A 144,179-nucleotide genomic window follows, 5' to 3' on the forward strand; every position below is an offset into this window, starting at 1 on the left:
AAATAAAACTTTTATAATGACAATTTTATATATTAATAAAAATTAAATTGACATTAAAATTTTATAGCATAATAAATGGAGAAAATTTTATAATTTTATAATATAAAAATTATAAAATTAAAAATCAATAAATCAAATCAACATTTAACAAAATAAATTATTAACACAACTAATTATTCAAAGTTAATGAAATGAAAATAAATAATTTTGATATATTTTATATAGTTATTTAATAGATGTCATTTGATAAAACACACACACAAAGAGCATTTCTTTCACAATGACAGATTAGTTCTGCTTTGTTTCCAATCCAAGGTACGATGGCACAACCTCAAAGCCGCTACATCCCCACAGCATATCTCCCCCTAGTCAGGACATTAACATTGAAGTAGGGCATTCACCAAGGATAATGCAGTTGAGCATAGTTCAGAAGACTTGGAAAACACAAGTAAACCTGTGGTCTGTAATCACCGATTTGCTTTCCAGGAGATGCAAAAGCTTTGTAGGTTACTATACACAATTAATTGACATATATATGATACATAACTGTCAAGAATCTCTCTTTCCTTTTTTTTTTTTTTTTTAAATACAGAAATAATGGGGATAAATGCTGCCTGACAGAGAGGGGGGAAGCATCAGCTTTTGTTTTAAGCCTAAATACATGCAAGAAGCTAAATCAGACAGATATTGGTAGCTACCAGTAGATTTCCCGCAGTAAAGCAGCAGGATAGACTTTTGGACGCCAACCAGCAATAACATCCTCTGGGAGAGCCCGTGTTTTAACAAATGAATCCAACGAGAAAATTGCCTGAGTAACAATAATTCAGCTTTATTAGAGATTAAACCTCATGGCATAAGTACAAAATACAAGACAATTTACATTTGTACATCCGCAGCAGAATATCTTTTATATAGACTTCAAATTTGAAAAATAATCCAAATCACAGGGTGTGGGGAATCATAGGGGCATGAACGAACCAGCTGCTAGCCCATCATAGCATGACTTAATTACATCCATTTTTGAAGTTAATTAAAGTTATCATGAATCAGCATCAAAGAGATTCCATCTAATATTTTACACTCTTTAGTAAAAATATTTTAACATAAATCCTCAATCTCACATTTTCATTCTCTCCATAGCGAGCGAACCATATTTATGACTAGGACAAAACCTCTACAAAATCACTGCCAAAGGGGCCACTGATCTTGAAAGGAATACAATTATAGAATGCTCAAAGGACTATCATGATGTCTATACAACCAAAACAGCATTTGCCACCTGTGGGAGGCAGAATGAAGGAGGGATGACACAATACCTACACTTGTTACCAAGGCTACACATTTAGAATATGCCAACTGAAGGTAAAAGAAAACCATCAAGGTCTTGTATTCTGTAAAGGAAATGCTTATATATGTGCCACAAAATCAAAGTTTAGTTCCTGTAGAATATACCTTCATGTAAGATTTGACATAGGGAAGTGACTCTGGAACCGACCACTTCTTATAATGCCCCAATGCAATCTCTAGATGGTACAACTTTGGTCCCAGTGACAAATCGGCTGCAGAAACCTTTTCTCCATTGATAAAAGGGCCCTTCAAAAAACAAATTAAAGATAAACATGATCACATAGTTCTTCAAGAAATTATGAAATTCAGTATTTTCTATGGTTACTTTGTCTAAAGCAAAGTAAATTAATTTGTTTCAAAAAAAAAACAAAATTTATTTATTTCATCTCATAAACTTTACATAAACTGATACTTTTTTTTTTGTAAAGTAATTAACTCAACTCAACTCAATTCAACTAAACCTTTATCCCAAAAATTTGAGGTCGGCTATATGAATTCGCTTTCTCCACTCTAAACGATTTTGGGTTAAATCCTCAGAAATGTATAATACTTCTAGATCATGTTGTACTACTCTCCTCCAAGTCAATTTAGGTCTACCATTTTTTTCTTTCTATCCTCTAACCTAATGTGCTCTACTTATCTAACTGGAGCCTCCGTATGTTTACGCTTCACATGACCAAACCACCTCAATCTCCCTTTTCTCAACTTATCTTCAATTGGCACCACTAATACCTTTTCTCTAATACTCTCATTACGGACTTTATCTAATCTAGTATGGCCACTCATCCACCTTAACATTCTCATCTCTGCAACTCTTATCTTAGACGCATACGACTCTTTTAGTGCCCAACACTCACTACCATATAACATAGCCGGTCGTATGGCTGTACGGTAAAATTTTCCTTTCAACTTATTGGGAATCTTACGATTACATAAAACTCTCATGGCACGTCTCCACTTCAACCATCCGGCTTTAATCCTATGACTAACATCCTCATCACATCCCCCATCTACTTGAAGGACTGAGCCTAGATATTTAAAATGATTACTTTGGGACAGTACCACTCCATTCAAATTAACTCCTTCCCTATCACCAGTTTGGCCTTCACTGAACTTGCAATGCATGTATTCTGTCTTCGTTCTACTTAACTTAAAACCCTTTGACTCTAGAGTACTTCTCCAAAGTTCTAGCTTTCTATTAACTCCTTTTCGTGTCACATCTATCAGAACAATATCATCCGCAAGCATCATGCACCATATGTTTCGTCAATTCATCTAAAACTAATATAAAAAGGTAAATTTTTTTGTAAATTTCCATCCCCCATCTACTTGAATTTCCATGTAAATTTTTTGTAAAGTAATTATTTTATAAAAAAATTATTAGATTAAAAAAATGAAACTTTATAAAAATAGAAGCATATAATATTTCTTATAAATAATATAATAACATATTATTTTAAATTAATAATAATGGTCTTATATTTTTTATTATTAAAAATAAAATAACTAAATTCATTGTTATTAATTTAATATGACATCCTATTACATCAGTTTACAAAAAATATTATGTTCATGGGAGTTTCTATGGTAACTTGGTTTTTAACAAAGTAAATCTTACTTCGTTAATAACTACCATTAGATGAATTGTTAAAATCTAATCTAATGGTGAAACAAATAAAGTACAAACAAAGTGAGTTAAAATCAAAGTAACCATAGCAGACACTTATATATATATATATATATATATATATATATATATATATATATTCTTAAAGTATATATCATTATTTTTCTTAAAAGTATATATCATTATTTTTCTTTTTTTGTTAATTTAATATGCTTTCTGTAAAGTGATTCTTTTATAAAAATTAAATACCACTTTACGTTAAGATTATGAGATTTTTTTTTTCTTTTTTTTTTTTTTTGTGAAGCAAAGTAAATCTATTTTGTTTAAAACAAAGTAACCATATAAGCCACCATGAAATTTCACAAATGAACTTCATTAAAGGAACTTTTCAAGCAACAATAGTACATATATTGAAATTGAAGCCAAAAGGTCTCAGATTTAATAGCACTCATCATTGGAATTACAATATTTCTTAGATAGGACAAATATGAGAAGTTAGTAACTAACATATACCTGGATAGGGTATGGTTGAGTTTAGAAAATTGGGGTTCTAAAATAGTTAAGTGACAAAGGAGCGCTTGTTGATAACTCAAACACAACACAACAAAGAATAAGAATTTCCCATGTTAAAACTAAAAGAAGATAATAAAGAGGAATATTTGCACCACAGGTAAGAGAGACACAGAAAAGACACGCTGGGGGGGGGGGGGGGGGGGGGGGGGGGGGTGTGTGTTGAGGGTGTGGGGGAAAAAGGGGAACTAGTTTTGACATGCCCTGAAAAGCAATTTTAGAACATTTATAGTTTCATTACCAGTGACCTACAATTTAACTATGATGCAATTAGTGATTGAAACAATAAGTAAGATGAAATCTCACATTTTCTTTGATATAGTCATTCAGTGCACTTAGCTCATTGAGTAATGCCTGTTCTGTCCCATCACTTGCATCTTTGCTTTTAAGAAAACCAATAAATGTGGAGAAGATCTTTGAGCCACTACATCAAGATTCAAGAAACTCATATAATTGAACCATATAACCTCTATCTTTAATTCATGAAGATATAATTACATTATCAAGGTATGAAACTTGGAACAACTATAATTTTATGGACATTAGCAAAGATAAAGACACGAAATTCATTATATCCAAAATGCACACTTTAATGTGCTTCCATATAATAAAAAAAATAAAATAAGAACACTTTTTTTTGATAAAAATCAGGCACTAGGATTTAGACTTAGTATCAAACTACTTGTAGCAACAGATCTATGCCCACAGGCTCTTAGAGATTACGAAATGAAATTACGTATTTTAACAAGCAACAACTCTGAAATGCAAGAAAATGTATCAGTTATTTATAATAAGTCCCAATGAAGATATGAGAAAACAAGAAAAATAATAAATACTGTCCATCTTGTTCTTGAATAACATATCTTTTAAATGAAAAAGATGGCCAGAAGATAGAGGATAGTCAGTGATGGTTCTAGCAATTTCAGCATTTTCCGTCACCAAATTTACATGGAAATTCAAATTAGTCACTGAATAGCCAATAACTTTTCTGTTTTGAAAATAATGGGCAAAGAACTTATACAGAAACAGTTGACTCGAAGGCAGGAGAACACAATTTACATCTGTATAATAAAACCTCATTTCTGATCAACCTATCCATCTCACCTCCCAGGTCAGAGGTTGTTGACAATTCTATATTTCATTTCACATAACTAGAAACATATGTAGGGGTATTTAATTTTTGTAGATGGATATCAACTGACATTCCCACTACCATTGCCCAAACCTCCCCCTCACCTTTAAAAATAAAATAAAAGGGATTTTTGTATGTGTCATAAATGAAAAGATGTAAGTGCAAATGCATTATAGTTCTAAAGAATTTGTAAGTCATGTTGTACAGCATTTTCATGAGCATCGAATGCTTTAGTATAGAAATGTGATAAGTTTGTGGTGGAAGAAGTGAGAAAAAAAAAAAAGGAAACCTAACATAATGTGGTGGAAAATAGTATAAAAAAAATTTATAACTTTTGATATGATGCGGAATTGGTCTCAAATAGAGCTAAATGGAAAGGAAAAAAAAAAAAAAAAAAGATCCATATGGCAACGGGGCATATCAAGAGCGTGGATCGCTACCCCTGCCCCGCAGGGGATCAGGGTTAGGGAGCGGGGGGACGAGTTTTCCAGCAAGGATATATATATATATATATATATATATATATATATATATATATATATATATATATATTTTATTTCAATTTATCATTATACAATACTAAATTTTATTTCATTAAAAAATAAATTATAAGGTATAAATACAAGTTTGAAATATAATCTTAATAATATACATATATTTTTTTTTAAAATTATATTATTTAAGTACTTATATACATAAAAATATCATAAATTTTAACATAGAAATATAAGTTTGAAACATATCAATAATATACATATATTATTTGTTAAAATTATAATATTTAAATACTTAAATACACAAAAATAAAATTTTATAATAATATGGTCAAGAAGGATTGCCATCCCTCAGTTGTGCAACATTATCATCAGGCACTTTCAGAATAATGAAAGTACAACAACAATTGCTTGACCAGAAATTATGACCAACATTAGTTTCATCACACTAAATATATTACATACACTGAAGCCTTCTCAGGTGGGGTTCCCAACTGTGGATCAGGAAACTTTTCTTCTAGTGATTGTGTGATAACATCTGAGTCTGGAACCCACTTATCCTCAAGCTTTACCACAGGAACTTTACCTTCTGGGCTTAATTTCAAGAACCTGAATGTCACAAGGTACAAATAATAAAATAAATATGTAATACGAGCCAAGAATACTATGCAAAGCAAAAGAAGTATTTGTTAATCACTGTCATGAGATTTGAAGATATCTGTTTTGCCCAAGGTCTGTAATCAAGTATAAATATACAACCACCTATAGCATTAAACAATTATAAAGGATGGAAAAAAGAACTCAGAAAGATAGCTAAAAAAAATCACCATTCTGGCTTGTTAGCCAAATCTACCAACTTCATATCATAAGGGAGATGCTTTTCCTCCATAGTCAACAATACTCTTTGGCAAAAAGGGCCTGAAAAGAAATTTGAAGACCAATTGATAGTCCAATTTATCAATGAAATTAACACCATACCGCTAAATAGCACACCACATTGCATGGTTTAACACCAAAATGATTGTAGAGTATTCTGTAACCATCCCATCAACTATGCATCCATGACAATCTGCAATTGTTCTACTTAAATTCTCTTTGGTCATTGATAATCATGTCACTTTTGAATAGAAATTTGTTGGTGAACCGAAATTAGAGACAGATTAAAAAATTGAAAAAAAAAAAAAACCAAAGTCTTTAAAGCACTTGAAAATAGGACTTCATATAAGCACCCAATTTTCTTCCTCTAAGCACGTATACCCTCTCACAGTCTATACATATATCATTCATTATTCTCATAACCAATTTTAAGGCATTTTACAACCACATTTGATCACTTCTTTCTCTTTTCCTTCTAAATTCAAAAATGTAAAGCACAATTCTAAGTTCTGAAGTGCTGAAAGAATTTACCATGATTAAGAAGAAAAGGAAATTTTCATAAGATAATCCATATAAACACTGCAAACTAATCATAACTAAGAAAATCAGCACGTTCTCGGGAAAAGGAATTATAAAAAGACGAGAAATTTCTCACAGTCGCCAAGCTTGTTGGGGACAGTAATGGAGGCTTTGACACAGACTTCGAGAGGGTCGGATACAGCAGACATTGCAAAAACAGACAGGTTTCTTCTTCTGATTGAGTGGCTTCTAAAAACGGAGTTGTTGCGAGGAAGACGAAGAGTGAAACCAAGGTGGTGCTTAACTGAGGATGAGAAAGCACAAGCCGCCGATGCAGCAGCTAACGTCGTAGTCGGTTGGAATCTTGCCGTCGACATATTTGGCGTCAAGTTTGTGAGATGGGGTTCTTTGGCTGTGAGAGCGTGGCACAAAAGGAGGGAGGAAGTGTGTACATTTGGAGCCGTTCCAGGAGCTTTATCTTCTACGCACCGTTTTTATTTATTATTTTTCTCTTTTTTTTGGATTTGGGCTTTCGAAGCAAACCCACAACAAAAGTAATGTAATTAAAATAGTTGGCCTTGTGTGAGCTTCCTGCACCTGTAATTTAGATGATGGCCCTCTTTCAAGTTGCTCTTGGATTTTAGATCAACCTCTTTATGCTCCCTGTCTCTCCCTTTATCCATTACGTTTTTTTTCTCTCAGGTCCATAAAATATGCATTTCTTTAATTATGAATTTGAATTATAAATCTATGATATGAGTTCGGTTGGGCTTTATGAACAGTTCAAAATTCAACGACTGTTCTCTTAAATGGAGTCCTCCTTCCCCCCGTTCATCAAAGCTTAATATTAATGGTTCCCCGAACAGCAACATGAACTCAGCCTAGGGAGTATGGAGGAGGGCTTTTCAGAGAATCCGAGTCTCTCACCCTTGTTCAGAACCAAATCTGAAAAAGATTGATCCCCATGGAGTGTCGGAGACGTTAACAGGTCCAGTAGCGATTAGCATACAGTGAACAAGGTGGGCAGGGGCAACTTAAGCTTTGTTGACCCAATGGTTAAAGGAATGTCCTCTTAGTGGGCACAGTAAGATAAATTTCCTCATTTCCCTAACATTACCCTTTACGTCCATTAAAAGTGGCCACCCACAAGTCATAGTTCATTTGGAATGGGAAGAAACAGCGGGCACATACCCCTCCAAGATTAGCCCACTTTTCTTTTTTCCTTTCTTCCCAATTGCCCTCAACCTAAAGCTGCAACATAAAAAAATTATAGAAAATGGGGGAAAAAATGATTTCAATTGATAGCTTGTACAGACAGAAAAGAGAATTAACGTAGGTATTGGGGAAATATGATGCACATGGAAAAGATTGTCTTAAATTTTTGGAGAAATGACAACTTGACAACATTTTATTATTAATATAAGGCTTAGCCCACAGCCTCGGAACCTTAGAGCAAGAAACTCGAAAGGAGAAGCTTAAGCGCAGCGATGCCTGCACCCACTCTAGCACCGCGCTGCCTTGACCTCCGATCATCCAGCTCAACAGGACACCGATAACCACCAAGAGAGCAAGGAAACAAGAGAGGCATCTTCCGCTAATAGCCATGCATGGCTCAAAGAACAAGAATAAGATACCCTCTTCTAGAACAAAAGTCCTAAGCCTCCCAATAGCCAAAGCAATGTCTATCATCAGTGACTCTATCGGAGAAGAATGGTAAAGCTCCCGGTATCTCAAACAGTAATAAAGCGATATATTTAATCGAGAAGAAAAAGAAATAGTTTTGACGTACTTGGAAAGAACTCACCCTTATGCATGATCAACATTATTTTCATTGATTTCTTAAATTTTCCTTAATAATAAGGAAGGAACGAAAAAAAAGGAAAGTTTATCGATTATTTATTACTGTAATTTTGATGAGTGGAAATGAAATTTTTTTGGGCAAGAAAAATATGGAGATAAAACTATCTCATATCTCTAATAAAAATATTGAAGTTATCATATTTAAATTGAATTAAAGTAATTTAACATGATTTGTCAAATTTCATATTTTTATTAATTAAAATCTAATATTATTAAAAATTATTATAAAATAATATAATAAATTGATATGGAATAATATATATATATATATATATATATATATATATATATATATAAGAATTAAGATGATTTCGAATCCGAGGCAAAAAAAATTCAGAGCAAAATTTAAATCAAATTAAATTAAATCAAATCAGTTTAATTTATCCTCATTAAAATTAATTTATTTGATTTGCTTTCATTTTTTTAATTAATTTAATTTGATTTAATTTATTAAAAAATTAACTAATTTATTTAACTTTTAATTTTCAAACCAAACCAAATTAGCCTTTAAAAAAATAGTCACAACGTCATTGAAAAGAGAAATAATCTCACAGTGATTCGTGACTCAACGATTTTTTTGGGGGGTGATAAATCTCCTATGAGTCTTCAAATAATGTAACCATGCAAATTGCACATAGTTAATTATTTTCTTAATAAAAAAAGTAATTAATTATATTCACTTGCTCATATTAGCAAGTGGTTAATACTTAATTTAGTGAGGTCTCGATCATTAAGATATATAAATTTAAATAATTATTAATAAAATGTTAGCATGTACTTCGTTTGCATCGCCTACTTCCGGCATGAATAGTTAATTAAGGAACAATAACCTAAAAAAATGCAATTATTTTACGCGATTAACAAAAAATTATTAATTATTATAAGATCTCATCAAGATCAACGATTGAATATATTTGATTAGTGAACAATCGAGGGATTAACGCAAAGGGACAACTGGGTATCCCTCTGAGAAGATGTTAATTTAGAGCTAAGGAATCAAAGTATTGACTTGTAATTGAACAATTAATGGGAGAAATAGTAATTTGTGTTAAAAAAAAATAAATGCTAATGACAAGTGAGAAAAATTAATTAATATATTTTGGAACATGGCATGTGTCACTGAGCAAATGGACACCCATGTGATGATGGTTTGGATTGAGGGGGACTGAGTGCTGGCTTTGATGATTTGACCTCACCAAGTTCGAACAATTCTTTCTATTTTATTTTTATGTTTGATTTGAATGAGTTTGATGAGATGGGTTATGCTTATTATGTATTAAATAATAAATAGTTATTATGAATGAAATTACATTTTAGATCCATATAAATAAAGTAATTATAAATCAATAACCCATACAATTGAATTGTTGAAAAGGGGAAAATAAGAGAGAGAGAGAAATAATGGAAAGTGTGTTCGGTAAAGGCACGTGTTGTCATAGGATACTGCTCTACTATAAATAGTAAGAAAAGGGTGGTGAAATTGATTGATAATTATTCTATTTGGAACGCTAGGTCCATTGCTCAAAACGGGATAGCCCTTGGCTGCCTGCTGCCAGATGAGACTGGAGATGCTAGAGTAGGTTGGGGTTGAGCAAACTTAACAGCTTAATAAATCCCCCTACCTATTGCTGCTCTTTTTACCTGATAAGGGAAAGTGCATCATTATCTCTCTGTTGTAAACTCAATTTCACCATCTTAGTTATGCCGTATATGTTAAATTAGGAATTACAATGATTTTTCAATCCGATTCAATTCGCCCATATCCAATTAATTGTTTTTCACTTTATCAATCTTGATGTTATGTGGAGTAGATTGATATTACGTGGATTGACAGTAAGGATAAGAAGATCTTCTTCTTACTTTAAATTTTTGCTTCGAAAGTTATGTATTATTATTTTTATTAAAAAATTAATTTATTTTTATATATTTAAATATTAAAATTTTAATCAAAATAATAACATTTATACTTTAAATAAATATTTTATTTTATTTTATTTTTTAATAAATAAATTTTATATTATATAACGATAAATTAAAATTATTAAAAAAAAAAATTCCTCCACGCAAAAAAGTCCATCTCGACTCTTAGAAAAAAGTCTCAACCCCAACCTCGATTTCTTATAAAGCAGAAATGTAAAAGCGATACCCACGCCCTTAACCACACGATTATTATTCTTACGTTGTCTAACTATACATTATTTCTTAATAATTTTTTGATAACATTTAACTTAAAAATTATTAAATATATAATTGTTTGATTGAATTTTTAGTATTTCCACTTTCTTTAATTAAACATTTTTAAAAAATAATAACAGTAAATAAATAAATAAAGGGGAAAAACTGTTACAAACAACAAGGTACTTGAAGGTGATCGATGAGGGATGGTGGCAGGGGACCACCATAACATGAGAATCTGCATAACGTGGCAGAATCAAGTGGTGATGGGCCAGCATGAGAGTTGGAGCTGTCATTGGCTCGGTGCTGCTTTTCTCCTACTTTCCATAGTTCCGTTTGGCCTTTTTGGAAAAATTATATTTTGGATGTTATTACAAAAATAATTTTAAAAATATTTATCATTTTAATAATTAAAAATATTAAATCAAATTTTCATTCTATCTAATTAATATATGTAAAAATATATATACATTTATATTTTTTTTAATAGTACATTCAATGACAATACAATCCCTATATATCCTGCTAGAATTAACAAAATTAGAAGGGAAAATGAAATTTTCTTATTTTTTTATTAATTAGCAAAAAAGCTATTTATATACAAATCTACACAGTTAAGCAGGAAAGTTAACTAATTCTGTTACACAATAAACAAACTTGCTTTTACAATTACTTGTGCTCTAACTAATCAACAGAAAAAAATAATAATAAGTTAGCTCTGTTTAAATCTATTCAAGTCCAGCTCAGCTTGAAGTCCAGCTCATCCGTTCTCTTTACATGACTTCAACCCCCACCCACCCCCACCCCCCCTCCCCGCCGCCGCCTTGGAGAGTGTACGTTGAACAATCCCAGCTTGAATTGAAGTGCAGTAAAAGGACCAGAAGAAAGTGTTTTGGTAAAAATGTCGGCGAGCTGAGCAGAAGTTGAAATAGGCAGCAGCTTGATCAAGCCTTGTTGAGCTTTTTCACGAACAATATGACAATCAAGCTCGATATGTTTAGTGTGTTCATAGAAAGTGGGATTTGCGGTGATGTAAAGAGCAGGTTGATTATCACAATAAATGAGAGCTAGTTGCTTGAAAGAAACTTGTAAATCAATAAGGAGATAATGAAGCCATTGTATTTCACAAGTAACTGAGGCTAAAGCACAATATTCAGCTTCACTAGAAGAATGGGAGACAGTTTGCTACTTCTTAGATTTCCATGAAACCAAAGAATTGCCCAAGAAGATAGGGGTGTGCAATTTTTGGTTTAAACCGAAAAACCGAACCGAACCGATTAATTCGGTTCAATCGGTTCGGTTTTAAAATTTAATCGGTTCGGTTTATAATTTTGATAATTTCGGATTAATCCGTTCGATTCGGTTATTTTCATAAAAAAATTAAAAAAACCAAACCAAACCGAAATTATTAATATATATAGGAAATAAAAAAAATCGAACCAAATTGAATCAAACCGAATCAAACCGAACCGAAATCAAAGAAAACCGAACCGAACCTTAAGATTTTTTAGTTTTGATTTCTATTTTTTTTTTGTTTTTATGTTTTTATTATTTAGATTTAATGTTAAAAATATGAAATTTTATAAATTTTTGATAACCGATATTTATCGGTTCGATTCGATTCGATTTTCTCTTATTAATCGGTTCGGTTCGGTTCTTAAAATTTTTTATTTTTGATTTTCGATTTTATCGGTTCGGTTCGATTCGGAACCGAACCGATCGTTTGCACACCCCTACAAGAAGATACAAAAACTAGTGACAAAACGTCTGGTATCAATACACCCTGCCCAGTCAGAATCACTGAATCCCTTCAGTTGCAAATCTAATATCGATGGGAAAAACAAACCAAGACCAGGAGTTACTTTGATATAACGAGTGAAGAGTGGTTGGATGAGCCAAGTATTGACTCAATTGTTGCACCACAAAACTAAGATCTGGTCGTGTAGTTGTCAAATAGAGAAGACGGCCAATAAGTCTGCGATAAGCAGAAATATCAGAAAGGGGCTCACCTCCTTGCTGTTGCAACTTAATAGAATGATCCATGGGCATCTTTATTGGTCTAGAAGCTAAAAAACCAGTATCAAATAAAATTTTAAGAGCATACTTCCTTTGATTCAATAAAATACCCTTGCTAGTTCTTGCAATTTCTAAGCCCAGGAAAAATAGCAATGTGCCCAAGTCTTTAATTTTGAAAGACTGATCAAGAAATTGCTTGACATGATTGATTTATGCCATAGAATCACAAACTAGGATAACATCATCCACGTAAATAAGTAAAGCAGTAAAAGAGGTGGATGTGGACTTAATGAAGAGGGAATAGTCAGACTTAGATTGAGAATATCCAATAGAAAGCAAGGCAATAGACAATTTAGAAAACCACTGTCTGCTGGCTTGTTTTAAGCCATATAAAGACTTGAGAAGCCTGCAAACTTAATTCGATTTATTGGTTTTGAACCCCTATGGTAACACCATGTACACTTCTCTGTGAAGATCTCCATGCAAAAACGCATTATTAACATCGAGTCATTAAAGGTACCATTGTTTGGCAGAGGCTAAAGCAAGCAACAAATGAACAGTGGTCATTTTTGCCACAGGTGAAAAAGTGTCGAAATAGTCAATACCTTCAGTTTGGGTGTAGCCTTTAGCCACAAGTCTGGCTTTGTACCGTTCTATAGACCCATTTGCCTTGAACTTGATTCGGTATACCCATTTACAGCCAATAGGAATTTTGCCAGGTGCTAATTCTGTAAGCTCCTAAGTATTATTCTGCTGCAAAGCCTCAATTTCACATTGCATAGCCTTCTGTCAACATTCATGTTTAACAGCCTGTGCATAGGATTTAGGTTCTTCCATAGAGGAGACATGAAGAATAAAATTTTTATAGGAAGGTGTGAGAGAATCATAAGAAAGAACATGAGACAATGGATAAAGTATACCTGGACTTGAGCACGTTGCTGATGGCTTAGTTGTTGTTGACAGAAGATTGCAGTGGTAGTCTTTAAGATATTAAGGAGAACGTTTAGTACGTAAGGATTTTCGTGGAAGAGATGAAACTATAGGTGAAAGAACAAAAGAGGATGATGAAGAGGAACAAGTATTTGGGGAACACGGAAGTAAAAAATCATAATCAGAAAGTGTAGAATTTAGGGGAAGAGAAATAGGAAGAGAAGAGGAATAAGAATGCGGAGTGGATTTGTATGGAAAAATATATTCATAAAAGATGACATTTCTGGATAAAAAAATCTCCCTTGTTGATAAATCAAAAAGAATATACCCCCTAGTGCCAGCCTTGTATCCAAGAAAAACACATTTCCTTGCTCGTGGATCAAACTTCATTCTATTAACAGTCAAGGTAGAAGCAAAACCCAATGCACCAAACACCTTCAAATTACTGAGATTGGGAGCAGCATTATAAAGCATCTCATATGGAGACTTGTTTTGCAACAATGGAATAGGTAACCTGTTGATGAGGTATGCTACATGAATGACTGCAAATGTCCAGAGAAACTTAGGAAGATTAGCTTGAAATAAAATAGCTCGTGCTACATTCAACAAGTGCTGATGCTTGCATTCAACAATTGAATTCTGTTGGGGAGTTTCAACATAACTCGTTTGATGAATTATTCTTTTAGAGGAGTAAATATGAGGAATTTGAAAATCCAAACCATTATCACCTCGTATTGCTTTAATTCTGACAGAAAATTGATTCTCCACAAGATTAACAAATGATGGCAGTATAGAAGAAATTTCATATTTATGTTTTAACAAATAAAGCCAAGTATGTCTTGAAAAATCATCCACCGTAGTGAGAAAAAATCGATGTTCATGCACACCAATTACAGAAAATGGACCCCAAATATCAACATTTACAAGCTCAAAGATCTTAGTTGTATGAGTAACACTATTTAAAAATGGAAGCCTTTTTTGTTTGGTAAAGTGACAAATATCACACACTTTGTTAGGAATGACAGAAACAAGAGGATTTTTGTTCTTTATTGAAAGTAATCTATCAAAAGAAGGATGACCTAGTCTAAAATGCCAAAGATCAAAGTCTGGAGAATTGTTTGTAGCATAATTAACAAAAGTTGATGAAGTGTAGGTCAGGAAGGTGACAAGATTGGATCTACCAAAGCATATAAGCCATCTGTAGCTCTAGCTGTACCAATCTTCTTTAAGGTACTTAGGTCCTGTATGAGACACTGATCATGATGAAAAGTTAGATAAAAAGTAAGAGAGATAGCAAGTTTATGAACTGAAATAAGATTGAAATGAAACTGAGGTATGAACGGAACATTTGTGAGAACAAAAAAGGGAGAGAAATATACTGTGCCAAAAATATTTGTAGTAACTTTACTACCATTTGGAAGGCTAACATGAATGGGTTTTATCTTCTTATAATTCGTAAAGAATGAAAGTGAATAGGATATATGATTCGTTGCTCCAGTGTCTAAAAGCCAAACATTGTTTTGAACAGTACCTGAAGTGACAGAAGGCATTGAGGGTCCACCACTTGATGTAGTGGTTGAAGGAAGGCTTACTTGGTTGACTAGATGTGTATCAGCATGAGGTTGTTGTATCAAAGCCAAGATTTTCTGATATTGTTCTACAGTAAAAGTAAAACTCGAAGACCCATGAACTTCTTGTGTTGCGTTAGAATCAACTGTCCAGTCAGCATCTTTAGTACACACATTATTAATCTTGGCACCAGTATTACAAAACTTATACCCTGGTGGAAAGCCTTGTTTACGATAGTACGTTTCCTCTGTATGCCGTGGTCTGCGATAATAAGTACAAACTTTTGTATTGTTCCCACCATATACAGTATTAGAAAAAGGCTTCTGAAAACCACCTGAGTTAGACTTACTAACAAACACCTTAGGCTCAACTATAATTCCAAGATTCATTTGTCTTTCTTGTTGTACAGCTAAAGAAAAGACTTTATTAAATGGAAGGCAAAGGTTCAATCAACATAATTTGGGACCTCACATGACGATATTGATCAAATAAACCTTTCAAGAATCGAATTACATAGTCATTCTCCCTATACTTTTTGACAGTAGTTAAGGCTTCACAACTACACGGATTTGCACACACACACACATTGAGGAATTGGATGAAAATTATCCAGCTCATCCCATAGAATCTTCAAATGTGTAAAGTAATCAGTAACAGACAATTCACTTTGTTTAAAGGCATATATCTCTTCTTGCAAATCTAAAATACGAAATATATCTCCTTGAAAGAACCTATCTCTAAGATCCTTCCATACATCTGAAGCCCGATCTATCCATAAAACACATTGCGCAATTGATTGAGACAATGAATGTGTGATCCATGAAAGAACCATGATATTGCACCTTTCCCATGCAGAGTACATAGGATCGATAACAGGAGGCACTCTTAAAGTTCCATCAACAAACTTAATCTTGTTCTTGTATTGAAAAGCCATTGTCATTGCTCTTGCCCAAGAGTGGTAATTTGATATAGATAAAACTGGAGAAACACGAACCAAAGCAAGATTTTCGTTAGGTTGCAAAAAATAGGGATTCAAAGGATTTGTAAGGTGATCTAGTGTAAAACACTCAGCAGCCATGATTGACAAGAACAAAAACGTTAGAGGAAGATCACAAGATCAAAAAGAATCGCAAAGAAAGGAAGCAAGAACTTGCACTAATACCATAACAAAATTAGAAGGAAAAATGAAACTCTCTTATGTTTTTATTGATTAGCAGAAAAGTTATTTATATACAAGTTTGCACAGTTAAGTGGGAAAGCTAACTAATTCTGTTACATGAGAAACAAACTTGCTTTTGCAATTACCCGTGCTCTAACTAATCAACAGAAAAAAAATAAGTTAGCTCCGTTTAAATCTACTTAAGTCCAGCTCAGCATGAAGTCCAGCTCATCCGTTCTTTTTACATGACTTCAACTCCAATAAAAATATCAATAAAATGTCCTAACATTATAAAATTATTTTAATTAATTTAATTAATTATATAATTTATAATTAATTATTTTATTTCAATCATTCTATATGAAAATTTTTTCATGACACTCGAAAAAATATGGAGATCAAGTATAATTTTATATTTTCCTACTTTTCTTGCATTTTCGTCCCTTGCTAATGGATTAGGAAATTGATGTTTTAGATTGGATGTAACATAAAACTGAATAATTAATGAATTTTAATTAATTTTCAGGACAATATGATCTCATGCTTGAATCTCAATTAAAATTGAATTAAAAAATTCAACAAAAATATTAGATATAGATGATGTAAACAAATCCTAAATGAGCGTTTTGTAACCGCTAACCTGAACAAAATAATTCATAATTAAAGAGAATTAATTAATTGAACTTATTACTAAAAATACTATAATAGTAATTCTCAATTGCCTTCCACGCTCCTCCCAAAACAATCCCATTTTACTTCCCAGTTCCCACACCACCACATGAAGGCGATGGACGGTCAACTTTAAATCAAACATACCGTGGACGCGAGTAAATACACCAACCAATGAGAGAAAGCTTAGTGTTTATGTATAGACACATGGTATTGATGTGTAGCAAGTGGAACGCATGTAAGTCGAGTGAGAATATGAAAAAAAAGGTACCTGTGGATACTATAATTATTTTTAGAAAATGGGGCCCGCGATAGAGTGGGAAGATGAGATCAGAGGCGGGGAATTCAGACGTCAACTTCGGTCTCAGGGACCATCACAGCACTACCATCACCCGAAATGTGGGACCCACTCAAAGTTACGGAAATTCAGGCTGAAAAGATAACGGCGTTAAAAGCGGTACCGTGTGCCAGTCGCTCTCTCTCTAGGTCTCTCCTTTTCTGTAGTGTTCTTTGTTTGCCGTTCGTTTGTTGTAGAGTGGTCTCTGTGAAACAGGCTGTTAGAGGGTGACGTTACGGCATTTTTCTTTTTAACTTTTTATTTTAATTTTAAAGAGAATTTATTGAAATTACATAAAATAAAAAAATACAAGGGTTTTATTATCAATGCATTGAGGCCCATTAAAAGATAATTTTTAATTAATAAATTGCAGAATTATATTTTAATTTTAAAAATTAACCTTTTTAATTAAATAAATTATAATTTAATTTCTAAAACTTAATAAAATTTATAATTTAATTTTTATATTTTTAAAATTAAATAATTTAATTCATAAAATTTGATAAAATTTATAATTTAATTTTTATAATTAAAATTTTTAATTAAATTACTATTAATTTTAATAAAAACAACTAAAATATCATTAATTTTATTTTTAACTTAAAAATAATTTAATTTTTAAAATTTTATTTTATTAAAAATTTAACCTCTGAAATTTAGTTAAATCTACAAATTAATCTTATATTTCTAAAATTAAATAATTTAATAATTAATATTTTAATAAATCTATAAATTATTTTTCACCATTAAAATTATTATTAATTCTCATTATATTTATCAAAAATATTAAAATATTTATAATTTTATTTTTAATTTAAAAATAATTTAATTTTAAAATTTTATTTTAATAATAATTTACATCCATATTCATATTTTTTATATATAATAATATAATATAATATATAAAAATATTATAAATTGATATATATATAAATATAATTATTTATATATTATTAAAATAATAATGACACAAATAAAATTTATAAAATTATAAATATATGAATAATTTTATAATTAATATAATTTTTAAGGCACTTAAAGTAATTAATTTATATTTTAATAATTTAAATTAAAAATTTTAATTTAATGAGACTCATATTTTTAAAAATTTAAAAATTAAATTATTAAAAAAATTTAAAAATTAATTTGATTTTATATTAAAAATAAAAATAAAAGTATTTTTAATATTATTTTTAAAATTAATAATAATTTAATAAAATTCTAAATTAAGTTATAAATTTTATTAAATTTTAAATACTAACTTAATTAATTTAAAAATATAAAAATTAAATTATAAATTTTATTAAACTTAAGAGGTTAAATTAAAGTTTTTTTTTTTTTTGAATTGGGTTAAATTGAAGTTTATTCTTTTTAATTTTACCCCATACTCATCGGATGGTCAAATCTGCTTGAAATTCAAGTCCAAATGCAATGAAAAAGAAAAAGAAAATGTACACGCGCGCGTTGAATCGGTTGCGTTTACTGCCCTTGTGATAGTAGTAAATAGTAACAGTGAACGCTAAACAAATCTGCAAATTGAGAGCCTGGTACTGCCGCCTGATATTTTTGTTTTTAAAGTCCAACTTTCCATCGCATATTCCAATCTTCTTTGGAACAAACATAAATAAATAAATAAAAGGAGTGAGGCAGTAGATAGTTACCCATCACAAAGGCGTCCTTTTCAGCATTGCGGTGCTGCCACGGCTCTTTTCCATACCTTTAAGCGCTCGCCCTCACCATTTTATGAAAATCAGCCATCACAATTGAAATATCAAAAAAATAAATTATAATATTTTTTATGATTAATTACTTTTAATTAAAATTAACATTTTACACTTTTATTATAATCATTATTAAAAATTTATTTGATAAAATTATTTAGTAAAATGTATTATTTCAATAATCAACATGTTAATATAAATTTAATAGAGTAAATTATTTTAATTATTAAAAACATTGAATTAAATTATTGTAAAAAATAAACATGATCAATTAAAATATAATTTCATTTCACTAGTAATAAATTTTAAAATTTATTTTATTATTTTGCATTAAAAATAAAAAATTGAATTATAATTTTATCATAATTTGAAAATTAATTTAAAATTACTCTATTCTAAAAACACGCTAAACGCAGAGTTTTTTTTTCTCCTCTTTAAAATATCATATTTCATGGGCAGTAATGGAATTTCGAATAAAAATTCAATATCTCATAAAATTTAAAAGGAATATTTTAAATATTTTTTATAGACTAATAAATAAATAAGTAGTATGACTTTCCGGTAGGTTCTTTATCTCTCTGCCATTACCATCCCATGTATGCTTTCCTCCTGTTCCTCCACTGGACCTCACACCCATCTCCTCTACGTCCAATTATTCTCTCAGTATTTTTTGTCTAAGAATATAAAACGAAAAAACAAAGCGAGCCAATAAGCCCTATGTCTCCGTGATTGGTCTTTGCAACAAAAGAAGCGAAGATGAAGAGAGATCACCAAGAAAGCTGCGGTGTTGTTGGCGGCACTGGTGCTTATAATACTAACTCCGGTGACAATAGAGGCGAATCTTCGTCGTCAATGGGTAAAGGAAAATTATGGGAAGAAGACCAAGATCCTGGAGGTATGGATGAATTGCTTGCCGTTTTGGGTTACAAGGTCCGCTCATCGGACATGGCGGATGTTGCGCAGAAGCTTGAACAGCTTGAGATGGTAATGGGTACGGCTCAAGAAGATGGGATTTCGCATCTTTCTTCTGATACTGTACATTATAATCCCTCGGATCTCTCTGGTTGGGTTCAGAGTATGCTTTCTGAGCTTAATCCTCCTATGGGTCTTGATGCCTCGGGTATGATTCAAAATCAACGCGATTCTGTTCTTGGTTCTTCCACAATTACTTCCTCTAATCCGCAATCGCACCAATCGATAATTTTTAGTGATGACTCTGAATACGATCTTAGAGCAATTCCTGGTGTGGCTGCTTACCCACGACCGGATTCAGTATCAGAGAGGGAAAATAACAGGAAGAGAATTAAAACCTCACCTGGGCCTGATTCTGGTAACACTCTCACCTCCAATTCAAATTCTACGCCACCTCTATTAGCTGCCTCTTCTTCTTCTTCTTCCTTTTCATATTCCTCACCTGCGTCAACAATTACGGTTTCGGGTAATTTATCGGAGCCAAGTCGGCCGGTAGTCCTAATTGACTCGCAAGAGACTGGAGTTCGTCTAGTGCACACGCTCTTGGCTTGTGCAGAAGCAGTTCAACAGGAGAATCTTAAGCTTGCAGAGGCACTTGTGAAGCATATAGGCTTACTTGCTGCTTCTCAAGCCAGTGCTATGAGAAAAGTGGCTACTTACTTCGCCGAGGCCTTAGCTCGTCGAATTTACAAAATCTACCCACAAAAATGTCTCGATCCTTCGTATTCTGATACGTTAGAGATGCATTTCTACGAGACCTGTCCCTACCTGAAATTCGCCCATTTCACAGCTAATCAAGCAATTCTTGAAGCTTTTACTACTGCAAGTAGAGTTCATGTGATCGATTTCGGTCTGAAGCAGGGGATGCAGTGGCCGGCACTAATGCAAGCGCTTGCTTTACGCCCAGGTGGGCCGCCGGCTTTCCGTTTAACCGGAATTGGCGCACCGCAGCCTAACAACACCGATACTTTGCAGCAAGTGGGTTGGAAGCTAGCGCAGTTGGCTGAAACTATTGGCGTTGAATTCGAATTCCGCGGCTTTGTAGCCAACAGTTTGGCGGATCTCCAGCCGGAAATGCTCGACCTCCGCCCCCCGGAAGTGGAGACAGTCGCCGTCAATTCCGTCTTTGAGCTTCACCGCCTCCTGGCTCGACCCGGTGGGATCGATAGGGTGCTTTCCTCCATCAAGGCCATGAAGCCCAAGATTGTGACCATTGTTGAGCAAGAAGCTAACCACAATGGCCCTGTTTTTGTAGACCGGTTCACTGAAGCTTTGCATTATTATTCCAGCTTGTTTGACTCGTTGGAAGGATCTGGGTTGGCTGTGCCGAGTCAGGACATGATCATGTCCGAGTTATACTTAGGGAGGCAGATATGCAACGTGGTGGCCTGCGATGGTGCCGACCGAGTTGAGCGGCATGAGACCTTGAGTCATTGGCGGACACGGATGGAATCGGCAGGGTTTGACCCGGTTCACATGGGTTCAAACGCGTTTAAACAAGCGAGTATGTTACTAGCACTATTTGCAGGCGGTGATGGGTATCGAGTGGAGGAAAATAATGGGTGTCTGATGCTCGGTTGGCATACTAGGCCACTTATTGCCACTTCAGCTTGGAAACTCGGTGGTTCGGAATAGTGATTTAACTCAATTCAGGTGGTGAGTTAATGTTAGCGAGTCAGTGACTCTCAAAACCTCGGGTGTGTGTGAGAGACTTGACAGTGACACGGGAGAGTTAAGAAGTTATTAAACCAATCAAGTGTGTAATTCTAGTACTTCAATTTACGACTTTTTTTTTTTTCTAAATGAATCTTTGATTTTTTTTTTAAATATTTTTCGATCAACGAGCATCTGTATCAATTTAACATTTTTAATAATATGAATTGGACTCTTTTTCTTATAAGAAAAATAAATCCAGATGCTTTCTAATTAATCAAATCAGTTTGTATTGGCATGGTTGTCGTACTTGAGCTAGGGCGAAGGAAAGTGCTTTGTGAACTAAACAGGCAATAGGTAGGGCTGTGTGTAATTAGTCGGTACGATTTTAAATTTGATTTTAAATTGAATTGAAGTAGTTGAAGCTTTGAAGAATACTTTTTTAAGTTAGAAGAAAATTGAATAGAATCAAATAAAATTTTTTTTGTTTGGTTCGATTTGATCGATTTTGAATCTTTAGAATTGCTTTTTATTTTTGAGCTTTCAAAAATTAAAATTTTTAAGATAAAGAATCTATTGCTACCGAGTGAGTTGAGGTAGACTATGGAGTATGCAAGATTGTAAAGATTAAAATACTAAAATTATAGAGATTAAAATACTAAAATTTATTTATTTTTTTATTGGTTTGATTTTTCTTTTTTTTTTTCAGTTTAAAAAATCGAATTGAACTAATAATGGACCTTGTGTAAAATTTTAAATCAAAATCAAACTGAAAAACTGAAAAAATAAACTAAAATTTGATTCAGTTTTTTAATTTTAACAGTTGTGTGCTCACCCTAATAATAGATCGATAAATACTAATCGCACTTCTTCATTAAATTGCATTAGATGCCATAATTAATCATATAAAATGTACATTTATAGGTCCAAAAAAACCAATACAGCAAAAATTTACGTTTTAATTTCCTGTAATTTTTCAAAATTTCTTAAATATAAGGTTCTACCTCATTCTAGTTGTGACTTCAGTCAACTACACAATCATGGCCACCCGACAAAGTCAAGATAGTACAGTTGCTATTTCACTTAATAAATTTGTTCCACAATAACATTAATCGGGTCTTATTATTATTAACTTAAATTTCTGTATATTTATTTATTTTTGGGTATGGAGAAGTGGATTTTTCTGATGGGTAGCTTTCATTGATTGCCAAAGATGACCCGGCAACCCCAAATACCCAAATATGCAAATCTGTCCCCCCATTACCTAAATGGATGCGATTCGTAAATACTGTATATATTTGAGTGATGTTGCATGGGGTATGATTAATCTCTATTGTCGATTGCCATTTGTCATATTTAATATAAGATATTAAATAAATGCATAATTAATTAACATTAATCATGCATAGTTGGTTGTCAATGATCATGTCTAATTTAGAACTTGAAATGATACCACCTAGCTTATGGCTAGCTATTTTTCTTTTAGGCCAATAATCATGTTATTAATAATTACTCATCAATCAAAATCTGATTAGATGTTGGAATAATATCTGGTTTAATTTATAATGAAGTTAGAGAAATTAAAGTTGATAACCTTGTTAAATAATGACCAATGGATAACAAAATTAATTAAAGCTTAGCAAATCAGGATTCAAATAATTTGCAATTATTTTATCTTTTTTTTTTATAAAAAAATTGAATTTTAAATAATTTATAAAATTTAAGATTTAGTCGAAAATCAATCATTCAAAGTTTTCTTATTTTAATTGACTCAATTAATTTAAATTTTAATTTAAAAATAAATAAATATTTTCATTAAAATTTATAAAATGATATATTTTTTATAGATTAAATATAGATACAATAAGCTAGGTATAATTGATGGTTTACATTGGGAGATCAGTAAATAATCTTATAATAGATATATGAAAATATTTAAATTTAAGACCTATATACTTTCTAAACCTACGAATAGAGGTTACGAGTAAAATTTTATAACAATCAAAAGAACTAAATTAAATGATCCTGTCATTGTGAAAAAAATTTAAATTAGACTTTGGAATTCTATTGTATTTTTATGGCAGTTCAAGGAGTTGGTTTATTTTTGGACGTCAACCTATCAAGGGGCTTGATGAAAAGAAGAGCTGGATGCCAACCATATATAGGGAAAATGAAAAATGACAAAAAATGATATATTAATAATTAATATATAAATATTTGTTTCAATGATCGAATGTGTATTATTTACTCAATAGATTTAAATTTAATCTTTTACACTTCATTTCTTTTATTAAAAAAATAATAAATAAATAAATTATACAATTAAAATAATTATATAAATCTATGAGAAAGAAATTATACAAATGAATGACATATTAATTTAATATTTAATATATAATGTGTTAATATATCGTAAATTTTCATATTAATTAATATTATTTATACTTAATATTTTTAAAACGAAAAAGCCATTGAATTAGTAAAATTTAAGAACTAAGAATTTATGATTTAATCAAAGTCGATATATATTATTAAATGAATATTAATTATATATTTTATAAAATTAATCGTGTTTTAATAATAATAATAATAATGATGATGATTAATTTGATATAGTTTATAAAAGAACTAAGAACTTAAGATTTAATAAAAGCTGATCCATATTATATATTACTAAATAAATATTAACTCTATGTTTAATAAAATTAACAAGCTTTTGAAAATAGAAATAATGTATTACTATAATTATTAAATTGATGCAATTTATTAAATAATTAAATTTAATATGTAACACTTTTAAAATTATTTTAAAATATTTAACTAAAAATTTAAAATTTAAATAATGATATTTTATGGTAAAATAATTAGAATAAAATTTTATAATAATAAATTTATTTATAATATTATACGAAATAATTTTTGATGAATTAAAATTTTATAAAATAAAAATAGAGAAAAATTTATATAGATACAAATGCTTGTAAAATAAAAATTAATTTAAATTAATACAATAAATTATTTGTATCATTAATTATTCAAGTCACAACCTTCATTTTCTTTGCATTTGTCACCCATTAATAGTCATTAATAATTATTAATTATTTATATTAATACGATATAATTTTTAATAAAATAAATAATTTTAATATATGTTACATAATAATTTAATAAATATATTTTGATATATACATAAAAAGAAAAAGAAATAAATTTACAGTGTAATCAAATGACAGTAAATTTCAAAATGCTTCTTTAAGTCCAAGATTAAAATTTCATTATTAACATTTTCTTTTTAATAATAAGATGCATAAGATTTGTGGCTTTTGATGACAAATAACACTCTTAAATCTTAATTAATTTATTTATATAATCTAATCTAACTCTACAGGACCCCTAATTCAATTGGGTGATGGGTCATTGTCTCTCCAAGCATAGCTCAACGTACAATTAATGGTGTTGAGGAGAGAGGCATCCCTTTACACGTCCACAAAGCACATTCAATTTTAAGGCTTTTCAACACCTAACTACTTCTAAAAGCTTCTTTTTTAATTTCCATGAGTGCTTAGTAGATCAAATGAGAGAATTAAGTTGGAATTGCATGCCTTGCAAGGAGTTATTTTTTGATTAATTTTACTTGTCACGACCCAACTTATGGGCCAGACCGGCACTAGGACCTGGGCCAGCCTAAAGCTCCCGAGGCCCGTAGTAAGCCTAACTATTCCTCAACCCATGACTAGGCCCACAATTTAGGCCCAATATGCATATAAAATAATTTAAATTAAACTGTTATAATTTTATTTCGGGCCAACTTAGCCCAGTAATTATCAGAAACTAAAATTAGGGAAGTCCAGCTCAACCCTGTTACACCATTTACAAACTATTTAAAACTCATAAAAATTTTTCATTTGTTAATACAAAAACTTAAATTCATGCAATTCCTGACAGGATTAATGCTACTACTAGTACATGCGAAGTCCTAAATTATGAATTTGGAGAATAACAATACAATTAAGTATTTTTTTCATAATCTGTAAGGAAAGGGACAGGTTATTCTGAAAAATGTCTCCTCCTGTAGCCTGGAAAAAATATGGTGAACAGAAATGAGGGTTCGACTCAGAGAGTAAAATATCAATTTTAACCATAATCTCTATAACTATCTAAAACTAATGCACCCTGTAGAGTGAAATGCAATATCGGCAATATTTTCACATCATAACAGCAAAAAAGTAATTTGGAGCACTCACACACCCAATAATGTCAAACAATACATATATGGGAGCTGATCCCCTATACAGCTCTCTTAATCCAATCTGTGCCAGCGAAGAATTCAGCTCGGACTTCTACTTAATAACCAAATCGGGCTCCCAGTGAAGAACTCAAGCCGTGTCTACCCCGAAGGACCAGGTCCCAGCGAAGATCTCAAGCCGTGTCTACCCGTCCTATCCATAGCTAACACCACATCACACGCAAGCCAATGCACGCACACTGCTCCAAATTATCACAACAACATACATGGTACTTTAACAGTTGTGAATGCAACATAAAACGTGCTTAGAGTTTAACTACATAAATATATACATATAAGTGATGCATGAGCATACTTGAACATATAATAATATCGAAATTACAATTAAAATTAATATTTTACTCACAGTACACCGATGACTATTGTGGCTGCTGGATGCAGAAAAATGGCTGATCTCTATCACCTAATAATTAAATTATAAATTTATTAGTACTAAGTTAAGATAAAACTCTAAAGAGGCAACAGACAACCTAATTCATATCGGAAATGCGGTAGAATTTTCCCTATACCTGGGACTTACCCAACCTGCAAAAAGACTCAAATAACACTTCTAAATTCAACTCATATCTCATCATCATTATATGGCCCTTCCTGGGCCCTCCAAATCAAGCAATACTCAAAATCTTAAAAATTACGTTTTAATCCCTATAATTGATATTTTGCAAAAATCCACTCAAACAAGCTCTAAAAATTCTAAAATTTCGCCCCGCGGTCCTTAATAATATTATAAGACCATTGCAAAATGAATTGTAATTTTCTAATCACCCATGAATATTTTTTTAAGAATATTACTCAATTCCATAAGTTTTCAACAGCTAACATATTCTTAATTCAACCCAATTCAATATTCACATATTTAAACCTCCATCCTCAAGCTTTAACCAATCACATAAAATTTAAATATCATAACTTCAAATAATCTTATATGCCCATATGCTAAAAATCTAACTAAAATACATCTATATTTTTCAAAAATATTCTACAATCACTCAAAAATTCAATAAACACCATAAAGTATCTCTAAATAATTTTACTTTCATCATATATTTTTCTTAGAATTTTTCTCTAATTTTTCCTTTTTAAGAAACACTGTATTTATTCTCCACAGACAGAGAAATAATGAAAATAATCTTACCCGAAGTTTATCTGTGTCTCAAAAATTCAAAAAATTTATGAGAAAGCCTCTAGAAGTTGAGTCATCTTCAAAGCCCACCGGAGCCACCGCCGGAACCACCGCGCACAGTGGCTGGCCACCAGCCGCTGATGACATTTGCCGGATCTGATCATACCATCATGTTTCTCCCCTCTTCCTCAGTCCATAGGTGGTCTCGGATCGTCGATCCAATGGTCGGATCGTCCTAGATCTGACGAAAAAGCTTGAAAAACCCGAAACTTCTCTCCTCTATATCTCACTCATCCGACCTCCATTTGCTGCGAAATTGGTATTAAAAGAAAGCTCTCAGAACAAGCTTTCCAACGCCACATGAATCGTCTCGATCGGACGTCGGATGAAGCCGGAATCGCGCTGGAAAGCCGCTGCCCACTGTGCGCGCGCTTTCTCTCTCTTCTCCCTCTCTTGCCGCCATTTCTGGTGGTTCTGGCCATCGCTGGAGGGTCGCCGGCGTCGCCCAGGGTGGGGGGGATGCCTCGCCGGCCAGCCATGGTGGCTGAAGGCTTACCGGCCGGAAGAAAAAGGGAGAGAGAATGAGAGTGACCGGAGGGAGAGTTTTAAGGGGGGGGGGGCTGCTGGTTTTTTTTTTATTATTTTTTTTGAGTTGTTACATTACTTTTATTGCTATTATAAACTTGAATTGAATAGGCCAAGGCAAGAGTCTGTAATAAGTGAGATGAGCTTACTCATATTAAGACTAATCATTGCTAAAAGGTTATAACTAACCAATCAAATAGCTAACCCTTCATCCTAATAAGCCTTTTGAATTATTTGTGAACTCTTGACAATTATTATAACTCATTGAAATTGACTTGGGATTCACCATTTGTTTGGGACTTTTAATTTCTCCATGGGTTATTGTTAAGGATCTTTTGATGGTTACATTTAGGTTTTGAATTTAGCTGTTCTAAAATACACATCAAATTGAAAATTTTATGATTAAAAATTGAAATTGTAATCTCATAAATTTGAATAATAACCTCTTATGGATCTATAAAATTATTTTTATGGATAAAATTAAATTATAAATGAGTTTATGGATCACTCATCTTATTAAATTATTTATTGTTCATTTTTAGAGTTTCATTGTATTAAAAATTTTTCATGGACTTCTTCATAATTTTTATTTGAAAAAAGAATTTTCAATCATTTACCAAGTCAATCAATTCTTTACAATCCATTTTGTTAGTTGTTTATTCAAAATGAATAGATTAAAATTAATGTTTTCATTGAAAAATCATAACATATCAATGTCAAATTTAAATAGTCTACTACATATCTAACAACACTTTATTCAAAGCTTTGTAAGATAATACTCATATCAAGTTCAAATTAAATTCAAGTTTTATGTATTAAGTATTTATTACGTACTGATCATTCTTATTTATACAAGTAATTAATTAAATATAAAATATATAATTTTACTATAATATTTATAAACTGTTTATATATTATATTTTAAATAAATAAAATTTAAATATTTTACAAAATTATTAAAATTTTAAAATATAAATTTTTTATAAACATAATTTTTATGTAGATTATGAATTAAAATATATAAAATTAAACGAATTCAAATGTTATTATCATTTATAATCCTACGTAACCTCAAATCAATTGTAGCACGCAGAAATGTAAAAGTCAAGCATATGTGAACAATTGGAATTGGACTTGGTAGTCTTCCTCCTTATCCACCCTGCTCTTTCCTCATCTTTTCCGTTTTTCATTTTCAGCAAGACTTCCAAGCTAACATTGCATTGGAATGTTCAAAGGCGAACTGTGAAAATTACGTATACAAAGATTTCCACAACTCTAATTTTAGAGTCTGCCAACAAAATGGAAGAAATAGGGACAAAGGATGGCTTATGTACACATTTACGTGTAAACAATTCCTTTTTTGTGTTAATTATTAGCATACAATTAGTGCACCTTAAATTAGCCTCAAAATTTAGAACATCTACCTCATACTATCTTAAAATAAAGCCCATTACTTTCTAATTAAGGCAACTTTCGAGCCTTGCCTTGATTGCTCATAACAGAAATCTTAAGCATTTCCTTCCCTTCCCTGGTAGTAATTTACTTGCTCTTATGAGATAAGTTACCTCCTAGTAATTTCACTTTTACGTTCTACCCATACACAGAAGCGAGCCAGGGGGCGTATTATGGTCAAATGCAAACAAATATTTGCTTCTAAATTTGCCTTCACTCGTAACCGCATTCCGTTTAGAGAAAATAAAGTAAACTAAGATTTTTAAAGTAAATTTTTACAATTTTTTTTGTTATATATATACCCTTAAATATTGAAGGTTGAAAGATATAACATAAAGCCATGTTTAGTATGACATAGTCAAATTTGTATATGTTGCTTGGTAACATAAAAAAATTGATATAGTGGAATAATAATTATATAATGTAATTAATTATATTTAAAATAACGTAATGATTATTATATACAAAAATGGATGTAATTATGATTATTTATTTTGATTTTTTCATTTATTGTCAACACTACCACCATCATTACCCGACCACTATTACTATTATTATCACTATCCCACCTTGTCGCCATTATCACTATCACTATTACCATCACCACCACCACTTACTTATTACCACTATCGCTATCACCATCATCATCGCTTGATCATCGTTGTTACCACTTAGTCACTACTACCTTTGTTATCACCTATTCACTACCACCAGCACTATCCTACTTTGCCACAACACCACCTAATCACCGCTGTCACTGTTACCATCACTACTTAGCTATCATTATCACTCGGTTATCAATCACTGCAACCACTATTACTTATTATTAATATTATAAATAAATTAAATATTAAAATAAAATTATCATTACATTACGCTACTTATATTTTTATTTTACAACTAAATATAAGAACACAATAACAATTACATTACAATTTTGATTGTATTATATAATCACGTTCTATCAAATATTACCAAATAGCTTTGTATAAAATAAAATTTTAAACTTGCAAACAAAATGAAGTTAATGACTTTTCTTTTACATTTCATCCCATTACTTTCCTTCACCTTCTGTTGAAATTAAGTTTCTTTTTCATCACAAGGAAACTGTCATACAATGACATAGAAAATGATTCAAGGCATATAGGTTGTGTAAAATTTAAAACAGTGGTAATTAATTTAAAAAAAAATTCAGCAGATAATGAACAATTTATTCTTTAATTATTTGTACTTAAGGAATTTAACAAAGAGAAACAAATACTATGATATCAGAAAATAATAGATTGATGGATATTTCTTATTTAGATTGGGTTTACATGGACCCAAGATAAAGGTATATGGTGGTGTTGTCCCAAAAAAAGTGATCAAGAGAGAGGTGAATTGGACACTTTAGGCAAATTTTCAGTCATTGCTTAAGACTTAATGAAAAATTGTGGCTTTGTATTTTTATTTATATGTATAACTCTATTTTTAAGATATAATTTAAGTGATCAAACAAGTTATGCACAAATAGCAACTCATACACAAAATAATCACTTAATATCAAATGTATCTTTTCACGTATAAATAAGAATTTGCAGAGGTTTAATTATTCAAGCTCAGTATTAACTCAATAAAACAAATTTTCAACACATTCAATATATATAATTAGAGAAATAAAGTGTTGAAAATTAAAGAATTAAGGAAAGAAGAGAATCAAACACAATATTTATAGTGGTTCGGCTCTCTTAGTCTACATTCACTCTTCCCAAAGTCCCACTTTGAGAGTCACTCCACTATTTGATCTTTTTCAATAGGCAATATTCAAAACTTTTACAATCTCAGCAAGCTTCCCAGGTGCTTGAGAACCTTTACAATATCTTTGCTTCCCACAAAAGACCACAAGCTTCACAAGGTGCTTGAAAACCTTCCACAAGTTTCACAAAGTGCTTGAAAACCTTCCACAAGTGTGTCCTTATGCTTACACAACCTTAAATAGATTTTGGTGTAGATGAAATCACTCTCAATAACTCTCAGATACGGAATTTAATGCTAAAGATTCAGAAAGAAGATCTACTACTCCAGCTCAAGAGTATTTGAATGAAAGCTTTAAAAATAGCATAATAAATTCTCAATAAATAGGAACACTTTCATTAGGTAAAATTATAGTAAATGATGCCTTTTATATGTGCTTTTCATTGCTAAAAACGTCTGCTAAAGAGTGCATCTAATGGCTCTTTAATTTTCAAATACTAACCGTTACTTCTTTGAAAGTTGTGCAGCAAAGTTGTGTCCACTCAGAGCATGAAAATAGTTAACTAAAATTTTCACTAGTTAAGTAGTTTCGTAAGATAGAAAATTTTAGATAATAAAAATAGTTAACTAATTTTCGCAATGAGTTAATTAATTTCGCTACTGTCTTACTTAAATTTTGAAATTTTGAGTTTTTGAAGAAAAGTTGTAAAAATTATTTTGACCATTCAAAAACCTTAGAAATAATATAAAAACACTTTCTAAATTCTTGAATCTAAAAACAAAATTGATTTTAAGTCTTAGATGGCATAATTTCTCCAATCTTGCACAATAGACCTAAGGACTTAATTTTTATCCTAATTCTTCATGGACTTTGATTCATTTGTATTATACAAGATAATAATCTCTTTTTGTATCAGCCATTTCAATAGAATAGTCCTTCAATGTCTTTGCATATCATGACCTATAAAATCACTCCAAATATTTATGCATAAAGAGTTAATTTATGTTACATTAAGTTTTACTATCATCAAAATTAAGCTAATTATAGCTTCGGGGCCTACAGGTGTGACTCAAAATACAAACATGTGGGACCCACTTATTTAATAGGTAGGTCCCACTATAAATAATGCATTTTGAGTTTATATAGATTCAATTTAGGTAAGAATTTTCACAAGTTGATTGTGGATACTGGCAAGATATATCTCTACACCGGTGACATGGAGAAAGAACTGATTAATATCATCATTGATAAAATGAAACGGTTAATTAAATAATTTATTAAAAAAGACGAGATTTTTCAGAAAATATAAATAATTGAATGCTAAGATTAATTACGGCGATGCTTACATTGCCGGTGAAACCTTTTAAAGCCTCAAACCCTCACCACATGAATGATAAAGTGGGTGCCTTCTTCCATTCTCATTGTATTAGAGTTAAATAATTTATACTCGAGCATATCACTGCGTTTGAACCTGAGCCTCTAACGTTAAATATGAAGTGATGTTATGATATATTTATATTCTGATTCCACTAAGAAATATAATTAAAAATGACATGGTTCCCATCTGTCACTACATTAATTTATTCGTTTTTCAAGTCTTTCAAATTAAATAGACAGATAAAAGTTTGCAATCAGAACTCAGTAACTCAATAATTTGAGAATATATTAGAGGCTTATATGTCAAGAAGATGTTATTCTTTCTTTATAAATTATACGTGTAAGTTACAATGCAGCAAAGATGGAAAGTGAGAAGGTTTCAACTTTTGATTACCTGCCTTAGAAGAACCATTCAGTGAATAATTTATTAATATTCCAATAATGGACACGAGAACACACACACATATATATCACTGGTCTATTATATATCCCAGTCCAGGATTGACATATCTTGATGATTTTGACATCATCATTCACACAATTGCCCAAGGAAGATGATTTGTACTGAAATGGATATAGCAAAACAAAGATGGATGATCTCATGAAAAGGATGTGATCTTCAGTGGGACAACACCTTGAAACTAAAGGACTTGTTGAGCCAGGCCTTCCAACCAGATGCCTTCTTTGCTATCATTTCTGACCTCCCTTCTGTCATCTGCGGCTCCCGTTGCTTCTTGCACAGCACAAAGTTTCTTCCCCCTCCACAACCTATTGGCTCCCATGGATTCAGAGCTACAGCCCAAAAATTTCCATTTAATATTAACACAACTTCAAAGTAACAGATTGTCTCTAGTGTTGGCATTATGCTAGTTATTAATTTTCTATAGAAAACAAGAACCTTAATTAGACCAATGAGCTTTGATTAATGAGCTAAAAATCCAATTGGAACACAATAAAAAAAGTTAAAATAAAAAAAGAAAAAAGAAAACAGGAACCTCAAGAACATGAAAGGAAAATAAAAACCCATTAATGACGCAAGAGTCAAGGAAAACCGACAAGAATTATAACTCGAGAACCACATGAAGAACCAAACTTTAAGAAAATATATACAATGGAGAAAGAAAAGGAATAATAAGCAGTTTAGAGAAATGAAGTTCTATCCAAATTGATTACCATCAGAACCAGCATTTGCACAGTAGAGAAGGAAGTTTTTAATATCAGAGCCAAGAACAGGAAGGCGACCTTCGCGAGAATAAGTCTTCAAAGCAGTATCAATGACCCCAGCAACAAGATCATCTTCATTCACCACAAGCCTTATCGGCCCTGCACTTCCAAGAACATTTATAGTTATCAAGAACCTGTTCTTCCTGTCATCAGCCTTCTTCTTTTGCCTCTGCAAGATCAGTTTCTCACTCACATTTCTCTTCATCATTTTTTCGATGTTTCTAGCTGGGTCTTTGAAAAGAGAAAAGAAAATAAAATTTCTTGATTGATTTATTCAGATATCAAGAGAGGTAGCCATTCAGGGGATAAGGGTCAGGGTCAAGGCCAAGGCAACGGTAGTACCAGGCTTGTTTGCAGGAGCCAAAGGAGGAGAGCGCGTGAAGAAAACGCTCAGTTGGGTCATGATGAGAAAGTGGGAGGAGGAGAAAGTGCATCAAAGGCTCAAAGCGTCGATTGTTTCGACCATACAAAGAAAAGTCGAATATGGGAAGAGACAAAAAGGGATTAGTACTTCTTTAGAGAGAGGAATATCTGCAGAAAAAGGTTAGTCATATAGTGTATAGAGTTTATGTTGCAGCCTAGTGAATAGAGAGACAAATTGTCAGGCAATGATTTTTCCCTCAAAAAATTTTCATCAATTTTTTTTTTATTTGTAGTGAATTAGTTACTATTTATTTTTACCTAAATTTTTATAAGTGATTGAAATCGTTTCTTATTTACAGTTAATTTTGCAATGTATTATAAATTAATTATAAAATTAAACATGTTACAAAACCATCAATATGTTTCATCGCTAATATCAATTACTATTAACAACTGATAGTTTTTCTACCAAAAGTTTTATTTTTTAAAATCTAATTAATTTAACAACCTATTTAATTATTAGTTGCTATTTGTAATCAGCCTCATTACAAGTAACTAAATCGATTGCTAAAACTATTAGCAATCGATTTTAATGGCAATCGGTTGTTTTTTAACGTATGTAGACCTCATTCTAATCCATGATTAAAATATATTTGTTATACATGTATTGATTGTATTAAATAATTTCTAATGAGAGGTTTTAGTCATAAATATGAGTAATGGATAATAAAAAATTTTCGTATGCACAAGTGTATATACAATCAATAATAGAAATTTAGTACCATAATTTTATATAGACAACTCTACCATGATTTTATATAATATCCCAAGGTACTCTGAGTAATAATAGGAAATGGAAAGTTAGGGTTGGTATTGTCTTAAATGAGAGCTTAGTTTACTCATTCCAAGATCATATTTGTACACTAGTTGATCTTATGGTAGGGTAGTTGATGGTGGGGAGTTCTCTTTCGGTGGGAAAATTTGCAAGAGGTTTTCAATTCTAGAAAGAATAGTATAAGCTATAAAAATAAAATAAACAAATTGAACTCTTGAAATTACTAAAAGAATATATAGTTTGAATCAGTAAAACCCTGACATCAAATGGTGTCCTCACATGAAATTGGCTTGTTAAGCTAATCCCTTTTCTTTTTAGATTAAAAGTTCAATAATGCATTGCCACACTGAACCTAAGCCTATACTTTTACTCATAAAGTCATATTCTCATTCGCTCAGCCACATCTAACTATATATCAATCGCCACTGTTTTTGTCCCTTTCAAATGAATATTAAAGCACTGCATATATATTAAAACTATATATAGGGGTAAATCTTCACTCGATTCATCATTTTAATTTGCTTAAAATTTTAAAAATTTTAAATGATCAGTAATCTGTTTATGTATCATATTAATGTTGTGGCAGTGGGTGTAGAATAGGCTTTGAGGCGTGATGAATCACTATCTTTAAGGTATTAATTGCCCCCACTAGATTGCTGCAAGGTTATGGCAATATACCTCCAGGATACAACAAAGCCTGAAATCTGCAGACAGCAACTCCTGAAGATTTCCCTTAAGAACTCTTTATATGAACTGAATTTAGAGAGACTAGAAGAAAAGAAGAAGAAGTAGAAGTAATATATATCTGGATTAAAAAAACTCATCCATATTTATAATGAATGAAAAGTCATGACACCTTTACTAGATAGACACATCTGTTTATCTCCAATAGATACAACTGTTTATGTAATAGACATGTCTGTTTATTAAAAGATACCTATACAAATAGTTGTGACTATTTGTATAGAATAGACATGTCTGTTTATTAAAAGATACCTATACTGTTTGTATAGAATTGATATGTCTGTCTATTAACAGACACATCTATTTGTTAAGTGCCATAATAGAATAATATATATTGAATTATATATATATAATTCTATACATATTTCACTCTTGCCATTCCTTCACTTTCTTATATTTTAACAATATAGAAATTCTTTCTCTCTATACTATCTAACATACAAGCTATTTATAACAATCCCCCACTTAGCTTGTATTGTTAGATCCCATTGTTTCATGCATAATGAAAAGTATCTTTCGATTTAAACTTTTCCTTAGTGTAAGTATTTCAAAGTTCTAAAGAAATCATGGTGGCCTTAGCTTAAACCTAGATTCCTATTAAATAGAACCGGAAATACTACACACATGAATCAATTAGTTCAACTTAAAAAGTTCACCAAAATTTTAGCACGAATATGGCCTTGTGCTACCTCCTATTTTCATGAACATTTACAAAAGTTATTCTCACTTTTGTTGAAGCGGCACCACTTCCTATGTTCATATAGGTGAAGTTTCCTTTGTAATAATTTTAAACTTCATTAAGAGTCTAAATACTCATCCTCATTCCATTAATTTAGTACATTAAGTACTTTAATTACAACATTTACTAATGACTTGTTGTTACCCTTTAAACTTTATTTAGTAATAATGCTATAAAATAGGGTTCCCATCATTAGTAAATTTAATGGAATATTCTAAATCCTAATCAGCACATGTACTTATGATCATAACTCTCGAGAGCCCTTTTATTAAAGGATTTGCTAGATTATTATAGGATTTAACATAAACATGGTAATAACACCATTAGAGACTAATTGTCTTACATTTTCATGTCTTAGGCTTATATGTATATACTTTTAATTGTATATTTTACTATAAGCTTTAACCATCGTGATTTGACTATCACAATATAAAGAAATAGATGGCACAGGTTGTGGCCACAACTTAATATTTGGTAATAAGTTTTTCAGCCATTATGCTTCTTTACCAACATTTGCCAAAGTTATAAATTCGGATTCCACCGTAGAATGAGTTATACAATTTTGGATCTTTGATGCCCAAGAAATAGTACCTCCACCTAAAGTGGACACTCAACTAAAGGTTGACTTATTATCCTTGGTAATACATATCCAATTGGTATTTATAACACTTTAGGATCTTCAACCATATTTGTTTCACTAGTCAACCATATAATCACATGTTTATAACATGAACTGCATAAATAATTCACAGTCTAGGTTTGTACCTTATTTGTAGAAATAAATTGATCCATAACTTGTTTAAAATGAGAGTATCCAACAATAAAGAACCAAGCTAAACTTGCACACACACACAAATGCATACTCATTTGTTCTTTTTGTCACTTCTTACAAATGACTTGTAAGGCTCTTATATTTACTACTCAAAATGTATCAACCTTTTGGCCAATAAATTCATCTCTTCATACATGTAACTATTAAAAAGAATTGCATCTTTTTATTTAGTTACATCTTTTGGCCAAGAGACAACTTTTTGCATGAATACAACTCTTTATATGGTTTTAACACATTTAGAAATTTATCACAGAATAATCTATAGTTTATAATTCTTTTTTTTTTTTAATATCCAAACCTTGAAATTTCTTTCCAGTATTTCATACTAATATTACTAGTATAACTTGATAATTTAAATACTGCGAAAGCAATATCAGGTCTAGTGTAATACATAGCATATATTAAGCTATCAATAGCATTAGTATACTCAATTTGAGTAATTATTCTACCAAAATTTCCAGTCAATTTGCAACAAATATCATATGGAGTATTTGCTTCCCTCAATATAATGAAATTGACAAAGAGTAAAACCCCCACTATGTTACCGTTAGGTAGTTTAGACAGATCCCTCAAGGATAATAACCAAAATATAAATCTAGACAGTAATTTTAAAATTCTCCCAAGAATACATTAAAGAATAATAATATTGATTGTAGGTAAAAATGAAGAGAAGAGACAAAAAAAAAAAAAGTTAATAGATTTTTTATTCCAAACTGCTATTTATAAAGCATTTGCATCTCTTCAAACATATACAATAGTTCACTTTGTATCTATTAGAATAATTATATCTGTTCACTTACACCTTTTAGAATAGACACAACAGTTCACTTCGTATCTCTTATAACAATTACATCTATTCTCTTGCACCTTTTACAATGATACAATCATTCACTTTGTATTTCTTAGAATAATTACATCTGCTCACTTATACCTTTTACAATGTATACAACTGTTTACTTTGTATCTCTTAGTATAATTACATCTGCTCACTTATACCTCTTAGAACATATACAACCGTTCACTTATACCTCTTAGAACAGATACAACCATTCACTTATACCTTTTAGAACAAATACAACCATTCACTTTGTATCTCTTAGAACAATTATATTTGTTTACTTATACCTTTTATAATAGATACAACCGTTCACTTTGTATCTCTTAGAATAATTACATTTGTTCATTTACATCTTTTAAAATAAATATAATTATCGGTAATAAATAGTTCATTTTGATATCTTTTAATGAACAGATATAACTCTTTTGAAATGAGACAAATTTTTCTATCACTAATATTTTAACAATATCCCTACCTAGTTAATGATAGACACAATTATTATGAATTAGGATTTATGCATATAAAAAGTGTTTTTTTGACTTTTGCACATAAATCTTATTATCTTCTTTAACACATTCACCATGAGCTTTAGCATTATAATATAACCTTATATTTCTTCTAATTATAAGCATGTCATCAACATAAAATAAATTATCACATAAAAAACTTTTAATGTGTATATATTTCTGAATCTATTTAAAAGAAAAGTCGTATGTGGCATACAATAATTTTTTCCTATAATCATTCAAACTAGAAGTATGATGTGCTCTTATTCCTCATAATTGCAATGATTTAGGAACTACCAATTTCAAATCTTTAAACTTTGAAACAAAAATATGCAACTCATGGACTTATCCATACTGAGCATATTATTAAGTATTTAGAATTCAAAATATTTCATAATGAGAAATTTATTCGTACCTTTTTTTTCTGTATTATATTCGAATTCTAACGAATTCCAGATTTCCTTTGGAGATTTGACAGAGGTAAACAAATCTTATAGCATATCTGATGAGTTATTGAGAATATGACCTCTGCATGGCAATTCATCTTCTTTTCCTGATCTGCTTTCACCTTCTCAGTGAACATAATTTGTTCCTTAATATGATCAAGTTTCACGAACCCTTGATTCATCACGGAAACAGCCTTAAACTCCATTGTAATTAATACCTTAAAATTGTTGTGGCAGTGGGTGTAGAATAGGCTTTGAGGCGTGATGAATCACTATCTTTAAGGTATTAATTGCCCCCACTAGATTGCTGCAAGGTTATGGCAATATACCTCCGTGATACAACAAAGCCTCAAATCTGCAGACAAAGAACTCTCAAGATTTCCCTTAAGAACTCTTTATATGAACTGAATTTAGAGAGACTAGAAGAAAAGAAGAAGAAGTAGAAGTAATATATATCTGGATTAAAAAAACTCATCCATATTTATAATGAATGAAAAGTCATGACACCTTTACTAGATAGACACATCTGTTTATCTCCAATAGATACAACTGTTTATGTAATAGACATGTCTGTTTATTAAAAGATACCTATACAAATAGTTGTGACTATTTGTATAGAATAGACATGTCTGTTTATTAACAGATACCTATACAAACAAGCCAGATTGTTTGTATAGAATTGATATGTCTGTCTATTAACAGACACATCTATTTGTTAAGTGCCATAATAGAATAATATATATTGAATTATATATATATAATTCTATACATATTTCACTCTTGCCATTCCTTCACTTTCTTATATTTTAACAATATAGAAATTCTTTCTCTCTATACTATCTAACATACAAGCTATTTATAACAATTAATGGCATGACTTATATGTTGTGTAATTTGGAGCGTTTAGCCCTATTTATTTTTCAATTGAAAAAATTTAGGAATTTGAAAGTATATTGTACTTTTAAATTTTACCTAATAATATTCTCTTGTCAGGGATATATCCATATCTCATTCAAGTATTAAATAAAATATCAATTTAGTTAAATTTTTTAATAATTTAGACGCTGTCGATGAACTAAAAAATTATAATTGAAAAAGACTCAAACTAAACCTTTCCATTATCTACACTTTTAAGAAGAAGAAAAATCAATCATACTACTTTCTGATCATCATTGATTGTCTACAACAACCATCATCACCGATTGCACAATGAAGCATGTACGATGATTCTAATTAAACGAGAAAAAGGGAGAAAAGAAAGTGTCTTCATCAAACATATGGATATAAAGATTTTTTCCATGAGAAAAGAATATTAGTCTCAAAGAGACAATATCTTATTAAGGCTAAAGGACTTGTTGAGCCATGCCTTCCAACCAGAAGCCTTGTGGGTTATCATCTCTGACCTTCCTTCTGTCATTTGTTGTTGCTTCTGCTTCTTGCATAGCACAAAGTTCCTTTCCCTACATGATCCTATAGGTTCCCATGGATTCAAAGCTACACCAAGAAATCTTAATCAATTAAACTAGAAAAAAAAAATGCAGAATAAAAGATAAAGAACCTGTATGTCACATCAAATTAAATTACTTTTATCAACCGTGAAAGTGTATAAATTATATCAAAAAAATTAAAGTAAAATGGAAACCCACCAAATCAAAATCAAGATCAAATTAAAGAAAACCATATAAACATATATATATATATATATATATATATATATATATATATATATATATATATATATATATATATATATATATACAGGTACCATCTGAGCCAGCATTTGGGCAGTAGAGAAGGAAGTTGTTGGCATCAGAGCCAAGAACAGGAAGGCGGCCTTCGCTAGAATAAATCTTCAAAGCAGTGTTAATGACCCCGGCAACAACATCATCTTCCTTCACCATAAACCTTATAGGCCCTGCACTCCCAAGAAAATTGATGCTTATCAAGCATCTCATCTTCTTGTCATCACCTCTCTTTCTTTGCCTCTGTAGCATCAATTTCTCACTCACATTTCTCTTCATGTTTTCTATTATCTTTTTTCTGATTGATTATTAGAACCAAGAGAAGAAAAAAATAGAGATAAGTAATAAATATTAGAGAGAGATCAAAGAGACAGCTTCATCGAGCTATGGGGTGGACGTTTTTGTTTTGGGGTCAAGGCCAAGGCAATGGTAGTACCAGGAACCGGTGGAGGAGAGCAGCACGTGAAGAAAACGCAAACACGCCACCACCCTATAATAAGGAGAAATAAGGGAGAGAAAGTGCATCAATGAGTTTGAATTATATACTAAATCGAAGAAGGGAAAGAGTTAAAGAGGAGCAGTTTCTTTGCACAGAGGAGACGAAGATAAGCAGAACCAGGAAGTAGGGTTTATATAACAGAATAGAGAGAGGGCGATCAAGTTTCTTTCCATTTTTTTAAGGAAAATAATTTGCCGCGGACCATACGTGTGCACTGTGGTAATATTTAATATATGAAGGAGATGGCTTGATTGATAAATAAATTCAATTGAATATATATTTGAAAATGACTTATAAAATTTAATTTATTTATTTTACAATATAATTTAAAATTCATATAAATATGAGCTCTAAATACTAAAAAATACATGAGAATTTAATTCACTATTAAATTTAGCCTATAATACAATAAGTAGATACTAACAAATTAAAAAAAAAAAAAAAAAAGAAAAAACTCTAATCATAGTCACATGAAGGAGAAACAAGATGCATGAGCTGCATAGCCATTCAATCACGCAGCCGTTGGCCCCTTTTTTTTTTTTTTTTGGGTCAAAAGTTGGCCGTTATTATTGCCATCCCATTATTCCCATCCACCTTTTGTCAAGAAATTATATAATACCTTGTGATTTCAAGTTGTCTATATCAAATACCAAATCGACAGTAAAAAAATGATGGATTTCAAAATGTTATAATTATTAAATAATTTTTTAAAAATAAATTTAAATTTATTTATGCGTCAAACAGCAATTTTCCTGCCATTCCATACAATATATATGTTAATATGAAATCATAAAAATAGTGTATAATTACTTCCTTTTGACCCGACCGAAGATTGATCTAAAACAACAATTGAACCGGTTGGTAATAGTAGTTCTGGTTTAAATATTAAGGAATTAAAATCGGAATTGCAGGATCTTTAATTTTTTTAAATTCAATTTACTTCTAGTTGGATTTTGATTTGATGAAGTTTAATGGTTGAAATTCTTTCAATTTTTTTAAAAAAAATTCAATTTTACTTAATTACAAACAAATTTTATCAACAAAACACAATTGATCTTAGTATCTTACCTTTTAAAAAAAAAAAAAAAAAAAAAACCTTTTAAGATGAGAGTATTTTTATCAATGAAACACTCTTGACATCATCATTTTAAACAAAAAGCTTGCCAAAGGCTTTAGAGAAAGAGGGGAATGAGTAACACATTTAATATTTGAAGGTGCTTCAGTCATTCATTAGTAAATTCATTGAATTTTGATTAAGTTTATAACTCTAGTCTCTGCCTGTAATAGCTTTGAAAATATGATTAAGTTTATATAACTCTAGGCTGCTCTACCTGTAATAGCTTTGAAAATAATTTTAATATTGTTAAGTTAAAATTTACTATAAAAATTATATTATTAATACCTCTAAATCTTTAAGCTAAAGTATTTATTTATTTTTTAGCCTTCTTATTTTTATAAGTAGTTATTTATTTGTTTTGGTTAGATTACATAAATATTTATTGATAAAAAAAAAAAAGTTTAAACAAATTAATGAATCATCGACTGTTATCTAAGAGAAATATACATTAGTTGAGCCTTTCTAAACCTTCTTTGTTAATCTAATTAACAATTTAGAATTCAAGGAGGATTTCCTCTAAAAATTTGTATAGGTGTAAGCTGATTGATTTAATTACATGTATAAATAAATTATGTAAGACCTAATTATAAATGCCTGATGTTACATATATATATATATATATATATATATATATATATATATATATATATATATATATTAGCCTCATTTAATAATATTTTTTATTCCACTGTTTGATATCTATATGTTGAGGGTCATCTTCACTGGCAAATTATATATTGGAAAATTTACAATTTGATTCCTGAATTTTATTTTATATCACACTCTAGTCTTTAGGTTTTGAAAATTAATTATTTAGTTTTTAAATTTTAAATTATATTACACTTTAATTTCTAAATTTTCAGAAATAAATTTTTTAATCTTTAAATTTTACACAATATCACACTTTAATCCCTATAATTTTAATATATAGAAGAATTTAATCATTATAGTAAATAATAAAATTGTTGTAAATATTTAAATTATAGGAACTTAATTATTTTATATAATACAATTAAAATAATTAAATAATTCATTTCTTAAAATTTGGAGATTAAAGTGTAATATAATATAAAATCTAAAGATTAAATAATTAATTTTTCAAAATACAAAGACTAAAATATAATATGAGACAAAACCATAAAACCAAATTATAAATTCCCTTGTATATATTGTCAAGCATTATCTTATAGTTTTATTGACGCGAGAGGCATTATTATTGTTATTAATGAAATAAAGAATTTATTTGATTAGGGGATCGATTATTTAATTATCTTTTTCAGCTCTTACATTGGTAGTGTCAATTGTGCATGATTTATTGGTGCAGTTCATACCATATGATGAAGTCAGTATCATGATGTGAATTTGGGTTTAGATTTAAAATGTTAATTATTTGTAAAATGGGGGTGCCATACAAATGGCCTCACAGCAAATCTGCATTGTCTCAGTAGTGGAAAAGGATAACACACCATTCCCCTTCCTTGGATTGATATATTCTCATCTTTTTCTAAATATGGTAATGGTAAACGTTAGATAACACATAAACAAGTGTGTGTGTGTATATACCTTTACCTCTTACACTGCTAGTAGCCAGGCAGCCATTTGAATGCCAAGTTGATCTCATCATGAAAACCAAAATATTCTTCACATTTATATGAATATATACCATATATTTACAAAATTTTCAGTTTTGCAGTGGCAGCCAGTTCACAGGCATGCATTGAATATAAAACATTTGAAAAGCTGCCAGAAATGCATCAAGAGAAAGAAGCTGATATGCTAGGAAGTGGTACTCTAAATTATTTCACTCAACAACTAACAAGTTATTTTCAGTTAGTCCCTCGCCAACAGCAGGATATTCTGGGAACAGTCGCCACTCTCTATCCACCAAGAACTTGATCTGATACCTTTGACAGCATAAATTGACGGGGTTAGGGGAAAAAGAACAAGAAAACCCAAAAAACAAAAAAAGCTAGAATGTTCTATAAAAAATAAAAATTACCTTCCAGGTCTAAGCATTAATGTTGTCGTAAACTTAGTAAACAAACCACCATACTCCGGTGATAAGTGCTCTCCTCAACTCCAACCATCAAAGGTACCCATTACTTGTACACCCTGAATTTTAATGAAGTTTCATATTAAAGATAAAATTAACCTCTGAAAATTTATTTTTAGTACTCTACTACCACATCAAAATATTTTGTACAGGAATTTGGACACCAGGTATAATCAATGCGAAAGTATTATCCTTCATGGCTTCATTTTTGAACCATTTAAAATCTAGCATTTTTATGGGCCTCAGTTAAATCCATTACATCGTGTTGGTCTCTTATCAACAAGCCGTAAAAGAGCTCATTTGTTAGGATTCTCATTTTCAATAATCTCAAATTAAGCAACTGCTCTTGATCAAATTCAACAGGCAATGGTCCACTTGTATGATCACTTGAGAAAGAAAAGAATATTTCAAGATATTGATATACCATGAAAAGAGATAAGCTTCTAGTGCTTTAGAAACTAATTTTGAATCACTTCATGCAATATGCTTAATTATGCAAGAAGGCAACAAAGTAGACAAGAGGATACCCCAAAAACTAGAACTTGGGCTTTTAACGAAGAGATCAGAGGTTCAAATACCAATATGATGAAAAGGCACAAAATAGTACATATAGATCCGTCTGTAAGCCGTAGAAGAGCTCATTTGTTAGGATTCTCATTTTCAATAATCTCGAATTAAGCAACTGCTCTTGATCAAATTCAACAGACAATGGTCCACTTGTATGATCACTTGAGAAAGAAAAGAATATTTCAAGATATTGATATACCATGAAAAGAGATGAGCTTCTAGTGCTTTAGAAACTAATTTTGAATCACTTCATGCAATATGCTTAATTATGCAAGAAGGCAACAAAGTAGACGAGAGGATACCCCAAAGACTAGAACTTGGGCTTTTAACGAAGAGATTAGAGGTTCAAATACCAATATGATGAAAAGGCACAAAATAGTACATATAGATCCGTCTGTAAGCTGTAGAAGAGCTCATTTGTTAGGATTCTCATTTTCAATAATCTTGAATTAAGCAACTGCTCTTGATCAAATTCAACAGACAATGGTCCACTTGTATGATCACTTGAGAAAGAAAAGAATATTTCAAGATATTGATATACCATGAAAAGAGATAAGCTTCTAGTGCTTTAGAAACTAATTTTGAATCACTTCATGCAATATGCTTAATTATGCAAGAAGGCAACAAAGTAGACGAGAGGATACCCAAAGACTAGAACTTGGGCTCTTAACGAGGAGATCAGAGGTTCAAATACCAATATGATGAAAAGGCACAAAATAGTACATATAGATCCGTCTGTAAGCCGTAGAAGAGCTCATTTGTTAGGATTCTCATTTTCAATAATCTCGAATTAAGCAACTGCTCTTGATCTGTAGAAAGAGATGATTCTCCTTAATTTCAATTAATCTGACATGGGTATATATATACAATTGATTCCTACAATTGTGTTCTACTAATTAGGAAGAAATCCTAAATAAGAAATTCTAAATAGGAATACAGAATACAGAATATACAGAGAAATAATATAGTGATTGACTTTCCATAACACTCCCCCTCAATTTGGAGCATAGATGTTAATCATGCCCAACTTGTTACAAATGTAGTCAATCCTAGCTCCATTCAGAGCTTTTGTGAAAATATCTCCTAACCGCTCTCCAGTTTTGATGTGCCCTGTTGAGATGATATGTTGTTGAATCTTTTCACGAACAAAGTGACAATCAATCTCAATATGTTTTGTCCATTCATGAAACATCGGATTAGAAGTAATATGGAGAGCAGCTTAATTATCACACTATAATTTCGCAGACAGGGAGGTCTTAAAACCTGTCTCATCTAGTAATTGAAGTATCCACATTACCTCACATACTGATTGTGCCATGGCTCTGTATTCCGATTTAACACTAGATCAAGAAACTACACTCTACTTCTTGCTTCTCCAAGACACCAAATTTCCTCCAACAAAAACGCAATATCCAATAGTTGACCTCCTGTCAACCTTAAATCTAGTCCAGTCGGCACCTGAAAAACATTCAACATTCAAATGCCCATGATTACCATATAACAAACCTCTTCCTGGAACGCCATTTAGATAACACAAGATTTGTCCCAAGGCTTCCCAATGAGCAACAGTTGGGGAACACATAAACTGACTTACCACACTAACGGCATAAGCAATGTCAGGACGAGTTACTGTAAGGTAGTTCAATTTTCCTACCAATCTTCTGTATCTTTCTGGATCTTCAAACAACTCACTATCCCCTGCTAATAGTTGTAAATTTGGAGTCATTGGTGCATTGCAAGACTTAGCACCTAATTTTCCTGTCTCTGTCAATAGATCGAGGACATATTTTCTTTGAGACAAGAAAATACCCTTCTTACTTCTCATAACTTCAATACCCAAGAAATACCTTAACAATCCCAAGTCTTTAGTCTGAAACTGGGTTTGGATGAAAGTTTTAAGAGATGAAATACCTGCAGAGTCACTCCCAGTGATGACAATGTCATCCACATAGATTACCAAGAGAATTAGACAAGCCTCAGATTGCCTATAGAATACTGAGTGATCACATTCACTCTTTTGCATACCAAATTCCTGTACTGCTTCACTGAATCTCCCAAACCAGGCCCTATGACTTTGTTTTAAGCCATAAAGAGACTTCCGAAGCCTACAAACTTTACCCAATTCCCCCTAAGCAACAAACCCAGGTGGTTGCTCCATATACACCTCCTCCGGAGATCACTATAAAGGAAAGCATTCTTGATATCCAACTGGTGCAGGGGCCAATCATATGTAGCTGCTAAAGAGATAAACAAGCGAACAGAAGTAAGTTTAGCTACAGGAGAAAAAGTGTCAGAGTAATCAACCTCATATGTCTAAGCATATCCTTTTACCACAAGGCGTGCTTTTAATCTAACCACAGAACCATCAGGATTTACATTTACTGTAAATACCCATTTACAACAAATAGCTTTCTTACCAGTGGGCAAAGGCAACAGTTTCCATGTACCATTAGCATCTAAAGCCTCCATTTCCTCTTTCATAGCAGCACACCAGCCAGGATGAGACAGTACCTCACTAACAGTATTAGGGATAGGAACAGAGTCTAAAGAAGAAACAAAACACCAAAAACAAGAAGACAATTGATTATGAGAAACAAAAGAAGAGATAGGGTAAGTGCATAAACGCTTACCTTTACGAAGAGCAATGGGTAAGTCTATGTCACAATCATGATCAGTATGAGGTACAGGATTTCCCAACGAAGTAGCTGATGAAGGATCTGAGTCAGGAATCTCCAATCTCCTGGAATAAACATGAACAACGGGCGATCGAGTAAGTCTAGAGACAGAAGGAACAAGCTATGGGAGAGGACTAGATATTGGTTAAACAGTATATATTAAGAGATCATCCTCCTCCCCCTGACTCTCATACATAGATGATTGAGGAAAGAATGGAGTGGACTCAAAAAATGTGACATCTGCAGAAACAAGATAACGATTAAGAGTAGGAGAGAAACAGCGGTACCCTTTTTGGAGCCGAGTGCACCCAAGGAAGACACATTTGAGAGACTTCGGATTCAATTTAGTAACCTGTGGATGAACATCACGCACAAAACAGGTATAATAAAAAATACAGGGTTCAACAGGGAACAAAGATTTTGTAGGAGACAAAGCAATATAAGGAATATCCCCATTAAGGACAGAAGACGGCATACGATTGATAAAAAAACATGCTGTAGAAACTGTATCCGCCCAAAAGTGTTTAAGAACTTTCATATGAAAAAGAAGAGCACGAGTTACCTCAAGAAGATGTCGATTTTTTCTTGCGGCCAAGCCATTTTGGGATGGGCTATCAACACAGGAAGACTGATGAAGAATGCCATTTTGTGTCATATAAGACTAAAATTGTGCTGAAAAATATTCTTTAACATTGTCACTTCTTAATATGCGCACAGAAATATTAAATTGAGTTTTGATTTCATTACAAAAGGCACAAAAGATAGAAAACAACTCAGAACGATTCTTCATTAAATATAACCAGGTAATACGAGAGTAATCATCAACAAAAGTAACAAAATAACGAAATCTAGTTTTATAAGTAATAGAACAAGGACCCCAAACATTAGAATGAACTAACTCAAAAGGGGATGAAGCCCGTTTATTGACTCTAGACACAGAAGGCAAATGATGATGTTTTGCAAACTGACACGACTCACATTCTAGTACTGATAAAGACTGAAACTGAGGACACAGCTTCTTCATGGTAGACAAAGAAGGATGGCCCAATCTACAATGAGCTTTAAGAGGTGTTAAGGTACTGGAGCAAACAAGCGACCGCGGTACATGATTTTTCAGAATGTAGAGACCACTTGACTCACGTCCTCTACCAATAATCTGCTTTATCATAAGATCCTGAAACAAACACTAGTCAGGAAAAAAAGAAACAGAACAATTTAAGGTACAAGTAAGTTTACTAACAGAAAGTAGATTAAAAAAAAATTTTAATAGACACAAAACAAATGACAAAGAAATTGACGAAGTCGAGTTCGCAGTTCCAGAACCCATGACACAAGAAGTAGAACCATCAGCTAAAGTAACAGTAGAGGAAGTGAGATTAGACTGAAAAGCAGATAGAAGACTATAATTACCTATCATGTGATCTGTCGCACCAGAATCAATAACCCATTTGGATGAGGAAGACACAAGGCATGTAGTGGATTTACCTAACTCAGTGATCGCAGTAACAAAGAAACTAGTAGACTTTAAAGATGCCTGATACTGGAAAAACTGTGCAATATCCTCTGCAGATACCAAAACAGTTTTCTCAGAGGAAGATACTGTAGAATCCTCTGCTGCCATATTTGCCATCTGTGATCGCTGATTTTTTCTCTGAAGTTGCGGACAATTATATTTTGTATGGCCAGACTCATGGCAATAATAACAAATGACTCCTCTTGAGTCCTAATTAGAACTAACCTCCCCATTACGCTGATTACCTCTATTGCCTGTAATTCCTCCTCTACTTCCTCTTCTATTACCCTATTGTTCATTTAGATTACGACTAATAAGAGCACTACTGGCAGGTTGTGAAGATTGAGTACTCTCTGTACGAAGGACCCGCGTGAACGTTTCATGCAAAGAGGAAATCTCAGAACTGGAGAAAATCTGAGATTTAGCAGTCTCATACTCTGAAGGAAGGCCTGCAAAAAAACTCATAACAGTCAGTTGCTCCCGTTGGGCCTGATGAACTTTCACATCAGAACTAAAAGGCAACAATACATTAAGTTCCTCATATACCCGTTTAAAATCCATAAAATAAGCCGTGAGAGACTTATCCTCTTTCTCAGCACGGTAGAATGCCTTATAAATATCATAAATACATGAGATATTCCCTTTACCAGAATACAGAAAATCTAAGTAATCCATCAATTCCTTAACAAATTCACAGTGATTAATTAAACTAATTACCTCACTGTGAATCGAGTTCCGAAACTGCAAAAATAATCGGGCATCCTCCCTTAGCCAAGTTTGCCGTGTATCATCAATAGGTGGGTCTTTAGTAAGTCGATCATCCTTATCAATGCTACGCAAATAGACCCTAACAGTCTTACTCCACTCCAGGTAATTCGAACCATTAAGTTTGTGTACCGTGATCTTCGTTATCACCGGAATCACATCAGAAATAACATTCTTATTGTCTGCCATTTATTGAGATAAAGAAAACTAACAGAAACGCTAATTCAAAGTGCTTACAGCTGCAAAATAATCAAAAATTACAAATCAAGCAAATACCGAAATAAGATCTGAGAGCCAAACCTCAGAAGTCCTTTAATGGTGTACTGGATCAGGCAACAGCGCACAGTGGTGGAATAAGGGGGTTGAAGCGACGCCGGCGATGCTGATCGGAGTCGAAACATCCAGCAGACGCGCCTCCATGCGCCGACGAGTGAAGAAACAGCGAGAACTTGAGTTGGGTTCGTGAGTCTCACGCGCTTGGATTTCGGCGACCGGATCAGAGGGGACGGCCAGTAAGCGGCCAAAGTCTCTCCTGGGTGGTGAGAACAAATAGTCACCCTAGATAGATGAGCTCAGGGGTGAGCATTCGGTTCGAACCGAACCGAATTAAATTATAAAAAACCAAATTTTAAAGTTTAAAAATTGAATCGAACTGAAATGGGTGAAAAATCAAATCGAACCGAACCACTTTATTTCAGTTTGGTTCGGTTTAAACCGATCAATTTTTATTTTTTATTATTTTTTAATTTAGATATGATTTTTAAGTTATTTGGTCTAATTTTGACTTTGGTTTGAATCTAATAACCATTACTCAATGAAATTAAATAATTAATATATATAAAATTAAATATAATTCATAAATTTTCCATAAAAATAAATCAATTCAAAAATAAATTCAGTTTGATTTGATTCGATTTAAATATATAAATTACTATTTACTTCGGTTCGATTTAACCGATTTTTTTCTCTTCAAATCGAACCGAACCGAAATAACCGAAATTTTTATAATGTAAAACCGAACTGAACCAATTGAATTTTAAAACTGAACCGAATTGACTCGATTCGGTTCGGTTTTTCAATTTGAACCGAGTTCTGCTCAGCCCTAGATGACCTGTTCTGATACCATGTAGAAAGAGATGATTCTCTTTAATTTCAATTAATCTGTACATGAGTATATATATACAATTGATTCCTATAATTATGTTCTACTAATTATGAAGAAATCATAAATAAGAAATCCTAAATAGGAATACAGAATACAGAATATACAGAGAAATAATATAGTGATTAACTTTCTATAACATGATCAAATTCAACAGACAATGGTCCACTTGTATGATCACTTGAGAAAAAAAGAGAATATTTCAAGATATTGATATACCATGAAAAGAGATAAGCTTCTAGTGCTTTAGAAACTAATTTTTAATCACTTCATGCAATATGCTTAATTATGCAAGAAGGCAACAAAGTAGACGAGAGGATACCCCAAATACTAGAACTTGGGCTTTTAACGTAGAGATCAGAGGTTCCAATGCCAATATGATGAAAAGGGACAAAATAGTACATATAGATCCGTCTGTACCTTTCCAAGCCATCAATCATAATACTTTGCATGCCAATGTGTTAAAAAAATATTTATGAGGCTTATGACATGCTTACCTCTGCCATGCCACACCAAAATAAGTAAACCTCCTTGGATTGTGCAGCATCAACATCCTTTATTTGTTCCTTCAATCTTTCATGGACAGCTTTACAGTAACAAAACAGGGGGGGGAATTGAACTATTGTTAGGTAAATGGAGTGAGTTCATTGAAACAAATTATCAAACATATTTGTTAAAAATGGTCCATCGTGTAAAGAAAGCAAGTTGGTTATTTCCTCAAACCAACAAATTGAGATAGAAAGGCACACAGGTCTAGTTTGCCAACTGACTCATAAATTGGCTTTCGTTTTTGGTACATCGAAAATTTCACAGGGGAAGGGGGATGCCAAGATTTGAACCCTTGATCTTTTGTGTAATGAGATATGCACTTTACCATTATTCTATTAGCCCAGTAGCTAAAGCACATCATAACCTCAAATCCTTTAATTGAAGTACGTCACAGAATGCTAGATGCTAGGGGGGAAAATATCTTGGAAAAAGTAGAAAAGAGGAACTTGAACTTCTAAGTTTGCAATTTGGTTGTATGGCTTTTTCTTGGCTTAAAAGAATATCACCAATTTATGACAGAATTCTGGCATAAAATATCTTGGAAAGGAAGAAATCTATCAACAAAACATTAGCAAGCAAAAAGTCATTCTACCTTCTAAACGTGAAAGGAGATGAGATTAAATGTATTTCCCATTGATCTTTCTTGAACCTTCTGGAATCCCAGATATAGATATTTCTTCTTCCATTGTAACTAAAGCCTGTCTATCCAAAACATATTAAGAACTAATAACAGAAATTAGATGTTGTCATATGATAAATGCATATGAACAAATGCTTTAACTTGATGTGAGAGCAATCATGCAGAAAATTACCCAACTTATATAAATTAGTCAGGCATACAATCAATTCAACGATCGACTGCATGATCAAAAGCTCCACATGTGTCGAATAAATATTCCCAGCTTAATTGTGCATGTCAAGAGATCCGAACCTTTCTCAACAAGCCCTATTCTATGCCCACCATGCCAATTTTTCCTAATCATCCCATAAATCAAGGACTGAATTACAAACCCTGCCACTAGTTTATAATTAATTCCTTGTCCCCAGGATAATAGTGAGAGAATATTCAATTGAATGGCTACTTTTGAACATGAACATTTTGATGCATCTAAATAGTTGTTTTTGTATTAGATGTAACAAAGACAATGACTTGGATAATGAAACTACACTGAGAAAGAGTAAGGCATGAACCTGAATTTCAAGTTCCATTACAGCCAGTTCGCTTTTCCAGTTAATCAGTTCATCTTCTTTTATATGCAGCTGCAGAGAAAGAGAGACAAAGATAATATGTCAGTCTTAAAGGCTTTATCTTAATGCAAAATGTCCTGCACAAGAAGCATTGGAAAATATGTTTAAATCATATGAATTCATATAAGAAAGTAGACTCAAGTACTAAGCCTTTTTTTTTCACGCTTCTAGTCAAGTCAGAAATTGGACCCATTTAGCATATAAATACAATTAGAAGACCAACCACACAATAAAATTTCAAAAATATTTGGGGCATACTTGGGGTTTTAGCCATTGTCTCATTTCTTTATTTGTAGGGACACATTTTTGTGGGTTTTTTTTTCCCCCAATATCTTTCTCACTTGTCAATATTAGGAAATAGGAAATGTAAAATGTGTATCTCATGATTTCAAATTTCATCACCTTTCTTCTCTTATGCACATACATGAAAGCTCATGACGGTTGCATAAAGGGGCAAATTTTCTATAAAAAGTAAACATAGATGTAAATCTCAGCATATCTTATGTCAACACAAGAAATTGGAAATATAAGAAAAGCTATTATCACATATACAATACAAACCACTGAAAGAAGCTTAAAAGAGAGCCAACCGTTCAGATTTTACTTTAAAAGTTACAATTAAAAGCATATCCAAATTTTGGCACATACAAACCTGTCTTTTGAGGAGCCCATCATGTTGATTGGCTTCACTTAGTCTTTTAACGAGCCTTTCTCTTTCTGAATCACCTAGCAGTGACTTCAACTGTTAGAAACTACAGAATCTGTCTCAATATTGGGGAAAAGTTACATATATACATAGCTACATATTTGAGCATGTGCTGCACATTGTGTGTGCACCTTCTTGTAATTGTACATAAATAACAGCCCAAGTAATTAATTACATTTCACACAGATTGCAATTAACAAATGTCACCTAGACAAGCTACAGTTGCCACTATGGTCAATCATGCATTGTGCTGCAATATGGATTATAGTCGTAAGTTCATCTAATTCAGGACACCAGATCTCAGGACAACGAAGTCAATCCAAACCATTGGAATGAAAATCACTCGTAACTACAAAGAAAGCATGGGCATAATGGAAGTAGAACTTAGCAAAAGAAGTGCAGAGATACAACTACTACAAAATGCTGACATTTAATGGATTTCTATCCCTATCTAAAAAAAAAAAAAAAAGAAAAAGAAAGACCACATAAAAAGACTTCTATTTCACGAACACTGGTTCATTCAAATTTAAAAACACCTCCATAATGGAATGCAGAGGATGTAATTCACATCAGCAATGCATAATCTGGATGTCAATATATTTCCATAAGTTAAGCATAGGTGCTGGTGTGTTCTCTTTTATGTATTCCTTGATTTCTTACAAATTTCAGCGTGTGGCTCACACGTGATGCAATTAAAAAAATCATTAACTAACAATAAACGATCATGGTCTAGTAATTCACTGAAATTGATTATGCCAAAGGATAGTACACTGCCTTGTTAATGTACAAATGAAGGGCCTACATCAGCATTACCCTTGACATGGTGCATGTCTTTTGTATAACCCCTTACTTGGTAAAACTAAAACAGGAAAGAGCCTTTCAATTAGCCATTCATGCTGTCGTCTCATGCTCCACAAGCATTGGCTCATTTGAGGCCAATAGGCAATATCATGATAGAACATATATAGATGTTTCATATTCCTCAATGCATAATCAGGATATTCCAGGAAGTCAATTGTTTATAACTTCTCTCATAAGTTTCTTGCCATTTGATTTCCTTGCTTTCTTCCAACGTACTTCTTACATGTCATGCAACTAAAAAATCAATAGAGAACTGATTGTGGTCTTCACTTGAAAGACTTGTGCAATTTTACTTCTTCGCTTATATTATTATGTGTAAGGGTAGCATTGCCTTTTTCTTTTTTGTTTTTTAATATAAAAAAGCGAGAGTCTAAATTGGTCTCTCCCTTGACATAGTAACTATTTCTTTTATCACATCCTAGTTGATAAACATGAAAGTGCCCTTTCACTTGCACTTTATTTTCCCTTCTAATAAAACACGCACACAACATTTCTTACAAGCACCATGTCAATTTAAAGCTGTAGGATATAAGAGATGATGCTTTTAATATTTATCAGAAAATAAGAGACAGTAGAAATTAAAGCTCACATCATTACTGCTCAATGGTTGCGCAAGAAGGTCTTCTGATAAATTAGTAGATCCATTCTCTTCATCTTCAGATTGTATTGATGAAGACTCCTTCAAATTAACTGGCATGGTATATGCTCTCCAAAATTCCTGGCTCATCCAATTTGTTGCAGAATCTGGATGAGGATGAGATAACCTTGGGTAGCTCGTATTTCCAATGCAGCCAATCACATTGTAATGAAGTTTATGGATACTTTTCCAAACTAACATTTGCGAACTCCATGAAAACCAAGGTACTTGTCTGCCAATACAGCACCTATGGTAATCATAAAAGAAGCAAGCATGATAAGAAACTGTCCAAAGGTCCTTAACTAATCTTGTGAAAAATCCGGAAATATGCAGAATAAAACATGGATAATAAGTTGTCAGCATTCAGCATTATGTTGAATCCAATGAATGCTCCAACAGCAATCAAACCACAAAGCTTATCACAAGCAAACAATAAGTTCATGTAGGATCAGCTTAAAGACAGTGATTAAGTCCTTAGCAAAGGGATCATGTAGAAAAGCATAACAATATCCGGTAATCGTGGCCTTTAACACCATGACAAGATCAATTAGGCTCATAAGACTGCTTTCAAGAACAAAAAAATGAAATAAAAATACTTGTCAGAGATGCTTACTCTGTTGTGCCAATCTCCATATTAATGAGGGGTCCTGTTACAAAAATAACAGAACAGAAAGACAGCATGCTAGGAGCCTCGTTTGCCCACAAATGTTAAAGCGTAGAATTCAGCAAATGCATTGCTAGAAGTAAAATCATCTAGAAAACACTCAAGGGCATCCGGTGGTACCAAACCATTTTTAAATTTAAAATCTTGGATACGAAATACCAATTCAATAATGGAACTAGCAAAAGAGAGACAAAGAAAGATAGAGAAGAAGATAAATCAAATAAATGGGTAGCCATTCACCAGGGAAAAAAAAAAAAAACTGGGTAGCTTGAGATTGTTGAGAACGAACTTACAGTTACCCAGCAATATCAAAAGAGGGAGAGGGAGAGTTTTTCTATTAGGTGTTTAGCTTTGGCTGTGGGAGTGAGTGTGAAGCCTCGTTTGGCAGCGAGATTTTTACTGAATTGAATTGAAGGGGTGAGGGGGCGGATGTGAATGTGTAAGTCGGGCTAGAGTCTATAAAAAGCGAGAACTTGGACCAACCATTGATAAAGGCTTAATTATAAGCCCATTCAATTGTATAGTAATAATATAATTTTTTTGGTAAAAAAAATATAATGTTAATAGTAATAATAATTAATCAAAATAATTAAAATTTTATACATAAAAAGGAAAATAAAAATCAAGAGATATGGAAGTGCCTGAACCACTTTGTCTAACTTGGATGCTAAAGTATATTTCATTAAATAATAAATAATTCAGATAACATAAACATGTGAATTTGAATAATACTATTGACAAATTTTCTATTTAATAGTAGAATTGACAATACCTAAAGGTGCTTGTGTTTTTCTAAATAATTAACTATATCACAAGGCAATTATTAAAAGAGGACTTGGTTAGTTGCCAAAAAAGTCTTTGATCAGTTACACCCATAAAATCGGCAACTGTCCACTTGTAGTCCATACAAAAACTATAGTGGCCAAATTTTTGATTTAGTTGATTTTATGGTTGAATTTGGTTTTGATTTGAAATAGTTCTAATTCGACTTTATGGATTATCAAACTATTATAAATTTTTAGGCATCATTTATTTAATTTTTAGTGCAAAAAATTATAACAAAATTAAATATAAATTAAGAAAAAAAAAAAAGCAAACTTTTGATTTGAGCCAGTTTTAAACCCGTTTCAGAGGGAGGATCCTAGATTAACCCTTTAATCCTGATTCAAGGCTGGTTCGAGATCCGAAACCTGTGACCAAAATCAATTATGAAATTAATTCAGTCTGATCTCGATCTTGACAAGCCGGACCGACCGGATCTAGGCATAAATAAGACCAGTCAAGCGACTCATGCCCGTAATAATTAAAAAATAAAAGGTCACATGTTGCATATAATTTATTAGTTAGAAATTTTTTTAGTATTTTTTACAATTAATTTCAATTAAAATTAAATTTAAAAATTAAAAATTTTAAAGACAATTTTAATATTATTAAATTAAAACTCAGTAATAATAATAATTTTTATACTCTTAATTTCCTTCTTTAAATTCTTCTTAGTAAATTATCCAAAAACAAAGAAAGAAATAGGCAAAGAAATAATAATAATAATAAAATTTTTTATTAATTATAATTTTAATATAGTTAAGGTAATTTAACTAAATTATTTAAGGAAAACTATCAGATTAATTATAATTGTAATAAAATTAAAGAAATTTGATAACATTAATTGAAGAAAATATTTTAATTAATTATATTAACAAATTTCACAAAAAGTTAAGGAAATAATTTTTTTTAATTATAATTTAGTATAATTAGTAAAATATGATCAAATTATTTAAGAAAATGAAATGTTATAATCACAACATAATTAAAGAAAAAATCTGAAAATTTGTTTAAGCAAATAAATTTAAATTAAATATTACAATAATATACATATTAAAAGAACTTTGAACAAACTACTTTTTAAGTCGGCCCAGGCTTAGCCTAGGGGCCAAGATATTACTCGACCAAGGCAATACCCTGGGTTTGAGCCCTCCTTAATAAAATTGTCACGACCCAACCTATGAGCAGGACCGGCACTAGGACCTAGGCCAACATAAAGCCCCAGAGGCCCGTAGTAAGCCTAACTATTCCTCAACCCAACTCTAAGGCTCATTTGGGTCTAATTTCAATAATTCAATCAGACATAATCCGACTATAAAATAGACCATTCAACGGGGAGTTTTTGACTCGCCTGACCTGTAAACACAATATATAATAAATTGGATAGTTCAACTCACCCTACACATAATCAAAATGTTATAACTAAAATATGAGCTCAGCTCCCTCATCCAATCCCATCATACATACAGTTAATAATTTTACAAGTCCAACATAACTTTTATAATACAGGTCCAAAATAAAAATAAGTGTTTCTTAACACTTGTGGAATCTAAAATTTAACTCAATTGTACAAAATACATTAAATACTATTAATGGACTTGCGAAGAAGAAGAGCAGGTTAGCCACAACAAATAATTCTCATGTAGCCTAGAAAAATATATGAACAGAAGTGAGCATTCAACTCAGAGAGTAAAATATCAATTTTAATCATAATCTATAACTATCTAAAGCTAATACACATTGTAGAATGAAATATAATATCGTCACAAATTTTCATATTATAACAGCAAAAAGGCAATTTAGAGTACTCACACACTAAACACTGTCAAGCAATACATATATGGGAGCTGATCCCCTATACAGCTCTTTTAATCTAACCTCTGTCAGATTAGAGTGTCTCTCAAGCCGGACTTTCGCTTAATAAACCAAATGCTGGGTCCCAGTGAGTGTCTCTCAAGCCGTGTCTACCCGTCCTATCCATATCCAATACTATACCACACACACGTCACGCACACACTGCTCCAAATTACCACAAACAACATCCATTACACTTCAATAATTATGAATGCAATATAAAACGTGCCTAGTATTTAACTACATGAATATATATTTATAAGTGATGCATGGACATATTTGAACATATAATAATATCGAAATTACAATTAAAATTAATATTTTACTCACAAACTTGAACCGAGGTCACTGCGATGGCTGGGCGGAGAAGGAAGGCTGTCTCTGCTCACTTGATAATTTTATTATAATTATTTAATATATTTGACTCAATACAAGTTTAGAAAAGACCAAAGACACCCTAAGTTGCGCTGAAAATCTGGCAGAGTCTCCCCTATACCTATGATCTACCCAACCTGCAAAATGGTTCAAATAACACTTCTAAACTCAACCCATATCTCATCATCATTATATGACCCCTCTTGGGCCCTCCAAACCAAGCAATAATCACAACATCAGACAACTCAATTATAAGACTTCAAAACTAATATTTTTCAAAAACTATCCAAACTAACTTTAAAAATTCTATAAACCTGTCCCGCGGTTCTTAACAATATTATAAGGCTATTGCAATATGAATCGTAATTTTCTTATTATCCACGAATATTTTATAAATTTTATTCTAACCCAGTATAAGGCAAAAATTGAGTAATGTAGAGTTCGAATTTACCTATGCCCAATCTGACAACTGGAACGCATCAAGAACTTCTGAAAATGGTGGGGTAGCCTATAATCTTGACCCGGTTCTGAAATGGTTTCAGCAGCTTCTCTGCTCAGCCCGAAATTGCAGATCCGGGCAACGATCGAATTTCCACGAAATGAAAGTACATACTCGAAATCCACAATACCAAGGTTAGAATTTTAATATATATATATTTAAAATTATTTGAAAATTAGGGATGTTACAAAAATGTACCTCTGACAAAAAAAAAAACTATTTTTGAAAATAAATTTTATATTAGTTATATTAATAACATACTTCTTAATTTTTCTATATTCTAATTAGATTTGGAATAAGATAGAAATTTGGAATAAGATAGAAATCAGTCAATCTTGCTTCAATTTCAATTTACTTTTTTCTTTTAACTAAAATTGATAATTCTTAACCAATAAATTTTTAGCTTAGTAATATTGAAGTAGTCTCAATAGCCGTGATTTGATCCATATTTATATTTCTCATTTTGGACTATTGAACATATTAAATTAATTAAGGCTATAATCAGAACATGTAGAAGATTTGTCAACAAAAATAATATTAGCAGATTAATTAGATACTTAAGTTTGTTAGTTGCTTAATGAGATAGTTTTTCTTCAAATAATTCTCATTAAATAATCTTCCTATATAATAATGATTATTAATTGTAAGAGAGGTTATTTTTTGGTTTTGTTCAAAGGGCAAGTGATGATTTTAGTTGAAAAATACAAGTTCATCCTTTGTTGAGAAGATTTTAAAGCAATTGACCGCAATCTAGATAGAAATTTAAGCAATGACATCACTCAAGGACAGTGACAAAGCAAGGTAAAAGTTGAGTTATTTATTTTTAACACTGTAATTTATTGCTGGAATGAAATTTACATTTTTCACTTTCCTACATCATTTGAACTTTTAATGATAAGAAGTTGTCGAAGAATATTCCTTTATTTCACTGGTAGCTAAAAGAAAAGAAACAATGGCACCAAACTGTAGTATTTATCATTGAATAGCAAAATTTCAGGGGCAGAAATATCAATCAGAGCGTTAGTTAGAGACCTGCACTGTTAGGAGCAGAAGAAGCAAGCTGTCAATGCTCAACACTGAACATGCCTCGTTTCTAAGTGAGAAATTTACAGGAGTGAGCATCCCATTAATCGAATAGAATAGACCTGAATTGAATTTTTAATCAATTAAATTATTAATTAAATTGAATTGAAATAAGAAAAAAATTTAAAATTAATTAAAATAAAAAATATTTAATCAATTATACGTTATAATTAAATTAATTAAAAAATATAAATATAAATTTTATATTATTAATTATTTAATAAAATATTAATAAAAATATATTTATATTCTTTTTATTTATAAAAAATATAATTTAATAGTAATAAGATAATAATTATAAATTAAATATTATTATAAATCATAAAAATTATAAATAATATAATACTAATTAAATTATAATTAATATATTCATTAATTAAAATTTAATTATTTTAATTAATTTAATTATCAAATTAAAAGTAATAAGATTTATAATTGAAAATAAAAAATTATTATTATTATTATTAAACATTAAAATAAATTAAAATTATTTTAAATAAAATAATTAAATTTCATCCATTCAGCCTCATTATTTGATTATAACCCAATAATCCACAAACTTCACAAATGACAATGATAGTGTGCGGTGTTGTCCCATCTGTTTCGGTGCCTTCACTGTCCTTTGCAAAAGCCAATTGCTACCAGTGGTTCTACGGTCCTTCTCTTGTTTGTTCTCATTGTTATTCCTTTTGGCTCTTTTTCTAATATGGGTTGCAAAATTGTTCATTTATTTAATTTATTTATATAATTTTTTATATTTTAATTGATTTTATTGAGGATTAATTTTAATATTTTATTTATTAGGCGACAAAATAAAATAGAAAAAAAAAATATTGCGATTCAAATAGGATTTCGAAGTCAAATAAAAAAGTTTGGCTATTAATTGTGAAATTCAATTGTGTTTAGCAAGATTTTTAAATTTGGATGGTATGAATACTGATAATTAAAGATTTAAATTTAATTGGGTTTAATTACTATACTGTTAAATAAATATTAAATATATATTATAGGAAATTTTATAATAAAAATATAAAATAAATTTTTATAACAATAAATTTATTTATATAAAAAAATAAAATTTAATATATTAATTTTTACAATAAAATAATTACAAAAATTTTATATATTTTTTTATAAAAAATAATAAAATAGAAAAAAAATTAATTTAAATTAATACATTAATAAAATAAATTATTATTAACATTAATTACTTAAACTAAAAATTGAGGGAGTGGAGATATCTTCATTTTTATTTGCAATTATCATTCAAATAGCTTTAATTTAATAATTATTATATTTATTTTTATATGAATTAGTATTTATGATAACGACACCCTTATTTTAATTATAAGCAATTAATTTCAAATGCATTTCTTGTTGAATGAGGCTCTCTCGAGATTGGCTCACTTTCCATCTCCATCCCTCTTCTTTCTCTCGATTTTTTTTTTTTAAATGAGAACCATAGGTATTGGTGGTTGGTAAGCAGTAGCGTCGCAATGCCGCTAGTAAGCACTGGACTTTGGGATCAATAAAAACTCTGGATAATATATTTATGTAATAAGAAATTACTTTTAATTAGGTCAATTAATGTCTTGCATAACTCATTTAATTTTTATTCAATTGAGATCTATGATCTCAATCAAGATATGGGTTGGTCGACTCCATCCAACCCCTCCCCTTTTTTTAACATAAATTCAATTAAACAAATATTTAATTTTATATTAATAAGTATATTTAGTAAAGAAGATGTATTTTCCATCTTATTTTAATTTAATTAATGAAAGAAATTTTATATCTTATGTAAATTTTGTAATTCATAGAAATATTATGATAAGAGTTAATAAAACTTAAAATATTTTTTTAATAAAATAAGGACAAATAAGAAACTTAGTCTAAATAATGCTACACATATCTTCCAAAATTAATTTCTGTTTTCGTTTGATTGGAGGATATGTATTCTATTTTCTGTCTAATGGTTTCAATTCTAAAATTTGTATTCATTAATTATAATGAATAATTTAGAATATTTTAATAAACCTATTAGTCTTTTTATTTTAAAATATATATTTAGTCTTTTATTTGTAGTCCATGAATTATTTAATTATTTTTATTAATTTTATATTAATTTAATTAATTAAAAAAATAATTATATTATTTAAATTATAAAAATTAAATAATTAAGTTAAGAAAAAAATTTCGGTCAAATAACTTTAAAAGCAAAAAAAAAAATTAATGAGAATAGTTCGGATTAAAAATGAGTGAATTAAATAATATGTTTTTTTAAAATAATAAATTAAATAATTTATTTTATTAAAATGTAGCAATTAAATGATAATTTTTGTTTTATAAATTGATTACACATGCATAAGAGGTCAACCTTTGGGAGTAGGGTCTGACTCATTATGCGAAACTCAAATCTTCAATGTAAGAAAAGCCATAAGTAATTGTTGCCGTGTGACGATGGCCGATGGCCGATGGCCAAATCAAGCCTTCGCTTGATAAAGTTTTAACATTTGTTTTCTTTTGAACGAGGCATAGGTCAAACAAATCCGGCAGCCTTTGGTCTTCACGTCAATGTTGTCCTAAATAAATATACTAACAACCCAATCGCAAAAATATGATATAATAGTTATTTACAAAAATTAAAATTATATTTTTTATTCTATTTATATATTTAAATAATTTAAAAAAATTATTTTTTTTCTTTTCTCTTTATTTTCTGCGCATAATTAAGATCTAAACAACGGGTTATAAAGACCCAGCAATGAATGATTATTGTCTTCTTAATTAACTGGTTCTGTTACATCTGTATTTTATTCACAGATATAAACCAGAAAGGAAATTTTTTTTTTTTTTTTACATTTACAATGACACACCAAGCTGCGTAGTCGCAGCTTCCCAGAATACAGCCTTCCTAGCTGGTGGATATAAATGCGGAAGTACTATAGGTTAGACATTCGTGTCTCCTTGCAATTCACATCCACTTGCTAAACAAGAAGACGAGAGAAAAAAAAAACTACGCTTCTGTTTTGATCTTTTCTTGTTGAAGTTAAGTTCTCGGATCATCCATTTAATTTCTGGTTTTCTTCGCCTCTATATTTTCTTTTCTTTTCTTGTCTTTGTCTTTGTCTTCTCCTTTCTGCAACTTTTCTTGATCTTCCTTCGTTTCTCGATATGGAAAACCTTTTGGGTCTTCTCAGAATTCATGTTCACAGAGGAGTGAATCTTGCTGTCAGAGATGTCATGAGCAGTGACCCTTATGTTGTGGTCAAGATGGGCAAACAGGTAATTAAAATTTTCCTTTCCTGTTTCCCTGTGGGATTTTTTTTTGCATTTCTGTGATCACTATGGGTTATGGGTTTCCCTTTTCTTCTTCTTCTTCTAGTGGATGGGTTCCACATGCTTAGTTGTCACGGTCCAAAGGTTTTATACTGCTCTGAATAGTGGTGTGTTGGTACGTTAATGGGTTTCTTGAATTATGACAGTTAATTATCTGCCACTACCATTTCGCTACAGTACTGGAATCAATGGATTCAAATGTTTGTAATCTCCTTATTACCTGATTTTGGTTTTTGTTACTTCTGTTTTTCCCTTAAAACCGATTTCGCTCCAACTACAGGGAAAGCAGTAAAGTGGATTGTTATTGTTAGCCTCATTAATAGATTGTGGAGATTAACCCTTCTCAGAAAGCTGGTTTTTAATGGAAAATGAAAAAGCACTTATCCTTCTCCATGTTTTGTCATAATAATATTTTCAAAGTTTTAAATTTTCTTAGGTTTCCAATCCCTATTGTTCAATTCAAAATCTTTATCCAACTTGAAAATCTACCCAGAAAAAGTATCTCTGCCTTATTTATTCATGTTAGTAAATTTTGTAGACACTACTGTATCAGAATACAATACTAATATTAATAGAGATCTCATCTAGCTATATTTGTTTGGTTATCTCAAACCAGAAAGTCTAAGCTAGAAATTAAAAATTGTTTGATTTTTCAATGATCTTTTCCTAAATAGGCTGAAGCCGTCCCTAATTTGCTTGTGATTAAGGCTTAGTTGAGCTTAATTTCGCTTCCAGCGTTATTCATTGCAATTGAACTCTATAAAATTGTGGCCTTTTGCAGAAACTGAAGACTCGCGTGGTGAAGAAAAATGTCAATCCTGAGTGGAATGAAGACTTGACTCTTTCCATTGATAACCCCAATCTTCCAATCAAGATTGTGAGTATTACATTAATTTTGACATTATTTACTGGGCTTTTAGCAGCTGGAAAACAAGGATAATCATGTTTTTCCGTGTTTAAAATGGGAAAAGAATTTGTGATTATGTGATCCCAGAACTGAAAGTCTGAAGTGGATTTTCAATTGTTTAGCATGTAAAGAATCCACGTCTTTGTTTGGTGGATGTTGCAAGCTTATTATCATTTTATGCAAGTCTTGACTGAAACATGTGTAGAATCATGTTGCTAAAAATACTAAAAACAATTATAAAATGATTAGATCTATACACTGTAGTAGTATTACAAAAAACTTGTTAAGCTGGTTAGTAACGGGGGATTCAACTAGAACAAGAAATTCTAGATGAAGAACTTGGAATTTGGCTCGCTTTAAATGGAATAATTTGCAGTGAGAAATTTCCTTATGCTTCTCCTTTACTTTAGAGGACAACTTCTCTAGCTTGTTCAATATGTAGAACAAGATCTCTATTGTCATAGTTATGGTGGCAAATTTTGTGAATGCTTAACTAAGATAGTTGCTGTTTTCTGAGTTCAATGTGATGAATTACTCTTTCCATGGTAATCCAGGGAGTTTATGATAAGGACACATTCAGCCGAGATGACAAAATGGGAGATGCAGAGTTTGATATCCGTCCATTTCTGGAAGCTGTAAAGATGCGCCTAGAAAGCCTCCCCAGTGGAACCATAATAATAAGAATCCCACCAAGCAGGCAAAATTGCCTAGCTGAAGAAAGCCACATTATCTGGGCTAATGGCAAGGTGGTTCAGAACATGTTTCTTAGACTGCGAAATGTAGAGTGCGGCGAAGTGGAACTCCAGTTGCAGTGGATTGATATTCCAGGTTCTAGGGGTTTGTAGATTGCACTTAACTATCTGTTTATTGCTTTGTTACAATGTACAGATAGATTTCAGGAATGTCATGAGCTGGCTGTAGACAGATTTCTTTTATCTTTATTGCTCTGCAAAGCTTGCGGTAATTGGATTTTAGTAATGGAAACTGCTATTTATAGTTATCTCTTCTTACTTGTCAATTGTGTATTGCAAATAAGTACATGATATAAAAATGGTTGTACATTTAGCGTTGCTGTTTATTAATACTAAATTTTACTTTCATCTGCAATTGAAGGGAAAAGCGGAATATCCATTTGCCATGTTCCACTTTTCCTTCCATTTTTCAATTTTATTTTGTTTAGCATCACATAAATCTAACAATTGATGAATGCTAGGATAGGGTCAAACCACGGTAGGGCCTCCATTTTGTAGTCCAGCTTCAACCTAACTATCTCCTTGTTTTGTCAGCTACAAGTCCCACTTGTTCATATGAGAGGATGGAATTCTACTAGCCGAGATATTACCAGAAAGAAATTTTAAATCCTTAGATCATATGCAGCTGCAGATCTTTTACCCAACTCTATTGCCTTTTGGTAACAAGCCATAGATATTGCTCTACTTTTTTCTTTTTGCATTTCCAGTAGGCTTGCCCACAAGTAGGTTCTAACTGAAATTGGCGGCTTTGATTCGTGCTCAACCCTGGCCCTCACCCAGATCGAAATCTCCTATTCATCACAGTTTGGGTTCAAGAGATTCGAGGCGATTTCTGGTCCAATTTTCACTAAAATATTATTTTTCCGTTCTTTTTTTCAAATTTGATCAAATTACTTTATGTTAATTGATTTTGTTTCCTCATTCTAATTATATTAATTTATCATATTTATATTAATTGTACTTATTTCCTCTTTCCTTAATTATATTTTAATTATAAATAATTAAAATATTTTTTTAATTATTTTTAATAATGTTATGATAATAATTAATAGAAATTTCTATTAATAAAAAAAAATTTCTTTGCCTATCTACTTTCCAATTTCCACAAATGACTTTTGAAATGACACTTTTACTCGATTTGATGAGATAACTTTGAGAATGCGGTTGATACAAGGTAAAAAATTTGAGAATTAATCGTTGTTTTTATAAGTTTTAACTCTTAAATGGTAATTGTTAATCTATTTTTTTTGAAGATTAATATTTAACTTCAACAGTGTGTCTGAGAGAAAGTTTTCGAAAGTATTTTTCAGAAGTAATAGATGAATTTTTAAAATAAAATGGTTGTTCGGTGAAATATACGGAGTCTTCACAAGTAATATAATTATGAAAAAGTTATCGATTTCATGAGAATTATGATTAACTATAAAAAATATATATCAGTTCTATTATTATCTGTTCTATTATTATCTAGGCTATTAAATTCAAATATTATCTAATTAATTAATGAAAAATAAAATAAATTTACAAATGTGATCTAAGGCAAATTATTATACAGCCACAAACTAATAATATTAAATAATAAGAAAATCTTGACTTCACTAAGAATTCAATTCAATCAATTTCATTGACAATCCACTTTTAATTATCTAATACAAAGAAATATAACCCTAAATTATTTGATATTCTCTCCTGAACCATACTAAACATATTAATTAAAATTCACTATCTATCTCTCGATACAAATAGCAAATTAAAAATTTCCATAGGTCAACTCTTTTGCTCCATTCTAACTATTATTCGCATAAAATTTATTGTTATTCTCAAATCTATAAAAGTTGATACCTAAAAGCATTAAATTTAATAATAAACTATTGCATGGATGACAAAAATAAAACCAAATAAATTAAATTAAATTAAATCTCTAATTACATCAAAAGTTCCTAGATAAAAAAAAAAATTAATTAGCATAATGGGGAAATCAAATTCCAATTAAATAATTGTAATCCTATATTCATGAAAATAAAAAATTAGTAAAACTTATCAAAATTAATAAAAATAATTAATTAATATAAAACACTATAAAGTTTATAAAATTACGCATAATATTAATAAAATATTTTATAAAATTTTATTAATATTTGATGTGCTTTTCACCCATCATTTGAGAGTAAAGTTTTTTTTTTTTAAGGAAATAAGGTTTTTGAAGATTTTATTTCAACATAAAGTTTTATATTTTATCTCCTGTTATCTTATTTAATCTAAAAAATCTATGGGCACTCTATCCAAATACACTATAAAAAGGGATAAATATTAAATAAATTAAAAATTAATTTAATTTTTTAAATATTAAATAATATTAATAAAGATTAAAAGTTATGAAGGTAATAACTATATTTTTTTATAAATAAATTGGATAATTGGTCACAACCAAAACTCTTATTAAATTTCTTTACCATCACATCCAACAAATTTCTCTAGGCCATCTTGGCCTTCCAAATTTGGAGAAAATGTTAAAATTTGATTCCCCAAATCCGCTGCTTTAATTACCTTCAATTATCCCTCATTGATCTTCTGCCAAACACTCCATAAGATTCCCTCATATATATATATATATATATATATATATATATATATATATATATATATATATATATATATATATATCACTGAGAGGCTGAAAATAGATGCTCATTCTCTCGATTTTTTATTTTACTATTTTAAGAAGAAAATTTTTATTTATACTCAAATAAATAATTTAATTTATATGATAATTTAAATAATACATCTAATATAAGTTTAATTTTATATAAAAATAATTTTAATAATCATCATATTAAATAATTACATTGAGATTTGTGTAAAATTAATTAAAATATATATAATAAAAATATAAATATACTTGTAAATATTTAATTTAATAGTTATAAAATTAATTTTTATATGAGGTGAAGTTTACAACAACTGTATATTAATTCAAATAAAAAAATAATGTGTCATAATTTTAAAGAAGATCTATTATTTTTTAATAAAAATATATTATAATTTTAAATAATATAATTATAAATTAAATAAATGTACATATGCTGTTTTTTTTCACATTCAAGTCGCAACTACGATTCTTCAGGGGAAGGGAAAACACAAGGTGATAGACTGTGAAGATGAGTTAGATATAAAAATGAATTTATTGTTTTTGTTTAGAAATTAAAAGGAAAAGTGAAGAGGAGGGAAAATAGTGTAAAAAGAAAAAGAAATTTAATCAATTTCTACTTGATATAATCCATCTTAAAATCCGATTTTGAGTGCGTCGAATATATATATATATATATTCGACCTGAAGTGGTTCGGATAAACTAGCTTAAATTCGGTGATTTAGCCTTAGACATGTCTGATCACTATCAAGCCCAAAAAGATAAGTCGGATCGTTTAGTCAAGCTACAACTTGGACAATATTAAGTTGATCAAAATAGAGCTTGGCATGATGTTAGCTCAACAAGATTGAGCTCGATATGCCTGGTTTTAAGTCAAAAGCCATTGAGTAAAATTTAGCAAGTCATCCAAAAACTCAGTACAACATCAGTAGCGAAAATAAAAAAAAAAATTAAAAAATTTTCAATTTTTTAGAATCTTTTAATTCATAAATACAAATCAATTTAATTTTTATAGCATTATTCTAAAATAAATATAACAATTTAATTAAAATATAATAGCTCATTAATTAAAATAGAACAATTTATTATTTATTTAAAACTTTAACCTTTTTAATTTGAATTAAATTGATCACTAAATCATTGTTATTTGATTTTTATACATTTACTTCATAATAAAGTGAGAAATCAAAATTTAAATATTGGTAATATGACCTTTTAATCTTTTAAGGAAAAATGTGAAGGAGCAGAGAACCACATTCTGTCCACTAAAGTCCACCATGATTGGTCTTTTCTTTCCAATCCCATGGGGCAACTCAATATATATAAATATAAATACGGCCATTCTTAAGATTCCTATTAATATGGTGACCAATTAAATTTTATTTATATTATATATAAAAGTAAAAAAAGGAAGAAATATTAATATTGTTAAAAATGATTTATATTATTTATAAAAATATAAAAATAAAATATAATATAGCAATAAATATATATATATTTATAGCTAATGACATTAATTAGCAATGAAAAATTTATCACTAATTACATTTAATGACAATATATTTATCGCTAAAATTTTACCTAAAGAGAAACTGTTCTACACAATTTTGTGATTTATAATGTTTAGTGATGATATATTCAACATAAATATTTTCAGTATTGAGAAATTATTCTATATAAATTCATCGCTAATAACTTTTAGAGATGATTTATCAGTTTCTAAATCTATAAATAATTTTAATTTTTAATATTATTATAATTAATATAAATTAAAATTCTAATATTATTTTAATAATAATTCTACTTATAAAAAAACATATTATAGTTCTATAATTTTAATTCTATAAGAATTATTAATTCATTAAAAATTATTTAGTTATTATAATTAAAATTAATAAATAATTTCAAATATCAAATTTCATTTCTACTAATTTATTTTTTTAATTGTTGTAAATATTTACAAACTTATAATATTAAAAGAAATTCTATGGTTATTGATTTCATACAAAGTATAGTTACTTTATTATAAAAAATAAAATAGTTTCACATAAATTTGCTACTCATCTTATTAGATTTTCATAAAATGATTCTTTTTTCTGTAATTTAGTTAATTATGAAAATTTTATTAACTTAATGAAAAAAAAGTTTCCTCAAATAAAAAACCACATATAATATTAAAAAAAATCAAAGAGATGAATTATGTATGATAAATTTTGTTAAAAAATTATAGTAACAAGTTTAGGTTTATTAAACATTATTTATTAGATTTTAAAAAAATATTATATGTATTTTTTTACATAAAGAAACTTTTTTTTAAGGCAATAAAATTTACATAGTTAATTACTTTGCAAAAAAATAATTATTTTATAAAAATCTTATAAGATAAGTTGTAAATTTATGTAAAATTATCTTATTTTTTATAACAAAATAGTTATACTTTGTATGAAATTAAGCAACCATAGAAAAGCATCATTAAATTATAAAATTACTATTAAAAAATTTACTATTTAATTAATATAATTATAAAATTATTATTAAAAATTAACTATTTAATTAAATAAAAAATTTGTATTTATATATCAGTAGATATAAAATTCTATTTTTATTCAACAACAAAATTTTATTTGTTATAAATTTGTAACTTTTTTTTTTGAAAATAGCTATAATTAATAAATTTTTACATTTAAATACTCTATTTTCTAAAATAAAACCTAAACTTAATTAACTTTTACATATATTGTAATTTTTTGCTTCGCTATATTTTTCTGTCTATTTTCGCTAAAAACAAAATCTATTTATAAATCTTTAAATTTTTTAAGTTTTTAAGTGTTACAAGTATCATTCTTACGAGGATAGCTATACGTGAATATAATCACTAAGATTTTGTTACTAACATCAAATAAAACCAATATCATTGTAAATTTAGTGATATTTATATGGAATAAGATCGGTTAATTTTTCTTTTTTTTTTAATGTTTAATATTGATGCTAATAATATTTGAAATAAATAATATCATTTTTACCTAAAAAAAATGCATTTTAGATGTGATTGCATGAAATTTTAATTTTTTTGGATTTACTTAGCTTAAATGTAGATTAATTATAATTTGCTAATATCCTTGTATACATGAATATATTTTTTATTTTTTAATTAATTTTTCACTCTTAACTAAGTTATTGATTTTGATCATAAGGTTATAAGAAAATCTAATTATATTTTTGCACGTATTTATGTGATAAATTTTGCTCCTCTTAAATGTTAATTTTAAGTTATTATGTTTTAGATTTTTAAAAGAATAATAATGAGAGGAAGATACAAATAGAAAAAGGAGAAAAAAAATAATTTAATTACTTAAGAGTATTAATTATATAATTATTATACTCAACTCAACTCAATTAAGCCTTTATCCCAAAAATTTAGGGTCGGCTATATGGATTCACTTTCTCCATTCTAAACGATTTTGGGTTAAATCCTCAGAAATGTGTAATGTTTCAAAGTCATGTTGTACTACTCTCCTCCAAGTCAATTTAGGTCTACCCCTTTTTTTCTTTCTATCCTTTAACCTAATGTGCTCTACTTGTCTAACTGGAGCCTCCGTATATCTACGCTTCATATGACCAAACCACCTCAATCTCCCTTCTCTCAACTTATCTTCAATTGGCACCACTCCTACCTTTTCTTTAATACTCTCATTATAGACTTTATCTAGTATAGTATGGCCACTCATCCACCTTAACATTCTCATCTCTGCAACTCTTATCTTAGACGCATACGACTCTTTTAATGCCAACACTCACTACCATATAACATAGCCAGTCGTATGGCTGTATGGTAAAGTTTTCCTTTCAACTTATTAGGAATCTTACGATCACATAAAACTCCCGTGGTACGTCTCCACTTCAGCCATCCGGCTTTAATCCTATGACTAACATCCTCCTCACATCCCCCATCTACTTGAAAGACTGAGCCTAGATATTTAAAGTGATTACTTTGGGACAATACCACTCCATTTAAACTAACTCTTTCCATATCACCAGTTTGGCCTTCATTGAACTTACAATGTATGTATTATGTCTTCATTCTACTTAACTTAAAACCCTTTGACTCTAGAGTACTTCTCCAAAGCTCTAACTTTCTATTGATTCCTTCTCGTGTCTCATCTATCAGAACAATATCATCCACAAATATCATGCACCAAGGAATACTCTCTTGTGTATATTTTGTCAATTCATCTAAAACTAATGTAAAAAGGTAAGGGCTTATGGCTGATCCTTGGTGTAATCCAATTGAGATTGAAAAAATCTCTTGTGTCCCCTCCCACTGTACGCACAATAGTAGTTGCTCCTTCATACATATCTTTCAACACTTGTATGTACCTAATATATACCATCTTTTGTTCTAATGCATTCCATAAGACATCTCTTGGTACACTATCATAAGCCTTCTCCAAATCAATAAAAACCATGTGTAGATCTTTCTTCACATCTCTATATTTCTCCATTAGGCTTATAATGAGAAAGATCGCTTCCATAGTTCAACGACTGGGCATGAAATCAAATTGATTGAGAGAAATAGAAGTATCATGACGTAGTCGATGCTCCACAACTCTCTCCCACAACTTTATAGTATGGCTCATGAGTTTAATTCCCCTATAGTTTGAGCAACTTTGTATGTCTCCCTTATTTTTAAAAATAAGTACTAAAATACTCATCCTCCATTCATCAAGCATTTTCTTTGAGTTTAGAATCTTATTAAATAATTTAGTTAACCATGCCACTCCCATATCTCCCAAACACTTCCACACTTCAATTAGTATTTCATCGGGTCCATAGGCTTTACCCACTTTCATTCTCTTAAGTGATACATTTACTTCTAAAGATCTGATCCTTCTAGCATAATTCACATTCTTTTCTATTGTTCTATAATCTATATTCACGCTATTACCATTTTGACTATTATTAAAGAGATCATTAAAATAATTTCTTCATCTTTCTTTAACGTCCTCATCTTTCATCAACACTTTTCCTTCTTTATCCTTAATGCACCTAACTTGATTCAAATATTGACATTTCCTTTCTTTCCTCCTTGCTAATCTATAAATATCTTTCTCCCCTTCTTTAGTTCCAAGTTTCTCATATAACTTTTCAAAGGCATGTGCTCTTGCTTGACTAACTGCCTTTTTTGCCTCTTTCTTTGCTATCTTGTACTGTTCATATGTCTCATTATTATCACATTTAGGTAATTTCTTATAGCATTTCCTTTTTCTCTTCACTGCCTTTTATACTTCCTCATTCCACTACCATCTCTCTTTTGAGGGTGGTCCATGTCCTTTAGACTCTCCAAGTAATTTTCTAGCTACTTCTCTAATCTTTGATACCATCTGTATCCACATATCATTGGCTTCCATATCCAGCTTCCATACTTCGGACTCGAGAAGCTTATTTTTGAACTTCACTTGCTTTACTCCTTTGAACTCCCACTACTTTGTTCGAGCTACACTATTTCTTATGACCTTACTTGATTGTTCCTAAATTTGACATTCAAGACCACCAACCGATGTTGACTTGTTAAAGCCTCTCCTATAATGACCTTGTAATCCTTGCATAGAGCTCTATTTGTCTTCCTGGTTAAGAGAAAGTCGATTTGGCTTCTATGTTGCCCACTTTTGAAAGTCACTAAATGTGACTCTCTTTTTATAAAGTAGGTATTTGCTAGTATTAGGTCGTATGCCATTGCAAAATCCAGGATGTTTTTTCCTTACTCATTTCGATTGCCAAAACCAAAACTTCCATGAACATTCTCATAACCTTGTCTATCACTTCTAACATGTTCATTCAAATCTCCACCAATGAAAACATTCTCTTCATTCGGTATGCTTTGCATTAAATCATCCATATCTTCCCAAAACCTTTGTTTACTCTTACTGTCTAGTCCTATTTGTGGGGCATAAGCACCAACTATATTTATTGTTTCTCCTTCTAGTATTAGCTTTGCTAGTATAATTCTGCCTCCTACTCTTTTCACAGCTATTACTGAGTCTTTCAATGTCCTGTCTATGATTATGCCCACTCCGTTCTTGTTTCTCTCATTTTTGATAAATCACAATTTGTACCCTGAATTACCCACTTCCTTACTTTTCTCTCCTACCCATTTAGTCTCCTGAATGTAAGCAATATTCACCATTCTCCTTTTCAAGGTATCCACAAGCTCCATTAATTTTCCTGTAAGTGATCAAACATTCCAAGCACCAACCCTGATTCTCCTCCTATCCTGCTCCTTCCTAATTGGTCTCCTTCTATGATATCTTCTATTGTTTTCTATGTCTATCTTGTGTTCTGTTCCACTATCTGTTCTACTATCTGTCCTATAGACTAACTTCTTTACCCACACCCGTCCATGATGTGGGAACCCTTGCTCACTTAACACCACACCTAGGCACCGGCATGATTAAATTTATATTTTAATATATAATATATTTATAACTTATATAATATAATCTATAATTTAATAAAAAATAATTATTAAATAGTTTTTAAAATTATTTGTATTAATTAAACAATATCACAATATAAAATTTTAAGATACGAATATAATAAAAATGAAAAATTTTATAATGATAATAAACTAAATTAGAAAATATATTTTAAAAAAATATCATATTTTCTAATTTTATAAATAATTTTCTTTCACATTAATATAATTATGCAAGCTTATTATGTAAGTTAACATTATTTTAAATTATAAATAAATAAATAAATAAATAAATAAATAATATATATATATATATATATATATATATATATATATATATATATAAACAAATCAAGCATATTTAAAAAAAAGAAAATAACAAAGTTTAAATAAATTTAATTTAATGAGTTAACTGTGTTTATTATTCATTTATTTTAGTTTTTAAACACCTACACCCATTTATATTTTTAAAATTTATATTATATCATTTTTTATTATATTGCATTTATTTTTATTTATATAATTAATTAAATAGTATTAAAATTAATATTTTAATTTAAAATTTTAAATATAATATTATAATATTATAATAATATTATATCATATAAAAAATTAACAAAAATTATATAAAAAATTAAAATATAAATATGTACAACAAGTACGATAATATAAAACATACGTTGTAGAAAAAATTAGTAGGTCATAAATTTATAATAATATTCTATTTAGCACCTTGGACTCCCAAATTGAGTAAGATAAAAAAGATGCACTGCGAAAAGAGGACTTCATCTTGGACTCCTATATATAATATTATAATAGATTCATATAAAGGATAGGAACTTGGATCGTAAATGGAATAGAAACACAAAATGAAACTATTATAAATAGAGGAACAAAGGAAAAAATCGTGAAACTAAGTGAGATAGTTGAGAATTGTTTAGGCAACAAAGTGAAGAAATCCCATTCAAATTTGGTCAATTAAATTCATTATTTTTATTTTTATTTTTATTTATTTATTTAATTACGTAATATATAAAAGTTCTTTATTTAAAAATATAATTTGCCTTGATAATTACTTTCACAGTTACAACACTGAAAATTATCCACAATCAAGTTATGCAATTTTCTGCTCCCCAAACTTTATGGAAAAGCTCTGCGATTGTGTAGATAATTGCTCGAGCAATGTTGCTGCCGGATAAAATGGCAAATTCCTACAGTATAATAAAGTTAGGACAGAATTGTAAATAATAATTATTCTGCCATTGTGTAGATCATTGCTTAAGCAATGTTGTTGCCGAATAAAATGACAAATTCCCCCTAGATAATAAAATTAAGACAAAATTGTAAATAATAATTTTAGAATCCTTCCAAAAATGAATTAAAGAATAAATTTATTAATTATAAATAAAAAAAGAGAAGATATAAAAGAGAAAAGTTTGGTGTTCAAACTGATATGATAAAATAATCACAATTATTAATAATAAATAATTTATTTTGATGGCTTTTAGTAAATCGATAAAACATTTGTTCGTGCAGTGCTCAATCTTTTAACTAGTAAATATTGTTTAATTTTAAGTTCAACCAACCCTTAATCCAATTGAAGCCACCAAGTCTGTTCCAGTTCGTTGGGAAAAGCTTGAAAACACTTTTTATCTTTATACTCTTCCAATGTGGAATAACTTTTTCTATTACTAACTACTTTTAACATCTATCGTTGTTGAGGGAAAGAGAGCAGAATGGTTAGCTTCTTGCTGGGATCTAGATATGGAAGGGATGTCTTGTAAGGCATGAGTGGGACGGTGAAGAGATCTATTACCGCCACCCTCTGCCGATTTTGTGATGATCTACGATTTCTCTTGTCTTCCTTAGCCTAAGGTTATTTATGCTTTGTTTGTTTATGGACCCTTGCAGATTGTGCTGAAGGCCCCCTAACGTTGAATTAGTGCAAACTACTTTTGTGATGTTGGTCCCTTTCTTAGCTTAAACAATTTTAGAACGGCCATTGTCTTCAAGGATCCCCATGGTGGGGCAACAATGGAACGATAGCACTGGTTCAAGATTCTGTTTTATCCTTGGTTTACTTTTATCTGTTTTTTTCGGGTATAAGGGTTAATTTCCCCCTTATATTTACGGGAGATATTTAATTTAGTTTATTTTTAATTTTTGATTCAATTTAATTTATAAATTTTGATTTATGTTTAAATTAGCTCAATTGATTAATGTGTTATTTTTTAATATTAAAATATTATTTTTATGTTATATAATTATTTAAATAAAAAATAAACATATTATTTTTATTATTCAAAATTATTAATTAAATTGAAAATATAAAAAAAAATATTTTTATATTTTCATATAATTAATTAAAATTAAAAATTATTACTATAATTAATTTTATTTATTTAAATGAAAAAAAAATGATTTTTGTATTTCATGTTTTTAATTTAAAATTAGAAATTTATAATTAAAAAAAACTAAAAATATAAAAATATTATTTTTTTTCCATATTTTTAATTTATATTAAAAAAGTAAAATATAAAAATAACTAATTATATTTAATTAATTAAAATTAAAAATAAGTAACTAAGTAATTAATATTAAAAAATATTTAATTTTAAAAATATTTAAAAAAGTAAAAAAAAAAAAAAGGCAACTAACTCACTGAGTTATACCTTTCTCAAATTTAAGCTAAATTAAATATAAATTAAAAATTTTAAATTAAATTAAATTAAAAATTAAAATTGAGTTAAATTAAATTTCGAAGGAAATTGGACTTTATCATCATGTGCTTCTGCACCTAATTGTTTTGGGCTTGGGCTTTTCTTTGGGCTTGGATATTCCTTATAATAGCTAAATGTTTTTTCTTGTCTTTAGGCCTTTTTATCTGTTTGTAACTTTGAGCCTCTTTTTGATGTTTGCAACTTTTGGACTAATAAGGCCTTTTTAATGGAATTATGATATAAAAAAGAGGGCAATTTAAAATTCATCTTTTGATGATATCACTTGACATGTGCACTACGTTTGTGTTCTCAGAAGGGCTCAACGACGACGTACCTAACCTTTCTCTAACTTATCTTAAATAGAGAAAAAACTCTCTTTTTGGTTTCTTCTTTCTGCTCTCCAGGAGCTTGGTTTCTGGCCTTCAGTGGCTCTACCCTGCCCCTTCCGGGCAGGGGAGAGTCTCTTTCCCTGCCTTCCTATTGTTGAGTGGGTTGTATATATGATTTTAGGTTAGTTTTTGAAGATCATGAAGACAAACAAAGAGGGTGCTATATTTAGTAGATCTGCTTTGTTTTGCGTTTGGTATAGTCAAGTGACTGGTTTCTTTGGCCTAATAGAGATTTGGGAGCTGAAATCAACTGTTGCCCCCTGTTGACTTAGCTGTTGGCCCAGAGTTATCTTTTGTTGTTCTCCCGCTCATTGGCTGCTGTGAGAGTAAGTTGTGAGTGGAACACCAAACGGTCTAAGTCATTGTCGCTCTCGGTGCTCCGATGGTGCAGTCCTGCAGTAACGTTTGTTGTTGACCTCTGGCATTTCAAGGCTACCATGGCTACTGTTTGCATGTGTCGGCACCCCTAGTTCATTCTGTGTTTCTTCAGCTGTCATCGGTTTTGGCTGAACGACGCTACTGGTGGAGAAGATATTCGTTTGTATCTTCACCTTAAAGTTCGTTTGGTAGAACTAGGGATTTTTTAGCTGTAGACCCAATTCGTAATAGGTTGTTGTTGTTGTTGTGTGTTTGGACTAAGCATGCTCTGGTTATTGTAAGGGGTCTTGGGCCTCTGGGAACCCAAAATTTGATCAATGATATTTCTATCTTCTGATTTAGGGGAAAAAAAAGATAAGATCATTTCAATCACCTTCAAAATTTTCCTAATTTGTTCTCCTATCTCTATAATTTTTACTACTTTTCAGAGATATTATGAAATTCTGTTAGAATTCCATAAAAAAAAAAGGTAGAGACATGAGAGTTTTGAGATGTGCATATCTCCTTGTCAGCATATGGGAATGGCATCTTTTATTTAGCTATAAGCAAGTTCTTTCTTATTGGTTATTTATTTATTTATTTCTTGTTTTCTTTCAAATGTTGTAAGGATGATCTCTGTTGAGTTTGCCAAGTAACGAGCAATTTAATATCTTGGGATTCTTAAAAAAATTAAAATCTGCTACTTTATTTATTTATTTTTATGAAGTTTCTGTTGATGGTGTTTGGAATACCACATGTAAATAATATGTTAATTATAAATTAAATAAATGTATATATGTTGTTTGATAGACTAAGGAGATGAATTAGAAATAAAAATGTATTTATTATTTTTGTTTAGAAATTGAAGGGAAAAGTGAAGGAGGAGGAAAAATAGTGTAAAGAAAAAAAAAATTTATACTAAAAATAAAAGAGAATTTAATTACATTGCTGAAAATCTTTAAAATCATAATAAATACGGATGAACATGATTTTTATAGCATTATTCTGAATATAATAAAAATTTAATTAAAATATAATAGTTAATTAATTAAAATACAACAATTTATTATTAATTTAAATATTATTTTACCTATTTAATTAGACTTGAATTGATCACTAAATCATTTTTAGTTAATTTTTATACATTTACTTCATAATAAAGTGAGAAATCAAATTTTAAATATTGATAATGGTAACGGTAGTATTCCATCGCTCTAATGCTGCAAGAGAATTCTATGGTCGAGGGATGAGTTTGAGGGAGCTAGCAGAGCCATAGCCTGACACTAAAGTCCTCCGTTAATGGTCTTTTCTTTCTAATCCAATAATCCAATGGAGGAACTCCATTATGTCATGCATTCAACTTTTGATGATATGATATTTACTTCACGTACATTACGTGTGTGTTTCAACGACGACCAACTTACCTACCTCCATCTCTTCAATCAATTAACTAAAAAAATTTTCATAATTTGTTCTCCTACCTCTATAATTTTTACTACTTTTTGAGTCGCCATTCGATACACAATATAGCAAGCGTTTTTAACATTCCTTCTTTTTTTTTTTTAATAGCATTGTAAATTAGTATAAAATATTATTAAAAATTTTAGATTATTGTGTTTATGTATATTACCATATATTTATTAATAATTTATTATTAATATATTTTAAATTTTTAACAATAAATAAAGCATGTCATTGGTGCTAAATTTACTGTAGTGCACTTTGAAGATTTGCCTATTTATTTTGCTTATCATTCAAATGTTCTAGATAGGATTCACATAATCTGGCCGTGATGACTGCTTGTTATACTAAAGCCTAACATTCAGTCCACAAATTCATCCGGTTAGACATCCTCCCTATAATTAGAGAAATTGTTGCTAACACGTTGATGCCATCTAGGTATATCTATATAAAATAGCAAACCTATGAATGAATTATATATAAAAGCAAAAGTAGTTATTGATTTTTAAAAATTAAAAAAAAATTGTTATATATATTTAAGGGAAATTTTTATTTACACTCAGTTCATTATGGATTCGAGATATAATTATGTGAGACTTATATATTTAATAGATGAATTTCATCATATATCTTAGACTACAAGAAAAATATAAATTAGTAACAAATTTTAATCTGTTGCTAATAGTAATAAATCCTGCAATCGATTTTTGATTTCATTATAATTTTAGAATAAAATTACATAGAGCAACATTTTAGTAATGAAAACAAAATTTCATTGCTAAATTTACATTCGTAACTAAAATTTGTCGTAAATATTGTAAAAATATTTAGATATAAATTTAGAATGGATTTGAAATCCCTTGCTAATTTGCTACTAATTTATAAAATCCATTTAAAATAGCAATGCAGTTTCTAACCCGTTCCTATTTTCATAAAATTAAAAAAAATAATTATATAAATTTTGTCGATGATCATTAAAATTATAAATTAGCAACAGATTTTTTATGGGGGAAAAATCCCGCCATAATTATAATTAGTAACAAATTTTGAAAAACTAGCAATGGATTTGGGATTTGTTGCTATTTTATAGAAAAAAAATCATGAAATTAAAATTTTAAAAGTATATATAATTATATTTAATAATGAATTCTGAACGAATTTTAAAATTTATTGCTATTTTTTGGAGTAAGAAAAATAAAATTTAATGCTTAAATTTAGCCACAAATTTTAAATTCGTTGCTAATTCTTGTACATATTTCTTTATATGCTTCATTTTCCTTCTTCATATAATTCATTCATTTTTTTCCCTCTCTATTACAATTTTTCTCCTCTTTTCTTTTTCCTTTCCAATTTTATAATTTTTTTCTTCCTATTATTTCATTTTCTTTATTTTATATTAATCTTCTATCATCAATTTATCCCCTTTTATTTCATTTTCTTCCTAAATCTCTAATTTTTCTCTTTCTTCTTTCATTTTCTTTCCAAATATCTAATTATTTTTCTTCCTTTTCTTTTATTTTCTTCCCTTTTATTTTATTTTGTCATTAATTTCTTCCATTTTTTTCCCTAATTCTCTGAACATTTTCTCACTCTTTCTCTCTTTTTTATTTTTATTTTTTATTATTGTTTTCTTCTATCTTTCTCTCATTTTCTCACTTTTATTATTATTTTCTACACTTTTATTATTTACCTTTTATTTTCTATTTTTATTAATATAATTTTTTCTCAAGTCATTTTTTCACCATAATTTTTTTTACATAATACTTTTTACTCTCATTATAATGTATCTATAATAACTATTAATGATCATTTATGTATCAATTAAAATTTATAAATTAGTTATGATATTAAAATTTTAAATTTTAATTTTAAAATTTATAATATTAAATAACAGCCAAATTAGTAATAGATTGTAAATTGATTGCAATTAATAATAAAAGTCCATTGTTAAATTAGTTGTAAATAGTAATCAATTATTTTTTTATAAATTTTTTTAATTTTTTAAGCTAATTAAATTAACAACGGAAAAATATTATCTAACCAAAGTTAAAAACCGTTGCTAATTAAATTAGCAATGAGACTCACCGTAACAAATAAAAATAAATTATAAATCCGCTAGTGAATCATTTAATAACGAATTTTTGTGGCTAATCCGCGTTTTTTAGTTGTAGTGTTGTGTCTCGGAGTACTGAAACACACTCGCTCACATTTACTTCGATGATATTTTCTATTAATAGATATATATATTTTTTGAGATAAACAGCACATCCATTAAAACTCGAGAAGGATCAGAAACATCCGCAACAGCTAAAAGAGCAAGATGAGGAGGCAGTTCCTGCAACCAAACTGCTCAGTGGAAGAAAGCAGAGCCTCCCTTACCAGATTATATGCTAGTACATTTTTGCACTTCTAGGAGCAAAATTAAAAAGACAAGAAACAAGATCAGCAGCAATAATTCTAGTATCTTCAACAATCAACGCTTGATAAGGAGAATCCATGGCACCACCCTTAACAGCACGAGCCAGACCCAAATTATCTGACTCAACAATCAATTTTTGAAAGCCCTTCTCCCCAGCTAACTCGAGCCCAAACTTCACAGCCTGTGCTTCTGCCAAAGCCGAACCCCAACTTGCTTCAACTCTGTTGGTTCCTGGCATTAAAATCTGACTTGCATTATCCCTAATCAGCATTCCAAGACCCACAATACCTCTTCCAGTGATAGCAGCATCAGTATTCAATTTGAAGAATTCATCTGCAGGTGCCAACCAAGATTGTGGGCGCGATGATGACTGCTGCTCCACAGTGACCTTAGCCTGATATTCTTTGTATTCTTGCCACCATCGAAGCCCAGTAGCTACTTCTCCCAGAAGATCAAATTATGCTTGTCTAAAAATGATATCATTTCGCATCTTCCATGTACTAAAAGCAAAAGGCAAACAACTCTACAAAATCCAAATCCATCTTTTTAAACATATCCTGCAAAAGGTCCTCAATACTACGCTGCATCTGCAAAGGAATAACAAGGCGTAACGGTGAAACATACCAAACTCTAGCTACAACAGGACATTGCAAAAAGAGATGACTTGTGGTTTCCTCAGCTACACCACAGAAATTACAAACAGGATCTAAGGAAACTCCTTTGCTGTAAATTCACCTTAGTTGGAATAAAATCCAGTACCACCTTCCACAAAAAATTTTAATCCGCGGAGGGATCACAAGCGCCCAAAGTGAATTCCAACTATCAAAAGGAGAAACTCTTGAGAAAGAACCAACCTTCTGTAACATTTCTCGTTGCCGCAGCATATGATAGGCACTCCACACAGTGAAGAGGCCACTCTTCACTCCACTCCAATAAGCGAGAACTCAAGGGAAAATCCAGAATTTGTCTGGCGGGCCTCAAAAGGCAAGAAAAATCTGATTAATTAAAGCAGAGTTCCATTTCCCTTTCCCATCAACATGAGAGAATTAACTATTGAATCAGTGCCTATAATTGAAACTGGAGACCAAACCTGCGCACCAGCCTCAAACGGCAACCAAAGATCTACCCTATTAAATATAATTGAATAACAAGAATTTCTTTTCTGAAATTCTTGTTATGGGCTTTTAATATCATACCCTAATGAATATACTTTATTACAGCGGTAACAGCACCGAAACATCTAGGCTCAAGAGCTAAACTATTTCATTATTAGTTTTTTACGATTTAGCTTGGTAAGAGTTTCTTTTTTTTTTTTTTAAATCTTGGTAAGAGTTTATTCCTTGTCATATGACTTTATTTGACAAACTCCGCCTAAGTAGCTTGATCTTAGCCGGTCCCAAGCCCGGATAAAGGAGGAGGGTTGCGGTAAGTGACAACCAGCGTAAAAATTTCGTCACATCTTATGATATAGATTCAAATGATATAAACATTGGGGCGTCCTCTACTCACAACGCGCTACATCGGAGCCCGGGTGTAGTGAGAAATATGCAAGGGTGTAGGGCATTCACCGAAAGCAACATGCCATGCCGGCGCCCGGATGTAGTGTTAAGTGAGCAAGGGTTCCCACATCATGGACGGGTGTGGGTAAAGAAGTTAGTCCATAGGACAGATAGTAGAATAGATAGTGGAACAGAACACAAGATAGACATAGAAAACAATAGAAGATATCATAAAAGGAAACCAATTAGGAAGGAGCAGGATAGGAGGAGGATTATGGTTGGTACTTGGAATGTTGGATCACTTACAAGAAAATTAAAGGAGCTTGTGGATACCTTGGAAAGGAGAAGGGTGAATATTGCTTGCATTCAGGAGACTAAATGGGTAGGAGAGAAAAGTAAAGAAGTGGGTAATTCGGGGTATAAACTGTGGTTTACCGGAAATGAGAGAAACAAGAACGGAGTGGGCATAATCATAGACAGGACATTGAAAGACGCAGTAATAGCTATGAAAAGAGTAGGAGATAGAATTATACTAGTAAAGCTAGTATTAGAAGGAGAAATAATAAATATAGTTAGTGCTTATGCCCCACAAATAGGATTAGACAGTGAGAGTAAACAAATATTTTGGGAAGATATGGATGATTTAATGCAAAGCATACCGAAAGAAGAGAATGTTTTCATTGGTAGAGATTTGAATGGACATGTAGGAAGTGATAGACAAGGTTATGAAAATGTTTATGGAGGTTTTGGTTTTGGCAGTCGAAATGAGGAGAGAAAAAGCATCCTAGATTTTGCTATGGCATACGACCCAATACTAGCAAATACCTACTTTATAAAAAGAGAGTCACATTTAGTGACTTTTAAAAGTGGGCAATATAAAATCCAAATCGACTTTCTCTTAATCAGGAAGACAAATAGAGCTCTATGCAAGGATTGCAAGGTCATTTCAAGAGAGGCTTTAACAAGTCAACATCAGTTGGTGGTCTTGGACGTCAAGTTTAGGAACAATTCAAGTAAAAAGAAATAGTGTAGCTCAAACAAAATGGTGGGAATTCAAAGGAGTAAAGCAAGTGAAGTTCAAAAATGAGCTTCTCGAGTTCGAAGTATGGAAGCTGGATATGGAGGCCAATGATATGTGGATACAGATGGCATCAAAGATTAGAGAAGTAGCTAGAAAAGTACTTGGAGAGTCTAAAGGACATGAACCACCCTCAAAAGAGAGATGGTGGTGGAATGAGGAAGTACAAAAGGCAGTGAAGAGAAAAAAGGAATGGTATAAGAAATTACCTAAATGTGATAATAATGAGACATATGAACAGTACAAGATAGCAAAAAAAGAGGCAAAAAAGGCAGTTAGTCAAGTAAGAGCACAGGCCTTTGAAAAGTTATATAAGAAGCTTGGAACTAAAGAAGGGGAGAAAGATATTTATAGATTAGCAAGGAGGAGAGAAAGGAAATGTCAAGATCTGAATCAAGTTAGGTGCATTAAGGATAAAGAAGGAAAAGTGTTGGTGAAATATGAGGACATTAAAGAAAGATGGAGAAATTATTTTAATAATCTCTTTAATAATAGTCAAAATGGTAATAGCGTGAATATAGACTATAAAATAATAGAAAAGAATGTGAATTATACTAGAAAGATTAGATCTTTAGAAGTAAAGGAAGCACTTAAGAGAATGAAAGTGGGTAAAGCCTGTGGACCCGATGAAATACCAATTGAAGTGTGGAAGTGTGGAAGTGTTTGGGAGATATGGGAGTGGCATGGTTAACTAAATTATTTAATAAGATTCTAAACTCAAAGAAAATGCATGATGAATAGAGGAGTATTTTAGTACCCATTTTTAAAAATAAGGGAGACATACAGAGTTACTCAAACTATAGGGGAATTAAACTCATGAGCCATACTATGAAGTTGTAGGAGAGAGCTATGGAGCATCGACTATGTCATGATACTTCTATCTGTCTCAATCAATTTGGTTTTATGCCCGGTCATTCAACTATGGAAGCGATCTTTCTTATTAGAAGCTTGATGAAGAAATATAGAAATGTGAAGAAAGATCTACACATGATTTTTATTGATTTGGAGAAGGCTTATGATAGTATTCCAAGAGATGTCTTATGGAATGTATTAGAACAAAAGAGAGTATCTATTAGGTACATACAAGTATTGAAAGATATGTATGAAGGAGCAACTACTATTGTGCGCACAGTGGGAGGGGACACAAGATATTTTTCGATCTCAATTGGATTACACCAAGGATCAACCATAAGCCCTTACCTTTTTACATTAGTTTTAGATGAATTGACGAAACATATACAAGAGAGTATTCCTTGGTACATGTTGTTTGCGGATGATATTGTTCTGATAGATGAGACACGAGAATGAGTCAATAGAAAGCTAGAGCTTTGGAGAAGTACTTTAGAGTCAAAGGGTTTTAAGTTAAGTAGAACGAAAACAGAATACATGCATTGTAAATTCAGTGAAGGCCAAACTGGTGATAGGGAATGAGTTAGTTTGAATGGAGTGGTACTATCCCAAAGTAATCACTTTAAATATCTAGGCTCAGTCCTTCAAGTAGATGGGGGATGTGAGGAGGATGTTAGTCATAGGATTAAAGCCAGATGGTTGAAGTAGAGACGTGCCACGGGAGTTTTATGTGATTGTAAAATTCCCAATAAATTGAAAGGAAAATTTTACCGTACAGCCATATGACCGGCTATGTTATATGGTAGTGAGTGGTAGGCACTGAAAGAGTCGTATGCGTCTAAGATAAGAGTTGCAGAGATGAGAATGTTAAGGTGGATGAGTGGCCATACTAGACTAGATAAAGTCCGTAATGAGAGTATTAGAGAAAAGGTAGGAGTGGTGTCAATTGAAGATAAGTTGAGAGAAGGGAGATTGATATGGTTTGATCATGTGAAGCGTAGACATACGGAGGCTCCAGTTAGACAAGTAGAGCACATTAGGTTAGAGGATAGAAAGAAAAAAATGGGTAGACCTAAATTGACTTGGAGGAGAGTAATACAACATGACCTAGAAGCATTATACATTTTTGAGGATTTAACCCAAAATCGTTTAGAGTGGAGAAAGCGAATCCATATAACCGACCCCAAATCTTTGGGATAAAGGCTTAGTTGAGTTGAGTTGAGTTGTATATGACTTTATTTGACAACATATTAAAGGCTCCAAATCAACAACAACAACAACAACAACAACAACAACAATAATAATAATAATAATAATAATAATAATAATAATAACTCTAATTTATGATGAGATAATAGATGAATAGAGGTGGCAATTTTTTCTGATATATAAGTATCTTATTAATTCAATTTAAACATGTTCAACTTGAAAAGATCTATATATATATATTTTTTTAAATTTACACCCATTTTAAATAATTTGAATTTAAATGATACACTAAAATTTATTCTCAACTTAAAGAGTATTAAGATAGATAAAAATTATTTGTTTAAATTAATCTAATTAACTTGAATTTTCATTTAAAAAATAAATAAATAAAATTAATTTTTATAAACAAGTTATAACTCATATATATATGTGTTGTAAGTTGAGATATTTTACTACAGCAAATTTCTTAATATAAAGTATTTTATTGAAAATGAGTGATACTACACAATTGTAGCCTTAAATTTAGGAAGTTTATCTTGTATTTAGCGTTGATTAATTTATTGACTTGAAAAAGACTCCACTTTGCCTATAAAAAAGAAAGCGTCGTATGGTGGAGAAGTGTGCTGGGTGATCAGAGTGAGCAGAGAATAAGTGAGTGAATTGTGAGAGAGAAAAAATAATGAAAAAAAAAATCTTTATATGTGTTTAAAAATCCTTCGTTCTATCATGAAATATCAATGAAATATGCGCATTTACTTTTTATCATCAATTTTTTTTTTCTTAAGTTACTGGTTAAAGTTTTTATTTATATATATGGAGAGAGAGTAACATAGTAACATGGCTTGGATTCCTTTCTAATTATATTGTAACATAGCAAGGATTCCTTTCTAATTATTTATTTTCATTAATTAGCATCATCGTGGCTTGAATTTTTTTTTTTATTAACAAGGGAAATAACTTACTTATACCTAAGTGTATATATTCTCAATTAATAGGTAAATATTACATTATATAAAATTATAATAAAATTTATTTAAAATTATATTTTATTTTATTTTTATTGGATATATATGCACTCAACTTCATATAAAAATTTTCCATTTATGAGAGATTTGAGAACTAGTTTCATAATTAAAAACATTGAAAGCTAGTGTGTTGTCACGACCCAACCTATGGGCCGGACTGGCACTAGGACCTGGGCCAGCCTAAAGCCCCCGAGGCCCGTAGTAAGCCTTAACTATTCATTTACCCAACTCTAAGGCCCATTTGGGCCCAATTTCAAGAAAACAAACGGACAGAGTCCGGCCATAAAATGGACTTACCAACAGGGAGTTTTCGACTCACCCGACCTGTAAACACAATATATAGTCAATTGGGGAGCTCAGCTCACCCTCCACATACTCATCAACATAATAATAAATGGGAGCTCAGCTCCCTCATCCAATCCATCAAACATGCATATCATTATACGTTTACAGGTCCAACATGATAATAATATTACAGACCATAATCAAATAAATACTTCTAACACATGCGGAAATTCTAGGAGTTAATAAAATTACACAAACATTGATAAACAACCTGCGAGGAAAGGGAGCAGGTTAACCTCAAAAATATCCTCCTGTGGCCTGGAAAAATATTGAACAGGAGTGAGCGTTCGACTCAGAGAGTAAAATATCAATTTTAACCATAATCTCTATAACTATCTAAATCTAATGCACCCTGTAGAGTGAAATGCAACATCCACATCATTTTCACATCATAACATCAAAAAGGTAATTTGGAGCACTCACGCACCCTGTAACATCAATAATAATATATGGGAGCTGATCCCCTATACAGCTCTCTTAAATCCAACCTGGTGCCAGCGAAGAACTCAGCTCGGACTTCCACTTAAATACCAAATCGGGGTCCCAGCGAAGAACTCAAGCCGTGTCTACCCGTCCTATCCATAGTCCACACCACATCACACGCAGGCCAACGCACGCACACTGCTCCAAATTACCACAACAACATACATGGCACTTTAACATTTATCAATGCATCAAAAATCGTGCCTAGAGTTTAACTACATAAATATATGCATATAAGTGATGCATGGGCATGCTGAACATATAATAATATAGAAATTACAATTAAAATTAATATTCTACTCACAGACTTGACGACAATCACTGTGGCGGCTGGGCGGAGGAAGAAGGCTGTTCCGGCTCACCTGACAATCATATTACATTTATTTAATACAATCTGACTCAATACAAATAAAGAAAAGACCAATTACGTCCTAAGTCGTGCCGAAAATCCGGCAGAGTCCCCCCTATACCTAGGACCTACCCAACCTGCAAAAGGGCTAAAAACGCACTTCTATATTCACAATCCATATATCAACAGTTCAATCATATCACACAGCCCCTCCTGGGCCCATCAAATCAGTCATCCATCACAATATGTAAAATTTCAATTTAGTCCTTATTATTGATCATTTTTGCAAAAACTGCCCAAACAAGCTCTAAAAATTATAAAACTTTGCCCCGCGGTCCTTAGCAATATTACTAAGCTATTGCAAAAAGAATCGTAATTTTCTAAGCTACCACAAATATTTTATGGATTTTTAATCCTATTTAAGCACTAGAAAATTACAAAAAAGCAAGGTTCGGGTTTACCTTTGCCGATTCCGACTTCGGGAACGCGCTCGGGACGTCTGACAAAGGGGGGCTAGCCAAAACCTCGATCCAATTCGGGGACTTTTCCGGTAACGGGTCTGCCCAAATTTGCATCTTGGTCAATCGCCGAATTTCCTCGAATCGAGGATACCTACACGAAGCCCATAACACGGGGGTTAGTACATAAATTTTTCAGAATTTTCTAAGCTCATTAAATGCTCGGAAAAACACTGCGAAGTTCCGTGAGACCCACCGAAAAACGGTGTCGGAAAATTTTGAAATTTATGTCGTTGCGAAGCTCTCGACGAATGGAGCGTGCTGGTGGCCTCGGTTTTCTCGTGGGATTCACGGTTTTCAAGAAATCTAGCCCAAAAGTCGAAATGAGCTAAAATCTTCCCGAGCAAAAATCGGACAATCCGCTCAATGGATTTCGGCGTTCTTGGTGTCTATGGAAAGCTCTCGCCGAGTAGATGATTTTGGACACAAGACCCGGTCCAATTGGTGGCCGGATCGGCGGTTTGGCCGAATCGAAGAGGCGCTGCAGGGCGTTTTGCGTTCGCGTCGGCGGCCACTGGCCATTGCGGCGCGCCGGCTCTGGCTGGTGGGCGCGGCGCCGGGGTGGAGAGGAGAGAGAAACGAGAGAGAAAAGGGAGAGGGACGACGCGCGCGGGGAAGGGAAGAAGAAAAAGGAAAAGGCCGGTCCGATTCGATCGGTCCGATCCTGTCGATTCGGTTCGATTCGAATACAAAATTTTGAATTTTTACTCGCCTCGGGACCAAAACGAGGTCCAAAATTCAAAAATTCCAAAACTCGAGAAAAATACGTAGACTCCAAATATATTTTTAGTTTTGCCACGTGGTCTTTAAATTAATTTTTAAAAATCATCAAAGTTTATATTTTCGGAAAATCGAACCCGATTTTTAAAATCCGAAAAATCTAAAAAAATTTCTAAAATTTAAATAAAATTAAAATACCAAAATACTCATAAAAATTAAAATTTCGGGGTGTTACATTCTTCCCCCCTTACAGAAAATTCGTCCTCGAATTTTTACACAAGGCAGAATAAAGCACATGATTATACATTGAACAGATAAGGGTACTTGCTACGCATGTCCCGTTCTGACTCCCAGGTGCATTCTTCCACTGACTGACTCCTCCACAAAACCTTAACCATAGGGATCTGTTTGGATCTTAGCTGTCTTACTTGGTAGTCCACTATGGCTACAGGTTGCTCCTCAAATGTCAAGTTCTCTTTTATCTCTATCACATCCTACAAAGGTACATGAGAAGGATCGGAATGTATTTCTGAGCATGGAGATGTGAAACACGGGATGAACGTGAGAAAGGTTGGGTGGTTGCTCCAACCGGTAGGCAACTGCCCCAACTCTATCAGTAACCTCAAAAGGTCCAATATACCGAGGTGCCAACTTGCCCTTCTTTCCAAATCTCATGACTCCCTTCATTGGAGAAACCTTCAGAAATACATAGTCGCCCACTGCAAACTCCACATCCCTTCGTCTGGGGTCTGCATAACTCTTCTGCCTCGAAAGTTTGTTTTGATCGTTCCTGATTAAGGGAACCATCTCAAGTGTCTTGCACTGTCTACATCATGCACCTTCGCTTCCCCATTTCTGTCCCAACACAGAGGAGACCTACACTTTCTTCCATATAATGCCTCATAGGGTGCCATCCCTATCTTTGGAGTGGTAATCGTTGTTGTAGGCAAACTCCACCAAAGCTAGCTGCTCATCCCATTGACCTCCAAAATCCAAGACACTCATGCGAAGCATGTCTTCCAGTGTTTGGATTGTCCTTTCGGACTGTCCGTCTGTCTGAGGGTGGAAAGCCGTACTGAAGTTCAACTGTGTGCCAAGTGCCTCCTGCAACTTTCTCCAAAACCGAGAAGTGAACTGGGGCCCTCTGTCAGATATTATGGAAGCTGGAACTCCATGCAATCTGACTATTTCTCGAATGTAGAGCCGGGCATCTTGTGCCAGAGTATGTAGTCTTCTGAGTAAGAAGTGAGCTGATTTAGTCAAGCGGTCTACAATTACCCATATCGAATCATATCCTCGCGTGGTACGAGGCAACCTACCACAAAATCCATAGTGATCATTTCCCACTTCCATTCGGGATAGGGAGCTCTTGCAGCTTCACGACGGTCTCTGGTGTTCAAACTTCACCTTCTGACAAGTCAAGCACTTGGACACAAAGTCCGCTATGTCTCTCTTCATGCCATTCCACCAGTAGCTATCTTTCACATCATGGTACATCTTGGTGGAACCTGGGTGGACACTGTATAGTGTGTAGTGTGCCTCTCGCATGATTTCATTCCTGAGGTTGTCTACATCGGGCACACATATCCTAGAACCTTGTACTAGGGCGCCATCATTGGCAAATCCAAACTCACCACCTTCACCTTGCTGTACTCTTTCTATGATCTTCATCAATTGTTGGTCTCTGTGCTGGGAAACTCTAACTCTGTCCCTCAAGTCTGGCCTCACTGAAAAGTGAGCCAACAATACCCCCTCATCTGACAGATCTAGGATTAAACCTTGATCCATCAACTCATGTACTTCCTGAATCAACGCTTCTTCTCTGAAATGTGCGCCAAACTACTGTAAGATTTTCTCGCTCAAAGCATCCGCCACAACATTGGCCTTCCTGTGGTGGTACCGATGGTGCAATCATAGTCTTTCAGAAGCTCCATCCATCTCCTCTGTCTCAAGTTCAAGTCCCTCTGCTGGAAGATGTACTTCAAACTTTTGTGGTCGGTGTATATCTCGCACACTTCACCATACAGGTAGTGTCTCCAGATTTTAAGTGCAAAGATTACAGCCGCCATTTCCAAATCATGGGTGGGGTAGTTCTGCTCATGCCTCTTCAGCTGCCTTGAAGCATAAGCCACTACCTTTCCACTCTGCATCAAAACACACCCTAGGCCAACTCTGGAGGCGTCACAATACACGGTGTATCCTTCACCACTCACAGGTAGTGTCAACACAGGGGCAGTGGTTAGACACTCCTTAAGCTTCTGGAAACTCACCTAGCAGTCATCTGTCCAAATGAATGTAAAATTCTTCATGGTCAAATAAGTTCGGTGAGCCGCTATCCTCGAGAAATATTGTACAAAACGCCTCTAGTAGCCACTAAACCAGTAAAACTTCGCACCTCGGTGTTGTTGTAGGCCTAAGCCAATCGATTCTGACTTCAATTTTCTTGGGATCCACTTGAATGCCGTCACTAGAAACCACGTGTCCCAAGAATGAGATGCTTTCTAGCCAAAATTCACATTTTGAAAATTTGGCATATAGCTGGTGCTCCCTCAAAGTTTGCAACACCATCCTCAAGTGCCACACGTGCTCTTCCTCGGTCCTAGAGTATACTAGAATGTCATCTATGAATACGATGACAAAACGGTCCAAAAATGGCTTGAACACCCTGTTCATCAAGTCCATGAAGGCTGCTGGTGCATTAGTGAGTCCAAAAGACATCACCAAGAACTCATAATGACCATATCTTGTCCTGAAAGCCGTTTTGGACACGTCCTCATCCCTGATTCGCAACTGATGGTAGCCTGATCGCAGGTCTATCTTGGAAAAGAATCTAGCTCCTTGGAGCTGATCAAACAAATCATCGATCCGAGGAAGTGGATACTTGTTCTTCACAGTGACCTTGTTCAGCTGTCTGTAGTCGATACACAACCTCAATGACCCATCCTTCTTTCTCACAAATAAAACAGGAGCACCCCAAGGTGAAGTGCTCGGACGTATAAAATCCTTGTCCAAAAGCTCCTGTAGTTGCTCCTTCAGCTCTTTCGATTCTGCTGGTGCCATCCTGTAAGGTGGCATCGATATGGGGTTTGTACCCGGCACAACATCAATGCAAAACTCTATTTCCCTTCCTGGTGGCAACCCTGGAAGCTCCTCAGGGAAGACATCCATGAATTCTCTGACAACAGGAACGTTTTTCATGCTGACACCTTCTACAGATGTATCTCTCACCAATGCCAAATACCCTTGGCATCCACGCCTCAACATTTTTCTAGCACTAATTGCTGACACCAAATTATATGGAGCCACGCTCCTGTCACCATCAAAGCTAAACTCTTCCACACCAGGTATGTGGAAATACATCTTTTTGTTCCTGCAGTCTAAAGTGGCATAGTGAGTTGACACCAATCCATCCCGTGATTACATCAAAATCCACATCGGTAAAGGAACCAAGTCTGCTGGGAGGATCTTTCCATCCACTACCACCGGGCTACCCGGAAAAACCATATCTACATCTATGTTGTCACTAAGTGGGGTAGCTACTGACAAAGGGCACTCTAAAGTTGTGGGGTTTCTACCCAACCTCATGGCAAACACAGGGGAGACAAATGAGTGCGTAGCACCCGGATCTATCAAAACACGAGCCTCATAAGAATGCACTGTAAGAATACCGCTACAACCGCATTGGAAGCCCGAGCATCCCGGGTGGGTCGTGGTGAAAACCCGAGCTTGACCCTACCCCGAGTGGCGTAACCACGACATCGACTTCTACCTCGACCGCCTCCAAATCCACGCCCCTTGTCCTCGGCCCTGGCCATCGAATCGACTTCTGCCATGTTGGAAGTACCCGGATACAACTGGCGAGGAACATTAGCAACAGAACCCTGTGACCCCATCTGTGGCTCACTGAAAACGGGGCATTCTCTAGCAAAGTGACCTGGTTGGCCACACCTGAAGCATACTCCTGAACCCATCAAACAAGGTCCTGAATGTCCTCTTCCACACTGTGCACAAGGTGCCAAAGAGGATCCTGAACCAGAGCCAGAACTGCCGTACCCTGAACTGTTACCACTGCTGGATCCGTACCCTGGTCTGAACCCTCGGGATTTGTGTCTAAAACCACTCCTCTTATTCCTGCTTCTTCCTCTGTAAGTAGTTTGGCCACCACTATCCGTAGTACCCATGTGGGGAACACCTGAAGAACCCTCCGCTCTGTTTTTCTTTGCTCTACCGCTGTCATCCACAGCATAACTAATCTCAATCTGTCTGGCTCGATCAACCACCACATCAAAAGACTGATCAGACATCATGGCCAGGTTCGCATACCTCCTGTCAAGCCCCTTTAGGAATCTTTTCACCTTCATAGTCTCTGAGATATCTTTGTAGGGGCATATCGCTCAATTCCGAAATTCAGAGCATATTCATCTCTGCACTGCCATTCTATCTTAAGGCCTCAAAGGCCCACTGCTTCTGATCTCTGAAGCTTTCTGGCACAAACCGATTGATAAAAAGTTCCACAAACTGAGCCCATGTCAATCCCTCCATCCGAGGTAACACGTAGTCATTCATCCATTGTCTAGGCATAGGCCCCATGACATGCTGCACACACTCTATCAGTCTTCTATCACCAATCAGACTGCATTTCTGCACATGCTGCAGGAATCTAAAAACCGATATGCATCGTCTAACACATCATAAGTTCCAGGCACCAACTTCTTAAAATTTATGATCTGTTTGTAAGATTCCTCTCTTGGTGCGGTGGACTGCTGCTGCTGTGGAGGGTGGACCATATACTGTGCCATCATGTCGATGGTTCTCTGCAGACCAGCTAGAGTAGCTGCCATGGGGTCCATGGGACCCTGTGCCATAAAGGACTGATCCTGTACTGGGGGTGGCTGCTCCTCTACTTGAGCAGCTCTAGGCCTCCTACCCCGCCTCCTCGGGGCAGGTGCCTCATCCTGTGCCGACACCTCGTCGGGCACATATGGTTACGTGCGATGGCGGCTCTCACCTTCTACGCATTTTCCTGAAATTCAGCAGCATTAGCCCATAAAAATTCAAAACTGCTCATTACACAGCTCTATAGACTCATATTTATACATAACATATGGAGCAGAAACTAGAAGCAAATATGACAATGCAAGACGAATGTGGACCCTATATTTCCGCATGTGACTCCTAGTAGACTCTTCCCAACACTTTAGACAACATTCCCTAAGAATCTGGAGCCTAAGCTCTGATACCACATTTGTCATGACCCAACCTATGGGCTGGACCGGCACTAGGACCTGGGCCAGCCTAAAGCCCCCGAGGCCCGTAGTAAGCCTTAACTATTCATTTACCCAACTCTAAGGCCCATTTGGGCCCAATTTCAAGAAAACAAATGGACAGAGTCCGGCCATAAAATGGACTTACCAACGGGGAGTTTTCGACTCACCCGACCTGTAAACACAATATATAGTCAATTGGGGAGCTCAGCTCACCCTCCACATACTCATCAACATAATAATAAATGGGAGCTCAGCTCCCTCATCCAATCCATCAAACATGCATATCATTATACGTTTACAGGTCCAACATGATAATAATATTACAGACCATAATCAAATAAATACTTCTAACACATGCGGAAATTCTAGGAGTTAATAAAATTACACAAACATTGATAAACAACTGCGAGGAAAGGGAGCAGTTAACCTCAAAAATATCCTCCTGTGGCCTGGAAAAATAGTGAACAGGAGTGAGCGTTCGACTCAAAGAGTAAAATATCAATTTTAACCATAATCTCTATAACTATCTAAATCTAATGCACCCTGTAGAGTGAAATGCAACATCCACATCATTTTCACATCATAACATCAAAAAGGTAATTTGGAGCACTCACGCACCCTGTAACATCAATCATAATATATGGGAGCTGATCCCCTATCTGACTCTCTTAAATCCAACCTGGTGCCAGCGAAGAACTCAGCTCGGACTTCCACTTAAATACCAAATCGGGGTCCCAGCGAAGAACTCAAGCCGTGTCTACCCGTCCTATCCATAGTCCACACCACATCACACGCACGCCAACGCACGCACACTGCTCCAAATTACCACAACAACATACATGGCACTTTAACATTTATCAATGCATCAAAAATCGTGCCTAGAGTTTAACTACATAAATATATGCATAGCAGTGATGCATGGGCATGCTGACCATATAAGAATATCGACATTACAATTAAAATTAATATTCTACTCACAGACTTGTCGACTAGCACTGTGGCGGCTGGGCGGAGGAAGAAGGTCATCGCTCACCGACAATCATATTACATTTATTTAATACAATCGACTCAATACAAACAAAGAAAAGACCAATTACGCCCTAAGTCGTGCCGAAAATCAGCGAGTCCCCTATACCTAGGACCTACCCAACTGCAAAGGGCTAAAAACGCACTTCTATATTCACAATCCATATATCAACAGTTCAATCATATCACACAGCCCCTCCTGGGCCCATCAAATCAGTCATCCATCACAATATGTAAAATTTTAATTTAGTCCTTATTATTGATCATTTTTGCAAAAACTGCCCAAACAAGCTCTAAAAATTATAAAACTTTGCCCCGCGGTCCTTAGCAATATTACTAAGCTATTGCAAAAAGAATCGTAATTTTCTAAGCTACCACGAATATTTTATGGATTTTTAATCCTATTTAAGCACTAGAAAATTACGAAAAAGCAAGGTTCGGGTTTACCTTTGCCGATTCCGACTTCGGGAACGCGCTCGGGACGTCTGACAATGGGGGGCTAGCCAAAACCTCGATCCAATTCGGGGACTTTTCCGGTAACGGGTCTGTCTGGCCCGAAATTTGCAGACCCGGTCAACTGTCGAATTTCCGCAAATCGAGGATACCTACACGAAGCCCATAACACGGGGGTTAGTACATAAATTTTTCAGAATTTTCTAAGCTCATTAAATGCTCGGAAAAACACTGCGAAGTTCCGTGGGACCCACCGAAAAACGGTGTCGGAAAATTTTGAAATTTATGTCGTTGCGAAGCTCTCGACGAATGGAGCGTGCTGGTGGCCTCGGTTTTCTCGTGGGATTCACGGTTTTCGAGAAATCTAGCCCAAAAATCGAAATGGGCTAAAATCTTCCCGAGCAAAAATCGGACAATCCGCTCGATGGATTTCGGCGTTCTTGGTGTCTATGGAAAGCTCTCGCCGAGTAGATGATTTTGGACACAAGACCCGGTCCAATTGGTGGCCAGATTTGGTCGGGGAAGTCGAAGCGGCGCTGCCAGGGCGTTCGCGGCGTTTTCGTCCGTTCGGGCGGCCGGGCATTTGGACTAAGCGGCGCGGATCTCATTGGCTGGGTGGCGCGGTGGCCGGGGTGGAGAGGAGAGAGAAACGAGAGAGAAAAGGGAGAGGGACGACGCGCGCGGGGAAGGGAAGAAGAAAAAGGAAAAGGCCTGTCCGATTCGACCGGTCCGATCCGGTCCGGTTTGATTAGGCCGGTTCGATTCAGAATACAAAATTTTGAATTTTTACTCTGCCTCGGGACCGAAAACGAGGTCCAAAAATTCCGAAAAAATTTCAGAAAACTCAGAAAAATACGTAGACTCCAAATATATTTTTAGTTTTGCCACGTGGTCTTTAAATTAATTTTTTAAAAATCATCAAAGTTTATATTTTCGAAAAATCGAACCCGATTTTTAAAATCCGAAAAATCTAAAAAAATTCCTAAAATTTAAATAAAATTAAAATACCAAAATACTCATAAAAATTAAAATTTCGGGGTGTTACATGTGTTTTATTACTTTATTTGATTAATTATATATAAAAGTTTAATGTAATAAAATAATACTTATATTGCGCACTTAATTGCATAAGAACTAATATATAATAATGATCATTATTATGTATATAAAAATATACATAATAATGATAATTAAATTTGCTTTTGTTCAATTGATTGTTTAGTTAAATCTGCTTATGTTCATGCCAATTATTATGTTTGGGTTGACTTACCAAAATCTTGTAAAGTTTTGATGGTTACCATCTTCATGATTAATGTATTTTTGTTTCTTTGATTAAAAAAAACAAATAATAATAATTTTTTGGGATTTACTTTTTTAAATATTACTAATTTACTATAATTTTTTGCTATAATCATTATTCACAAGTGTTAACTTCTACCACTTTACTACCATAACTATTAATCATAACAATTAACAACTGCTATCACTTTACTACCATAACTATTAATCATAACAATTAACAACTGCTATCACTTTACTACCATAAAACTATTAATCATAACAACTAATAACTGCTATCAGTCGACTGTCATTACCACCACAAATAAACTCAATAAATTAAGGTTTTCATTACATTATATTATATTATTTTATAAATTATATGAGATTATTCAAAAGTAGCACACTGTTTGGATTAATTAGTTGTTGGAATGGTAGTTGACAGAGAAAAGCGATCATCTACAAGAGAATTAGCCTTTGTGTGGACTGTAGATATGCACGTCGATGGGGTAACCAACAGTGTGCGTGTAATATTAAATATTTATAGGCGCTGAAATTGGACATGTGTAATATATCATACCATGCTAAATGGAGGGATCTTCTGGAGTGAGAAAAGGTGCTTGGACTTCCGAAGAAGACATTCTTCTCAGGAAGTGCGTTGAAAAATATGGAGAAGGAAGATGGCACCAAGTTCCTCTTAGAGCTGGTATATATTTTTATTTATATGAATATGCACGCGTGTCTGCGCGTATAATTGAACGGTAAATTCCCTCTTATTTCATATTGCATTTGCAGGCTTGAATCGATGCAGAAAAAGCTGTAGACTGAGGCGGTTGAATTATCTGAAACCAAATATCAAAAGAGGGCAGTTTGAAGCAGATGAGGTTGACTTGATTATGAGGCTTCATAAGCTGCTGGGCAACAGGCAAGTCCATTTACACAAGCGATGATGAGATTATCGTTTCCATTTGCGGTTTTATTTATTTATTTTTTGAAATTTGCAATTTTGCTAATTTTGGGTCACATAAATGCAATCTATCGCATGGCGTTTTCAATCATTTGGTAGCTGTCATTCCGTGTCTCTCTTTGCGGATACACTAGACTCCATCCGCATCCTTTTATATATATATATATATATAATATATTCTTTAATTTCAGACCAATTAATAACAAAAAAATCATGAACTTTGCATTCTGATGTTATCAAATTTTTAATTTTATTGATTTCAATATAATCTATTGAAATTGATAATAATCTTAGTTAATTTAATAAAAAATAAAAATATTCATATAAATTTTTAATAATTATGTCAATTTTAAAAAAAAAAAATTGTTTTATTTATTTGATTGTTGATAAGCATAAAATAATTTTCTTTATTTTTTATTCTAAAAAATTATTTATATTTTTCTAATAATTTAAAAATAAAAAATATTAATGAAATAATATTGATATTATCATAATCGGTAAACAAAGGTTTTGGGAAGATATAGATGATTTAATGCAAAGCATACCGAATGAAGAGAATGTTTTCATTGGTGGAGATTTGAATGGACATGTAGGAAGTGATAGACAAGGTTATGAGAATGTTCATGGAGGTTTTGGTTTTGGAAGTTGAAATGAGAAGGAAAAAAGCATCCTAGATTTTGCTATGGCATACGACCTAATACTAACAAATACCTACTTTATAAAAAGAGAGTCACATTTAATGACTTTCAAAAGTGGGCAACATAGAAGCCAAATCGACTTCCTCTTAACCAGGAAGACAAATAGAGCTCTATGCAAGGATTGCAAGGTCATTCCAGGAGAGGCTTTAACAAGTCAACATCGGTTGGTGGTCTTGGATGTCAAGTTTAGGAACAATTCAAGTAAGGTCAGAATAAATAGTGGAGCTCGAACAAAGTGGTGGGAGTTCAAAGGAGTAAAGCAAGTGAAGTTCAAAAATGAGCTTCTCGAGTCCGAAGTATGGAAGCTGTATATGGAGGCCAATGATATGTGGATACAGATGGCATCAAAGATTAGAGAAGTAGCTAGAAAAGTACTTGGAGAGTCTAAAGGACATGGACTACCCTCAAAAGAGAGATGCTGATGGAATGAGGAAGTACAAAAGGTAGTGAAGAGAAAAAGGGAATGGTATAAGAAATTACCTAAATTTGATAATAATGAGGCATATGAACAGTACAAGACAGCAAAGAAAGAGGCAAAAAAGGCAGTTAGTCAAGCAAGAGCACAGGTCTTTGAAAAGTTATATGAGAAACTTAGAATTAAAGAAGGGGAGAAAGATATTTATAGATTAGCAAGGAGGAGAGAAAGAAAATGTCAAGATCTCAATCAAGTCAGGTGCTTTAAGGATAAAGAAGGAAAAATGTTCGTGAAAGATGAGGACATTAAAGAAAGATGGAGAAATTATTTTAATGATCTCTTTAATAATAGTCAAAATGGTAATAGAGTGAATATAGATTATAGAACAATAGAAAAGAATGTGAATTGTACTAGAAGGATTAGATCTTTAGAAGTAAAGGAAGTACTTAAGAGAATGAAAGTGGGTAAAGCCTGTGGATCCGATGAAATACCAATTGAAGTGTGGAAGTGTTTGGGAGATATGGGAGTGGCATGGTTAACTAAATTATTTACTAAGATTCTAAACTCAAAGAAAATGCCTGATGAATGGAGAAAGAGTATCTTAGTATCTATTTTTAAAAATAAGAGAGACATACAGAGTTGCTCAAACTATAGGGGAATTAAACTCATGAGCCATACTATGAAGTTGTGAGAGAGAGTTGTGGAGCATCGACTACGTCATGATACTTCTATCTCTGTTAATCAATTTGGTTTCATGCCCGATCGTTCAACTATGGAAGTGATTTTTCTCATTAGAAGCTTGATAGAGAAATATAGAGATGTGAAGAAAGATCTACACATAGTTTTTATTGATTTGGAGAAGGCTTATGATAGTGTTCCAAGAGATGTCTTATGGAATGTGTTAGAACAAAAGAGGATATCTATTAGGTACATACAAGTGTTGAAAGATATGTATGAAGGAGCAACTACTATTGTGCGCACGGTAGGAGGGGATACAAGAGATTTTCCGATCTCAATTGGATTACAACAAGGATCAGCCATAAGCCCTTACCTTTTTACATTAGTTTTAGATGAATTGACAAAACATATACAAGAGAGTATTCCTTGGTGCATGATGTTTGTGGATGATATTGTTCTGATAGATGAGACACGAGAAGGAGTCAATAGAAAGCTAAAGCTTTGGAGAAGTGCTCTAGAGTCAAAGGATTTTAAGTTAAGTAAAACGAAGACAGAATACATGCATTGCAAGTTCAGTGAAGGCCAAACTGGTGATAGGGAAGGAGTTAGTTTGAATGGAGTGGTACTGTCCCAAATTAATCACTTTAAATATCTAGGCTCAGTCCTTCAAGTAGATGGGAGATATGAAGAGGATGTTAGTCATAGGATTAAAGCCGGATGGTTGAAGTGGAGACGTGCCACGGGAGTTTTATGTGATCGTAAGATTCCCAATAAGTTGAAAGGAAAATTTTACCGTACAGTCGTACGACTGGCTATGTTATATGGTAGTGAGTGTTGGGCACTGAAAGAGTCGAATGCGTCTAAAATAAAAGTTGCAGAGATGAGAATGTTAAGGTGGATGAGTGGCCATACTAGACTAGATAAAGTCCGTAATGAGAGTACTAGAGAAAAGGTAGGAGTTGTGCCAATTGAAGATAAGTTGAGAGAAGGGAGATTGAGGTGGTTTGGTCATGTAAAGCGTAGACATACGGAGGCTCCAATTAGACAAGTAGAGCACATTAGGTTAGAGGATAGAAAAAAAAAAGGGGTAGACCTAAATTAACTTGGAGGAGAGTAGTACAACATGACCTAGAAGCATTACACATTTCTGAGAATTTAACCCAAAATTGTTTAGAGTGGAGAAAGCGAATCCATATAGCCGACCCCAAATTTTTTGAAATAAAGGCTTAGTTGAGTTGAGTTGAGTTGTACAAATAATTTAAAATTAAATTTGATAAATTTTAATTTTTAAAATACTAAAATAGTAAAATTATTTTTTAAAATTATTTTTTTAACAGCATTTATGTCACGACCCAACCTATGGGCCGGACCGGCACTAGGACCTGGGCCAGCCTAAAGCCCCCGAGGCCCGTAGTAAGCCTAACTGTTCATTAACCCAACTCTAAGGCCCATTTGGGCCCAATTTCAAGAAAACAAACGGACAGAGTCCGACCATAAAATGGACTTTCCAACAGGGAGTTTTCGACTCACCCGACCTGTAAACATAATAAATACTCAATTGGGGAGCTCAGCTCACCCTCCACATACTCATATCCTCATAAAAATAAATGGGAGCTCAGCTCCCTCATCCAATCCATCAAACATACATATCATTATACGTTTACAGGTCCAACATGATAATAATATTACAGACCATAATCAAATAAATACTTCTAACACATGCGGAAATTCTAGGAGTAAATAAAATTACACAAATATTGATAAACAACCTGCGAAGGAGAAAAGCAGGTTAACCAAAAATAAAATCCTCCTCAGAGTTTGAAAAAATATTGAACAGAGTGAGCGTCGACTCGAGAGTAAAATATCAATTTTAACCATAATCTCTATAACTATCTAAAACTAATGCACTCGAGAGTGAAATGCAACATCAACATCATTTTCACATCATAACATCAAAAGGTAATTTGGAGCACTCACGCACTCGTAGCATCAATCATAACATATGGGAGCCGATCCCTATACGACTCTCTTAAATCCAACTGGTGCCGTGAAGAACTCAAGCCGGACTTTCGCTTAATAAACCAAATCGAGGGTCCCAAATGAAGAACTCAAGCCGTGACTACCCTCGAAGGATCGGGTCCCAATGAAGAACTCAAGCCGTGACTACCCGTCCTATCCATAGTCCACACCACATCACACGCACGCCAACGCACGCACACCGCTCCAAATTACCACAACAACATCAGGGCACTTTAATACATATCAATGCATCATAAATCGTGCCTAGAGTTTAACTACATAAATATATGCATATAAGTAATGCATGGGCATGCCGAACATATAATAATATCGAAATTACAATTAAAATTAATATTTTACTCACAGACTTGCGGTGGTCACCGAGGTATGGGCGGAGGAAGAAGGTCTGTCGCTCACCGACAATTTTATTACAATCATTTAATACAAATGACTCAATACAAATCAAGAAAAGACCCAATACGTCCTAAGTCATGCCGGAAATCCGGCAGAGTCTCCCCTATACCTAGGACCTACCCAACCTGTAAAAGGGCTCAAAACACACTTCTATATCCACAATCCATATATCCACAACTCAATCACATCACACAGCCCCTCCTGGGCCCATCAAATCAATCATCCATCACAATATGTAAAATTTCAATTTAGTCCTTATAATTGATCATTTTTGCAAAACCGCTCAAATAAGCTCTAAAAATTATAAAACTCGCTGCAAATCCTTAGAAATATTACTAAGCTATTGCAAAAAGAATCGTAATTTTCTAAGCTACCACGAATATTTTATGGATTTTTAATCCTATTTAAGCATTAGAAAATTACGAAAAAGCAAGGTTCGGGTTTACCTTTGCCGATTCCGACTTTGGGAACGTGCTCGGGATGCCTAATAATGGTGGGGTAGCCAAAATCTCGATCCAATTCGGAGACTTTTCCGGTAGCTGGTCTGTCTGGCCGGAAATTCACAGATCCGGACAACTGTCGAATTTCTGCGAATTGAGGATACCTACATGAAGCCCAATAATAATATATAAAAAATCAGGGGTGTTACATTCTTCCCCCCTTATAGAAAATTCGTCCTCGAATTTTACACAAGGCAGAATAAAGTACATGATTACACATTGAACAGATAAGGATACTTGCTACGCATGTCCCGCTCGACTCCAGTGCACTCTTCCACTGACTGGCTCCTCCACAAAACCTTAACCATAGAGATCTGTTTTGATCTTAGCTGTCTCACTTGGTAGTCCACTATGGCTACAGGTTGCTCCTCAAATGTCAAGTTCTCTTTTAGCTCTATTACATCTGGTTGTAGTACATGAGAAGGATCTGGAATGTAATTCCTGAGCATGGAGATGTGAAACACGGGATGAACGTGAGAAAGGTTGGGTGGTAGCTCCAACTGGTAGGCAACTGCTCCAACTCTATCAGTAACCTCAAAAGGTCCAATATACGGAGGTGCCAACTTGCCCTTCTTTCCAAATCTCATGACTCCCTTCATAGGAGAAACCTTTAGGAATACATAGTCGCCTACTGCAAACTCCATATCCCTCCGTCTGGGGTCTGCATAACTCTTACGCCATCGAAAGTCAAGTTTTCAATCGTTCCCTGATTAAAGGAACTATCTCTGAAGTGTACTGCACTAGGTCTACATCATGCACCTTCGCTTCTCCCATTTCTGTCCAACACAGAGGAGACCTACACTTTCTTCCATATAGTGCCTCATAGGGTACCATCCCTATGCTGGAATGGTAACTGTTGTTGTAGGCAAACTCCACCAAAGCTAGCTGATCATCCCATTGACCTCCAAAATCCAAAACACTCATGCGAAGCATGTTTTCCAGTGTTTGGATTGTCCTTTCAATCGTCCGTCTGCGAGGGTGGAAAGCCGTACTGAAGTTCAACTGTGTGCTAAGTGCCTCCTGCAACTTTCTCCAAAATCGAGAAGTGAACTGAGGCCCTCTGTCAGATATTATGGAAGCTGGAACTCCATACAATCTGACGATTTCTCGAATATAGAGTCGGGCGTACTGTGCAACAGAATATGTAGTCTTCATAGGCAAGAAATGAGCTGATTGGTTAGGCGGTCTACAATTACCCATATCGAATCATATCTTCGCGCGGTACGAGGCAACCCAGTCACAAAATCCATAGAAATCATTTCCCACTTCCATTCTGGGATAGGGAGCTCTTGCAACTTCCCTGACGGTCTCTGGTGTTCAAACTTCACCTTCTGACAAGTCAAGCACTTGGACACAAAGTCTGCTATGTCTCTCTTCATACCATTCCACCAATAGCTATCTTTCACATCATGGTACATCTTGGTGGAACCTGGGTGGACATTGTACAGTATATAGTGTGCCTCTCGCATGATTTCATCTCTGAGATTGTCCACATCGGGCACACATATCCTAGAACCTTGCACTAGGGCACCATCATTGGCAAATCCAAACTCACCACCTTCACCTTGCTGTACTCTTTCTATGATCTTCATTAATTGTTGGTCTCTGTGCTGGGAAACTCTAACTCTGTCCCGCAAGTCTGGCCTCACTGAAAAATGAGCCAACAATACCCCCTCATCTGAGAGATCTAGGATTAAACCTTGATCCATCAACTCATGTACTTTCTGAATCAACGGTCTCTTCTCTGCTGAAATGTGCGCCAAACTGCTAGAAGATTTTCTGCTTAAAGCATCTGCTACTACATTGGCCTTCCCAGGGTGGTACTGGATGGTGCAATCATAGTCTTCCAGAAGCTCCATCCATCTCCTCTGTCTCAAGTTTAAATCCCTCTGTTGGAAGATGTACTTCAAACTCTTATGGTCGGTGTATATCTCGCACACTTCACCATATAGGTAGTGTCTCCAGATTTTTAGTGCAAAGACTACAACCGCCATTTCCAAATCATGGGTGGGATAGTTCTGCTCATGCCTCTTCAGCTGCCTTGAAGCATAAGCCACTACTTTTCCATTCCGCATCAAAACACACCCTAGGCCAACTCTGGAGGCGTCACAGTACACGGTGTATCCTTCACCGCTCATACGTAGTGTTAACACAGGGGCAGTGGTTAGACACTCCTTATCCTCGTCATTATAACTGACTCTATCGAGCTCTCTTCCTGTCCTTTGCATCTTATCCACTTCCCTTTTCCTATTTTTGGTATCTTTTCAACCTGCTGTACTTATTCCTTAATTTTAGTCCTATCTCATCCTTACACCTTTTCCTTCAAAGACGTCTATCCCATCATCAACTTTAACTTTCTTTTTATTTCTTAGTCTTATCTTGATTACTAGTTCCATTACTTCAAAAATTCTAACCTTACGGCTTACTCCTGCCAGCACATTCTTCACCTTTTGTAACACTTATAATTAACCATAGAAAATTCGTTTTTGTAACCCCTTTCCCAACTTAACTATCAGAACATTATCATTCCCTACCAGCCTTAGTAGGAAATTACTCATCCTGGATGGATAGGAGCTCCAGAAACTATAAGTTCCATCTGAATTAACACGGCTGTGGGAAATGTGTGTTATTCCTTAATTCTAAATAAGATACTTCACGTGTTTATTCTCTTTAATATAATCACATATACTGCCCACAACTTTCCAAACTTCAACCTCAAATTACCCATTAGCAATAATTTCATCTATTGAAACTCATCCACAATTAGTATTTCCTCTAGCTCATAGTTTAAAACAGTCGCAAGCCTTAGTAGCTAACTCAATTTAACTCCTGCCATTACTCTGATCGTCCTTTCATACTTAACATTAGGTATGCACTTACTGTCATTCTCATATCACGAAATTGTATATGAATTGGTGCCTACCAAACTCTCAAATAACTAGGTCTCCTTGACTCAGTCTCTGTTCCTTATATAACCTTCTAGAACCAAAAGCACAAGCTAAAATTGAAAAGAAAGAAAAATACTCTTATATTCAACTACGCTCGATTGTCCATATAATAATGTTTAACCTATGTTTCTTGGTTTTTCTCTCCAAATTTCATTATCTCCTAGCACAATTGTGCTCTACCTATAAGGTATCATCTGCATGAACCCTTTACCGTACCATTGTCCTTCCTGACATAATATTTTATATTTTATTAACTTTATTTATACTCGACCTATGATTCATATCTATCATTGTTTCTATTGTGCCCTTAACTTTTGTTGATTCCTGAAAGATTTTTCTCACTAATAAATTCTTCCAACACTGATTCCACCCTTATCTATGGTCATTAATTTGATCCTTGAACTTTCTAGTGATTTATAACCACCCAGACTTGTCAATTTTTTTTTTTTTACCCCTACTGTTGTCCTGTCGTTATTGCTTCACTACAAAGTGATTCTGTCGATCACACTAACAATGTTTGCCTGACATTCATAATGAACCTCTAACTACCTTCTCACTATCTCAAAAGTCTAAACTAAGCATATGTATCATTATCTATCATTCTTTTCCTATCATCATACCTATTTGATCTCTTAGATTGACCTTTATTCAACTTACTACTTACTAACTTCGTTTTCTTTACCTAATTAGGTAGTCCGCAATACCATCGTACACCTTCTAGCATTTACTCATTATTATGTTATTCCATACCTCCATCACTATTCTCACTAATGTGGTCCCATTTTGGGTTTTCCATCCTTGTCATTCTCCTTGCCAAGAATAACACTTAGTCTACCCTATATCTTAACTTTGTTCCTTTTATTATGTGCCCTTCACGTTGTCCTTCCGTTTATTTCATTTGTCTTACCCCAAAATAGAACTTAACTATTCTATCCCTGGTTCCATTCTTTTTCCTAACATAATAGCTGTACTTGCTAACTATATCTTTCAGAGTCTCTATCGCGTTATCATATGTCTGTGCTACTCAGATTTGGTCCTTTGACCACTCTAGCTAGTACTTCCACTAGCATTTAGATTATATTGCATCTGCAATCAATTGTCCAAACTTTCATTCTGCACTTTCTTTATCCATTGGCCTTCTGTGATTTATCTTCGCTAATTTATTACTCTTAACACTATTATAATTAGATTATACTATTGTTTTGAATAATTTGAAATTAGAAAGGAACTCAAGAAATTACTGATCATACTTTTATTGTATGATCTCTATTCTTATCCTTTAGCTTACATAATACCCTTACTACCTCGAGAACTGATTCTGCAGTAATTTTATTTATTATTATTTTTATTATTATTATTATTATTATTATTATTATTTTCCATGTTTACTCAATTCCAAAACTTAAGATTTCGGGCACCCAAACCCGTCATCCAATTCAAAGGATTTACATCCATCGTGATCTGATTATATATGATTCCTATAATGGAACTTGTATCCTCTCCAGGATACCTGAGCCAACTACTCTCTACCACACTCTACAGTCCCATCTGGGACACTATTCCATAAGTCATCATTATCAGTAATAACCTTCGATCCATTCTGAAAAGATAGGACTATATCCTAACTTGCTGCAACAAAGGTACTACATCTACCACCTTGCCAGAACCATGTCAAGTTAATGACTCTTTTATCATATCATAGCTCTATAAATCATCAATTCATAGTTTCGACCTTCTCTAGGTAGTAGAGTTGTACTTTATTCCATACTGATACACACAAGGTATACTATTCTCACTCTATAAGTGTCACCTTTACTTTGCAACTAGTCCGAAACTTCTGGTCTGATGGCAACTCTTGATGTAACTCTAGCTCATGCTGGGGTAACTGAGTCACTGACTCTAGTTATCACCCAACTGTGACCTTTCAATATTCTAACTCTAGACCCCTAATCAAGAGTTTCCAACTCCTCTGCAGATATAGAACTCTGTTCTGGTATTACTGTACCAAAACAGAGACTGCCTGCAACATCCTCATCATAAGCACCACAGGGAAGTACGCAGCTCTACACAATAATCTCATGTCTGCATCAGAATCGCACTACAGAGCGGACATCGAGAACATTGTATAGTTACTACGATACGCCCCGATGCACTAGGTCTCCTAATTTCTTATCTCTCCGAATCTTCTATTATCACAAACTTATTCTCGATTGGGTCATCTACCGATGACCGCCAAAGAGTGGTATCCTCATCCTTAACTAGGGCAACTGTACTTTTAAGACTCACTTTTATGTACTCGTGTCTTACACGAAATGGGCACACCATTTAAACCCATACTAACAAAAATATAACATTTCTTGGAGTACATATCCTCATGATAGACCTCACATGTCTACTAACTCTATTTCACATTTCTATGTACTCCACGAAAATCAAGACGCTAAATGAGGAATTTTTATATTTCCCGAGGTATAACGCAGAATCTAGAAACAAAGAATTACAGAAAAAGACGAAACAGAATCCTATACTACGCATGTAACATCCTAACAAGACTCCTTTTACACTCCCAAGTATATTCTTTCCCATGAATCTAGAGCCTAAGCTCTGATACCACATTTGTCACGACCCAACCTATGGGCCGGACCGGCACTAGGACCTGGGCCAGCCTAAAGCCCCCGAGGCCCGTAGTAAGCCTAACTGTTCATTAACCCAACTCTAAGGCCCATTTGGGCCCAATTTCAAGAAACCAAACGGACAGAGTCCGACCATAAAATGGACTTTCCAACAGGGAGTTTTCGACTCACCCGACCTGTAAACATAATAAATACTCAATTGGGGAGCTCAGCTCACCCTCCACATACTCATATCCTCATAAAAATAAATGGGAGCTCAGCTCCCTCATCCAATCCATCAAACATACATATCATTATACGCTTATGTGTCCAACATGATAATAATATTACAGACCATAATCAAATAAATACTTCTAACACATGCGAAAATTCTAGGAGTAAATAAAATTACACAAATATTGATAAACAACCTGCGAAGGAGAAAAGCAGTTAACCAAAAATAAAATCCTCCTGTAGCCTGAAAAAAAATATTGAACAGGAGTGAGCGTTCGACTCAGAGAGTAAAATATCAATTTTAACCATAATCTCTATAACTATCTAAAACTAATGCACCCTGTAGAGTGAAATGCAACATCAACATCATTTTCACATCATAACATCAAAAAGGTAATTTGGAGCACTCACGCACCCTGTAGCATCAATCATAACATATGGGAGCTGATCCCCTATACAGCTCTCTTAAATCCAACCTGGTGCCAGCGAAGAACTCAAGCCGGACTTTCGCTTAATAAACCAAATCGAGGGTCCCAGTGAAGAACTCAAGCCGTGACTACCCCTCGAAGGATCGGGTCCCAGCGAAGAACTCAAGCCGTGACTACCCGTCCTATCCATAGTCCACACCACATCACACGCACGCCAACGCACGCACACTGCTCCAAATTACCACAACAACATCATGGCACTTTAACAGTTATCAATGCATCATAAATCGTGCCTAGAGTTTAACTACATAAATATATGCATATAAGTGATGCATGGACATGCTGAACATATAATAATATCGAAATTACAATTAAAATTAATATTTTAATCACGGACTTGACGGTGGTCACCGAGGCGGGCGGAGGAAGAAGGTCATCGGCTCACCGACAATTTTATTACAATCATTTAATACAAATGACTCAATACAAATCAAGAAAAGACCCAATACGTCCTAAGTCATGCTGAAATCCCAGAGTCTCCCTATACCTAGGACCTACCCAACCTGTAAAAGGGCTCAAAACACACTTCTATATCCACAATCCATATATCCACAACTCAATCACATCACACAGCCCCTCCTGGGCCCATCAAATCAATCATCCATCACAATATGTAAAATTTCAATTTAGTCCTTATAATTGATCATTTTTGCAAAAACTGCTCAAATAAGCTCTAAAAATTATAAAACTCTGCCCCGCGGTCCTTAGAAATATTACTAAGCTATTGCAAAAAGAATCGTAATTTTCTAAGCTACCACGAATATTTTATGGATTTTTAATCCTATTTAAGCATTAGAAAATTACGAAAAAGCAAGGTTCGGGTTTACCTTTGCCGATTCCGACTTTGGGAACGTGCTCGGGATGCCTAATAATGGTGGGGTAGCCAAAATCTCGATCCAATTCGGAGACTTTTCCGGTAGCTGGTCTGTCTGGCCGGAAATTCACAGATCCGGACAACTGTCGAATTTCCGCGAATTGAGGATACCTACACGAAGCCCAATAATAATATATAAAAAATCAGGGGTGTTACAATTTAAAGAATATTTTTTTACTCAAAAATAATTTTAACCTTGAAACCTTAATACCCAACAAGTACATAATTATTATGAATGCTCATAAGTTAAGCTAAAATTAATACAATGAAAAAATTAGATAAAAATTAAAAAGAAAAGATAAAGTAAAAATTTTTTCATTAAGCATTTTTTTTATCAAGTTTTAATTTGGATTTAAACTTGTAATTTAACAATTTAATTTAGATGTTATTTTAATATCATTAAATTAAAGTTTACCCATTATTTTATTTTTTGGTCTCTACAATTTTTTTTTCAAGATTGATATTATTTCTTTTTAATATTTAATTTGGCCTCCAACTTTGATTTCTTTTTAATATATATGCAAGGACGTCCTGCATGTATTCACATTCACCAATAAGATAGGAATTACATTGTAATTATTAAATAGACAGAAAATCAATAATATATTTGATCCAAGATGATTATGAAAGCGAATATATATAATTTCACTAATTCTATCGAGTACTGTAACCAATAGCATTTAAAAAAAAAAAAATTAGGGCCAGCCACAGTCCCAGGTGGAACAGAAATCCAACTGTGAGTCTATATTCATTTCATTTCAATTTTAATTTAATTTAAAGTCAATTTCAGTCAATTCAAATGTAACGGATGTACCACTCCAATGGAGACCATGCTGGAAATTATGCTAAAAAAACAGCTCTATGCCTCAATAAGATAGTGAATAGCTGGTGATAAAAAACGTAAAATAGGGTGTTTGGACAATGGAATTTTGTCTTTTTGTATTAAAAATATTCTCTGAAAATTTAAATAAAAATAAAAAATTTTGTCGGTTAGGCCGTTAGGGAATGTTTCCTTTGCTTTCATTGGCTTTGGTTCTCTTTTGTATAGGGTTTTGCCATTGCTAGGGGATTGTCCAGCTGGGTGTTTGGGGTTGTACGTAGCTGTTATTTCTAATTTTCTTGTTTTTTTAACGCATTTATTTCAACTTTAATAAAATTACAAGCTTATATATATAAAAAAAGATTAATCTTAATCATGTATAATTTATATATCAAGGCTTAAAACAAATCAAAATTTATTTTAACAGCACATCTTCACATAAATATGTGAAACACAAAATATATATAAAAAAAAATATTCTCTAATATTGAGAAAATTATTAAATATTCTTAACCTATGTATATCGTTGCTCATAATATTATGGATTTCAAAGAGAAAATATTTTTAGTGAGTGTGCTGTATACTATCTTTAGTATATTAAATGTATTTTATACCATATTCAAAATTAAATTTAACCTTAACATTGAAGTGTTGAGAGGAGAGAGGATCTCAAAAGTTTTGAAAAAATTTCTAAATTTATAAGCAAGTAATATGATATAAGAATCTAATAATTTAATAAAAGGAAGGAAAAACTTTGTAGGTTTGAGTATGACAGATTTTTTTATATATATAAATATGATATTTTATTATTTTTATAATTTATGATGTATTAAATTCATATAGATTTTAGTGCTTTTAGAATACTAAACTTTAATGTTTTTTAATATCGACATAAATGCAACATCCTTTGTAAATTATGGAAAGTAAATCGGGAAGAAGTTTATATGTTAAGGCCATGTTTAGTATAACATAATTAAAATTGTAATATAATCATTATTATTTTACATATTTACTTACGTTATTTGATAATATAAAAAATTTTGATGTAATGAAATAATAATTATATAATCTAATCAATTATATTTAAAATAACATAATGATTATATATACAATAATGGATATAATCATAATTACTTGTTTTTTATTTTTTTTATTTATTGTCAACACTATTATCACTATTATCCAGCTATCACTGTTACTATCACCATTACTCTCACAATATCAGCATTACTATTACTACTCTATTACCGCTATCGCTATTACCACTACCACCACTTGACTACTGCAATCATCACTTAGTCATTGCTACGTCTATCACTACCTGGCCATACTATCATTACTACCTCACCTTAGCATTACCATCACCTAACCATTGATATTGCCGTTGCCGCTGCCGCCACCGCCACTTAATTATCATTATCACTCGACTACTAATCTCCTCAACCACTATCACTTATTATTAATACTATAAATAAATTAAATATTAAAATCAAAATTATCATTCATTACACAATTTATATTTTTATTTTGTAACTAAACATAAGAATGTAATGATAATTATATTATATTACATTACAAATTTAATTGCATTACATAATTAATTATATTGCATTACATTACGTTTCACCAAATAGTATAATATAATGATAATTTTTATTGTATTGCAATGTAATTCATAATGTATTGTAATATAATTATCATTACATTCTTCTATTTTGTTGCAAAATAAAAATATAAGTAGTGTGATGTAATAGTAATTTTTATTTTAATATTTAATTTATTTATAATGTTAATAATAAGTGATAATAATTACAGTGATTAGTAGTTGGCTGATAGTGGTGGCTAAGTGATAGTTAGATAGTGGCGACGATGGTGGTAAGGTGAGGTAGTGATGATGGTAATGGCCAGATGGTAGTAGAGGTGACAATAACTAAGTGGTAATAATAGTGATCGAGTGATGGTGGTAACAGGATGGTGATGATGGTGGTGGAAGTGGTTGTGCTTATGGTAATAGTTATGACAAAATATAAGTATTAGTGGTAGTCACAATGATAACCGTGATGATAATATTGACAATAAATAACAAAATCAAAACAAGTAACTATGATTATATCTATTTTTTTTATATATAATGATGATTATGTTACTTTAAATATGATTAATTATATTACGTAATTATCACAACGTAATAAAAAATATAATATAATCATGATCACATCCATACAAAACAAGGCTGTGTATTCTATAACTTACCTAAAATGCAAACACTCCAATAACTATTTTTTTTCCTTCTCTTCCGACAAAATTTTTATGTGATTGAAACCATATATATAAAGTGAAAAATCATTAATCATGATAGAAGACTTGTATTATATTCTTTCACTGCAGGTGGTCATTGATTGCTGGTAGACTACCAGGAAGAACAGCGAATGATGTGAAAAACTACTGGAACACCCAACTGCGGAAGAAGGCCGTTTCTGCAAGGAAAAATGCCAAGGAAGATACACCGAAAATAACAAAGGCCAACATAATAAAGCCTCGTCCTTCGACTTTATCCAAAAATGTTTTCTGGTCCAGTAATTGGAAAACCCCAATCACTTCAACTAGCCATGTTCCAATAATTGACAATAACAATACTCTTTGCAAGCCCTGCACGCCATTGCAACCATCGGATGATCATCAAAATGAGTGGTTGGAGAGCTTGTTAAATGACAAAGTAGCAAACCAAATTGACGGCAGTTGTACTCGTGGGTCAGGAAAGACTTACATCAGTGGGCTTTCTGGAGAAGAAATTAATGCAGCAGCTGTCGGTGCGACAAAGGTGGGGGACGGGAGTTTCGTTGAAGAAGAAGAGAGTTGGTGGAATAATTTCTCCTTCGACGTCGGCCTTTGGGATCTCTGCGATACACAATCAGATATCAATATGCCATGACCTGAAGGGTTTTTAGTATTTTCCGTTTTTTATCTTATATAAAAAAATTTCTGGGACCATCCCCACTGTTTTTTTTTTTTTTTTAATTTTTATTTTTATATATGTATAGTTTATGTTCATTCAATATTTGTTATGTCTAGATGTTTATGTTGTTTTATTGTACAAAATAAATGCTATCCAGTACTAGATGCTGTCTAAGAATTGGGAAATTAATGAAGATTAAATGCGTATTGAGATTTTAATTAATTAAACTTTTGCAGATTAATTAATAAATTATACATATTATGGAATCACACTTTTTAGGAACATTCAGGATATTTGAACTAATTTTTATATAATATTTATGGAACATCTTATTTCGTGTTAACTACTTAGCAAGTTTGATTTTTATATTGTTTATAATAATAAAAAGAAGAAAAAAAAATAATGCACAGATGACCTACTGTATGTCCTGCACTTTAAAAAACAAAAAAAATTAAGGGACTATTAAAATTATCCTTAAAACTTCAAAATTCATTTTTTAAAATTTAGGGATAACGAAAATCATATCCAATATATATCGTTTTAGCGAGCATCTCCAAATCTATAACTTTAAATCATGTCATGGTTTGACATGCCTAGGTATGCAAATAATTAAGTGTAGATATCAGGTAAAATAGTATCCATAAGCATATATAAGAAAAAGCAAAAAAATAAGCATCAAGATATCTCTGTTGTTTTTTTTACAAGAGCATATAAAATTTAGCATCCACTTTAATATAGAGTAAAAAGACTTATTGGCAAAGATGAACATCTATTCCTTTGGAAATCTTGGCAGCTAGACCCAAGTAGGCATCTGGATTGGGGATATCATTGTTTGTCTTCTCATACTCCAAAGTCCATTTCACGCAGTCAGAACCAATCTCAACTTTGGCCTTGAAACTCTTATACACCTTCAAAACATCCCCTTCAACGACATCAAATACAAATGTCTTCCTTGCATCATCCATAGTTTCAAACCTTACTTTTCCTCCCATCAATGGACTTCCGTCTATCACCATTAACAATATATAACAGATTTTACAAATTAGAATATCCATAATAATAATAATAATAATAATAATAATAATAATAATAATAATAATAATAAATAAATAAAGCCTTAGAGGGTAAAGAATACTATGGCTTTTTAAACTTATTTTGGTATAACCAAGCTTCATTTGGAATTTTTTTTAGGCTAGTTTGAAAAAAAAGTGAAAAAAAAAAACAGAAGAAGAAATATTTAAATACACAAATAAATTAAAAATTTTAAAATAATTAATACGATATTATAGATATAGAAAATGAATATATATGATCTTACCAAGGCAATATTTCCAGCTGGTGATAGAGCCAGTTTTGACCTCACCACCTCCTACAACTTCAAAGCTCTTGATGTTGCTCTGGAACATCTGAGGGAAACGGGGCATATTGTTTTTAAAGAAGCTGTAGAACTTGTCTGGAGTTGTTTTGATCCCTATCTGCCTCTCGAGCTTTGAAAGCTGAGCAAGCTGAGCCATGACTATTACTACCAAAAACCAGAAACCTTAAGCTCTAATGTGGTGATGAAAAATTAGATTCCATGATTTCCTTTATTTATAAAATCAGCAGTGGCCTTTTCAAGGGGTTTTAGAATCATGTCAAGTGGGCGCCGTGCACTGTGACCGCTTCAAGTGGGTTCTCTATCTACTTAACAATAATGTAGCTTCGTTTGGGATTTCTGCACTCATCTTTATGAATTTTGTTGGGTTATCTTTATTATATTCGTTGGTTTTCCACAAGTGTCAATTTTCTCCCTACTTAGTTGATATTTTCGCATTACACTACGAATCAGATTTTTTTGGTTTAATATTTTGAAAATCTTTAGAAGAGATAAGATTATCATGAAGATTTAAATTTCTGACCACCTATATTATGTGGCAGACAAACACTAAATTATTAACCTAAATGACACTACGTTCGCAATGAATAATAAATGAATATTTGAAGGCTTAAAAGAGTTTATTAATAGTACTGGTTTGATTTCCAGTATATTTCGACATTGACTGATATATAGTATTTATTAATTTATTAATAATATTTAAATTAGTTTATTATAAAATTATTAATTTAGATAAATTACATATTTAAAAAAAGATAATGAATTATAAATAAAAAGTAAATTCATGAAAGAAGGTAACATATTCATAAATCTAAGGCATATAGGCACCTTGATAAATCTAAGACACATAGGCACCTCACACAAGCTAACATGTAGTATCTTCATGATCTATATAAAAATTATCAGTCTATCTATCTATAATATCTGATTGTAATCAATATATAGTCTTTTAATAAATATAAAAATATAAAGCAAAGGAACAATTGAACTGATTGAATTGCCCAATTATTTTTAATTTTTCTCATAGCATCCTCTAATTTGATTGGTTAAAAGAAAATGAATGTTAAATTTGATTGGTTGGTTCAAATAAAATAGGAACCCATTAATTTTGAGTAATTAAGATTCTACCCAATGTAGGATTATAACTATACAAGCAACAACTTTTGTGCTAGTTAATCGTTTAAATGAAAATATATATTAGAACAATTTAAAATAAAAATAATAATAGTAATAGCAAAAAAATTTTGATAGTTGAGCACGTATGATTTTGTTGTGCAAAGAAAAAAAATTATATTACAAGAATATAATTCTTTTAAAAAAATGAAAACTTCTTATATAATTTAGAACTATTAAGTTAAAAAGAAGTCTATTAATATTAAGGCTTTATTTATGCCAGTTAAAGATAATTAAATTTAATCATAAGTGATTTAATTCTAATTAAAATTTATTTGTATTTTTATAATGGAATTTTAAAAATGAATATTTTTTATTTTTTTAAAATGTTAGTGTTATTGTATAATTCTAATTATACAATATAATTATAATATTTTTATTTTAAATGTAAAACGGAAGGTATTTTTAAATAGGAATTCTTTTATAATAATAATAGCAAAAGGGAAAAAAAAAGTAGCTAGGGCACTTCCAACGTACTCGGTTGCTGTAATTGTTTTTGACAAAAATAATAAATATGTGTAGCTGGAACAGAGAGTCTTTCAGAATACTTGCAAGTACAAATATGTAAAAGAGTTATTGATGGTTTTTTGGGGAAGGGGGGGGGGGGGGGGGTTGGGGGGACTAAATCTTTATAATAAAGATATTATGCGACTTCACAAGTATCAAATTATACTTAAATTTAGTCTTTTTAATATATAATTAAAATTTATAATTTAATTCAATCTAAAATATAACTTTAAAAATTCAATCCTTTTCAATTTTAATTTTTTCCTTCAATAAATCTTCATATTCAACGTCTCCTTTGCCTTCATCTTTAATTTAAATTATGTTGTTCTTGTCTTCAATTACTTCAACATCTAAAGTAGTAAGCATTTTTTATTGTAGATCATATTTGTTTTCCTTTTTGGTCTTCATGAGAAAACGAAATTTTATTTCCTTCCCATAACATCAATCTCTTATAAAACTTGGTTTGTTCTTTTGCTCCCTAAAAAATCAATCGGTGAATAATTTACATAAATTGATTTGAAAATTAATAAAAAAAAAAACAGTAGTATAATTACATACCTCAATTATAAATGCAATATATTTGTTGACTGAACATCCGGTTAAAATTTCACTAATATCAAATAAAGTTATAATTGCTTCTTCATCACCATCAGAAACATTTAATTTGACCAAGTACCTATATATTAATCAAAATAATTATTAGAATTTTTTTGTAATTAAATAATAAAATTATGAGAAATTTTTGTGTTAAAAGAAGTAAAATTAATATATACCTTGAAGAATATTTCGATCCATTACAAATAAAATATATTGATTTATTTTTATTTTGACTGATTTTTTTGTTGCATTTTCTAAAACAATTATACCAAGGATCATTCTTATTTTGAATTGATAATATTTTGACTTCAAAATAGCATTCAACTCCATGCATATAGATAACATATTATTAAAATATTAATAATATTTTATTTAATTTAAATATAAGTAAAGATAATAAAATAGAAAAAAATAATAAAATTTATTTACATGATAATTACTTTCTAATATTGGTTTTAAACCAACTTTTGGTGCTCGAAGAAACTTGTTTGGAAATGATAGAAGAGTAATTTCTTCTTTCTCTTATATCTTTCAATTAACACTATAAAAAATTTAAAAATTAAAATAATAACACTTATCATGTTGTCCTCATGCATGACAATATTCAATAAGTAAAATAATTTGAACAATTAATAATAATTAATAAAATAATATATGTTATTAATATTATCTAAAATTATACACAATGATAATAATGACTTACGATTGTTGTAGTATTTCAACTTTATATAAACTTAGATTAATTTCTATTGTATTAGCTATAGTTGCATTCAATTGAGATCACCTGTAATTTTTGAAACATGAGATAATGCAGTGATCAGTTGTAAAATTGTTGTTTCAGTATTGATAATATATGTGTGTGTGTTGTATATATACCATTATAAAATGAAGCCATAATATTTGAGAGTGCTATTGTTCGCTTTTCATTAATCTCTTTATTAAGTAGAACCTCAAGAACTTCACCATCATTATCAGCTAAATCTCTTTATAATACTAATGATATCTTATTTAATCTATGTTTGAAAAGACAAAATATTAATAAAATTGAAAAATAGCATACATAAATATTTAATATTTATGTTTGATGAAAAATTATGGTATTGTTCTTACTTTGCAACTGTAATTATGATATCTCTTTTTTTTGTTTGTGATTTTATTGTGTATGCTGATTTTACATAAATAATTGCACCCAAAATATCTAAAATGAAAAAAAAAAGGTTAATATTAGAATTTAATTATTATAAAAATTAACATAAAAAAATATTTAATATAATAACATAGTATACAAAAATTTAAAGTTATTATACCTATTATTTATTGCTTTTAGCTTCCACGTCTTCGAATGCTATAAAATTGTAAGATAAAATTTCTCAAGGTATGATAATTTCATCTTCCTTGACAATAGTATATTATGTGAGTATCAACTCAAATTTTCATGAACATTAGTATATTTAGTATCATATAATTTCACTACACCATTAGTGATGGTATAGGTCTTCCCTTCTTCAAAAAGATATTTAAATTTCTCCACTACAACGGTAAACATTACAGCTAATATTTTTGTTCGCTGAAAAGTAGAATAAAATTCAATAAAATGTAATTATATAAATATATAGTTTTTAAATTATGAATTAAAAATTATATTATTTATTTCTTATCTCATTGTCAATCAAAATTATTTTTCTTTTTTGTCCATTACAGTTGGTTTATGCTTCTATGCAACCTTTTTGAAGTATCATAGCTTGAACGCTCCATTATTTTTTATTTTCTTTGAGTAAATCTATTGGAATAACTTGAGATGATTCTTCTACATTGGTTGACATATTAATTTAAAATAAGAAAAAATAAAAATAGATAAAAAAATATTATTAGACAAGATAAAAATGACTGAAAGTATAAGACACAATTTGAGAGAAAGTATCGCTAAAACAATTGGTCACAATTATCTAAAACCCATATATACTCGAAGCCATTCACATATAATTTTAACATATATATATGCTAAAAAAAAAAAAAAAAGTTACAATCCACGTATCAATTGGCACCACCAATTTTAACAGTGTATGAATGAAATCACGGCAAAAAAAAATCATGGGAAACAAATCAACTGCGCGTTGGAGAAAATCATGAGAAAAAAAATTATAAACTTTGATGTATTAGCTAAATATTATAAACTTTGAAAATTATTAATCATGAAAAAAAGGTCAACTTATAAAGAAAATATAATTACCTTCTAATTTAGTAGATCTTTGAGAAACTTTTAGAAATCTTTTTCTGTGATTGCTTTGAATATTAATTTTTATGCTATGTTTATTTGAAAATAATTACAAAAAAAATAATGAAAAAAATTTCTTTTTATAAGTACATTCATTGAATCCCAATTAAATTAGTATTACAACAGATAATTAAATTTAAATTGAAATAAGAAGTATAATCCTTTTTTAAATAGAAGTTCAAATTCAATTAGGATTATAAAGCATCATCACCACCACGTATACGTTGTTATTATTATTATTATTATTATTTTAAATAGAAGTTCAAGTCCAATTAGGATTATAAAGCATTATCAACGCATATATTATTATTATTATTATTATTATTATTATTATCCAATTAGGATTATAAAGCATTATCACCGCAGATATTATTATTATTATTATTAAGGGTATTTTAGTCCGCTAAAAAGTTTATCCATTTTATTCGTATATTTATATATATTATAGATCTATTTAAAGTATTTTTTTAAGTAATAAATAATTAGATTTGCTTTATGTAATTTATAATATATTTATTTTATTTTATAATAGTTAAAAAACATTTTAATTAAAATAATGTGCAAATATATTATTTAAATGTACTAAAACTATTACCATAAAGTAGTGCTATTTCAAAAAAAAAGTTATTTTAACCAATATTATTATTATATTTTTTTATGACTAAACTCTCTACAATTAAATATTTTTTATTATCAAATTATATCTTATTTAATGTATTATAGTAAAAAGATATTATATTAATAATATTTGTTGCTTTTAAACTATAACTAATATGTAATATAGTTAATGAATAGAATTTTATTTTTATTGAATTAATTTAATGAATTTAACAATTATTGATAAATAATAAATTTATTTATATGATGTAAATATAATATTTTGCATTATTATAGAATAGAATTACGCATATTTTGAATACAAATATTTTTCTATTTATTAATTATATCAATATTATAAATATAAAAAATATATCCACAGTATCACACGGGCATTTAGGGCTTGTGAAGAGAAATTTTGAGATGCATGATATGATGAAATATCATTGAACCACTGCATGATACCCATATGGGTAATTTATAATTTTTTTTTTAATTTAATTCTTAATTATATTTTAAACAAGATAAATTATTATTATTAAATTAATTTTAAATTAAAATTTATCTTTTATTTAATTTTATTTAAATAAATTTTTACTTGTTATAATAATAAATTTTTAATTAATTTATGCTATAATTAATTAAAATATCTATTTAATTTTTTATACATATATTATAATAATTTTCATTATTATTTCGTTTAAAATATAATAAAAATACTTTATTTAAAAAATAACTTAAAATTTATGAAATTTTTATATTTTATCTCATAATTTATATAAATTAATATTTATTTTTTATAAATTAGAGAAAATACATTAAATTAATAAAAAATAATATTATTTTAAAAATATATAAATATAATTTTTTTGTTATTAATATAATAAAAAATTAAATTACTAATAATGAATTGAATTATTTAATTTTAATAATAATGAAAATATATAACATTATTGTTAATTAAAAATAACATTCTATTATATTATTTTCTAAAAATACTATATCTAAGTGTAAATTTTTTTTATCAATCTGATATATATTTTATAAAATAATTATTTAACAAAAAAATATCACTTTACATAAATTTATAATATAAAATAAATACATTGCATCAAAATTAAATTTTTAAAAAACCATTATTTTTTATTAATATAATAAATATTAAAAATATATAATATTTTTCAAAAAAATAGATTTCATAATTTTTGTATTATAACTTTAATTATTTTTAATCATCTTTATTTGTAGCTAAATTTTCTATGCAATCATATTTGTAATTTATTTTTGAAATTCTACTTCCATATAAAAATATGGTTGAGAGATAATTTATGCATAAAAATATAAATACTTAATTAAAATTTAAAAATAATTCTATTTAAAATTAATGATAATAAAATATGAATAATCAAAATATTAGTTATCATTACATTCGATATATAATTATAATGAAAAAAATATTCAAAGTTTAAGAAATATTAAATAAGAAATTTATAAAAAATTAATAATTAAATAAATATTAATTAAATATATTTAAATAAATAAATTTTGAGAATGATAACTAATAAATTTTGAAAAAAATAACAAAAAAAAGTACAAATCAAAAAAAGATTTAAGAGCATTTAGGTGAAATGAAAATATTTGGCGAGAAGATAGTGCTTAATATGTATTAAATATTTCATATGACATACTATATATGGATAAACAAATGAAAACTATTTAAATAAAATAATTGATTTATAATTAAAATTTATTTAATTGAAAAACATCAACAAACATTCAAATTCAATTTTTATAATAATAAAATGTTTTCTATTTACTTGACAATTTTAATTAAATCGTAATAAGTTGGTCATGATAATGATAATAATAATAATAATAATAATAATAATAATAATAATAATAATAATAATAATAATAATAATTAATCGCAGAAAAGTGAAATAGAAAAAATATTAAATTATTAACATAAAAAATAATACACACTAATTATAAATAAGTAAATTTATATATTTTATTTTTATAACTTTTTATGTAAATTATACTTTTTGTCTCTTAAATTCTTTAATAAACATTTCATAATAAAAATAATAGAAAATATAATAATGTAATAAAAATATTTATTAAAGATATGAAATAATTTAATGTTGATTAAATTATATGATAATTGATTATGAGGTCACAAATTAATAATAAATTTTCTTTAAATTAATGGCTATCAATGATATATTATTATTATTATTATTATTATTATTATTATAGAGGATAACATATGACAAATAATATTTTTGCATAAATGAATTTATAAGAAAATAATATAAATAATTTTTAAATATTACATTTAATCATAAAAGGTCTTAATTTTTTAAAAATTTAAATTTAAATAAAATAATAATTAAGGTAGTATTATAAATAATAATGATAATTAAGAAAAATAATAATTAGTATTTATAAAATAATATAAATAATTTTTAAATATTATATTTAATTACAAAATATCTTAATTTTTAAAAATTAAATTTTAAAGAAAATAATAATTTAAATCGTAAATGTTAAGATAGTATTGTAAATAATAATAATAATCCAAAAAATAAAAAATTTAAATAATAATTAGTATAAATGAGTATATTTATAATTAATTATGAAATCATAAATTAATGATCAATTTTCTTTAAACTAATTGCTATCAATGACCTTTTATTATTATTATTATTATTATTATGGATCACATGTTGCAAATAATATTTTTACATAAATAAATTTATAAAAAAATAATATAAATAATTTTTAAATATTACATTTAATCATAAGAGGCCTTAATTTTTTAAAAATTAAATTTTAAAGAAAATAATAATTTAAATCATAAATGTTAAGGTACTATTGTAAATTATAATGATAATTAAAATAAATATAAAAAATTAAATAATAATTTGTATTTATAAAATAATATAAATAATTTTTAAATATTATATTTAATTATAAGAGGTATTAATTTTTTAAAAATTAAATTTTGAAGAAAATAATAATTTAAATCATAAATATTAAGATATTATTGTAAATAATAATGATAATTAAAAAAAATAAAAATTAAGTAATAATTATTATTTATAAAATAATATAAATAATTTTTAAATATTACATTTAATTATAAAAAGGTCTTAATTTTTAAAAATTAAATTTTAAATAAATAATAATTTAAATCATAAATGTAGTTTTGTAAATAATAATGATAATTAAAATATAAATAGAAAAATTAAAATATAATTAGTATAAAAAAGAATATTTATAGAAGGTGACACATGCCAACCTTTTTAAAGAAAGTGCCACGTGTTATTTTTTAAGGAATACCTCTTTGCTTTATATATATATATATATATATATATATATATATATATATATATATATATATATATATATATATATATATATATATATATATATATGAGAATTTTACATGCTAATGCACATAACTATTAATAATTTTAATTTCTATTTTTTTTAATTTTAATATATAAAATTAATATAATATTTTAAATTTTTATAATTATTATATATTTTTTACTTTTATTATTTTTATTTCTTCAACCTTTTACTAAAAATTTCATAATAAAAATAAATAAAATCTATCTATATATAATATATATATAAAAATATATGTAATAAGTATAAATATATAAATACATATAATTACTATATGCTAATATATTGCAACCTATTTTATAATAATAGTTATGGGTAACTATTAAATAACTTATAAATTATAAGAATTAATAACTTAATTATAATTTAAAGTAATTAGATAATAAATTAATTAAAAATAGAGAAAACTTAATAGAGAAAGCTATGTAACATATGTGACAATATAATAAACAATGCCATGCAGTAATACTATTAATTAGAATATCATATGACAGTATCATAAAAATACCTTCATATTTTATATATACTATTTTTTACATTAGCGTGCATTTGCATGTTGATTTACTCATTTATATAAACTAATGACTTCAAATTTTTTATATAATTTTCTTTTAATTTTTTTTATATATTATTATTATATATTATTATTATATATTATTTTAAATAGCTAATTAAATTTAGTTATTTATCAGTATAATTGTATTTTACTTCTAATTAAAGTTGATTAAAAAGGTTATTAAAAAATAAAATTAATAAGTTATATTACTTTAATAAATTGAAATATTATAAATAAAATACATTAAATAGAATTTTTATTAGACATTACTTTAGTGATTAAAATATTATAAATAAAATACCATAAATATGGTAAAGGAATGAGAATTTATTAATTCCTAAAAGTTATTTTTAAAATAGTTTTATTTTTTTAATAAAATTATTATAGTCCATTTAAAATAGATACTGTAAAGTAAAAAACATGTGTTTTATTACTTAACTTTATCTTATTGCAATAAAAATTTTAAAATTAACAATTTTCTATAAAAATATTTCTTTTGTACTTTTATAAATAATAAAAATAATAAATAGTATTTTTGGAAATCCTGGTATTCTCCCCTTCTCACTTTTTAAAATTGTTTTCAACTTCTTGTTATTATAGTCAATTTTTTTTTAATTTTTGAGAATTTTAGTTTGCTTTTAAATATTTACTATTTTTAGTGAATAGTGAAATTTGAAATAAACTGATAGTCAAAATTATTACTAGAATAGAAATCAACAATCAAAATTATATCACATTAACTAATTTAAATAAATTTTAACTTTAGGTTAAAAGAAAAAACTTTTGAAACCATGCTAAAATTGTTAAAAAAAAAATAGCTATAATTATAAAAATTTGAAAAAAATATATGTTTTTTTAATATTAAGCCTTTAAATTACATATTATAATGTACTATTAATGAAATTGTTTATGAGCTAGGATTTTTATCTATACAAGTATTTTTTAAAATAAGATTTGTAATAAAATTAAAATTTTAATATTTGAATTATTGTTTATTGTAAAATTAAAAATTATAAAATATTTGATCATTTCATAAATTCTTCAATTCATATTTTTTATATTTATTAATTAATTATTAGAAAACAATACAATACTATAAGTAAAAATTTAAGTTAATAATTGAATACATTTTTATTATTTATTAATATATATATATATATATATAATTCTATGCCATGTAAATTAAAAATTAAAAAAACTGAAATATTTAAAAAAAATTATATATGGTAAATATATTAATGAAAAGTTAAATTATATAATTTAAAAATACATTGTTTTAATTATATATGATATATTAATTTTATTATTTAATATAACTCTAAATACTCATATATTTACATAATTAAATAAAGTTAAAAAATAAAAAAAATAAATTATTTTTGTTAATTATCCATTTTAATAAAAACTTTTAATTATATCAATTTAATCATAAACATTTCTAAATGCTTTCAATTTTAATAAGAAATTTAATTAAAAATAATTAACTCATCAATTAACAAAAATAATACAATTTTTTTATTTATTATCAATTTTAACTATTATTTTTAGTTTTATTAATATATTCAATAATTGTAATGTTTTTATTAATTTTAACAAATTTTATGTTTATAAAAAATAATAAATGAATAATATATTTAAGATTGTTATCTGAATTTTTAATTTTGTTCTTCTTTCTTTATACTTATACTTTTAATTCATATCTTAAGGCCAAAAAAAATCAAATATTTAAAAATAAAATATAAAGATAAAATAAAATTAAAATAAATGTAATTATAATTTTCAAAATGATAGATAAATTAATTAAAATAATATTTTTTATTAATTTAAGAATAACTATTAAAATTGATATAAAAATAAAAAAATTAAATAATACTAATAATATATACAAATATTTGAATTGCTTTTGTCAATTAAGTAATCCAATTAAACTAATTGCTAAAATTGAAACTAACATCAAAATTTGATATTAAGTTGATAAAATTAAAAGATTTGACAAAAATTAGATATAAAGGTTTCAATTTTTTTAGTGATTTTAGCCATTACATAATAATATAAAATTTATACAAATAGATACAAATTTGAAATGAATTAAGTATTTAAATTTGATATTATGGATTTTTTATCATATTTTAATATAAAATTAAAATTTATTTTTATTTTAAACAATTTATCCAAATAAAGTCTAAATAATTTTCATAAATAGTATTTTTAAAAAAAATTTTAAATACATTTATAAATTATAGTATTTTATTGATATAAATAATAAAATTAATTTGAAAAGAGGACTAATTAATTAAAAAATTCTAAGCTTTTTTTTTTTAATTTTATTCAAAATTTTAGTTGATTTTATTAGAATTGTAAAATTAGTATTAGTTTCATTCTATTTACTTAAATTAGTCAAAATTGAAATGCAATTATAATAATTTCATTAAAGTTTTCAATATAAATTATTTTTTAGTTTATTATATTGAATAATAATTTGAGATAAAATGATTCATTTTTATTATTAACAAAAATGAAATAAATAAAATTTATTTATATATAAAAATAAAATTTAAGTTTGATTAAAACTATATTTTTATCAATATAAATAATTAAAAAAAGTAATAAATTTATGATCAATAATATGACTCATCTACTTGAATTGGGTTAAAAATTCAAATTTTTAATTTTAATATATAGTTAATGCTAAATTTTTATTTAATTATATATATATTTATTAATTTTATTAAAATAAATTAAATAATTTTAATGTTTTAATAATATTTATAGAATTATAATTATAGAATTACTATATTACTAACTGTAATATGTTTTTTAGTATAAGTATAATTATTATTAAAATAATATTAAAATTTTAATTTATATTAATTATTGTAATAGCAAAAAATGAAATTATTAGTTATTTATGTCACACCCTACTCCTCGTAAGATGTAATATGCTCCCATAGTACACCTAATGAATTACTGTACTTCGCCTACTGGTAACCCATTAAATATACTATAAGGGATTTTAAAATAATTTCCGTTCATTTTTATAGTGGTAGAACGTTGAATATTTATTTAAAAGCCTTTATTTAAAAGTTTGATAATGGATCAAATCCTCGATTAAAATCTGGTATTACGATTTTTTTTTTCAAAATTTCAGCAAAGTGCCGGCTATATTTTGATAAAACAGTTCTTCAAAACCTGAAAAGAAACACACTCCCAATATTTTTACTCAACTATAACTCCAATAAAATTCATTTCTCCACACAATTCAATCCTAACAATGAATAAATCATTTGCAGCAATCAACTTAGCTCATTTTTTAAATCAACATTGAACATCTCAATTCAGAAAAGGAAATAATTTATTATTTACAAAATACAAAAATTTAATTATTTACATTGATTACAAAACTCCGAAATAAATTTGAATATTACAATAATTTGCATTTTAATTACATACCCAAAATAATATTATAAAAGTTCTTGTACAACTGCTCAAATAAATTTTATACATATAATTACATGCATACATCAAAATCTAATGTACAAGGGTATACCTCTAATATACCCGGAGCTAATTGCAATGAGTCTTCAAGGCGCAGCTACTGGAAATCTCACTCGGCTGCTCTATCTTTACTTTCACCTGAGACAGTATACAAGGCTATTGCTGAGTGATGAACTCAGTGGTGCACAACTATAATTTAAAACATAATATACAATACCTTGCCAAAATTTTAGTAAAGAATTTGGAAATCTTAAAATTCAATAAAAATTCTAAAAATTAAAATATTCGTTGCCAATAAAATAAATCATTTCTTAAAATGACACTGCTCAAAATTTCAATTTATCAAATCATAACTGAACATTTAAAGTAATTTCAGTAATTTATGGAAACAAGTCTTAATTTCAATAAAATCAATAATGCATAAATCCCATTTGAAATCATAATTCTTACTATTCAAAACACATTCTTTATCTCACTAACTATGCAAGACTAATCCGTAAGGGCCATCTTCGGGGCGATTCTAACTCCCTATGGTCAGGGAGGTCGAATCATCGTGCACAGTATACAACACAATAATACAACTTCTGAAAGTGCCAATAAAAAACTTATATCTAACCTCTAATAAGAGAGAAATCTAAGCCTGTACACGTACTATTGTAATCAAAACAAAGCTAACTCTATTGTCTCCTCAACAAATGAGAGAGACGGGTAATAACCTAGTCAAGTATCTATAGTGAGATATAAAACTATATCATGAATTTCTTTGTCATTTTTATGAGCATAAATCACAACACAATTCAATTCAAAGTCAATTCCAATATCCAATAATTTTTATATTCATCACAATTCAAAACATAAATTTATTTTTTTCCATGCAAATCTTATTTCAATCACAACTTCCAAACTGAATTCATTCAATCCATATCAAGAATAAAATCATAAGTTAATCATTTTCCCACAATTAAACTCATTTATACCATAACACATTTTAATAGTCATTGAAATAAATTCAATAATTGGTAAACATAATACATAAAGAAACTAAAATCCTTTAACCAAATAAAATATGCAAAACCTTAACAATGTAAAACTAGTTATGCACAAACTTCTTTGTTAATTAGTTTACTCCAAATTTCGATTTTTCCTTGAAGATTCCTTTCCAGTCTCTTTTTCAACTGAAACACACAGTTTACAGTATTTCAGTACCATATCTCATAATAAATACATTAAATTTTTTCATATCTACTTAGTTGTAGCCTTAAATTTGCTTAAATTGGTATCTTTTGAATTTTGTATTTTGGGGTTACTATTCATTACACTATTCAAGTCAAAATGTTAACTTTTTTCCACTAAATAGGTTTATTAATTCTAATTGCACTCATATACCACATTTTGGGTGTCAATTTTGTTGGCATTGATTGCCAATTCAATTTCTAAGCCTTCTAAGAGAAATTACAATTTTTCAGTTTTGGTCTCTGGTATTCTACTATTCCATTGGTCTGGTTACTATGAGAATTTGGCTAAGTGTCCTTCATCAAAGTTGTTCCTTATTGTCTTAGCGTTAATTTCCTTTTTGAATCACTCCATTTAGAGTTTTGTAGCCCAAGATATGCCTATTTTTCTAAGGCTGGCCGGATTAGTTCAAACTCAGAATTCTGGGCACTTTCTTGGTTCTGACAGTTTTGGTGTGCTGATTGCAGCTCACTTTTTAGATGGGTTATGGTCATAATTTGGGTTTTTGCTCTTCATAAAAGTTGTAGTGCTATGTCTCATCTTTCCATCGGTATAAAATTTAGGTCATTTGGACCTTCATACACCAAGTTATGGCCATTAAAACAAGTACTGTTCATATAATCAGTTTTGTACAGTGGCAGTGTGCCTAATCCGGGTTTGACCTAATTTTACATCATTTTGTGTTCAGTTTTAGGGCAAGGTTTCTTCACAAAAAATGTTGCATTATGTGTCTAATTTCACCTTCAATTGGCCTTACACCAATTAAAGCAACAAAATTCACTTTATGGCCTATTAACCTAGCTGGACTCATTAGTCCAGAATTCAACACAATGACTCACTACAATTCCATAAATTTCTTTCATCCATTTGGCATCAATTCTTATCAATTGCACTTCATGTGACCTTAATTTACCATCACCACATCAATTGAGTAACCTATCATGAAAACCCTAACTTCACCCAAACCTTAATCTCTACTTTACAATTCATACAATTTCAAGCTATCTCACTTCACAATTCATGCTTACTACATCACCACCTTACAATTCATGTTCAATTCAAATAAACACCATAAAACCCTAATTCATCACATGTTGGCTGAATTCTATATAGTCCCTTAACTTATCATTTTGTTTTACTTTTCAACAATTTCTTACTCAATTCAATTACTTAAGCATGAATATAAAGAAAAATTTGAAGAACTATCACTAACATTTTCTTGAATTTCCAATCTTCTATTTCTTTCACTTTCTCCCTTTCTTTCTTGTTCCGAGCTTCTCACCAAGACCCAAATATAAGATTTTATCAAAAAAAAAAACTAGAGGAATTATGGTAGAATTTAGGGTTTCTCAAGCTCAAAATTGAGCTTTAATGGATTTTGGAAGAGAGAGAGGAGAGGGACGGGCAGAGAGGAAGATGAAGACCTTTTTTTTTTTTTATTTCATTTTATCTTTTAATTAGTAGAATTTATCCCCACACTTTCATATTTTAAATATTATATTTATGGCATCATGCTTATATCACCTTGATGATGTCACAATGTTTTATTTTCATTTTCTTTTCTTTTCTTTCCATAACCTCTTCACTTTGAATTTAATTTTTAATATTTTAATTTCCTACATTTTATTGGACAATTATGCCAAGAGTCACCTCTGAGGGTGAATTGACCAAATTGTCCCTTACTAGTCTGATCGGATTTTCTAATAACATTGTATTTTTTCCGGAACCCTGATCTAATTGTTTGATTTGGTTCTCTACTTTTTTCTGTGATTTTCACATTTCCTCTAGCTTCGTAATAATTCTTAGGCCTACGATGTCACAATGCCCTGTACCAAAATAGGATTATAACTGACCTCTTAGTCACTTTCCGGTGCGGTCACCCATCGCCGTGACCCCCGGCTCATTTAATCATTATGCTTGGATTTTTTCATTTCCATTTTCCCTTCTTATAATTGTTATTTATTTTTATCTATGACTTTTCTGGATGTTACAGATATAACTCCAGATATCTTGACTGTCCAGGCAGACATTAGGCGTCAGAACAGTAGAATATACAGGAGTGTCCAATATGAGAGAGTTACAATTTAGTGATAAATATTTTATTATTAAAAGTTATTAGTGATAATATAAAATATCATAGAATTGGCATCAAAATAGATTTAGCGACAAATTCTCTATCGCTAAAAGATTAGTGACGAAAATGTTTGAAAGGCATCAAAATCATTAGCGATGCATATTATTGTCACTAAATGGTATTAGTGACGAATTTACATGAATTAGCTAATATGATTATCCTTAATATGCATTATTGGCAATAGATTATTTATTCGTCACTATAAATATTTTTTACATTTTTTTAAATAATAGATGAAGTAATAATATTTTTTAATTGAAGTTAAATATAAATTAAATTAAGAATTTTAAATTTATATGAAATCTAAAATTAAGAATTTTAAGTTTATATAAACTCTAAATTTAATTTAAATAATAAAAATATAATTATAAATATTTTAAAAAAATAGAGAGTAGTTTGGACAAATTCAATCTTTCTCTTCGGTAAAGATTGATATATATATATATCCATCCGAAGAGAAAGATTGATTTTGTAAAACGCTCAAAAGAGGCCGTTTCGATTTGAAAGTTCCAAAGGCACCGCCGTACTGTCGAAGAACACCAAATATAGGCAGGAATTGCAGAAGGCCACAGCGAAATAGTTGGACCTGCTGCGACCATTGGTATTTGGTAGCACCACAAAAGGATCTCTTGTATTTTACCTTTCATCTTCCTCCATATTAAGAACATTTTTCTCCTTTGCTTTCTTTATTTGGAATTGGTATAGGCCACCACTATACTAAGATTACCAAAGAAAAAGAAAGCCGTACGGACAAGAAAAACTGTCGAATCCCTTCCCCACACGGCGGCTGGAGCGCTTCTCCTATCTTCGCATCCTCTAACTCTTCCTTGCCGGTGGTGCAACATAACCGCCTCTGTAAATAACAGTAATATAGTTTATTGATCAAAGGTGAAATTATAAGACGAAGATGCTGACCATTAAGAAGGTTCCGACGGTCGTTTCAAATTACCAGGAGGAGAGTTCCGAAACAAGCTTTGAAGGGTGTGGCCGAAATTGCCTGGGAAAGTGCTGCTTACCTGGTGTGTACTTCCTTGGTTTTCTTTCCCATGGATTTTTGCTTTGATTAATCTGGTTTTTGTTCTTCCCTATAACTAGGTGATTTTTAGAATCATCAATGCTTTTGGAATAACATCTTTGCATTGATTTAATTACCATAGACGTAAAAATGGTCGGATTCCAAAGCAATTCAGTAGGACAGGCCTACAAAGTTTTTAATTATCTATCTTTTCAGGGTCGAATGTGCCTTTATATTCTTTCAAAAAAGATGGAAAGAATTCTATGGAAAATGGGGGGCTGAACTCACCCAGGCAGCAGCCTCAAATATGTTTCCTGCACAATCTATTGCTGGGTCAATGGGAGGATCGAATGAGTCGTGGCCTTTTCCGCTATGATGTAACTACTTGTGAGACAAGGATCATTCCTGGCCGATGCGGCTTCATTGCACAGCTTAACGAGGGCCGCCATCTAAAGAAAAGACCAACTGAATTCAGGGTTGACAGGGTACTTCAGGCCTTCGACGAGGGTAAATTCAATTTCACAAAAGTTGGACAAGAAGAAGTCCTTTTCAGGTTTGAACAAGGCCATGACAACAAGAGCGAGTTCTTTCCTAGTGCACCTGTCACTGCTGATTCCACTTCTCCCAGTATTGTTGCTATCAACGTAAACAAATTTTTATGTCTTATTAGTGGTTAATTTTTGTTTCTGTTTATGTGAATTTTTATGAGATTCTTTATTTTTGGCTTACCATTTTTGTGACTCTTCTGTGATCAGGTAAGCCCAATTGAGTTTGGACATGTTCTGTTGATACCCCGAGTTCTTGATTGCTTGCCTCAAAGGATTGATCATGAGAGCTTCTTGCTTGCTCTTCACGTGGCTAAAGAAGCATCAGATCCTTTCTTTAGAATTGGTTACAACAGTTTGGGTGCTTTCGCTACCATTAATCATCTTCACTTCCAAGTAATAATTTCGTTTATCCAGTTGCCCTGTTTTTCATGTATCATTTCCATTGTCAATTAGTCCTTATTGCCTCCTGAAATTTGGTAATATTTTCAGGCATATTATTTGGCATTACCATTCCCAGTTGAGAAAGCTCCAACTAGAAGAATAATGACAGTGAAGGGTATGCAAGATCAAGGAGTGATAGTATCTCGTCTTTTGAATTATCCTGTGCAAGGTGTTGTCTTTGAAGGCGGAAATACAATGCAAAATTTGTCTGATTCTGTTGCCAGTTCTTGCATTTACCTCCAGAACAACAATATACCCTTCAATGTGCTGATTGCTGATTGTGGAAATAAAATCTTTCTCTTCCCACAAGTAATGTTTTTCCTCTTATAATTAACCTTATAAATGATTTGTGATTTTGAGAGAAAGGTGAAAGAAAATCTGATCAATTACTTAACTACTGGTGAATGTACAGTGTTATGCTGAGAAACAAGCCCTTGGAAAAGTAAGCCAGGAGCTTCTAGAGACTCAAGTTAATCCAGCTGTTTGGGAGATCAGTGGACATATAGTGCTCAAAAGAAGAAAGGATTTTGAGGATGCTTCAGAAACATCTGCGTGGCGACTTCTTGCTGAGGTTTCTCTATCTGAAGAGAGTTTTCGACAGGTGAAGTCTTATATCTTGGAAGCAGCAGGTTTTCAGGAGAAGAGTAACACAGGCGAGGAGGATTCTATCTACGACCAACTTTCTCCCAAACCTATTTCACATTTACCTAAGAATTGTGTGGTTATTCATTGACATACTACATATGTAAGATTTTTTTATGTTGAAACTTGGCATTTTTCTGCAATATCCAATTCCAGTTTTGGATGTTCTTCTGATCCTGTACATGGTCGGAGTTTGATGTTACCAGAAGCACCAGGAGAAACTTCTCTGTTAGCAGGTTTATGTTTTTTTCTCAAATGTTAGCAGGTTTATGTGTCATAGCTAGAATTGTATATTGTCGGTGTCTTTGGTAATGACAGATTCATTAAGGGGGTTCGTTATAAAGTTTCTTGAAATTCTGTTGGGATATGATATTATCTTCGCCTTTGCATTTCGTTGGAGTTTGACAACTTTTGTTAACTATAGGTGTGTGAATTGGCTTGCTTTCTAGACGCCGGTGGTGTAATATTCCATTTTGTGAAGAGTAGATATATGTAATGAATTATACAATTTCACCTACCGATAACCCATTAAATATACTATAATGAATTTTAAAACAATTCTATTTCATTTTAGAGATTAAAGCGATGATAAAAGATTTATTAAAGGGTCTTTGGATTGGATATATGCCATAAAATTTATTTAAAAATAAATTAGCATTTTTAAAATTTTTATAAAAATTATGCTTAGTGCCGGCTAAAACTATGTAAAAACAGTTCTTCAAACCTGTTAAAAATCAATTTATAGAAATATCTTATACACAATTTGAACACAATCAAACTCAAGTCATTTCTTTTTATCCAACACCAAAGAAATATACATTTCTCATTTACAAATCAAAATAGATGTTCATAAACAAATTTATAACTAAAAAGATAACAAAATATTATTAAAATTTTATTTGTACAACTGCTCATTTGTTTTAGATACATAAGGACAATTTACATTAAAATGAATATACAAAAGGGTATACCTAATATATACCCGAAGCTATATCCAGTACTGCTCCACGCTGCTCACTCTGTAGCTTTTTCTTTCTCCTTACCTGCGACAGCATGAAACAGCCATTGCTGAGCATAACACTCAGTGGTACACAACTAGAATTTTTAATTCAATATAAAACATACTCTGTCAATGCATAACAAAGAAAGTGGAATATCCATATTTTTCATAAGTCATAAAACCAATCTTATAATTTACAATCATACAAATCATCTATTTCAATCATATTTTATCAAAGCATTCATAAATTAGTTGTGTTGCCAATAATCACACAGTTAGGGTCACGACACTAAATTTCTGATCAATGCCATGTTGTACACCACGACAAAGTAATCTACAACCTCACTAATTATTATTAATGAGGGAGGTGGCTAGCTAGCTATATGAGTACTCATCCGAACTCAACCTCAGCTGGTAAACCAGGGAGGGAGGATCACATAATCGAACTCAACCCCACAAAAAGAGGAGGAACACAGTAAGGGACTGTCATGCTAATTGTGGTTTAAGAATAATTTTCAAAGGTTTCTCAATCAATAATCAAATTTGGAAAACAATAACCATATTCAAATCATCATAAAACCCACAAAGGGTTGGCAACACACAAATTTCTCAAACACTTCTAAAATCATTCAAAACCGGCCCACCCCCTTGCTACAATGATGTAAAAGGGCCAACATCCGTCTTTTCACATTCACAAATTCATTTCATAAAATTAAAGTTCTCAAATACAAGGGCAAATCATAATTCATTCATATAAATTCATTTAAATCAATTTCAAAGTTTAAAACATAAAAAAAGAGTTAGTTGTATACAAACCTTAAGGAAATTTCTTTCTCTTGATTTACTTTTCCTTGTCTCCCAAGGTCTCCTTTTCAACTGAAACACACAAATATCTCAATACTCATCCCAATTATCTCTAAAAGTTATTCAATAAATGCCTAATGAATTTCCTAAGTTAGCTATGCAATTTCAAAAAATTCTGGTTCTGGATAGTTTGGAACCCTGACTTTGCAATCTTATTTCAACCTAATTCCAGTCATAATTTGGCAAAATGTTCTACATGAAAATTGTTCCTTTATGTTTTAGTTTTATTTTCCAATTTGAATCACTCAATTTAGAGTTATAGATCTTAAGTTATGGCCAAAATATTAAACACTGTTCCAAGTGCCATATCCTGAAATTTCATGTTTCCAGATTTGTACCTTAACTTTGCATTCTATATCCGAACATCTTAAGCTCATAATTTGGCCCTGGTCCCTAAAACAATGTTTTAGGTATTTGTCTTAGGTTTTCAAATCATTTTGAATAACTTCAATTGGGGTTTTGTAGAGGAAGTTATAACCTGATAACCATTCGGAGGTCATAAGGCCAATTAGTTAAGGAGCAGAAATTTTAAATTTATGATTCTTGAATTTTCCCAATAATTCCCCTACCTTGCCCTAAGAACTGGGTTCTGGTCAAACCATGAAGTTTTTAGTCTATGTCTTATGAGAATTTTGGCTTTAGAATCATCTAATTTGAATTTTTATAGCCCAAGTTATGTCAATTTTTCCAAAACTGGTTAGATAGCTTATTGTTCAGGATTTCTAGGTTAGTCCAGAATCAAAGCAGATTTACTAAACCAAATTGTTCTAGTAATTTGATCAAGTTAGGGTCATAATTTAGCTCTATGGTTTTCATAAGAATTGTTCTCCTATGTCTCAGGTTTCCATTGGTTTAAGAATTACCTAATTTGGAGTTTTCTATAGTGAGTTATGCCTAATTTATTAAGTACTATTCATTTGGTCATTTTTTATCAGGTCTAGAATTGCAATCCAAATTCAAGGCTCATTTAGGGTAACTTATGATTATTTCTTGGGCAGGGTGTCTCAATAAAAAATTTAGCATCATGTCTTAGGTTTCTTTTCCAATTGGTTTCATAACAATTGGAGTTGTGTAGCTCAATTTATGGGCTGTTAAGCACACTAGACTCAAGTGTCCATATTCCAGCAATTCAACACACTACCAATTCATTCATTCCTTTCATCAATTCACATCAATTCTCAACCAAGACATACCAAATGACCATAATTTGCTCTTATAAATATCAATTGCATAATATACCACAAAACCCTAATTCTCCCAAAACCCTAATTCCTCATCATCCCAAATTCATGCAATTTAGCATACTAATTATATATACCACATCACTTAAGCTCTAATTCATGTTTAATGTCATCAAACACTTCAAAACCCCAAGTTCCCTCAAGCTGGCCGAAGATCAACTCCCTCATTTCATGCATGATTCTCATACTTTTTCATGTAAATTCATCAAAATCAAACTTAATTCAAAGTATACATAATAAATCAAGCATCAAAGAGAGCTCACTTCAATTGATGATTTCCAAACCTCAATTCCAATTTTCTTGTTTTTCTTTCTCCTAATCTTCACTTTGAGAATTAATTAGAGGTTTTCTACTAATTTAGAGGAAAATTTATGGAAGAAAGGTGGGGAATCAAAGCTTGGAAAGAGTTGTTAATGGAAGAGAGAGAGAGGATGGCTGGCTGGCTATGGAAGGTTGAAGAAGAGATTTTTGATTTTTAATTTATGTCTTGCCTCTTATATAATTATCCTCAAAATTAGTTTATTTAAATTATAATTTTTAATTGTGTCATGGTGAGGTCATGCTTATGTCATAATTCAATTAAAATTTAAATTTTTCATCCCTTTTTATTTCTTTCCATACACTTATTCATATTTTTACTTCTTTTTTAATGTTTTAATCTTACTCAAATTAATAGAAATTTACGTCAAAAGTCAATTCTTGAAGTGAATTGATCAAAATGCCCCTCATCGGGTTATAGTGTATCTTTTTCCATGACACCCAATGAGTCCTAAGGCTTTGATTCACTTATTGGTACTTATTCTCGTTTTATTTCTATGATTTTCATATTCCCAGTAATTTCTAAACAATTCCTTCATTAAGATCTCCATAGGGTCCCATACAAATTTAGAGTAGCAACTGAACTTATAGTCGCTTCCCATGTAAGTTACTCATCGCTGTAACCTAGGCTCATTTAACCTATCGGTGCTCATTTAACCTATTGTAATTTTCTTAAAATATTGTGCTGTTCTCATATATTCAGGCTTCCTTTTACAATCTTTTGCATTCCTTTTAGCCTTTGATCACTAAATACTTCTTTTTCTTGCAATATTTGGGGAAGAAAGGAAAGGAAGTACAAAGTATGAACTTTCTCTATGAATATTTGTGCCTACTATTATTCTGTAGGATTTATTTGGTGTTGCTACGACCTTGTGTTTACTTGGAGCTATGTAATATCGGCCATTTATTTTCCTTCCCATGCATTTTATACTATATATGTGTTCATGTGATAAATTCTTAAAGGGAGATTTATTTGTAGATATTGAGGATGTGGCCATATAGTTTTCTAACTTAGTCTATTTTTTCCCCCCACGAGTAGTATATAAGTTTATTTTATTTTATTTTATTTATTATTTCAAGATTTGGGAAGCAATGTGCCATTTGAAAAGTTTAAGGACTGTTCTGGAAGTTTAAGGCAATTTCTTTATCTTTCTGCAAAACAACAACTTTTTAGTACACTTTATTTTACCTTAAAAAGGTCTCTTTAAAGAATTAAAATAACTATGAAATCAAGGGCTAATTGCAACGTGAAAATTTTATCGGTTAGTTAAATATGGTTTGTAATCTCTAAAAAACCCATGTTATTTTATTTACATGCCATCTAAGCTTCGACAATTTAAAAAAAAAATTAAAAAACTGTAAACGAATAAAATTGATCACCCCAAATAGAAATTAAAAAAATTATTAAGTTAGAAAAATATGTTACAAGCATAACTTGGAATCATCTTGTAATTTTCACATGTATTAATTGATTTTTTAAATCATTTATAAATTAGATTGCAGATGGGTGAAAAAAGCCATCCTCTAATATTGGGAAGATGATCTTCTCGTAACTATATTAATAACTATTACTACAAAAAAATAGAGAGAGAGAGAGAGAAAGCACTAACACTGCAAAACACAATTTTTTAAATCATGGATAAATTTCACTGCAAGGATCTATTGCGCTGTGGACAACGTATGAGCAGGTCGATACATTCATGATGATGGAGTTTTTGTCTGATGATATGAATAGGATGTTAAAAGGTGGTGGATACTGTTGATTGGATCCTCATTTTAGTAAAGGGGGTGGATCTTAATAAGATATCTTATTTAGAGTTTTTATTTATTTTTAATTATTTTCCCTGTCTGCGGTTAGAAAAAGAGATTTATTGATTTGTATTTTCTATTTCAAAAAACTGTTTTGAAACAAAATTTCACATCCAAAATATTTTAAATACGTGATTTAATAAATAATTAACATAAAAAAAAAATATATATATATATATAGATATAATTTTTATTATTTAAATATATTTAAAATTAAAAAATTTAAATATATTTTCTATTACAAACAAAAATATTACATATTTTTTTATAGTAAATCATGTGTATCTCCTAATTTACTGAATCATATGAAATATTTAATTTAAATATAATATAAAGAAATCTATAAACTATATAACAAAATATTTTCTTTAATTAGTAACATTTAAAAAATTAAATTATATGAAATATTTAAATTCTATTTACTTTAAATATAATATAAAAAATTCTAAATCTTATTGTAAAAAATATATTTAATATTTAATTAATCACTTATATAAATAAATTCATATGAGAAATACAATTACTATAAATTAATCCATTAAAATAACAATTTAACATATAAAAATTAAAATTAATATCATTATTAATATATATTATTTAAAGAAAAATATTATTTAAATTATTTTCATATTTAAAAAAAAAATATCCACCCACAATATCGCACAAGTATATCGCTAGGTAATAAATAATTAGCAACCCCATTGCGTGGTGAATGTTGTTTCACCATAAGGAAATTATCCATAATAGCTTATTGAGAAAATCTCAACGATAAATTTGCATCTATAATATGCATTTGACATTATTGAATCCTCCAGTTGCATTTTACATCAAATTTACAAATTTTAAGTATTTGTGACTATCATGATGGGAAAAAATAAAGAGTAAAATGGAGTTCATCTTAAAGATATTAAAGAAGTAAAAAAATTTTAAGGTGTATCCCTCGCACTATACTGGCCCTCACGCAGTAAGTAATCTATGTAATAAAATATTTTTCTTAGACATAATCTATCATAAATTCAAGATATAAGATATATGGTGAAACTCATTTATTAAATATATCAGTTCTATGTGTTTGTATGTGAACTAAGTTTAGGTAAGAATTTTTTTATAATGAAAGCCATCATGTGTAGCCTAATTTCTATCTCTCTCTCTAATTCTTTACAAGGTCTTGAGGACAAAGAGGAACAAACAACAAGCCTAGGCAGCCAATACAGAAATAAAACTATCAAGAGGCCCGAAAAAGCAACATCCTCAGTCCAACACAGTACCAAGTCCATATAGAAATGTTAGCCTCAAGCTTAAAACAACCATCCTCAATTAACCGAGACTGTAGGAGCCTGAAAAAGGAGAGTTGCTCGCAACTACAGGAATGTTGCCTTCAGAGCTATAGTGTCAAGCAAGAAAGGGAAGGGCCAAGGAGTCAAAATCGCCTCACCAATAAAAGCCTAAACCCAACTATTATCAGACCTTAAGAACACAACCAACGAAGCACAATAGAGGCCAAAACAGAGGTGATAATTGGCAAAGGACCAAGGCATCTTAGTTTCATATAGCCTTGGGTCAGCCAAAGGCATGTCAAGCTAGCAAACCCATCTACGTTCATCACTGTCTCACCAAGCCAATATGTGTAGGTCTTCCAATTGCTCTCACCAATTCCTCCAAACCTGCAAACTCAAACACAACCCAAAAACCTTTGTACACCCAACCTAGATGAGGGAGAGCTAACCCCAAGCTAAGCCAGAGAAACAAAATGACTTTCGGGTAGGGGAAGCAAATGAGAGGTAAAGCTCGGTGAATTAAAGAGATAAAGAAATGGGGAGAAGCTAAGATTTGAGAGAAACTTCTCTCTCTAAAATTAGAGAAAGTAATCTTATTGCAAAGTGTAAAAGAGCTCACGTGATTTCTACTTACTCTAAGAGGGGGCGCTCGACAAATGTAACAATTCCTCATGAAAGAATTATTTTTAACAATTTTATGGCTCAATAAAGAGTTATTTGTGCTTTGGTTTTCCCTTTTTATATGCAACAACGAATGAAAATATTGCATTTAAAAAATAATATATAGGATTATAATATTAATTTGTCAGCTCTTTAAGGGATGAGAGAAAAATAAGTCATATATTTTAAAATAATAAAATGGTTAAAATTTATGAAATAACCCTAACTTTCCAAAAGTTTCTATAGAAGTAAAATTACTCAATTTGAGTTCAAATTTTATAATTTTTCGAGATTTTTTGAATATTTAACAAAATTTTAAAATTTCGAGAAAATAAAAAAAAAAGTCAGATTGAATCCTTGAACAAGCCCAAGCCCAGCAATACACTAGACCATCACATAAACAATCTCGCTTCAATTGAAACACAATGCGCTCAGCGTGCCTCACATGCATAGCACACTATTTGTCCTAGCACAATAATGATATGTTGTTTGGCAGTTGTTTTGACAGTCCTATTACCTTATTTTGTGAGACTGTAAATCCACAACTACTCCACTAAATTATGTGTTGTGATTCCAGTGAAGTCATTTTGGGCTTATAAAAAACTCTTCCTTTCTCTTGGCTCAGGTACACCTAAGAGAGACAATACAGAGAGAGAGATTCTCTCTAAGTTTTTTGTCATTTGATTAATCGCTCGTAAAAGTAGACACCATCCTCACCATGTTTCTAGCTTTCATTTGCAACCTTTCCATCCATGATGTTGTTAGAATAATGAGATTGAAAAATTCACTTTTGTTACTGTTGAAGCTAAACCACTGCGAATAACGACTTCCCACAACAAGTACACAGTGTCATTGGACTCCCCTCAGCAATGCGAGTTGAATGGCACCAATTTCACCCCGGAATGCCACCATTGAATGGCAGAGTTAGTGATGAATCGGTGGTATGTCTCTGTTATAAATAGCTTGTATGTTAGATAGTATAGAGAGAAAGAATTTCTATATTGTTAAAATATAAGAAAGTGAAGGAATGGCAAGAGTGAAATATGTATAGAATTATATATATATATATATATATATAATTCAATATATATTATTCTATTATGGCACTTAACAAGTAGATGTGTCTGTTAATAGACAGACATATCAATTCTATACAAACAGTCACAACTGTTTGTATAGGTATCTGTTAATAAACAGACATGTCTATTCTATACAAATAGTCACAACTATTTGTATAGGTATCTTTTAATAAACAGACATGTCTATTACATAAACAGTTGTATCTATTGGAGATAGACAGATGTGTCTATCTAGTAAAGGTGCCATGACTTTTCATTCTTTATAAATATGGATGAGTTTTTTCAATCCATATATACTACTTCTACTTCTTCTTCTTTTCTTCTAATCTCTCTAAATTCAGTTCATATAAAGAGTTCTTAAGGGAAATCTTCAGGAGTTGCTAGATTTCAGGCTTTGTTGTATCCTGGAGGTATATTGCCATAACCTTGCAGCAATCTAGTGGGGGCAATTAATACCTTAAAGATAGTGATTCATCACGCCTCAAAGCCTATTCTACACCCACTGCCTAAACAATTTTAAGGTATTAATCGCAATGGAGTCCAAGGCTGTTTCCATGATGAATCAAGAGTTTGTGAAACTTGATCGTTTTGATGGGACAAACTATGTTCACTGGAAAGACAAGATGCTATTCTTACTCACCACATTGAAGATTTCTTATATACTTGATCCAAGTCTGCCTGCTATTTCACCACCAACTCCAGAAGATTCTGAACAAGTGAAAGCAGATCGAGACAAACGTGAAGAAGATGAATTGCTATGCAGAGGTCATATTCTTAATAACTTGTTAGATAGGCTGTATGATCTATTTACTTCTGTCAAGTCTCCAATGGAAATCTGGAAATCACTGGAGTTCAAATACAACTCAGAAAAACAAGGTGTGGATAAATTTCTCATCATGAAATATTTTGAATTCCAAATGGTTGATAATATATCTGTTATGGATCAAGTCCATGAGTTACATGTCCTGGTTTCAAAACTTAAAGATTTAAAAGTGATAGTTCCTGAATCATTGCAAGTAGGAGGAATAATAGCAAAACTTCCTCCTAGTTGGAATGATTATAGGAAGAAATTACTGCATACCACAGAAGATTTTTCTCTTGAACAGATTCAGAAACACTTGTGCATTGAAGAAGAGACAAGAAATCATGATAAGAAATTTGTTTTTGAATCTACTACAAAAGTTAATTTTGTGCAAGGAAGTCAGAATTTTCAAAAGAAAAATTCTGGAAGTAAGAGAAAGTTTTACAAGCGTGAAACAAGATTAGTTATGGCAAAGAATCAAAGAAAGGAAGAACTTGTTACAATTGTGGCAAGAAAGGGCACTACAAACGTGAATACAGGTTTCTAAAGAAACATAAGAAAGAAGATACGAATAATAGTGCTCAGAATTCCAATAAAGCAAATATAGTTGAACAAACTACTGAATTGATTGCAATGATATCAGATTTACATATTGGAATGGTAACAGAACTCAATATGGCTACAACAACCAAATCCAATGATTGGTGGTATGATTCTGGATCTACTGTTCATGTTTGCAATGATAAGACTCAATTTAAAAATTATGAAGAAGTTGTAAATGGGCAGAAAGTTCTAATGGGCAATCATGATTCCACT

General features: G+C 31.1%; 8 protein-coding genes, 1 long non-coding RNA gene and 2 pseudogenes across 9 annotated transcripts; 5 read left to right on the forward strand and 6 right to left on the reverse strand.

Moving 5' to 3' along the window:
• Positions 1-440: 440 nt before the first annotated feature.
• Positions 441-7,039, reverse strand: LOC110671418 (glutathione S-transferase DHAR3, chloroplastic). The gene is made up of 6 exons (XM_021833893.2): positions 6,702-7,039; positions 5,998-6,088; positions 5,636-5,779; positions 3,851-3,968; positions 1,453-1,593; positions 441-808 (listed from the first exon to the last, which is right to left on the reverse strand). The coding sequence occupies exons 1-6, from the start codon at positions 6,940-6,942 to the stop codon at positions 695-697; spliced, it is 849 nt and encodes a 282-aa protein (XP_021689585.2). The 5' UTR covers positions 6,943-7,039; the 3' UTR covers positions 441-694.
• A 12,464-nt stretch (positions 7,040-19,503) lies between these two features.
• On the forward strand, positions 19,504-21,800 carry LOC110671412 (DELLA protein GAI). Its single transcript, XM_021833884.2, has one exon. It carries the CDS (start codon positions 19,758-19,760, stop codon positions 21,606-21,608), a length of 1,851 nt encoding a protein of 616 aa, XP_021689576.2. The 5' UTR covers positions 19,504-19,757; the 3' UTR covers positions 21,609-21,800.
• A 10,743-nt stretch (positions 21,801-32,543) lies between these two features.
• LOC110671425 (uncharacterized) lies at positions 32,544-33,881 on the reverse strand. The gene is made up of 2 exons (XM_021833897.2): positions 33,378-33,881; positions 32,544-32,996 (listed from the first exon to the last, which is right to left on the reverse strand). Exons 1-2 carry the CDS (start codon positions 33,634-33,636, stop codon positions 32,824-32,826), a joined length of 432 nt encoding a protein of 143 aa, XP_021689589.2. The 5' UTR covers positions 33,637-33,881; the 3' UTR covers positions 32,544-32,823.
• A 6,168-nt stretch (positions 33,882-40,049) lies between these two features.
• Positions 40,050-40,752, reverse strand: LOC110671380 (uncharacterized). Its single transcript, XM_021833827.2, has 2 exons — positions 40,497-40,752; positions 40,050-40,225 (listed from the first exon to the last, which is right to left on the reverse strand). The coding sequence occupies exons 1-2, from the start codon at positions 40,750-40,752 to the stop codon at positions 40,050-40,052; spliced, it is 432 nt and encodes a 143-aa protein (XP_021689519.2).
• A 2,954-nt stretch (positions 40,753-43,706) lies between these two features.
• LOC110657113 (protein PTST, chloroplastic-like) lies at positions 43,707-55,929 on the reverse strand (annotated as a pseudogene).
• Positions 55,930-62,976: 7,047 nt separating this feature from the next.
• Positions 62,977-65,368, forward strand: LOC110652934 (protein C2-DOMAIN ABA-RELATED 4). Its single transcript, XM_021808558.2, has 3 exons — positions 62,977-63,407; positions 64,243-64,338; positions 64,923-65,368. The coding sequence occupies exons 1-3, from the start codon at positions 63,297-63,299 to the stop codon at positions 65,211-65,213; spliced, it is 498 nt and encodes a 165-aa protein (XP_021664250.2). The 5' UTR covers positions 62,977-63,296; the 3' UTR covers positions 65,214-65,368.
• An 18,770-nt stretch (positions 65,369-84,138) lies between these two features.
• On the forward strand, positions 84,139-84,912 carry LOC131183380 (uncharacterized). Its single transcript, XM_058154156.1, has one exon. It carries the CDS (start codon positions 84,204-84,206, stop codon positions 84,852-84,854), a length of 651 nt encoding a protein of 216 aa, XP_058010139.1. The 5' UTR covers positions 84,139-84,203; the 3' UTR covers positions 84,855-84,912.
• A 2,672-nt stretch (positions 84,913-87,584) lies between these two features.
• On the reverse strand, positions 87,585-88,851 carry LOC131183381 (uncharacterized). Its single transcript, XR_009151487.1, has 2 exons — positions 88,379-88,851; positions 87,585-87,849 (listed from the first exon to the last, which is right to left on the reverse strand). It is a non-coding gene; the product is annotated as an uncharacterized LOC131183381 (long non-coding RNA).
• Positions 88,852-98,273: 9,422 nt separating this feature from the next.
• LOC110632447 (transcription factor MYB114-like) lies at positions 98,274-114,196 on the forward strand (annotated as a pseudogene).
• Positions 114,197-114,957: 761 nt separating this feature from the next.
• LOC110632448 (MLP-like protein 34) lies at positions 114,958-115,961 on the reverse strand. The gene is made up of 2 exons (XM_021780680.2): positions 115,627-115,961; positions 114,958-115,314 (listed from the first exon to the last, which is right to left on the reverse strand). Exons 1-2 carry the CDS (start codon positions 115,820-115,822, stop codon positions 115,058-115,060), a joined length of 453 nt encoding a protein of 150 aa, XP_021636372.2. The 5' UTR covers positions 115,823-115,961; the 3' UTR covers positions 114,958-115,057.
• Positions 115,962-132,168: 16,207 nt separating this feature from the next.
• LOC110652492 (GDP-L-galactose phosphorylase 1) lies at positions 132,169-134,662 on the forward strand. The gene is made up of 5 exons (XM_021808103.2): positions 132,169-132,686; positions 132,899-133,326; positions 133,438-133,623; positions 133,720-133,980; positions 134,084-134,662. Exons 1-5 carry the CDS (start codon positions 132,575-132,577, stop codon positions 134,402-134,404), a joined length of 1,308 nt encoding a protein of 435 aa, XP_021663795.2. The 5' UTR covers positions 132,169-132,574; the 3' UTR covers positions 134,405-134,662.
• Positions 134,663-144,179: the final 9,517 nt, after the last annotated feature.

Source organism: Hevea brasiliensis, chromosome 9, assembly GCF_030052815.1.
Source record: "Hevea brasiliensis isolate MT/VB/25A 57/8 chromosome 9, ASM3005281v1, whole genome shotgun sequence".
NCBI classification, from domain to species: domain Eukaryota; kingdom Viridiplantae; phylum Streptophyta; class Magnoliopsida; order Malpighiales; family Euphorbiaceae; genus Hevea; species Hevea brasiliensis.

What these genes read in the sequence shown, in the direction of transcription:
- LOC110671418 (XM_021833893.2), bottom strand. Translation starts at nt 6,942, where the DNA reads ATGTCGACGGCAAGATTCCAACCGACTACGACGTTAGCTGCTGCATCG. An exon ending in TTGGCTAACAAGCCAGAATG is followed by an intron (nt 5,780 to 5,997) that starts GTGATTTTTTTT and finishes TGTGACATTCAG; the next exon opens with GTTCTTGAAATTAAGCCCAG. An exon ending in ATGTCAAATCTTACATGAAG is followed by an intron (nt 809 to 1,452) that starts GTATATTCTACA and finishes ATTGTTACTCAG; the next exon opens with GCAATTTTCTCGTTGGATTC.
- LOC110671412 (XM_021833884.2), top strand. Translation starts at nt 19,758, where the DNA reads ATGAAGAGAGATCACCAAGAAAGCTGCGGTGTTGTTGGCGGCACTGGT.
- LOC110671425 (XM_021833897.2), bottom strand. Translation starts at nt 33,636, where the DNA reads ATGATGAAGAGAAATGTGAGTGAGAAACTGATCTTGCAGAGGCAAAAG. An exon ending in TGCAAATGCTGGTTCTGATG is followed by an intron (nt 32,997 to 33,377) that starts GTAATCAATTTG and finishes TTTGGGCTGTAG; the next exon opens with CTCTGAATCCATGGGAGCCA.
- LOC110671380 (XM_021833827.2), bottom strand. Translation starts at nt 40,752, where the DNA reads ATGAAGAGAAATGTGAGTGAGAAATTGATGCTACAGAGGCAAAGAAAG. An exon ending in CCCAAATGCTGGCTCAGATG is followed by an intron (nt 40,226 to 40,496) that starts GTACCTGTATAT and finishes TTCTTGGTGTAG; the next exon opens with CTTTGAATCCATGGGAACCT.
- LOC110652934 (XM_021808558.2), top strand. Translation starts at nt 63,297, where the DNA reads ATGGAAAACCTTTTGGGTCTTCTCAGAATTCATGTTCACAGAGGAGTG. An exon ending in TGGTCAAGATGGGCAAACAG is followed by an intron (nt 63,408 to 64,242) that starts GTAATTAAAATT and finishes GGCCTTTTGCAG; the next exon opens with AAACTGAAGACTCGCGTGGT. An exon ending in CCAATCTTCCAATCAAGATT is followed by an intron (nt 64,339 to 64,922) that starts GTGAGTATTACA and finishes ATGGTAATCCAG; the next exon opens with GGAGTTTATGATAAGGACAC.
- LOC131183380 (XM_058154156.1), top strand. Translation starts at nt 84,204, where the DNA reads ATGGAGGCCAATGATATGTGGATACAGATGGCATCAAAGATTAGAGAA.
- LOC110632448 (XM_021780680.2), bottom strand. Translation starts at nt 115,822, where the DNA reads ATGGCTCAGCTTGCTCAGCTTTCAAAGCTCGAGAGGCAGATAGGGATC. An exon ending in CAGCTGGAAATATTGCCTTG is followed by an intron (nt 115,315 to 115,626) that starts GTAAGATCATAT and finishes TAATGGTGATAG; the next exon opens with ACGGAAGTCCATTGATGGGA.
- LOC110652492 (XM_021808103.2), top strand. Translation starts at nt 132,575, where the DNA reads ATGCTGACCATTAAGAAGGTTCCGACGGTCGTTTCAAATTACCAGGAG. An exon ending in CCAGTATTGTTGCTATCAAC is followed by an intron (nt 133,327 to 133,437) that starts GTAAACAAATTT and finishes TTCTGTGATCAG; the next exon opens with GTAAGCCCAATTGAGTTTGG. An exon ending in AAATCTTTCTCTTCCCACAA is followed by an intron (nt 133,981 to 134,083) that starts GTAATGTTTTTC and finishes GTGAATGTACAG; the next exon opens with TGTTATGCTGAGAAACAAGC.